At 39.3% G+C, this 106,304-nt stretch overlaps 8 protein-coding genes and 2 long non-coding RNA genes across 16 annotated transcripts; 5 read left to right on the forward strand and 5 right to left on the reverse strand.

Annotated features, from left to right (window-relative positions):
* Positions 1-562: 562 nt before the first annotated feature.
* Positions 563-3,989, reverse strand: LOC145425683 (butyrophilin subfamily 2 member A1-like). Its single transcript, XM_080298973.1, has 3 exons — positions 3,741-3,989; positions 1,971-2,306; positions 563-1,732 (listed from the first exon to the last, which is right to left on the reverse strand). Exons 1-3 carry the CDS (start codon positions 3,811-3,813, stop codon positions 1,551-1,553), a joined length of 591 nt encoding a protein of 196 aa, XP_080155099.1. The 5' UTR covers positions 3,814-3,989; the 3' UTR covers positions 563-1,550.
* Positions 3,990-4,832: 843 nt separating this feature from the next.
* LOC145422584 (uncharacterized) lies at positions 4,833-12,234 on the reverse strand. Its single transcript, XM_080294109.1, has 8 exons — positions 11,552-12,234; positions 11,155-11,190; positions 10,375-10,635; positions 10,050-10,295; positions 9,771-9,965; positions 9,234-9,317; positions 7,613-7,696; positions 4,833-6,622 (listed from the first exon to the last, which is right to left on the reverse strand). Exons 1-8 carry the CDS (start codon positions 11,580-11,582, stop codon positions 6,537-6,539), a joined length of 1,023 nt encoding a protein of 340 aa, XP_080150235.1. The 5' UTR covers positions 11,583-12,234; the 3' UTR covers positions 4,833-6,536.
* Positions 12,235-12,394: 160 nt separating this feature from the next.
* On the forward strand, positions 12,395-21,536 carry LOC145422585 (uncharacterized). Of its 2 annotated transcripts, none has more exons than XM_080294115.1 (3): positions 12,395-12,503; positions 17,490-17,828; positions 19,417-21,536. In XM_080294115.1, the coding sequence occupies exons 1-3, from the start codon at positions 12,446-12,448 to the stop codon at positions 19,581-19,583; spliced, it is 564 nt and encodes a 187-aa protein (XP_080150241.1). In that variant the 5' UTR covers positions 12,395-12,445; the 3' UTR covers positions 19,584-21,536. The 2 variants fall into 2 exon arrangements, with proteins under 2 accessions (XP_080150241.1, XP_080150243.1); XM_080294117.1 differs by lacking the exon at positions 12,395-12,503 and adding an exon at positions 15,433-15,475.
* A 4,125-nt stretch (positions 21,537-25,661) lies between these two features.
* Positions 25,662-26,353, reverse strand: LOC145425689 (uncharacterized). Its single transcript, XR_013906414.1, has 3 exons — positions 26,332-26,353; positions 26,010-26,085; positions 25,662-25,931 (listed from the first exon to the last, which is right to left on the reverse strand). It is a non-coding gene; the product is annotated as an uncharacterized LOC145425689 (long non-coding RNA).
* Positions 26,354-30,476: 4,123 nt separating this feature from the next.
* On the forward strand, positions 30,477-33,968 carry LOC145425688 (uncharacterized). Its single transcript, XM_080298981.1, has 2 exons — positions 30,477-30,894; positions 32,297-33,968. The coding sequence occupies exons 1-2, from the start codon at positions 30,825-30,827 to the stop codon at positions 32,653-32,655; spliced, it is 429 nt and encodes a 142-aa protein (XP_080155107.1). The 5' UTR covers positions 30,477-30,824; the 3' UTR covers positions 32,656-33,968.
* Positions 33,969-35,475: 1,507 nt separating this feature from the next.
* On the forward strand, positions 35,476-41,184 carry LOC145425675 (sialoadhesin-like). Its single transcript, XM_080298931.1, has 8 exons — positions 35,476-35,585; positions 36,380-36,415; positions 36,584-36,835; positions 36,915-37,160; positions 37,247-37,474; positions 37,589-37,671; positions 40,829-40,891; positions 41,013-41,184. The coding sequence occupies exons 1-7, from the start codon at positions 35,555-35,557 to the stop codon at positions 40,859-40,861; spliced, it is 909 nt and encodes a 302-aa protein (XP_080155057.1). The 5' UTR covers positions 35,476-35,554; the 3' UTR covers positions 40,862-40,891; positions 41,013-41,184.
* Positions 41,185-45,735: 4,551 nt separating this feature from the next.
* On the reverse strand, positions 45,736-48,599 carry LOC145425705 (uncharacterized). The gene is made up of 2 exons (XR_013906437.1): positions 46,298-48,599; positions 45,736-46,181 (listed from the first exon to the last, which is right to left on the reverse strand). It is a non-coding gene; the product is annotated as an uncharacterized LOC145425705 (long non-coding RNA).
* A 13,222-nt stretch (positions 48,600-61,821) lies between these two features.
* On the reverse strand, positions 61,822-64,012 carry LOC113018092 (lysozyme C-like). Its single transcript, XM_026161161.2, has 4 exons — positions 63,621-64,012; positions 62,467-62,625; positions 62,161-62,236; positions 61,822-62,082 (listed from the first exon to the last, which is right to left on the reverse strand). The coding sequence occupies exons 1-4, from the start codon at positions 63,748-63,750 to the stop codon at positions 62,016-62,018; spliced, it is 432 nt and encodes a 143-aa protein (XP_026016946.2). The 5' UTR covers positions 63,751-64,012; the 3' UTR covers positions 61,822-62,015.
* An 850-nt stretch (positions 64,013-64,862) lies between these two features.
* LOC145425678 (programmed cell death 1 ligand 1-like) lies at positions 64,863-73,436 on the forward strand. 6 transcript variants are annotated; one of them, XM_080298955.1, is made up of 6 exons: positions 65,666-65,998; positions 66,213-66,350; positions 68,656-69,828; positions 70,258-70,404; positions 71,120-71,479; positions 71,718-73,436. In XM_080298955.1, the coding sequence occupies exons 4-6, from the start codon at positions 70,281-70,283 to the stop codon at positions 71,912-71,914; spliced, it is 681 nt and encodes a 226-aa protein (XP_080155081.1). In that variant the 5' UTR covers positions 65,666-65,998; positions 66,213-66,350; positions 68,656-69,828; positions 70,258-70,280; the 3' UTR covers positions 71,915-73,436. The 6 variants fall into 6 exon arrangements, with proteins under 6 accessions (XP_080155080.1, XP_080155081.1, XP_080155078.1 ...); XM_080298951.1 differs by having other exon boundaries at positions 65,683-65,805; positions 65,936-65,998; positions 68,656-70,404; XM_080298954.1 differs by lacking the exon at positions 65,666-65,998 and adding an exon at positions 64,863-64,987 and having other exon boundaries at positions 68,656-70,404.
* A 4,434-nt stretch (positions 73,437-77,870) lies between these two features.
* LOC113018078 (uncharacterized) lies at positions 77,871-99,281 on the forward strand. The gene is made up of 15 exons (XM_080298902.1): positions 77,871-78,201; positions 80,482-80,619; positions 80,704-80,805; positions 81,158-81,307; positions 81,403-81,516; positions 83,426-83,504; positions 83,667-83,871; positions 84,013-85,816; positions 87,657-87,830; positions 88,104-88,277; positions 88,557-88,730; positions 89,007-89,180; positions 89,830-90,003; positions 95,575-95,621; positions 95,794-99,281. The coding sequence occupies exons 2-15, from the start codon at positions 80,531-80,533 to the stop codon at positions 96,321-96,323; spliced, it is 3,990 nt and encodes a 1,329-aa protein (XP_080155028.1). The 5' UTR covers positions 77,871-78,201; positions 80,482-80,530; the 3' UTR covers positions 96,324-99,281.
* The last annotated feature ends 7,023 nt before the right edge of the window (positions 99,282-106,304 follow it).

Consider the following 106,304-nt stretch of genomic DNA (forward strand, 5'->3'; position numbering starts at 1 on the left):
TCAGTGGGCCTTAGACACACTGGAGGAGGGGTTTGTGCAGTCTGATTCTCTGATAACAAACATCACAGTGTGATAAGTTTCAGCATCCAGCGTGTGCTATATGCCCTCTGGTTTAGAAAAGGGACGTAAGTGAGAAAAAGCCTTTTACTGAGTTCAAATACAATTTATAAATAAATATTGGTCTGATAATGAATAACATGATAACCTGAAGCAAAGCTCAGAGGGTTTGCTGTGTGTTCTTTGGCGATGGTTCAGCAGGATTGCTGTAAGATGATGCAAAAATAAATCTCCGTTAAACAGTCAACAGTCCAGTTTTTTTTTTTTATTCCTTTGGTTCTTCAAAGCAGTGGGTTAGTGCATTATATTCACAGGGAGATTAAAATCAAACAAATAACAGAATTAAACCAGGGAACAAATGAGGTGACACTTCTGCACCAGGCTGAACCCCATAACAGTCGGGTAGTGGTTGATGTAACATTCACAGAAAACGAAAACAGGTTAAGACAGACAGTGCATGAGATCAGCATATACCCCCCCCCCCCCCCCCCCCCCTCTTCCTTGCACACTTTTCTCCAGAAAACTGGGCAAAAAAAAAAAAAAGACACCTGGGAGGAGAGGTGGCAGACAAAATAAATTAAATATAAGTCAAAACCAGCATTTTTACTCTGATACCTGACAGGGTTTCATGTCTGACTTGACAAAAAGACAAACACAAACAAACGCACAAACAGCAAGAGTATTTTTATAAAGATCACAGGATTTATGGCTTCACAGTCTTGTAAAACACTCAAGCCAAAGAAAAAAAAACATAAATTACTTTGACAAATTGTTGGTTTACAAACACACAAAAACAAAGTTTCACAAATATAAAATCTACAACACAGGTTTTTTGTAACACTTCTGATCCCACTGAAGGAAGTTCAAGTACCTGCTGAATGAAATAAATGAAATAAATAAACCAATTTGAAAAATACTATGACATAAGTGGTACTGAGTGGTAGAATTTTCCAGTCACTGCTGCATTAACTTCAGTTTACATAAAACAAAATTAGTCTTTTTTTTAGCAAAGTTTTACACAGTAAAGACACATATAACTCTTAATAATGATTTTTACTGTGTAAAGTTTAAAAAGTTATAAATATTATTTTAAAAAGTTGTTCATGACAGTCAACATACTTACAACCGTAAGGTCATGTGTGTCACTTGGAGGTATTTTTCACATCTGTAGCATTGTCAAAGATGCATCACCATGCCAAACAAGAAACAGAGCTTTAAGACTGTCAACCACTGCATTGCATCCTAAACCATCACTTTTATCTAAAATATAGATCCATTATATGATGCACAATAGAAGTGATGTATTTTAATTAGCCATTTTATACATTTATAAAATGTAGAATGTAGAATTAGCCATTCTACATTTTAATTCGTATTTTATTTTAATTAGCCATTAATTAACCCTCCCCATGTATTTAGACTTTGAGGGGATCTCTGAAAATCAGAAATCACACATTCCGCACCAGAGCTCAGTTGGAAAACTCTGAGATGTTTCAAACGTGGTACATTTCAACAGGAGGTTGGTATGAATCCTGATTCTGCTTGTTAAGTTTTCTGTAGATCAAAAAAACAGCAACAGCAGCAACAAGAAGCACAGCGGGAACTACCAGACCAACTTTCAGTCCAACAAATTTGCTGGTCTCTCCTCCATCCTCTGTGTGTCCTCCTGGCTGACCTGCAGGTGAGAAACAGGTGTGAGGTGTCAGCTGTCAGGTAGGTGATGAGTGAAGAACAGAACAGAATCCATTTCCTCTTCAAACTGCTGTCAGACATTATCTACTGCACTCTGATCACATCACTCAGACCAGCTGCTTTCTACAAAGTCTCATCAACAACATCTTTAGAAACAAACATCAACAACCAGGAAGCAGCTTCACCTCTGATCACACACACACTCAACTCTACTCACTCACCTGGAGGATCAACAACACTCAGGTAGATGCTGCTGACTTTCCATAAGCGTGTTTCTTCCATGAAGACACGACATTTGTATGTTCCATTATCATGAATCGTCACATTCTTCAGAATCAAAGACGCGTCTCCATCCTTCATCTGTCTGTCCTGCAGATCCACCCGGTCCTTAAAAGATTGATGCTGGTTGTCTGGATCAACCAAGTTGTTCCGATAAACAAAGATGTCTTCTGCCTTCAGGCCATCTCTGCTCCACTGTAGAACCCTGATGTTGTTGTTTGGAGCTCGGCATGGCAGAGTGACATTCTGTGCAGCCTCAGCTGTGACAATTGTCGTGTCTGAAAGAGGACATAACACTGAGCAAAGACGTTAAAGGGATCTGATAACTGTTCACACTGGTCAAACCACCACACAAGTATTAAATGTTCCTTAATATCATAGTTTTACATCTAGTTCCTATTCTTAATACGTCCCCTAATAAACTGAACAACATATGTTATTCTTGACAGTGTTTTCCAATCATGGCAGATGGTAAATTAGTGCTGTTTATCTAAAACAGTTCAATTAAAAAATTATTGTGGAGAATAACAAATTATTTTTTCAATATAACTTTATTCGACTTCTTAAATGCACAGAAACAAATGAATGTAATACACTTCATTTCCACAACAATGCTGACATCAGCAAGTTTTAGTATAGCTCATGAAGTTCTCAGACGACACCGCCATTGTGGGTCGCGTGTCGGAGGTAAATGAACTGGAGTACAGGGGGGGTCATCAATGACTTTGTCAGCTGTGTGTGAACAGAACCATCTTTGCATCAATGCCAGCAAGACGAAGGAGCTGGTGTTTGACTTCAGTAAGAAGCCACCCCCTATTACACCAGTGAACAACCAGGGTTTGGACACTGAAACGATGGAGGAGTACAAATACCTGGATTTTCACCTCAATAGCAAACTGGACTGTTCCACAAACACAAATGCACTCTATAAAAAGGGTCTAAGTCGAGACTGACTGTATGAGACTGTACAAGCAGCTCGTTCAGCAGTAGACTTTTTACACCCACAGTGTAGGAAGGAGCGCTACTACAGGTCACTCTTACTCTGTAACACAGTTTAACATGGTTATCTTACTCATCACCTGTTTAACTGACATATAATATATTTTTGATTGCTGCTACTCATTCGCAGCTTGTTTTACAATGTATATTTCACCAGGAGCATCCATAAACCCCCCACGCTTGTGTACATGTCTCTGAACAGTTTTATCTGTGCATATGAATTTCAGTTGCTTGTGTATATAAGATCACTTTGTGTCTTCCTTCTATATTTTATATTCCTCTTCCTATAAGAGCTGTGTGACACCCAAATTTCTCATTCGTGGGATAATAAAGGTTTATTCTATTCTATGTCCAGCAGGGGTCGTTTTAATGGCTCTAATGACTCGCTTTCACCCTGTGCTATACTGTGCAAAAAAGGAATCATTGAAGCTCTTTTCCTTAAGCTTAGGAGAACAGAACAGCCACGAAGATAGTTTCTGTTCTCTTCACAGGAATTACTATTTGAATGTACCACTAATAAGTGATCACTTTTATTCTCTGATCAGCAAATGAATGAATGAATCAGTAACCTCCTGGCTGGTTATGTAGGTAAAATATGTCAAGTGCTCACTTATAAAAGCAGCAGAAAGCAGCAACAAAAGAGCAGAAAGCAAACGAAGAAGTTAAGTAAGAACTCGATCAACATAATCTAAAGGATTATTAGCACATCTCACCTGCAGAAGTACACTTCAGGAGGAAGACAGAAAACAAAATCCACAAGTGTGACGCAGTTATCAAAACAGCCATTCCTGAGCATAGATCCGCCGATCACAGCGATGGTTTTTTTCGTTTTCTATAAATGATGTTCCAAATTTGTTTTTAATCGGCTAATTCTAATGCTAAATTCAGATTTTTACTTAAACGTCTAGCATCTAGAGCTAATGCTGGAATGAATGAAGGGAAGAAAGTCCGTGTTACTTCTTCCGTCAGCCAAGACAGGGGGTGGGACTATAACCTGAATCAAACTGGGTGCTGTTTGATTTTCTACAAGGAGTATACAGTCCTACAGTAAATCACAGGTAAACTCTACAGATCTTAATCAGAACCTTGTATAAATGCCATCTTCAGCTTGTCCCAGCAGAACAAACATGACATCCATTTTCTTTAACACTTATGATGAGAGGAGGCAGGGGGGGCAGGACCCCCCCCCCCCCCCAGGCGGTCATAGGGGGAGAGGTACAAACAGGACAGAGTCGTTTGGACTGTGGAAAGTAAGCCAGGCAGACAGGAGAGGACAGGAGACTTCTCAGTCAGCCATAGTCTTTATAAGTTTACACATTGTATCTGCTAAAAGGGAAGCTGTCTGTTCTTTGTTCAACCCAGGGTTGGTGGAGTGTAGCAGACTTTAGAGTCACTGCAGACTATAACTACTTCCCTTTGTACTGAACCGTCCATGTTGTTGTCTTAGAGCAGAGCTTCCCAAAGTGTAGGGCATTTTTCTTGTAAAACAAAGGTGGGGGGGCAGCAAAAAAAGTTTGGGAACCGCTGAACAGACTGAGCTTTAAGAGCTGAACAGCTTTTATCTTTATTGTAAATTCTGGTTAAAAAAGGTTTTATGTCTGAGTTTATTAGAAGTCAGCACATAGCTGTGAGGAAGCCTTCTTAAGCTTAAGTAAGCACAAATCAGATTGTTATCACTAATTGCTCTGGTAATGAATAACCTGATGACCTGAAGCAAAGCAAAGAGGGTTTGCGGTGTGTTATCTGGCGCTGATTCAGCAGAATTGTTGTGAAAAGAGGCAAAAATAAATTGCTGTTAAACAGTCAACAGTCTATTTTTTTTAATTCTTTTTGTTCTTTACAGCAGAGGGTTAGTGCATCATATTCACAGTAAGATACTTTTAAGAAGTAAAATCAAACCAAGAAGAAGAATTAAACCAGGGAACAAATCAGGCAAAAGTTCTGCATCGGGCTAAACACCATAACAGTCGGGCAGTGTTTGATGTATTATTCACAGAAAATGGTCAGTTAAGTGGAGTGAAGAACACAAAAGACTCCCAAACTTCCTCTTTAAACTTTCCCTCTGCCCTCTTCATTCTGATTTTTCCGAAAATCTGGACGTTTCACAATAATCATAACTACTGTCATCATTTTCAGTTTGTCCCGAGTGAAAACACTGGAGTAACTGGAGCAGCAGTAGGAGACTCAGAGCTCAGGTGGAAAAGCATTTAAACAGGAGGTTGGTATGAATCCTGATTTTACGCTTTATGGTTTCTATGGATCAAAAAACAACAACAGCAGCAACAAGAATCACAGCAGGAACTACCAGACCAGCTATTACTCCAACAGATTGGCTCTTCTCTCGTCCATTTTCAGCTGTGATCGTTTTCTGGTCTGTCTACAGCAGCCAATCAGATTTTACTGGAATTATTAAACCACCACACACTGAGCACAGCTAAATATAAAGTACTGTTTGCTTTGATGAGCATGAAATGTATGCTTAAAGATGATCATACACAGAAATATTGATTTGGACTTCTGGTTTTACTGTTAGACAGTTAATTAAATATAAGTTATGACTTGGATGTTGATTATATTCAACACCTTTTGTATTTGTTTCAGACCAAATTCACATGCCCACAAGTTTTTGAACTGCACACACTTGTAAGCTTGTGTTTGCATTGCTTTGCTGTTGTGTTGAAGAATGACAGTACAGAAGACAGATGTTTATTTAAGAGTCCCATGTGTGCTGACCGAACATCATTGCTATCCAAGACCTATACGGGCCTGAGTGAATTACAAAGCCAACATCGATGACACTGACTTTCACTCCTCAGTGGAAAAAAAGAATGAAAAGTTTCACAATCTGTCTTTATGTTTCTGCTGTCTCACGTGAACAGACTGAGCTTCAAGAGACAAACAACTTTGTCTTTGTTAAAGAAGTTTTACTAACACGTTCTTAGTTATTTGTAAGTCAGCACATAACTAATAAGAAGCCTGATTTATAAGCCTGTGTTTAAACACAGCTGAAGGTAACACACATCAGATTGTGGTCATTGAATGTTCTGATAATAAATAATGGTGCCACCACCTACAGCAAAGCTCGACGGTTGGCTGTTTGGGAGCCGATTGGCAGGTATACCATTAGTAGAGACAGACAGACAGCAGCTGAGAGGTGGAGGTTTAATTGCTGTTAAACCTCCACCTGAACAAAAGTTGAAAGGCTAGTCTGACATTCATGTCTGTCTTCACAGCAGTGGATTACTGCAACATATTTACAAGACAGACTGAAGACTTATTAGAAGAATATATAAAGATAACAAAAGAAAAGAAAAACAACTGGGTATCTCCAACTTGAAAATGATAACTGAATTTAAAAGTTTTCAGATCATTATTAGAGTCTGTACCATTCACTGCTTCACTCCCATCATTGGTCCATGGCAGCTGTAAGACTGTAAACATGCACAGGATATGATTAAATATATAATATAGAGAGGAGAGCAGGGATGCGTTTGGCAGCCAGCTGGACGTCACTGGTCAGGCTGGTCACACTGTGGTGTAGGTGTATGGCTCAGCTTCAGTGAGGAGTAGATGACCGCTGGCTCTGGTGGAAGATCTGAACAAAAACACACAGATTAGAGAAAGTTTAGATGTGTCAGTCTGCCCCAGGGCAGCTGTGGCTACAACTGTAGCTTGCCTCCACCAGTGTGTGAATGTGTGCATGAATGGGTGGATGACTGGGTGTGTAAAGCGCTTTGGGGTCCCTAGAGGGGACTAGTAAAAGCGCTATACAAATACAGACCATTTACCATGTCAGGAGTCAAACTACCTCTCCTCTCTGTCCTGTAATAATATTATTCTAGTCTTAATAATCACTCACACCTGATTACACCACTTTCACAGTGATACACAATGGTTAAAAAAAACCTATATTTACACAAAACACTTTTTCTCTCAGACCCTGATCTCTCTCCAGCAGCTGTAGATATCGTGTGTTTAACCTCTTCATATATTTCTAATATTATAATTCATCTTCTGTTATGGTTAGTGATGGGTTTGTCTGGCACAGACCCATCACTGGAACGAGACAATTCTACTAATATGGCAAAAGCAAGACGCAAGTCACCAGAGCTCTTTGTGTTGCTCGTGTACGAGGGAGAGACGAGTGACGAGTGCCATTCCTTCCGCTCGAACCCCAGTCACTCACTCAGTCTGCTCCCTTGTAGCACTGCTCTTTATTGTGGTTACATGAATATTCATAGGTTCATTAACATATGACATCTTACACAGGCATACATGTGAACAAAGAATACCTTGTCTGTGTGTCGTGTAGGTATGTGTGTGTGTGTGTGTCTCTCTCATGACCTTAAGATGCGTGTGCATGCCAGAGTGCTCTGGGAGGCACACAGAGACTGCTAAGGATCAGTCATCCTATCAATATGCAATCGATTATATAATTCTAAGAATATATGGTTATATATTTCTAAGCATAAATGACAATCCACAATATAAACCTTACAGTAAGACTGATCTGACTTGTGGAGCTGATAACCACCTTCATGTGACCTCACTTCTTTCAGTCAGTATCAAAGTAGAGCAGCTGTACCTCTGTGCCTGCCGTTTGTTCTGATGGCGATTTCTCCATAACTGACGTCAGCTGTTGATGAATAAACTGCAGGTGGATCGCTCTCTGCAAAACAAGAGAAGCTCATATGACTCACATGAAAATCATCATTTAGGATCACATAAAATTTGAGTTTTCATGACTTAGGGCTGCAAACACGAGGAGACGGCATGGCCTCCCTTCAACCTGAAGCAACTTTAGCACCTCTGCTGAGTTTACCTCTCAAAACAGGAAGCTTAATGACCACAGAGCTGCTCGCGTGTCAAGACGATGTAACACTCACATTTTGCAGCTTGTAAAGAAAACCCGTTGCTAAGCTGTGAAACCAAAAAATCCAAGTAATATGAAGTAAGAGGCTTTGATCATCTGATCATCACAGAGCTGAACTGTTCTGTGTTCAAATGCTGCACAGAAAACCGAATGTCTCCACTCGCCATGAGTCCAGTGGACAAACTTAAGGTGTTGGTATTATGTTAACAGGACTGTCTTTTACAGAAAGTTTTACATTTCAGATTTTAATGTACACATTGGTCTGTAAGAAGCTGATGTATTATTTATGGCTAGTTATGACATTATTTCCTAGTTTTCGTTGGCGTTCTTATATTTTTATTTTGGATAATCAGGAAAATAATCAGCTAAATTCAAGGTGCTACCCCCAATAAGCTAGCACTCTGACTGTTCTACTTTATCATTAACATAAATTGGTTGCATCATGAAGAGTCTATTATCATGTATATATAGTAATATAAGTTTAGATTTTAGTGGATTTTTCCAGTTGTACACTAGCGATAGTTCTTAATTAAACTTTTCAAAGAAAAACTTGTGGATTTGTAGAAATATCAAAGCGCTAACTAGCTTTTTAAGCTCTGTACCATAGACCTGTAAATCATGCAAAGGCGATCGTGGCCCAAAGAGTTGGCAGTTCGTCTTGTAACCGGAAGGTTGCCGGTTCGAGCCCCGGCTCGACAGTCTCGGTCGTTGTGTCCTTGGGCAAGACATTTCACCTACCGCCTACTGATGATGGCCAGAGGGGCCGATGGCGCAATATGGCCGCCTCGCTTCTGTCAGTCTGCCCCAGGGCAGCTGTGGCTACAACTGTAGCTTGCCTCCACCAGTGTGTGAATGAATAGTGGAATTGTACAACGCTTTGAGGGCCCCGAAAAGCGCTGTATAAATGCAATCCATTATTATTATTATTACTAAAGCTGACCTGACTGTACATGCAGAAAAAAAGATTTGAAGCTTCCAAACCTCAAAGACAGACCAGTGTTGTAGGATGGTCAGCTCCAGTTATGACATCCACAAACCTCCAAATCATTCACATGTTATTAATTCAAATTTCAATACAAACACAATAAACTCTTCATTCTGAGAATCAATGTTCACACATGAAAGTGTTACAGCATTTTTTCTGTTCACCAGTAAAATGTTGAAATGTGTTTCCGTGTTATTACTTATAATCACTTCTGATTTAGACAGATATGACAGCTTTAAAACGACAGTTATTTCAACATCAGTGATATTTGGAGCTTTAGTGTTCAATGTTCTGATTTCCGGTGAGCCTCTCTGCCTTAAAATGAATCTAGCAGGAAACTTTCTGTACCTTTAGTCCTCTTTGACCCATATTGGTCGTCTGCTGCTGTTCTTCTCACTGATGAGTAGGTGGCTGCTGCTGGAGGATCTCTATCTGCAAAACCAAATAATTCAGTCATAACAGAACTGATGCTGCTGCAATTCCAACATTTGGAACATTAAGATTTATAAATCAGCTAATAATATATTATATCAATACAAATAGTAACAACATGTAAAAGGATTTTTCTTTTCTTTTTTAAGTCAGAAAACAGGAAACTGGACGGCAGCACGTTTTTCACATTGAAACTCTTCAACCACAAAGTCTCATGTGTAGCATCACAGTTCACACACAGGAAAACAACAAAAACGTATACATATGTTTTTGTATATTTATTAAATGTATACATTTTAAATATGTAATGATTCATGTGAAATGGTGAAGTCTAGAATTGTATACAGTTGCTAACTTAATTTAACTTTCAATTAAAATGCAAAGGTTCTCACAAACACAACAAAATTTCCTGTGCATTCTGTGGCAATTTAACAGAAGTAATGTGTGTCTCACCTTCAGGTTTCCTCTGAACACATCGTCTCACCAGTACAACCAGTACAACAAGCAGCAGCCCAAATATGGAGGGAACATACGCCATCACAGAGAAAGGAGTAGAGGATCTCTGAGGTGATGGAGGAGGGGGAGAGGAAAACGAGGAAGAGAGGGAGTGAGTGGAGGCTGATGGAGGAGGAGGAGAGGTGGAGGAACCTGCAATTACAGAGAGAAACCAGGCTTTCTAATCAGTTTGAGTCACTTTGGGTTTAAAATCTGCAAAATAATCAAAAGACTCACCTGTGACAGTGATCCAGCTGGATGGAGACTCTCCATGACCGCTGATGTCACACTTGTAGAGGCCTTCATCAGACCTGGAAACATGCTGGATGGTCATGTGACCTGTAGGCTGCTTCCTGATGAGGGAGCCATCTTTATAGAAAGCAGCTGGGAGGTTGGAGGGAGTGGTCTTTGTTTTACAGAGCAGAGTGACGTCATCTCCCTCCATCACAGGGAGGACAGGACTCTGCAGGATCACTGATCCACCTCAACACAGAGACAAACTACAGCATTTCATCCATTTACACACAGCTTCATCAACACTAACTCCACACACTCAGCTTACCAGTGACTGTCAGGTTAACCATGTTACTGATGGGACCCTCTCTGGACTCACACCAGTAAACTCCACTGTCCAACAGGACGATACTGCTCATGGTACAGGAAGAACCAGTTAATTGTCCCCACTCCTCACACTGAGCCCTTTTTTTTGTGCTTGTGTTTCTCCTCAGAGTCCATCCAGCAGAGCTGTCGTCCTCCTCACAGCTCAGAGACACAGAATCTTTTTTAAAAAATTGAGAGCTGCTGGGACTCACAGTCAGACGAGCTGTGGGAGAATTTATATTTTTGAACAATAACGTAAAAAATTAATTCTTCCTTAACAAATATTCTATTTGTTAAAAAAAAAACCTATAGGTATGTAGATTCTGTTGTCTTGATGTAGCTCTTCAGTTCACACCGTATGACATATAGCATTTTGACGTGGGGCTTCTTTCAGTTTGAAACTTTGGGTTCTCTGTGTTCACACTTATATGACAAACTGAGGAACTTCTTCTACTGTAGTGTTATCTTGACTGGTTGAAACCATTAATATTATTAATAAGGAACAGGAGCTGTATTTTCACTTTCCGAACCACACATTTTTCTAAGGATCTTCTGAATTTTAGAGCAATTTTGCTCACTTCTCTGGACCATTTATTAAAGCTTGACCTCCATAGCAGACACATCTGAGTCTAATCCATCTCTCTATTCTAGCTCTAGATTTGCTCAGCTTGTGTTAGTTAAAGGTTTTTGGTCTTGCTTTATTGTTCCTTATGTTAGTTGGTCACAGAATAAGTTCACTAACCTTGATTTGTTGTGTCACAGAGCAGAAACATCTGAACTGAGGAGAAAACAAAATGATTCATCATGTTTTAGTGATTTTTTTTTTTTTGCTTTGAACAACAAATGTCAGTTTGTATGAGCTGTGTGCTTTGGAGGAAGAACTGAAAATGCCCTTTGACACAGTTCATTGCTGTTTGTCTGCAGCACTGAACAGAAAATTTGAAACCCGAACCTCTAAAATCAGCAGAAAACAGCTTAGTTAAAAGACCTTAGTTGGCCATGTGTACTTCTCTGTGCATTATTAAACCACCTTGGTCAGTAAGTAAAAGTAAATATATCTTGCTTTATCTCAGTGCCACTCATTATTAGATTTACTTCAATAAACACATTAAGATTTCAAGACAGCACGTGTTACTTACGGAGGAGCCACAGAAGAGCTGTTTGTCCCATTGTGCCTCACGAAGGTGTGAGATTGTTGTTGTTCCACTGCAGCACTTAAACCTTACTTCCTCTCACAGCACAGTTTAGAGGGTCTGTGGTTTGTCTGCGGCAGTTCTAGAGGGGAAAACGTTTTGTAACCTTTTAGTTTTAAGCTGAGATATGACTCATGAGGTCAAGTAAAGCAATGAACAACAAAGAATGAAAAATACCAGCAGGGAGGGTCACTTTAGACTCACTTATTTTTTTTTAATTAATAAATAATTTAAAGAAAAGCATCTCATAAATGCTCTATCCAATTAAAACCACATTTTAAACACTAATATGTTTCTTATGGAGCAGGGCCGTGCAGAGATGTTTAAAGGGGCGGGTGCTCAAAGTTAAAAAGGGGCACATTGAACCAGGCTGAATAACAACAACACACATTCATCAAGAATCTAATAAGGGATCACACCATATAACTGTCATCAGCTAGGGACAGTTTGGACAGTGTTTGCATGGTCAGATGCAGGAATTGTACTTCCCAAAAAATTTTTTTTATGTCCTCAGAAATGAGGCACAAAAATAACGCCATAGAGCAGCAACACCTGAACATCATTATTGTACCCATCAGGTAAAACATAGGCTACGTTTGTTTTGCTTTGTCCCCACCTGATGACAGCGATATAGTATGATGTGATCCCATAGTAGATTCTTGTTGAATGTGTGTTGTTGTTATTCAGCCTGGTTCAATGTGCCCCTTTTTGACTTTGAGCACCCGCCCTCTTCAAACATGTCTGCGCCGCCCTGCCAAAGACACACCTCCATTTGCATTTCAAAACAAACAGCTTCTTTCACTTGGTGCATATCAACAGTTGCGCAGCTTTCTTGCAGACATGTTGTCCATTGAAGTTTTCCTGTCCCTTCCGATCTTGGTGGGATGTAGATTAGAAGGTGAGTTTGTTTGGGAGACGGTAAGACGAAAAAAGACGAACTCGTGACTGTGTTTTTAAATCAGAATGTAAACATTGATAATGTCATCGTGCATATTGCAATGTTTGCAAGTTAGGACGGAAACAGATGGTGCGTGTATGTCTGTGAAGGTTTCAAGCAACCTTTCTTTGCATGCTCCTTAAGCTGGGCATACAGTGTGCGATTTTTTTCAGTCCAGCATTAGACAGTTGGTGCATGTGTTATTATGCGTGGAATAAAATGTCAGCGAGTTCAAGACTTATTTGACATGCAATGCAGAGCAACATGCAAACTCTCTTAAACACAAGTGAAACATTTGGGCGTGTTTTGTAGTGTAGATTCAAGCAGATGCAGTTTTTACAGTGTTATGTGGGGAGATTGTCAGGCAGCTGTTTCTGCAGACAGTCAGAGAAAGTCATGCTCACAGTTTAAGGAGCAATATTTTTTCAGTTTCATTTTAAGGTGGCATCGCTCTAACCCCGCAAGAGTTTGATCTGATGGGTTCCGCAAAAGCTCTGGCAACAACGCATAAGTCTGTAACTAGTAGGTACTTCCATATTTTTAAACACTACTCACGCGGCACGTACACGTGCTCCTCCCCTTGTTCACTGCTGTGTTTTTGTTATGTTGTCACGTTGCTCTGGCTGTGCAGACACGTGCAGGTTGCATGGGGGGCTGTATGATAGCAGCAAATGTAAACAATGTGCACTGTGGTGACTGCGGGAAAGAAACTGCCTACTATGACAACTTCAATAATTTACACAAACACAGAAACTAGATATCTGGAGGCTGGCCGAGGGGTTATGGATTAGTATTATCATTATTATTATTATTACTTTACCAGAGTGGTTACCTGAAAATATTTTCCGACGTTAAAATGATTTGTTTGAATTGTGTTGAATGCATTATTCTTTGGAACAGAAAAAAATACCTTGAACCTGAAATTTGAAAACAAAGTGAAGAATATAATAACTATGGAGAACTGGTGAACTGTATCCAGTGTCCATTGGACTAGAGCATGGATAGGACCAGTTTGAGGCAAGCAGGAACCAAGTGTGTTGTTTCAGCCAGCATATAGTTCGAGCTGGATCAGGTGATCGTGAATTCTCCTTCAGTTACGTTGTAATATGTCTAAGCTGCTGGAGGATTCCCACGATACATTAAATGTTTCTTCTTCACTTGCCTTTTTCACTCATTGGGGTTTTTTTTCACCTCTCTGCATTTAATTGTTATTAATCTCTGGCTCTCTTCCACAGTATGTTTTTTGTCCCATCTCCCTCCCCACAACCCCAGTCAGTTGTGGCAGATGGTCACTCTTTGCTGAGCCTGGTTCTGTCGGAGGTTTCTTCCTTTTAAAAGGGAGTTTTTCCTTCCCGCAGTCACTAAAGTGCTTGCTCACAGGGGTCATCTGATTGTTGGATTTTTCTCTATATAAATATAAAGTCCCTTGAAGTAATTGTTGTTGTGATTTCACGCTATATAATTAAAACTGAATTGACACTATTATTTTGCCTGGATTAATCTTTTTTTTTTTTCGAGTTAAAGGCCAAAAATGTGTCCGAGCTGCGCAGCTCATTAGGACAGATTTTGCTTTCCGTGGTAAGAGTTTATCAAAGCCTGACGTTGATTAGGCGAACGAGAATTTGAAAGGTACCAGGTATTTTTCTGCCCCAAGACATCCTCCAGTCCTTGAAAATTGTAATCATGTCTAGTATTGCATACTTTTTGTAAATGCTTGCTGGTAAAGATAATTAAAACAGTGAATAAAATGTGATTTATTTGAAACAGTCCTGAGTTACTGAAAACATTTCCTCTGGAGCTGCAGTCTTGGCACTCTGTATTTAATAAATATCATTTTATGTTTAGGTATTAAAGTGTTGTTTTTTTAGCTTGATGCCTCAGTTGCAGCTTGGAATCTACAAGGTACTCAATTACATTTGCACAGCAAGCGTTACAGTGGTATAGGCAAGCTGTAATTAAAGAAAAAGAGGCCAGACATGCAAGAGTGCGCCTGTGTGCCAAAATAGGGATGTTTGCTAATAACTAAATGGCATGTGCCTCTTACTCTATAATGAATTGTAACAGTTACAAGTGATTGCTGAAATAAAGTTAAATAATAAACAGACTATGTTTTTTCTTTTTCTTTTTTTACACTCTTACAGCATTTATGTCAGCAGTAGTTCCAAATGGTTTGCTGTTTTTTGATTTTCTTGTTTTTTTTTAAATTGAGATCATAATAAAATGTTTATTAGACCTGTCAGTTTTCCTAAAACATTTTGCTTGTACAATGCAACAGTCTGTCATGCACCGTTTTCTGCACAGTTCTGCATGGAGGTTTTATAAGATCAATATAATTCCCCAAAGACTCAAAGTCAGAACAGAGAGATGCCTTTAGAACAGCACAGGTTATCAATAACATCACATGACACACTGTAAAAGTGTTCCCTCTTCTTCAGGGGGCTTATTGATCTTGTGTGTAAATTTGAACAGCTTTTGTTTAGAAGCCAAATAACACATCAGGAGCACGGTGGCATGGTGGTTAGCACTGTTGCCGCACAGCAAGAAAGTCCTGAGTTCAATTCCACCATCAATTCCACATGCAAACTGTGTGGAGTTTGCATGTTCTCCCCGTGTCTGCGTGGGTTCCCTCCGAGTACTCCGGCTTCCTCCCACCGTCCAAAGACATGCAGCTTGTGGGGATAGGTTAATTGGAAAATCCAAATTGCCATTAGGTGTAAATGTGCGAGCGAATGTGAGTGCGAATGGTTGTCTGTCCTTGCGTGTTAGCCCTGCGACAGACTTTCGACCTGTCCAGGGTGTACCCTGCCTATGATGGCTGGGATAGGCTCCAGCGCCCCCCGCGACCCTGAAAAGGAGAAGCGGTAGCGAATGGATGGATGGATGGATAACACATCAGGCATAAAGAATGAAAGCATCTGACGAAATAGCAGCAGGTGAGACTAGATCTGGGCGATATGAGATTTTTTCATATCACGATATGTTTTTTTCATTTCAGGTGATAACGATATCTATCACGATATAAGCCAAATAACTATATTTGTAAGATTTAAATGTGCCGTTGCTCACAAGTAAAATGTGAAATAATCAGCAGCTTGTTTTGATTGAAATATTTATTTCCCATAATAAGTTCAACAGGGTGGATGTACTTAAGGAACATGAGACTTTTTCAGATAAATAAAGGCAAATATTGCAAACTACACAAAAGGCAGCCGCTAAAGCGTTTAAGTTTCAAAATAGAACAAACGAAACAGACTAAATTGTCAATTCCACTTAGAAACAAAATATTAATTCTAAAAATAAATCTTAGTTTGTTTTACAGAAGAACAGACAAAATTGACTAACTTTTGTCAATATCAAATAAACTGAGAACTAAAAGGAAATTCTCAATCTCTCCTTGTTGTATAGCTGAGCTTTTCAAACAGTTTTAACAGTTACTTTAGTCTGACAAAAGCCGAATGACGAATTAGCGCTTCCAGTCAGAGACTGAGCATGCACCGCTTTATTGTATTTCCAGACTTGCTTTCGGCACAATTTACAGTGCACACTACTCTGTTTTTTGTCAGACTTGAAATAGCCGAAATACCTTCACACTACGGAACTTCTATGGCTCTTCCGTTCGACAATCTCTCTGGCATTGGAACCATCATCTGTTTTCTCTTCGGTAACCTTCGGTCACGCTCGGTTGATTTTTCTCTAGTCGGCACACTCATTTCCTCCATTACCCGGGCGGTACGGTGGCTGGACTCCTTAAATAGATATCACTGTCCGTCCTACAGAAACGGTCTCATTAAGCGAAAGTCTTTGTCTAGTATATCATTTTTATGTCATAAATAAGAAAAACTAAAGTTTATGTCGGTTATTCTGTTATTTATTTTCACATGTTTGCTTTAAAAGTCATGCAAACCATAAATGTGTGAATGCTGACGTCACCACCAGCAATAATAGTCATAATATAAACCTCTAATTTGTATCCTCACCTCTCAGGAAAAAAATCTCCTTAAAAAGTGACAATTTTCTTAAAACCTATAGCTTCATGTTTAGAGTCTCAAACTGTGGCCCACTTCACCCCTGCTTCGGTCCGTTTATTGGCGTGAAGAGATGTAAGGCATTTTGGCCTTTGAAGTTACTTTTTTTGTTAGGGAGGATTTGTATGATAAGTTCTGTAAAAACCAAAAACATATTTAATATGAAGGCAATATGAGCAGAGAGTACAAACATGTTGAGGGGTTAGTTGTGTTAGTTCAGTGAGAGAGTTTGTAAAGAAAGCTAATGTGTACACTTATGTCTGCATTTTCATTTTGTTAAATGCGAACAAAACGATAGAAGTGCTGGCACGTGTCTGGCCTTAAAGAGAGGGCCAACTTGTTTATTTGGTAGTGAAAAGCTTCAGTTAGTTAGGAGTGAGAAAGAAGAGATTTGCACTCTTGCAGTCTTGTCTTGTTAAACAATATTTGAAATAAAAAAAACCCCTAAAACATTACATTTTTGAACATATTTGTGGGTGTTTTCTTGTTTCTTTGTTTGTTCTACTTGAACACTAAAAGAGCTTTCCAATAAGATGACAGTGCCAGCAGTTGCTCATTTAGGTTTGAGACACCTGGTTTAGAGCAACATGTACATTCTTGCTGGCTTTCTTCAAACATTAATCATTAAAGTCTTTGACAGAGTTGCTTCTTTTTACTCTGCCATACATGGTCGCAGGTTTGAGTGGCTCTTGTGAGAAAGTTGTTTTGACAGAATAAGTGGAGGAAAGATGTCATGCTCAAAAAGCTCATGCAGTATAGCAAACAATAGCAGAGGATTTCACACATCAGAGCTAATCAGAAATATTTCAGTCAGGAGTTTTCTAAATTATTAACACTTTAATCCGCAGTACATCTCAAAGATGTGCAGTAACACATTATTGATGTTTGTTTTTTCTGTTCTCTTTGTGTTTATATCCCACAGAGCTCAAAGTGAGGCCTGGAGAAGATTCCATTCTTCAGTGTCAGAGTCCCAGAGGTGACGTCATCATCCTGCTGGAGTGGAGAAGATCTGATCTCAAGTCAGACACCTATGTGTTCTTCTTCCGAAACCAGCGTCCATATGAAGACTACCAGCATGAGTTCTTCAAAGGCCGAGTGGAGCTGAGAGATCCAACCATGAAGGACGGAGACGTTTCAGTGATTCTGAAGAACGTCAGCACCAGCGACACGGGAACATACGAGTGTGAGATTACAACCAGGAACAAAGAAAGTGTCACAACTGAGACTAAGCACTCTGTCAACCTCACAGTCTCAACCTCAGGTGAGTTTGTAGATTGATGTTTAACTTACAGTGTATGATCTGTGTGTGATTCTGTGTTTGTAAGGGTGTTGGCGGTGAACTACTCCCTAGCTTAGTGTCATGGTCCTGGGCCATGTGGGCCCAGTATTCTCAGTTTTTGTGTGTTTTGTATTTTATTCCCTAGTTATGCCTTGGTTCCTAGGATTATTTAGTTAAAATGTTCCTTATTTGATTACCTCCTGTGTGCCCCTGTGTATCTGTGAGCCCTCGTCTCTCCTTGTGTTTTATTCTATGTTTTCCCCAGCCCGTTATGTCTGTGTTTTCCCCGTGCTCTCTCTCCTCCTGTCTGAACCTCTGTACTTCCTGTTTTACTTTGCCCGTCTCCCGTCAGTGTTGCGTTCACTCCTGCCGTGTCTTGTTATGATTATCAGTGTCACCTGTGTTCCCCGTGTGCTCCCTATTCCCTCATTAACCCTCTGTGTATTTATGTCTGCGTCTCCCTCAGTTCTGTGTCGCGTTGTCCCTCATGCTGTGTGTGTTTCTCCCTGTGTTTCTTGGCGAGCTTTGTATTTAGTTTTCCCAGTTTAGTTTTGTATTTCCTGCTATCTGCCTCTCCAGCATTAAAGCTGTGATTTTTGAGTTCATCCCCTGAGTCTGTGAGTTTTGCATTTTGGGTCCTCCTCCTGCCTGCCACACAGCCGAACCATGACACTTAGCCTCTTGGTGGTGAGAAATGGGTCATTTAAACTTGTACCAGCTCTGTCTGATAACTTGTTTCACATTGTTATTGTAGTAGTAGTAACAACAACAACATGGGGAGGACGCAGTCCAGTGTACTCCTACTGCCAGTGCCAAGCTCAGAATATTTGAGAGGGTTGTGTCAGGAATTAGACATAACATATTTGACAAATCAAACATGTAAATCATCAACAATGAGTTTATCATACTGGATCGATTTGGGTTACCCCTGACTGCCCCTGGTGCTTTTGGCCAAAAAGGTGAAACTGTGCAACTGTTGGCCAAAGACAAAGGAAGAGATGAGGGGGATGGTGTGTTAGGAGGCAGTGAGAGAGAAGGAAAGGCAAGAGTGGAGATGAGTGTAGGGACTATGACTGGTAACGAAACAGAGTAGGGTGACATGATGGAGATAAGGACGGTAGATATACTCTGTAGGTAGGAGACCAGGTGAAAGGAAAGCAAGGCCAGGCGCAGGTGTATTCAAACTTTTCTACTGTGGTGTAGTCAGAAAGAGAAAGTTGGAGTAGGGGCAATTGTTAATAAAGAAGTTCAAAGGTCATCCAAGGACATGATTGACAGTCATTACCTTAAAATAAATATGTTTAAGAAACTCAGGAGAAGAACAAAATAAATTCACCTTAGCTGCCGTCGCATATGAGAGGTGAAAGAGTGTTTGAGTGATGAGCTTGAATGACCACAGCAGGTCCACACAATAGTTATTAGCCAAATATCAGCAGATAAAATCAATATGTATTATTCTGGTTGTTCTGTATTACCCCCATGAGATATATAACTGTCTGAAAATGTGAAAGATGAAATATTTTCAGCATACTTGGTGGTTAGATTCCTCACACCTGTTTCTACTCTGCAGGTTTCACAGATGAAGACACCAAGGATGGAGGAGACAAGGATGGAAGAGACAGGGATAAATTTCTTCCTGTCATAATACTTTTTTCAGTTTTTACTTTCCTAATAATAATAATTACTGCTATTTCCATAATTATCTGCAGAAATCAGGATCACAGAAATTATGTGTAGCTAACAGCAAATGTTAAACAGCTGATGTAAAATGCCTGAGGTCTGCATACTGTGTGCTGAATGATTTGAGGTCCTGCTGTTCCATAAAAATGTGAATGTGTTTTAAACGGTGTGATTTTATTAGAACTGCGTGCAGCATCTCTCTTTTCTCACCTTTTAATCACAGATGAGACTTAAATCTCTGTGTTAGTGATCAGAAAATATCAACAAGGCTGCTGTGGATACCATTGTGCATCTTGCACATTATTTTATTTTTTTTTGTTCAAGGCTTTCTATCCATCATCCATCCCTGGTGTTAGATTACGAAATTAAAATTGTAAATAAATGAACAAACGAATGGAAAAACCTCTATAAATATAATTAAGAAATCATTTTCTTTACTAAAAAAAAAAATATATATATATTTGAATTAATAATTAACACGAATAAGATCATATAATCTAATTTGATTATAGTATAACTTAATATTTATTTAAAAATACAAGTCTTAATATTAGAGAATTATTATTAATTATTATATAGAATTATTATTATTATTAGAGAATTATACAGTATAAATTATGAAATCGTCTATGATCTATGAAAAATATCAAAAACCTGAAATCTCATATAAATTTGGATGATTTTGACATCAAAGATCATCTACTTTGGCACCTCTGGGCTGTTTTTAGTGCAGCAGTTGTTTTTTGCTTTATTTTGTCCTTTGTACTGGATGCTCTGTGAAAACCTGTTAATGCTCTCTGAGCAGGGACAAGCTGGCACCCCCTACAGTTTAGACTGATCAGATCAAAGATCAGCAGCTATGGAAATCACCTACTACCCAATCAGTTTTTGCTGTCCCCTACCTGTGACAGGTAGGGGACAGCAAGAGGGTCTAAAGAGTTTTAATATGGGTCTGATGTCTTTGTGTTTTCATGATCAGTTTCAGCAATGAATGTAAATTCTTAGATGCAATTTTGTAGCTTTATTTTTTTTTTTCTGTTGGCAGCAACAGATGTTTGAAGTCTGTTTTTATATTTAATCGTGACTCTCAAACACTTAAACAGCTGGAAGAATAAAATCTAAAACTGTCAGGATCAGGTTAAGCCTGAACTTACTAAATCCACGCAATGGAGCACAAACTGTGTGTGGCAATGTCACAGGAGTGTGTGTGTAGTCATTTGGTGATTTATAAATGTAATTGTTCTAATTCTAATTTGTAGAATCAGAGGAGTGTCGTCATGGCTAATGTGTGGCTTAACAAGCTGCTCATATAAAACGTGTTCCCCGAGCAGAGAATCTATATCAGCAGAAATGTTTTTATTCTCTCCCCTGGATTTTAAATGTGCAGGTGTCCTGCTTTTGGATAAGATGTTAATGCTTATAGAACAATAACAAGATGTAAAATTTTAAAGTTGTTTGCTGCAAAAAGGAAAAAAAAAAGATCAACGAGTAAAGTTGAGTGTAAGAATTTAAATTTATTGCTGATGCTCATCGTTACCATGGCGATTTACTCCAGTAAGAAGCGAGCCACCCATGTAGTACAGAAAACCCAGGTTGACCCTGAAGTTACCTGAATATAAGGCAAAATCCTGCCTTGTATGTTTGCTCCTCACTTTCAGAGTTTGAAACAACCTGCAAGCATTTTATTTTTATTTTATTTTTTTGTCTTTGTAATTAAAATGTTGATGTTTCACTACATTGTTGTTTCCGTGTTAAACTTCTCTGTTGGTCAGTGGTGGGGTGGTGGCCATTTATCATCCTTTTGATTGTCAGGACATTTATGGACCACGTTTTTTTTAATGGCCAACAAACCTCCCTGACAAATATCAAGCACAGAGTGACATGTAAGATTGGACTTGTGTGTCACAATGTAATGTATCATAGATTAATGCTGTGATGATCGTAGCATCTGTATATTTGTATGTTTGAGGGGTTGATAATGTGATTAATAAAGATGTTTTTATCCTTTTATCTTTTGTCTTAAGTAACTTTTAAAAAGTTAAAAATTATAGGGGACAAAAGCCTGATTTAAACCTGATTTTGTCATAAGGTCAATCTGTTTTCTTACCATGTTAATTACACCGTGCATGGTCTGTTCCTCACTCCTAGTGTGCAGTGGCCTGCAAGCCAACCTGTAACTGTCCCTGAGACAGTTTGATAAATGTGTTTTTATAATAAATAAAAAATGTAGCTTTAATTAAAATCTTTTTTTAAGATATGTGATTAAAAATTAAGGTTTTGTTAAAAGTGGTATAAAATGCAAAGTTTGTTTGAGGTAAAATTTGTGATGGTCACATGACCACAGTTAGTTGAAAGTACAACCCTGTCAATGTGGGCGAGAACTAGCATGGATACAGAGCTACATGCGGCTACAGCCACAACAGTAATGCTATTCTGCATGTGGTCTAAGAGGCACACACAGTAATGATTTTCATGTATGTTGTATATAAAGTTTCTAATTTACATTAGAAATATGAGGATACTTTTAGTAATATCTTTTATTTTTGTATTTTTCTGTTATGCTAGCTCAAGACTGCTTACAGACTGTGAAAAGGTCTGAGATATTTTCTTTGTGAACTTTGTGTTTTCTTTAGTTTTCATGCTGTCGAAAATAGTAGTAGTTGATGAGTCCAAGTGTGAGAAGAAAGGAGATGTGCTGCCACCTCCTGGCTGTAGTTGAAAAGTGGACATTTTATTCTCTTATTCTCTTGAATTGATCAACATTAATCATATTCTACAAAAAATATGTTTAGACAAAAAAAATGAAATTTTGTCTATTAATGTAGATTTTCCTTTCTGCACTTTTATCGTGAAGGTTACTTTTCTTATGTGTCTCCTCTTGAATTTTGACAGAGACAGAAATGATCACCATCTGTTTTTAGCCTCTGATGTACCCGCAGTCCTAACCCTGTGACATCAGAACATGTAATTATTTGTTTTTGAATGCTCTTCCCTTAAAAACTGTGCAACACTTAACATTTTTTTTATCCAAGACATATAAAAAAATGCATTATCTTTTAGTACATACATGCTGGCAAGCACAAGTGAATTGAGGCACTTTTCCTCTTGGCCAGTAAACAATCAGCGTTGGTATTACAGAACCACACATATTAACTTCTTCCATTTTATTGTCTTTCCTGCCTTATCTGTGTTTTCCACATTCCAATGAAATTGGCTAACCTCTGACTGAAAGTGCAGGATGAGTCATGCTGACAGAGAAAGGTAGGAACAATCGGGGAACACTGTCCTCCGGATAAAAAGCCAGGCACGGATAAAAAAAAAAAATTGGCAGTCGGCACTTTCAGTGGAAATCTGCTTCGACCACAAGATGATACATGGAGACAGCAACAGGATCAAAGTGGTTCAGCCTAAACTAAAGAGCAAAAGTAAACACTTCACGGTTTAATATGCGTGAACACTTATACCTATTAAGTATTTGAACATCATTACCTCCCATCTTTGGCATTTAATAAAGCGAGAAATAAATTAAGTGTTGAAGCTCTCATTCCCAGTACTTTATTATGTTTAATAAATTCAAAACGTCTACTTCTTTCTCACTTCAAGAGAAAATATCTTAAAACAAGAGCAACTGTCACAGTTTGACAGGCAGACTGTGGGGGTGTAGGGAAGGAGGACCCAGGCGCGGTGCTCTACAAGCAGTGCGTTTATTTATGTATGAAACTAAACAATAAATCCCCGTGCTTTCCCCAGACTCCCGTGTCGTGTCTTCTCCTAGCGTTTGTGCTCTCCGCTCCCGTGTCTCAGCACTCCCCGTGCTGGCTGCTGTCCACCCCTCTCCTGGGGACACAATAGAAGCAGCCGTCAGGACACATAAAACCGCAGGCATATACACACACTAACCAAGCACAACTGGGTGACTAACATGGAGTCTCAAGCAATGATCCCACGTTGGTAGGAGCTCCAAGACTCTCCTAAGTAGCTCCCCCGACGAGGCCTGATCAGCAGCAGGTGTGTGGCTTCGGGTGTGGCCAGTCCGCCAGCAGGTCACTCCGACCCAGGACCCTGACAGCAACTGAACAACAAGTTTTATTAAAGGATTTTTCCATATTAAACCAATTACACTAAATAAATTAAAGCAAAGAGTACAATATACAGCTACCTTTATTTGAGCATTGATCACATGAAACTACAAAAGAAGAAAGAAATACTAATTTAAATGTGTACTAATGTCCCTCCATCCTCTGCTTTTCCAGTTCAGGGTTTATCACAGCCGCCTCTCTGCGAGAGGCAGAGTACACAGAGGGACCAACAAGCATTCACACGTGCATCATCTCAGTGCCTTGGTGATATCAATTAACCTAATATGCAATTAAATAACTAATTTGAGGATTTAGAAACTAAAAGATAAAATACATATTGGAAAAGATTAATTACATCCTGCTTTTTCTGAGCGTATCACTCTCCGAAAGATCAAAAATACTTCTTTGCTCCATGTAAGATTGTAAGTTAGTTATAGCCAGTCTTTGCAGTGATCCTGATTAATCAGAGGATGATCCCTGCAGCTCCAGGCGCAGCTCGCACAGAGCAGACAAGTACTCTTCATTGTCCTTGTCATAGTTCAGAGCTTTCTCATAAAACTCAGCAGCTCTCTTCCTGTCGCCCTCAGCTCTGGCCACCTGACCCAGCAGAGCGAGAGCTTCACCATCACCTGGATTCTTTGACTGACGTCTGTCAGCGATCTGCTTCAGTTTCTGCAGGAAAAAAAAATAGAGGAACAATGAAAGATTAATTTATGTTCCAAAAAGTAGATTCTGTTCATCTGGACGTAAAGTTTTCAGTGGGAGAAAACATTACAGCTGTTATGCTTTAATTTAAAAAAAGCTATGTTTTAAAATTTTAAAAGATTTTTAGAAATGAGAGGTGCTCTATCCAAAGTGGGATGGATACCATCTCTCCTAACAAGACCTAGTGAAAGACAGTACCACTGGCAGTCACCAGTATTTTTCAAAAATGAAGTTGTAAACAGTCCTAAGGTGCAAAAGTAGATGATATTGAACCAAACATTTAAATCAAGTGAGGTTTGATATTCGTGGGCTCGGTCTCAGAAAATTTTGCTCACACCGCATGAGTTAGTAACAACACTGAGTTTATATAACACGTAACCTTTGTTATGTCTCTAGTGCTCACCTTAGCACACTGTCTCCAATTATATTTTTGCATCTTTGCACATTGTCTCCACTCATATTTTTATCAGCAGCCCATGCAGAGAGAAAACAGCAGAAAACCATCATGTAGACAAATCCATCCATACCAAGATCATATGATAGACGTGAGATGTTTCACATTTAACACTCCCACCCTTCAGACAAGGCCTTTTAGGTTTTCTTCTTTTGTTGTTATTCTTGGGTTGAAACTAGAGATGGCACGATACCGATATCATACATTTGGATATCTGCCGATACCAATATGAATCTGATTATAGTCTATTTTATAGTCAATAAAACAGTTTGTTTAAAGGTTTGCTGCATTTTGTATAAGTTCATACTAAAATTTAAAAATACAAAACACTAAAACTATCCTGTTATATGTGTATGCAAAAAATACACAGCACCTGTGAGGAGAAAATTGTTTAGAAGATAAAGATACTCACAACTCAGATATCGATTTTTTACATGTACATATACATGGGCGATCCCCTGTCACTGTCCGATCTGTTCTGCAGCAACGTGTGCAGCATTCAGATGTGACACAGAGGAAAACCGCCCAGGGCTTTCAGAGCATTCTTTATTTATACTTCAAGCAAGTTTCCAGAGCAGTAGGAGTGGCATGTATGGAACTGATAATATTTCCTTAAAAGGAGAGACCTTTAGCTTGTCAGCTGAAACAGGAGATAGCTTGGTATGTATAGAAATTCAGACATTCCCATAAAAGGAGAGAGAGAGAGAGAGAGAGAGAGAGAGACCGTTAATTTGTCTGTTAACACAGGAGGTAGTGTCGTATGTCACCGCATTCTTCTACACATATGGCTTTAATCTCTTTTCCTGTGGTGGTTCCAATTCACAAGCTCTTCTTCCTTTAAATGAAGCTACAACTAAACATAACCTTAAGAAAAGGTCTAATCAAGGACACAAAGCATTCCATATTTACTGATTTATTTAGAACACATGAGACCACATTTTCTTAATTTTTTAAATGAGGAATGAAAAACACTGAAAGAGTAGAGATTTTAACTGATTTTAATCATTTGGGTCACCCAATATGTTTTCCTTTCAAAGTAGAAACAGAGAAGGATGGAGACAATTTACTATGTCGATGACACCCTTCTGTTTATGTGTTGATTAAAGACGACATCCGAACAAATAGGGCCTGAGATCCTGGCCCTGACAGCGAGTGCGCCAGGCAACCCTAAAACCAGATTCAAAGGTCAGTCCAATGAACACAGAACTATCAGTGCATCCCAATCACATAATGATCTGTTCTTACCAGGCTGTGATGCCTTGTTGCCTAACGATACGTTTGGCACAATTGATCGCAGGGGTGACATCATCTGTCAAAAGCACTGTGGCCGAAGGGGGAAAGAAAAAAGTTAACACTGTGGAATAATAAGGACAACATCTGGGGAAAGTGAGTCAAAGCGTTTTTTATCAAAAACATTTATCCATACAAAAAATCAATATTGCAGGTTGAGAAAAGAAAGTAAATAAATCAGTTTTGGAATAAATAAAGAAATTTATTCAGCCACTGAAGATGTAAATTGTTATTTGCAGCATTTTACTGCTGAACATAACCTCAGATCATCACTGACCATCGCAGTCAATGTTGCAATGGGCCTGGAGCCTGGGGCTCGCTCGGGCCACTTCGGGGGTGAGGTGCCCCCGGCCTCTCGGCCTGGGGCTCGGTCACTCAGGCACAGCTGGCTGCCGGCGGAGCTCACGGGCACGTCACTGCAACCCCCCCTGGCTTCTTCTCCACGGCTGCTGAGTGAGCCCTCATCTGGGACTCTCCTCAGCTCTTTCTGGGACAGTGGCGCGGCTGCCCCTCTGTTAGTCTTCCTTGGTCTCTTGTGTTTTGGGGGCCTCTGGATGTCTGGAGTTTTGATCTCCTCCATACCTGCTTCATGCCCTGGAGGACGGGGCTGTGGCTCCCCCACACCCTCTAGCAGATCATTACATGAAGGAACCTTTTAAAAAAACAAGCGCGTTCATGCTCACAGGTGTACACACGGGTCATCACACCCACAAACTACACCCTTTTTGGCTCCTACCTCAAAGCACACTGTGCGCTGTCGATCTTACGTGCTGCACAATAATGTTTAATATTTAGTATTTACTGTTATATTCACATAGACCATCGCAGTGATGTTGTTTTTTATATTGCTCTCTTTTTCTTTGCTTGTTTTCTCTTTTTTATTTCTCAACAGGTGATATATGTATTTTTTGTCTGTTTGTTTTATTGGTTTTTGCCCTTTATCACCATCCCTCTTCCCCGCTGTTTTTCTTTCTTTCTTTCTTTCTTTCTTTCTTTCTTTCTTTCTTTCTTTCTTTCTTTCTTTCTTTCTTTCTTTCTTTCTTTCTTTCTTTCTTTCTTTCTTTCTTTCTTTCCCCCAGTCAAGTCTGTCTGTTCAGCAAATGAAAATAAAATAAACAATAACCCCCCCCAGTAAATACTAAATATTAAATGTTATTGAGCAGCAGGTGAGGCTGACAGTGCCAGATATGCAGCGAAGGAAGATACAGTTTGTTTCTATAAACACACGTGTGTACACGTGTTAACTCTAACGTGTGTTAGAGTTCAAAAACACTCAGTTGTCTGTTCAAAAAGTTTATCCATGTAACAATCTACTAGAGGATGTGGGGAGCCATAGCCCTGCCCCCGAGAGCATGAAGCAGGCATGAAGGAGACCCAGGTCCCTGACATCTAGAGGACCCCAGAATGCTAAAGCCCAAGCAGGACCACCGAAAGAGACAACCGTGTAACCCTCCTGGAAAGTGCTGAGGAGAGCCCCAGACGTGGGCCCCCCCACAGTCACAGTGCAGAAGCCACACAGGGCTGCAGTGGCAAGCCTGCAGGCCTTGCCGGGAGCCAACTGTGCCAGAGTGGACCGAGCCCCGAGGGCACCCCACCTCCCCAAGGGGTCCCACCCGTGCCCCGGTCACCAGGTCCCACCAAGCAGTCACTGGGAGTGAGACAGGTGCACACTTGAGCACCCAGCACCGAACACCACCAACACACTGACGGATGAGGGCAGCAGCCACTGGCAGGGAGTGTGGTGGGGGGACAGAGGCCTCCATACCTGGGGGGTCCTGAGATGTTCCCAGAGAGAGACTCGACCGGACACATAGAAAAACAGAAAAACCAAACACAAGCATACAATCGTGGACACATACAGTGGCTTGCAAAAGTATTCGCCCCCCTTAAACTTTTCCACATTTTGTCACATTACAGCCACAAACATGAATCAATTTTATTGGAATTCTACGTGAAAGACCAACACAAAGTGGAGTACACGTGAGAAGTGAAACGAAAATCATACATGATACCAAACATTTTTTACAAATAAATAACTGCAAACACACACTGGGGCCATTGTGAGTTCATGGGAGATGTTACACAGATAGTAAGACTCCTTCTGCTTTAGGTGAGGGCTAAGCATAAAACAAGTGACATGGGCAATGTGGAATGTTTTTCTCTGTGCGTGTATGAAAGATGTGAGGGTGGTGCCCATCGTCAGAGATCACCATCATCCTGCTGTTTTGGCTGGGATGTTTCTCTCTACTTTGGACTCACTGGGCGTGTTGCAGGTTATTCAAAAAATTTCCACAGCAGTACAGACAAAAGTTCACTTGTTGACACATGGATCTAAGTTTTGATATGTTCATCAAATTAAAAAAGCAGGTTCTTACAATATGATTTCTCAATATAAAATTTATACTATTTTTATTTATTATTTTCTGTTGCTGGTCTGCACCTGGTCAGAAAGTCTTTTTGTCATTTGTTTGATTCACATATGATGGTTTCTGAAGGCAGAAGAACATCTGTAATCACAGCTGCACAAAAGAAAAGAAAAGAAAAAATGTACTGAGCAACATTTAGTTCTGACCCTCACTGCTGATCCAACTTAACCAGGATACTGACAGATACACAAACACGCCTCCAGCAACTACACTGTGATGAATAGTCTAGCACAGGTTTAAGATTTGTCTTGTAAATCAGGTTAACTAGGATAAACTGGTGCATCCACTTGTTGATAGCTGTTGGTACTGAGGTCTTATTACTTTTAGATTTTTATCTTGTTATATTTTAGCTTTTGGTTTTTAGTTTTGTAACATTTTATTTAACTTTCTACTTGTGTGGAATCAATTTTAAGGATGTTCCTTTAGGTCAGTGGAAAAACAACAGGGTACATGGACCTTACAAAGTGTTTTATGTTTCATTAAACATTTTAGTTGTTCCATCCTGTCAGAAGAGTGAACTAAAACAATTAAAACGTTTTAGAATAATGTAACTTGCACTTATTTTCCTTCAGTTGTTTGAACTATTTGTAGCGACAGAGAACATCAGTCTGATCACAGGAACCTGCTCTTTGTCCGCGACCCTGATGGACTCGCAGACACAGAAACTGCAACATTTAAGATGTTTTTGCTGCACTGAGATTGGAATCAAATCACTTAATCAGACAGTTCATGAACAAAGACAACAGACACAAAAAGAAACTAAAATGTACTGAGCAACACGTACTGGCACTCTGAGCCAGTTTCTCCAGAAAACTGACAGAGACACAAACATGCCTCTTTACCATCCACAAAGCTGCAAGTTCTGCTGAACACCTCCACACAACTTTAAAGAGAGAACTGATGATTATTATTATGCAGCATTATTGCAAACTCAGTGTGATTTCCATCGAAATCCACACTATGATGAAACTACAATATCCTGTTTCTTTCTTCTCATTATTTTTTAATTTTCCATCCAGCGGAGAGACTTTGAGGCTGTCATGTTTTAGAACTTAATGACTGCAAGTCAGTGGCAGGTTGAGTGAGATCATTAATATATTAAACCTTTACTGCTGAGTGTCTGTGAGCACTAACAATAATAATAATCATCATTAATAATGTGGCTGACAGCAGCTGCTGTCTGTATGGTTGTTGTTTCCAGTTCTTTTGCTTGGATCAAACTAAGATCAGTGAAAGAGATTTCTCTGTGATATTTGTTTTTCAAATACACACGCTTACAGCCAATAAGAAGAAGACGACGGTGGTTTCTATGGTGACACTGCTGTCACAGTTTTGTCTTGTAAAACAAGTTAACAAGGAAATACAGATGCATTTCCTCATTGGTGGCTGCTTGATTCAGAGGTCTCTTTTAGATTTTTAACTTGTTAAGTTTTATAATTAAGTTCTTTTTTATTTTTCCAACCGTTTAGTTTTCTTTAGCCTTTTGCTTCTGGAGAATCAATTTTAAAGAAGTTCCTTTTGACCTAATAATGAACAACAGGGCACATGGACCAAACACTTTTAAAAAAATCTTTCAGTGGAGCATTTTTCCATCCTGTTGATCAGAAGCGTGTTTGAGGGTTTCAGAGATTTATAACAACAGTAAGTGTTTGAAATGATGTCTTTCAGTCTTTAAACAATGCTGCCTCCTCCATAGTACAATATACATTTTATACAGTGACGTCATTTTGAAGTCCTTTGACTGATGATGGTCTTTAGTATGTAGCTCAGGGGTGGGCAATTCCAGGCCCCGAGGGCCTGCAGGTTTTAGATCTTACCTTCGGTCAACACACCTGAATCACATGATTAGTTCGTTACCAGGCCTCTGGAGAACTGCAGGAGCTAATTTAGCCATTTAAATCAGCTGTGTTGGTTCAAGGACACGTCTAAAACCTGCAGGGACACCTCGAGGTCTGGAGTTGCCCACCCCTAATGTAGCTGATGCTTGATGATGAGATGTTTGTGTTGTTCTGTGGAGATCATTCAAGAACTGAACCTGTTAAACACTCAGACCTGCTTCAGATTTCACCGCTTTAGTTATGACGCACTTATTTATGCTCACCCTACAGCAGCGTAAACACACGTGACTCTAACGTGACTTCCTGCAGAGATGATGACTTGGACGTATTGAGTTTGAGCGAGTGTCTAAAAAGTCAGATCTGTTCTCAGTCAGAGACTTTCAGGATCATTTAAACCTTAAATTTAATCTCACGTAGTCAGGATTTAAACTCAGGTTCAGTTATTTCAATAAAACCATCCTGAGACATTTAGAACAATCGAAGCGTCGGAGTTGAAGAACACGGAAATGTCTGCTGTGACTGCGTCGCTCTGCTCGACTTTGCTGTTTGTCGGCCTCTTCGTGTTTGTCTCTGCAGGTGAGATTCACTCTGTGGGACAGAGAGGAAAAGCATCAGTCTGTTTACATGTTAACAACATTTCCTGAAGAATTATTTTCATATTGATTCAGTTTTTCCGTGTTTGTGAAGGAGACACGAGGCTGGGTGGAGTCTGTGTGGACCTAACATGTCGGTGTGATCAGATCTCACAGAGACAAAGAAGTGTAATGTGTGTGTCAGTGTGATGTGTTGTAGTTTCAGGGGTCAGTATGCAGCTACAAAGCTTTTAGTTCAGTGTATACAAACAGCTGTAGCTCCATAAAGGCAGCATGCAGAGACTCACAGTGTCTCATAATGAGAGGCTGCTTTCTCTCACACATTATATTCACTTATTATCAGGACGTGTTTTTCTTGGTGTAAGAGTCTTTTTTGGGTTAGTACCTTATGTCTGCTGCCAGAGGTCACCTTTTGAGGTTTTTTTTTTTTTTTTTTTTGGTATGGTGTGTTTATATGAAGGTTTTTAAGGTAGATAAGGTAGGTAATTTGCCAGCACATCACTGGCATGAGCCTTCCTGCCATTCAGGACATCTTAAACGATGCCTCTGTAAAGCACACAGCATCATCAAGGACCACAGCCACCCAGCACATCAGCTGTTCTCCTTGCTACCATCTGGCAGACGTTACAAGAGTCTGTCTGCTCGGACTACAAGACTTAAAAACAGTTTCTATTATCAAGCCATACGACCCCTCAACCACAACACTTAAACACACACACACACACACACACACACACACACACACACACACACACACACACACACACACACACAAAAAAAAATTTCTGAACTGAAACGGAAACTGAAAACTAATTTGGAGATCAGGAGATCAACAACACACATTGTGCGATCGTGGCTCAAGAGTTGGGAGTTCGTCTTGTAATCGGAAGGTTGCCGGTTCGAGCCCCGGCTCCAACAGTCTCGGTCGTTGGGTCCTTGGGCAAGACACTTCACCCGTTGCCTACTGGTGGTGGTCAGAGGGCCCAGTGGCGCCAGTGTCCGGCAGCCTCACCTCTGTCAGTGCGCCCCAGGGTGGCTGTGGCTACATTAGCTTGCCATCACCAGTGTGTGAATGTGTGTGTGAATGGGTGGATGACTGGATATGTAAAGCACTTTGGGGTCCTTAGGGACTGAGTAAAGCGCTATATAAATACAGGCCATTTACCATTAATGGTCAAAGATTTAAAAAAGTTAATAAAACAGCAAAAAACAAACAAACGAAAGAAACATTTTGTTTCTTAACTTTAGCTTTTTTTTTTTTTTTTTTTCCTCGATCTTTTAGTGACTAATTCCAATGCCAGTCAGATATATCTCACTCTGCTGCAGAAGTAAACAGTTGTACTTTAGCCTTTAACCTCTCTGCTCTGTGTTGTTTCCTCTTTCAGCACAGAAAAACATCACAGTTGAATCTGGACAGAAGAACGTCAATCTGACATGTCGAGCTCCAAACAACAACATCACAGCTGTAGAGTGGAGCAAAACTGACCTGGAGTCTGGACAAGTCCTTTTGTACCGGGACGGGCACTTTGATCCAGATCACCAGCATCCATCTTTTAAGAACCGGGTGGATCTGCAGGACAGACAGATGAAGGATGGAGACGTGTCTGTGATTCTGAAGAACGTGACGGTTAATGACGCTGGAACATACGAGTGTGGTGTCATCCAGAAACATACAGATGGTTTGAAGCTCCTCTGCAACAGCCTCATATGCCCTCATCAGCAGCATCACCCTGAGTGTTGTTGATCCTCCAGGTGAGTGAGTAGAGTTGAGTGTGTGTGTGATCAGAGGTGAAGCTGCTTCCTGGTTGTTGATGTTTGTTTCTAAAGATGTTGTTGATGAGACTTTGTAGAAAGCAGCTGGTCTGAGTGATGTGATCAGAGTGCAGTAGATAATGTCTGACAGCAGTTTGAAGAGGAAATGGATTCTGTTCTGTTCTTCACTCATCACCTACCTGACAGCTGACACCTCACACCTGTTTCTCACCTGCAGGTCAGACAGGAGGGTCTGTTGGACTCATCATCGGTCTTTCAGTTGCTGCTGTTCTTCTGTTTGTTGCTGTTGTTTCTTTTTTGATCTACCGAAAAAAGAAGGTTAAGAATGTGAACTATGAATCTACTTGCTCATCACAGTCCTAAATTCTGTTTCACTGAAATCAAGAAGGATGATTTTAAGACAAAGAAACTAATAATGCTGAACCTCAATCAGAGGGACATCAAACGCATCCATATTTATTTTTGATTTCACATTTCTCTGATTTTCATCAGACTTGTTTAGATTGTTACATGAAATTTCACATGATGAACCTACAGCATTGAAATCTGTGACTTATTTTATCAGGTTAGCTGCTCATCCCAGTGTAAGTTTGAAGTCTTAAAGTTATTTTCATTTCTGCCTCACTTCATATGTGGAGAACACAGGAGGTCACATTATCAAACAAATACACATCAAACAAGATCAAGGTTTTTCAAAATAAAATATTCAGCTTCTGAGTGAACTCATTTTAAACAAATCTGTGATTGTCAGCAGACTTTGTTCATCATTGGTTTGCCCTCCTTATTTGTCACTTCAGTGTCCTGTATGTTACAATAACAGAGTCACTGAGTGTGTTTCATCTTCAGGTTCAGCTGTTTGTGAGATCAAACTGGTTCTGTGAGGTTTGAACAACACAAATTAATCTCATGCAGAGATCAGCTGTTACAGTATAATTATTGATACTGAACCAACCTGCACCATAAACACTGCATGTGGTGAAGAAACGATGGATTACTGTGGATTATAAACGATCAGTGATCTGCCTGATAGTGTTTAGGATTTATTGATCATCTTCAACTGAATGAATGTTATAATGTACAGTGTTATAATGTACAGTGTTATGTTATTTTTCAGTGTAACTGCAGATTTAGATGTTTTCTCTGATTTTTTTTATCTTTTCTCTCCATGAATGCATCTCTGTTACTGCAGTCTACATTTCAAAATCAGGTCAAATGTTATTGATTGATTAATTAATTTATTTATTTTTTGTGACTCTGTTTATTGACAATAAAGTTTTGAAAACATTTTTATGGCATGTTGTCTTTTAATTCTTTTAATTTAGTTCAGCAGAGTTTGAACTCAAAACTCGGACTAACCAGTTATTCCAGTTTTTAAGATGATGTCATCGTTAGGTTTGTGGCGTGTTGGAACAAAACAATGAATTGCTATAGGAGAGCTCCTGATTAGATCATAAACATATTCTAAAATCATTTCTCCACATCAGCCTCATCTACATGTCTGCTATCTGATCATCGTGCAACCTGCAACATTTTCACAATAAAAGCCCCCTTAAAGCTCTCTAATGTAGCCGCATTACCTAATTAAAAAGTAATGCAATATTATATGTAAAAATGAAGGAACTGACTGCTAATGAGAACTAGGCAAAACAAACTAGAAGCATCACTGACAATTTGCTTGTATCGTTATCCGGTTGTTCAGTGATGACGCGACGAATCCTACTTCCGGGTCTAAAGTAGTCTGCGTTTAATATGGCTTTTGATCACTGACTGCAGTCAGTGATCACTGTTGACCTCCCTCGGCTTTTATTACCACTAATCATTTATTTAAGCTCAGTTTTTAAAACCTTAGGATGTAACTACAGCCCAGCCCATGCAGCAGTATATGAATGACTAACCTCGTATTGTGGATGGATTATCTCAGTTGTTCTCCTGGCTGAAGTTTGGTCCTTTTACAGCATCCTGCCATGCGAATACATTTGTTCATGACCACCGAGAACACTCACGTTAACTTTTATCGAGTGGAAAAAAAGTTAGCTTGTGTATATTATGCAAACATAGCTGTGTCGCTAGCGGTCACGTAGCACATCATTATATACCAGCTAGCCCAACTTCAGTAACCCTGCAAACGTCACTGCTGTTTAGTTTTCTGTCTTCATTTATGCTGGAAGTGATAGCAGAGCTGTACGTTTTAATTTGTTTCCAAAACCCCGCAGTCAGGACATGCTATATTGTATTTAGATAGAAGCTAGCGAGCTAACTCCCTGCTAACTTTTAACTCTGTTAAATGTCATAAATTCGGTTTTCATGGATGCCTGGATGTTAAACTCAATTTTTACACCTGGTAGAGCAGAACGCTGATCATTTTATTAAAGATGACAGACTTTAGACAGTTTTTCAACTCTCAGTAATGCCATAGTGATCGTTTGATATATGGACCTGCAGCGGAGTTTAGGCCCAGACACGGCTAGTGACGTCAGACTGAACAATCGGATAGACTTTAGGGTCAAACGCCGCCCTCTAGTGGCCATAATTATAAATGATTTGGGAGAATAAATGTTCCATCAAAGTTATGAAATATAATCAGATGATCTTAAAACACTCATGATCTTCTGGTCGTGTGTGTTAGTGTGGCAGCTTTAAGCCACAGCATTTTATTTCAAAGTATTTCCAGAAAAAAATCTACACTTGAGCTTTTTCACTGATGTGTATATTTAAATAATTCTATTCACTTCTATCTTTAGACAAGGCATAACATGAGTTACCGCCTCTGTGTTTGAACCAATAGAAAGCTGGTGCTCAGAGGAAGAGGGCGGGCTTTACTTGGTGTCAGTGACAGAAATGAAAAAAAGCTGAAATGAGTGAGAAGGACGATGAAGGAAACATCTGTGCTGTGTCTGCTCTGTAAGTAGAATCTCTGTGTTTGTTTGAATTCTTGTACTTTGACTGTCTGCTCTCCTGATAACTGATGATGGAGGAGAAGACATGAAAAACAAATCAGTAATCACACTGATTACTGTTCTAGCAGCTGAATGGTTGATGTTTACAAAGAGTAAAAATGTAAAATGTAAAAAATGTAAAAATTGTCATTGAATGGATTCTATCCCATTCTACTTTTAAATACTCTAGGAACAACAAGTAGGCCTGCAGAGTGAGAGCGAAGTGCTCTAATAGGGTGATATGGTACTACAAGGTCATTAAGATAAGATGGGGCCTGATTATTTAAGACCTTGTATGTGAGGAGCAGGATTTTGAATTCAATTCTGGATTTAACAGGAAGCCAATGAAGGGAAGCCAAAACAGGAGAAATATGCTCTCTCTTTCTAGTCCCTGTCAGGACTCTTGCTGCAGCATTTTGGATTAACTGAAGGCTTTTCAGGGAGTTTTTAGAACATCCTGATAATAATGAATTACAGTCGTCCAGCCTGGAAGTAATAAATGCGTGAAGTAGTTTTTTAGCATCATACACATACATACGTCATACTACATATTTGTTTAAAATGTGCATTGACGAACATATCCTGGTCAAAAATGACTCCAAGGTTCCTCACAGTGTTACTGGAAGCCAATGCCATCTAGAGTAAGAATCTGGTTAGATACCATATTTCCATAACTCCACACAAACAGTTTGTCAGCTGTTTGTGTGGAGTTGTTCTTTATGTTCACCTCAAATCAACCTGAGTGTCATTTCTCTTTAGTTCTGATCTCACTGCTGAGCTGCACAACAAACCAAGGTCAGTAATCTTCTTCTGTCACAGTTTAAACCTGATAAATGCTCACTGATATGACCTGATTGAGTTTCAGACATAAAATTGACAAAGCAAAGAGCATTTTTAATGACTGTCTAAGACAGAAGTTATAAAATATAAAATATCAACAGTTTTTCATTTTATCCCTCACAGCTCGTCTGACTGTGAGTCCCAGCAGCTCTCAGCTCTTTGAAGGAGACTTTGTGTCTCTGAGCTGTGAGGAGGACGACAGCTCTGCTGGATGGACTCTGAGGACCAATAATAAGATCACTCAGTGTGGAGATGGGTGGGGAAGATGGTCTGGTTCTTCATGTGACATCACTTTTTTCCCTCAGGACAGTGGAGTTTACTGGTGTGAGTCCAGAGAGGGTCCCATCAGTAACATGGTTAACCTGACAGTCACTGGTAAGCTGAGTGTGTGGAGTTAGTGTTGATGAAGCTGTGTGTAAATGGATGAAATGCTGTAGCTTGTCTCTGTGTTGAGGTGGATCAGTGATCCTGCAGAGTCCTGTCCTCCCTGTGATGGAGGGAGATGACGTCACTCTGCTCTGTAAAACAGAGACCACTCCCTCCAACCTCCCAGCTGCTTTCTATAAAGATGGCTCCCTCATCAGGAAGCAGCCTACAGGTCACATGACCATCCAGCATGTTTCCAGGTCTGATGAAGGCCTCTACAAGTGTGACATCAGCGGTCATGGAGAGTCTCCATCCAGCTGGATCACTGTCACAGGTGACACACTCACCTGTCTGTGTTTCTGCAGCTTTCAACATTCACAATGTGACGACAACTTAATGACTGTGTTTGCTTTATTTTAGGGGAACACACCACCACACCTCCACCTACATCAACACCTCCACCTACATCCACACCTCCACCTACATCCACACCTCCACCTACATCCACACCTCATTCTTCATCCACTTCTCCTCCATCACTGTCCTCCACTGCTCTCTCTGTGTTGTCATTTCTTAAATCGATCTGTGGGTTCTTACTGGTGTTACTGGTTCTGTTAGGGAGACCATGTGTTCACAGGAAACCTGAAGGTGAGACTCAGACTTTGTTTTTCACAGTAAATTATTTTGATGTGGTACTCACTAATATTTTTCTCACAGCATGAAACAGTAAATCAATTTGCTGTTCATTCTGGCTCATTTCAGCTGATGGAGAAGTTAGAGATGACATCACGTACAGTCACAGAAAATCTCAAGTCATCAACAACAGCCAATCAGAGGAAGCAGAGGTAGTTTTTAATGCGCTGTGTGTTTAGGCTTCATGTTAATATTTAGAGGAATTATAAAACTTGGCTAAAGGAACTCTGTGAACTCACTGAGCTTAAACTAATGTGTCACACGTCTTCATGCATGCTCAATCATCCAGGTAAGTAAATCTCCAAAAGTTGATTCTGTTCATCTGGACGTAGCGTTTTGTGGGAGAAATGTTTTGTAACTCATCCAAGTGGCTTCTTCAGTCTCAGCTGACTGCAGGTTTCCCCAAATCTTATAAACAGTACATTTGCATAATGACTGAAACCAGCTCACTGAAGGAACAATGGGCTGGGAGGTCAGTTCCTTAATCATAATTATGCAAATTCTCATGACCACTGATCAACAACCACTGATCAATGACCATGAGTACCATTCACAGAGAGGTGGGGAATGGCTGCAATCACAGCATTGTAAGATGGTGACAGATGTACCCTTAGGCCCCTCCTCGATTCAGTGATGGTCTTTCCCTTTTCACGTAAATGGCCTCCTTGACTCCGCGCTCACACCAGCGTTCCTCCCTGTCCAGGATGTGTACATCCTCATCATTGAGAGAGTGTCCACTGGCCTGTAGGTGTAAACAGACTGCAGAGTCCTGGCCTGACGAGGTAGCTCTTCTGTGCTGTGCCATCCGCTTCACCAGAGGTTGTTTGGTTTCCCCGATGTATAAATCCTGGCAATCCTCCTGGCACTTAACAGCGTACACTATGTTACTCTGTTTGTGTCGGGGACCCGATCCTTTGGGTGGATCAATTTTTGGCACAGTGTGTTTTGGGGTTTAAAAGCCACAGAGACGCGGCGTTTAGAAAAAAATGCATCTCAACTGTTCCGATACTCCTGACACATATGGGATCACTACAGCTTTTCGCTTGAGCAGCGGTTGTCCTTCTCTCCTGGATTAGCTGGAGCTTTCTTTAGGTGCCTTTCCAGCTTTGACAAAAGTCCAGCTGGGATAACCACATTTACTCAGGGCCTTCTTGATGTGCTGTTCTTCTGCCTCCCTGGCCGCTGTGTCAGTGGGGATGGTGTTCGCTCTTTTCCACTTCTTCCATGTACAAATTGGCCACCCTTGTATGTGACAGAGGTGGAATGGAGACACAGTTCCAAAAGCAAACACACTTGGTCGATGCTGAGAGTGGTCCTGTTGCTGAGGTTGGTGTCATCCTGTAATCTCTTACGGACTACCTCCAACGCTTCCGTGACTGGGATGCAAGTGAAGAGAGATGCAACGTCGTACGAGACCATGGTTTCATCTGCCTCCATAATGACATCTCTCACCTTCTCAGTCCAACGTGTTCTGGATGTGGTGCTCAGAGCTGCCCACCAGCGGGTTGAGGATCGAAACCAGAAACTTGGAGATGTTATAGGTGACCAAGTTGATCATACAGACAGTTGATCAATGGTCTTTGATTCATTATGAGTCATTATGCAAATGTACTGTTTATAAGATTGGGGAAACCTGCAGTCAGCTGAGACTCAAGGAGTCACTTGGATGAGTGACGAAACGTTTCTCCCACAAAACGCTACGTCCAGATGAACAGAATCAACTTTTGGAGACAATGTGTCACACAACTTTATGAATACAACAACTCACTACGTACAAAAAATCTCATACAAGTTCAAACATTGGTGACCTTGACCTTAGATTCAGATGTAATGCTGTCTGAAAATGTTTTTATCTCAGGAAGAATATCATGTAGGCTTCTCATACTGATAGATTAGCTGCATCTACTGATAATCTCTGACAGTTTTGAATTTGGCAACTTTAACAAAATCTGTGCACATTTTATTTTAAAGGTTTCTGAGTGGTGCAGTATAATATGTAGCTATAGTAGCAGCACTGTTTCAGTCTTTGACAAAATAACATTTAAAACTTTTTCCCAGTTGACATTCAGTGATTGTTCATAATTATCACTCTCCTGCTGTAAATGGATGAATCTTTTTTAAAAATTGATTTTAAATATCTTTAAACCTTGTAGTTCTGTCTTCTAGAACTTGTGCTCTCTGGAGTTTTTGTGCCAACTAAATCCAGGAGAGATGAAGAGACCAACAGAGAGCAGAGAGCCTGAGAAAGCTGAAAGTTGTGAGACAGGAGAGAGAAAAGCTGTTTTATGCTCGGCTGACAGAACAGAGTTGTATGTTGTGAGTTTGTAGGTGATAATCAATGCTGTTCTTTGCATGTTGGGCTGTGTGTTTTTCAGCCTGTGGTTAGTCTGTTAACAGAAACTAACAGCTCTGTGGTCGTCATGTTTCCTCTGTCAGATAAAAATACTTCATCTGCTCAGGTTGTACTGCAGGACTGTTAGTGTGCAAACAGAATCAAGATCAGTTCTGCTCACATATATGTCACAGTTTTGTATTTTACTGATATGGTTTGAATCATTTTATAGTTTGCATAACATCCTGGTCCAGTCAGTCTCAGGATCCCTGGTTATTGGGCTGTTCTTTGTTCCACACGTACAGACATTATATTTGTATTTATGAGTAAATCTGTTTTATGCTTGTGATAGAAAAGCTGAAGAAGATCATCAGAGCTTATGATAGGCCACAGCATCTCACTTTGAGTTGTTGTTATGCCTGTGATCAGGATGTATTTATGCACGGCAGATGTCATGAACCAACCTCAATGCAGTAAATTTGTCATCACTGGATGATGAACATTTGTATAAAACATAAAAACAGAACTCTTTATTCTACTTTTGATGAATTAAAAGACAAGATAACATTAGAACTCTGCATGAAAACAATGTTTGAAGTAAAATTTAAATGAACCACACCTCAGCACCTCAAACTGTCCTTTAAAAACACTGCATGGAAAACCACAGCAGCCCCCCCTGCTGTTTCCACTGAGCTGATAAATGAAGACAAACAGGAATCTGTCAACACAATATATACAGTGTGACAAAGTGTGGGTCTGTTTTGTACCTTCTGATAAAATGTTTTTTCTTCTCATATTGTTTACAATAAATGAACAAATATAACAAGTGTGGTCTTATCCACACAAAAAAGAATTGGTGAAAATTTTAGGAAATATTTTTATTGTATAAGAAGCAGTGATAAGTTGTCTTTTTTAAAAACACTTTTATAACTTGTAGCATTTGCAGTGATTTCCTCTGTGTGTGTTTCATTGTGCAGAGAGTGATCCTGTTCCCGTCCACTCAGCCCTGAGAACTGAAGACATCATTTATGGACAAACAGGTACAGCTGCTCTTTTCAGAATATCACTGGTATCACGTTATGAATTGTAACTGTTACATTCTACAGTAATGCTTTACTGTCATCGAGAGTTTTGCGATCTGACTAAATGTTTGCTGTGCAGGACAGAAGAAAAGAAGAAAAGAGATGTATTTTGTACATTTGTGTCATAATATTTATTGAAATGATCTCATGAGAAATGTGTCCAAACCCTTTCACTGGTATGTCAGGTCTGATTTTAAAATGTTACATAAGTCAAAGTACAAAAGTATCAGGATCAGCAGAATTAGCCCCAAGAATGAAAGTACAACTAAAGCTTATGACTTATATCTGATTTTATCCGACTAGATTACATTACTGTTCCTTGTATTCATGAGGGGAACATGTCCACAACAGTCTGTCCACACTTTAGGAGACAACACAACTATTCATAGAACTGGAGGTACATCCAGTAACTACTATTTTCATAGAAGTTACTGGATGTTTCTCTAAGTTTTTTTTCTCACACAGACATATTTTAAACTCCTGATGTGACATCATAACAGCTCTGCCTGGTGGTTCATGTATCCTCTGCATTAATGAGGCTCTCATCTTTTTAATGTGATGTAGGGTTTGTCTCTTTTGTTTAATAGAAGCGAGCATAAAGATTATTAAGTTGTTTTCCTTGGCCTCTGTTCCTTTTTATAAATAGTTGAATATCATAAACTATACAAACTATAAACTCAGCAGGTCAATTGTAAAAATCACTTTTATAAAGATGAAATCACATCAGCAGCATCCTCCACCTGTAAGCTGTAAACATCTTGTAAACTGTATGAACATTAGGGATGGGTATCGAAAACCGGTTCTTGTTGAGAACCGGTTCCCACTGTTTCAATTCCTTGGAATTGTTTGCCATTTTTGCAAACGATTCTCTTAATGATTCCAGTCGCCCCGAATGACGTCACCACATTGCGGAGCATCATTTACCTGGCAGGAAACACGGCGCCTAAGCGGCTCAAACGCTCAAAAGTTTGATTATACTTTATGAGAACCGATGACAACAGGGCAACTTGCAAAGTAGATATTTCATTTAAGGGAGGAAACACTACGAATATGCAAAAGCATTTGCTCACAAAACACGCGATGACACGTGTTTTTAATTCCGCTCCGGACTCGTGACTCTCAACCCAGCAGCAGCGGTAACGTTTGCACGTCCTCTCCCGTTAATGCGGCAGGTAAATAATCAACTAACAGTGCATATTATGTTAGCGCAATCTGCCTTATTACAAGGCCTGCCATTACTGTACATGTAGGTGACCATGATGAGAGAGACAGACAGAGTCTGGCTGGTGCTCGCTGGCAGTTCTCGCTGCAGTCTACCAGTAGCGTCTCCTTTCAGGCCAGGATAGACGAATGTCACCGAGCAGTGACTCAGTTTGTGGTCAAAGGCTTGCACCCATTTGCCACAGCAGATGATTTTCGGTAAGTGAATGTGTTTAATTGTAGGCAGGGACATTACTGGATATTCTTGTGTAATTGCCACAGAATAATTTATGTTATACTTTGTTATTGCTACAGAAGAATATTTATTTTATTATTTTACATTTACCCTGTGACACCCCATTGAAGAGCCGTAGGCTGTGGATCTCTTAAGATCTCACTGTTGGGTTTGTAAGGCCATGTTACTCCTAAATTTCTACCTTGTTCAAAGAGAAGATATAAAACAAAGTTCTAAGCTAATCGACCTTAGTGTTCTCCTTTTTTAAAAAGAATCGATAAGAGAATCGAATCGTTAAACAGAATCGAAAATGGAATCGGAATCGTTAAAATCTTATCAATACCCATCCCTAATGAACATAGGGAGATTTGTCCTCTCAGTAATTTATTTTACTGAGTTTATTTCGCATTTTGTAGTTAACATTTTTTGTGCGGCATATTGGCTGTTAATGGGTTAAACTTGACCTCATAGTTTGGTGTGTGATAGGGAGGCAATTTGAAATCACTTTAATGTCAAAAATATTATCGGGTGCAGATGCTGTGTAATATCATACTTTACATTATTTATTTATTATTTAATCCTTCACATTTACATCATACTTCAGGCTTAATATTGAAACTTCTTTAAATTCCTCCCAAATTTGGAGCTGATCAGTTTAACTTCAAACTGAACTCACACATATGAAGCTTTATCTGCAGTTTGTTTCTCCTGTAACCAGTTTGATCTTCAGAGAGACGACGTCACTATCTCACCGAACCCTCAACAACAAATTTAAATTTATCACTAAAGTGCTTTAAATCCTCTCCCCATTCTGTCAGTTTACTTTACATAAACATATCAGATGAGTTTTAGAAAAGCCTTTTATTCTCTGTTCTCACACCATTTCAACTGTGTGTGTGTCTGTGTTCAGACATTGTCTACTCTTCACTGTAAGGCAAGGCAAGTTTATTTATATAGCTGTAGTCCACCAGTCCAACCAATGACCAGCTGCTGGTCTCTAACTGGTCCACACAGCCCATCAGACCTGAGGAATTTGACTTATAATATTTACTTGTCTATATTGTGCAGTGTCCTCTCGCTATAATTTACACTCTCAGTGGCTATACAGGTCAGTCTGTATGTAGTGTAACTAAAAGTAACTAAAACATAAAAGTATTGTTTTGAATGCCCTCTGTAACTTTGCTCTTTGTGTGGCACCGTGCAGTTGATTCTACAGCGTTGTCCTGCTTCCTCTGCAGCATCAATAAACTTTGCTGTCACATGTTGTTCCTGTCGTGTGGTTCTGTGGGTTTCAGAAAGAGCAGTGATGGAAACTTTGAACTGTGTTTCTAACTGATACACACCTCTGTTCAGAGCAGATAACAAAGAACAGGCAAGCGGCTCAACCTCAACCACAGAGTAAAGACAGAAGGAAAATCATTCAGTGGTTGAAAGAAAGTGTGTGTGTGTGTGTGTGTGTGTGTGTGTGTGTGTACAAAGAGATTTATTTCAAGGAAATCCAGTATGTAAGAATTTAGTCCTTGGCTAGTTTCGTGTTAGCGTGCTCTTCATGCAGATGTTTGCACAGAGTTAAAGTCTCGATGGCGATTTCTTTTTTTCTGTGCTTGAAGCAGAACAACTTTCCCATCACACTCTCAGCCTCTCGTGGTACAAAAACAAAAGTAACATCTCCACTCATCAACAGTTGTCGACCTCACCACCATTTTCCTCCTCCCTGCACACAAATTGACAGCTGATTGTAGCAGGAAGAAAAACACACATCTGATATATTTTAATTCATTCATTGTGCAGATAATTGAAGTGCCTTTGTAATGAAATGAGTGGCAATAAAATTGTAAAATTATTATTGATGACTTTAGTACAGTAGTGTGTCATATTATTAAATTACTCTAATGTAAAACCATTATTTTGGGAGCCATTACACCCAAGAGGAGATCAGGAGGTGTCCTGGTAAGTCAGTGCCGCAGGCGATATCAATTGTTGTAATACCAAAACTGACCACTAGTACATACAATGACACTGTTTGGACTTATGATTACAGAAGTGACCGGAGCACAGATTTTTGCAATGCTTTCAAGCACTTTTCAACTATTTTGTTCTCTAATGTATGCCTTTCTCCTATTTGTGTATATATTTATGTATATATTCTTCCTGATTTTATAATTTTATTTATTCTTTATGTTTAATATGTTATTTTATTCCACACTTGCTGTGGAACACCTAGAATTTTGTTGTACATGTACAATGATAATAAAGGTCTTTTCTATTTGGGTTATTCAGTCATTCAGTTATTATTGCTGGAGAGCAGACCTGCCCGGTCTCTCTCATTTGTAAATGTGCAGTACTGCGCCAGCTGCAGTGGATTTTTTTTTCTGTCTTTCAGGAGCCCATTTATGTTTTCATCAGTACTGAGGCTTTGCTGATAGTTTTGATTTAGCTTAGCAACTTTGATGAAGTTGAACTAGGTTGTGTCTATGTGTCTTTTAGCAATTCTCTGGTTCAGTGCGTCATTTTCAAACATTTTTCTCCTTTAGTTCTGATCTCTCTTCCCAGATGAAAAGGTGCTGAGCTAGGTGCAACCCAGTACCAGTAAGGTGTTCCTAATATAGTGGCTGATTGATATTTGCATGGTGTATAAAGGCATCAGTCACAGAAAGGTAAAAGCCAGTAGATGGCAGCAGAAAGATGTCTGAATGACTGAGAAGAGGCTTTACTGTCAGGAAAAAAGAGAAAAAACAGACATGTTTCTATCCTGCGCACAATGCTTTCTGCATATTTGTGTAAAATAAAAAGCACAAAACAGAAGAAGCATTTACAGTGTATAAATACTGATCAATGCTGCAGTGAGCTGCAGTCAAACAGGTCAAAATTTGACTCCTTGTATTCCAGATCTCAAGGTTTTCTTCTTCTTTTCAGCACATTTCAGTTAAAACCATAAATTATTCTGATCACTTCATCACTTTACGTCAGGGAACCAAGTTTGCTGATCTGATCATATTTCCATATACAAACTCTGCACTTAGGCAGATCAAGTTTAGCACTATGAGCTTATTTCATGTTAGAAAGGCGTTCCTGGGAATATTTTATTATGCCAGGAATGATCTCAGCTCTCTTTGGAAAAACACTTCCTCTTGATAACACTTGATTGTTTTTTTTCTCTAACAAGTACGTGCTCGGCAGGAGCCGTGTGAGTTAAACATTAATATTAACTTTAGTTTCGTTGTTCTAAACTCTAGATAAAGAGTTAATTACTGTAATGTTGTTGCATAATGACAATAAAAAGTCTGAAATCTTTAATTATTAAATATTGGTGATATGATTTTTAGTGTCATAATGGAGAGTTAAAAAGACCAACAAACACATGTAAGACTTTTTCACAGTTTTATTAAAAATATTTACAGTGTGTAAATACTGATCAGTGCTGCAGTGCACATGAATTGCTCTCAGTCGGGCTCATCACCTGGGACCTGTTTGTCATGGGAGACCCTACCAGGAGCTGAACGCTCCAGACAACTCAGCTCCCAGGATCGTCTGAGCTCACAAACCCCTCCACCACGATAAGGTGGCAATTCAAGGAGGGGGATTGTTTAGGGGTTGTTCAGGGGAAAGGGGAAGGGGGATTTTAAATAACTGCAGATGTCACATTAAAGTCTTTATTTCTACAGAAACACAGCTGTGTCTGTTTACGAAAAATCTTTTCTCTTTTTTCTGGATTTTTATAGATGACAAAGGCCACAAAAATCATCACAGCTGAAACTGCCAGACCAACGATCACTCCAACAGATCGACCCACATGGAGTGCTCCTGGTGGACCTGCAGGTCAGAAATATGTGTGAGGTGTCAGATGATTTCTACAAAGTCTCATGAACAAGATCTACAACCAGGAAGCATTTTCACCTCTGATCACACACTCAACTCTACTCACTCACCTGGAGGATCAACACTAAGGCTGGTGATAATGATGGATTTCCACAGGCGTCTTTGATCGATGAAGACACGACACTTGTATGTTCTAGCGTTTTTAACTGTCACATTGTTCAGAATCAAAGACACGTCTCCATCCTTCATCTGTCTGTCCTGCAGATCCACCCGGTTCTTAAAAGATTGATGCTGGTTGTGAGGGTCAAAGTGCCCGTCCCGGCTTAAAAAGACATATTCTGTCTTCAGGTCGGATCTGCTCCCTTCTACAGCTACGATGGAGGTGTTTGAAGCTTCACATGTCAGAGTGACATTCTGTCCAGATTGAGCTATGATGTTTTTGTGGTCTGAAAGTATGAAAACAACAAAAAGCAGATAGAAAGGTCAAAGTGCAGCTTGTCACTTCTCCTCCACTGAGCAGTGAGGTGAGCAACAGAGACACTGCTAAGCTCTGCTCTGTTGCTTTATTGGCTCACTATTTGGAACCAAAGACATAAAGAAGCAATTAAAAAGTCAAACTGTCCTCAGACCGAGCTGCTCTCTAAGCTGTAGCAGGCTGCAGGACAGCCTCCTAAAACCAAAGTGCAATACTGTAGAAATATACAGTGAAGTTTCAACAAAAATATATCTGATATCTCTGATTTCCTTTTGGTTACATTAAAAAATAACAATTGGATACAAATAATAATAATAATAATAATAAAGAAAGTTTGAAACCTAAATGTGAGCTGTTACAAAGTCCATTAATCATTTCTCAAATCTAACTGATCTTAAAGAACATGATAAATTAAATCACAGTTAAGTGAAAACGCAATACAAGTACAATAATTGTGCTTCAGAGACTCTGCAGCTTTTAGCAGCAGCTGTTCAGTGAGAACAATTAGAAGCTGTTTGATTGTGAATAATACAGGAATAATCTTACCCTGAGATGCTGAGATAAGGCCTAGAAGCACAGCCACAGAGACTGTGCGTTTGATGTTCAGCATTTTCTGTGGGCACCCAGAAAGTTGCCCTTTCGTTATGAAATGAGGTGCACAGAGGCACTCTCTGAATCAATCCAACAATTTTTACAGGCACTGTCTCCTGTTTTGATCCTGTAAACCTGATACAGATTTTACTGAAGCAAAAACTTGTGATAGTGCAAGTAGTTATAACTGCACCTTTCTGAATACACACAGAACCACCAACAGCATTTCCACTTTGCGTCTCTGAATTTATACACAGCTGTGCCGTGATACTCCACCTTACACAGGTGGGCCCTGGCTCTCTAGGCCCACTTCAGCAAAAGGTCCAGCATAGCAATCTCTTCAGTTTTTTTCCAAGTATCAATAAATAAATAAATGAATAAATGAACAAAAGAATAATTTATCCCCTCTTTTTAAAAATAATAATAATAATAATTAAAAAAAACAAAAAAACAAAACACCAACTTTTGCACTGATCAACACTCACGTTCTGAGTCCTGAGAACTATTAAGAGACTGTACTTAATGGATGTTTTTTCTGTTTTCTAGCATTTACTTTGGAGTTTCCCACATTTTAATTTAATTTATTATTTTAAAAGTAGGAACCCTGTGCCAGTTTCTGGCTGCACAGTATGAGAGTAAAGGGCTCATAGTGGGAAGTCACTGAATGCAGTAAATGCATGTTGTAGCCCAAACCGCTCTGGCTGCTACAAAAACAGGATTGATAGTTGATCTCATTAGTTAGAGTTAAATGTCGAGGGCTATTGAATATTATATTGAAGTCATCCCTTCCTCTCAATATGGGATATATTACACTAATGATGATGTTACATTAGCTTCTTTACTCCTACAGAAAAACAGCCGTGTCTGGTTATGGCAAGATTGAGTGGGAGGTTTTTTTTTTCCCAGTTTTTTCTCGATTTTTATAGATAACAAAAGCCACAAAAATCACTACAGCTGTAATTGACAGACCAACAATGACTCAAACAGATTGACCTGTTTGTTACAAGCGCTCCTGCTGGACTTGCAGGTTAGAAACAGGTGTGAGGTGTCAGCTGATTTCTACAAAGTCTCAATAAGATCATCATTAGAAAACAACATCAACAGCTGGCTTCTCCTTTGATGACAGACACAATAAGCTCACTCACCTGAAGGATTAGCAACACTAATGCTGATGGTGCTGATGGATTTCCACAGACGTGTTTCCTCCATGAAGACACGACACTTGTATGTCCCTGTGTCTTAAACCGTCACTTCCTTCAGAGTCAAAGACACGTCTCCATCCTTCATCTTTCTGTCCTGCAGATCCACCCTGTCCTTAAAAGATGGATGCTGGTTGTGTGGGTCAAAGTGGTCGTCTCAGCTTAAAAAGACATATTCTACTTTCATGTCACGGCTGCTCCACGGCTATGATGGAGGTGTTTGAAGCTCAACATATCAGAGTGGTGTTGTTTCCAGCTCTGATGATTTGGTCTGAAAGAATGAAAAGAATAAAAAACAGAGAGTGAAAAGGTCAAAGTGCAACTTCTCTTTGATTAGTGTGATGATACAGTGGGGCAAAAAAGTATTTAGTCAGCCACCGATTGTGCAAGTTCCCCCACTTAAAATGATGACAGAGGTCAGTAATTTGCACCAGAGGTACACTTCAACTGTGAGAGACAGAATGTGAAAAAAAAATCCATGAATCCACATGGTAGGATTTGTAAAGAATTTATTCGTAAATTAGGGTGGAAAATAAGTATTTGGTCACCTCAAACATGGAAAATCTCTGGCTCTCACAGACCTGTAACGTCTTCTGTAAGACGCTTTTCTGTCCCCCACTCATTACCTGTATGAATGGCACCTGTTTGAACTCATCATCTGTATAAAAGACACCTCAAACAGTCAGACTCCAAACTCCGCCATGGCCAAGACCAAAGAACTTTCGAAGGACACCAGGAAAAGTATTGTAGACCTGCACCAGACTGGGAAGAGTGAATCTACAATAGGCAAGCAGCTTGGTGTGAAAAAATCAACTGTGGGAGCAATCATCAGAAAATGGAAGACATACAAGACCACTGATAATCTCCCACGATCTGGGGCTCCACGCAAGATCTCATCCCGTGGGGTCAAAATGATCATGAGAACGGTGAGCAAAGATCCCAGAACCACACGGGGGGACCTGGTGAATGACCTGCAGAGAGCTGGGACCAAAGTAACAAAGGTCACCATCAGTAACACACTACAACGGCAGGGAATCAAATCCCGCAGTGCCAGACGTGTTCCGCTGCTGAAGCCAGTGCATGTCCAGGCCCGTCTGAAGTTTGCCAGAGAGCACATGGATGATACAGCAGAGGATTGGGAGAATGTCATGTGGTCAGATGAAACCAAAGTAGAACTTTTTGGTATAAACTCAACTCGTCGTGTTTGGAGGACGAAGAATACTGAGTTGCATCCCAAGAACACCATACCTACTGTGAAGCATGGGGGTGGAAACATCATGCTATGGGGCTGTTTTTCTGCCAAGGGGACAGGACGACTGATCCGTGTTAAGGACAGAATGAATGGGGCCATGTATCGTGAGATTTTGAGCCAAAACCTCCTTCCATCAGTGAGAACTTTGAAGATGAAACGAGGCTGGGTCTTTTTTTTTTCACATTCTGTCTCTCACAGTTGAAGTGTACCTCTGGTGCAAATTACTGACCTCTGTCATCATTTTAAGTGGGGGAACTTGCACAATCGGTGGCTGACTAAATACTTTTTTGCCCCACTGTATACAGAAAGGGAACCCTGAACTCTTCTTGTTAGATTCGTGGTTTACAGTCAGAAGGAGCCAAAGACATTTTGAAGCAGATCTTATCAGATTAGATTATTGATTACTTACCAAAGCCATGACCGACAAAACAAAACAACAATTTTATTTGTCTGAGCAGTCAAAGCACTTTACAATACTCATTCATTCACATAGTTACAGCCATTCACACAAGCACTTTATCTAAGCTTTTTAGTGCTTCTATCTAACATTCACACACATTCACACTCCGATGCATCGGAAAGCAACATGGAGTTAGTATGTTGTCCAAGGATATTTGGGATGCAGACTGGAGCAGACTGGGATCAAACCACCAACCTTCCGCTCAGTAGGTGACCCACTCTGCCACCAGAGCTACAGCAGCACAGCCATGGAGACAAAAACTAGTGTGTTTGCATTTTTTTTAAGTGAAAAAAAGTAAAACACAAACAGTCCCAACTTTTAAATCTGGGCAAAAACTTGTGGCACACTAAGTTGTATTTTATGTTGTTGTTTCCCCCCAGTACAGTTGCCATAGATATCATATCTTGTGACAAGTGACTGATGTCTGACTCAGTTCCTGTTTTTCCTCTTAACGAAACACACCGTCAGTCATTTGTCTTAAAAATTAACAGATAAAATTTGTAATGAATTAATTGTGCACTTCCTTTCTCTTTTCTTTAGACTTTCACGGTTTTATTTCTATTTACATGGTTTTATTTTTATTAACAGAAAACCTTTTTCTGAGCTGAGTATATCTGTGGCTTTTTGTATTCTTTATTCTGACATCATCCACTGTGCTTATCTCTCAGTTTGCTCATGGCGTGTATAGGTCAGTTTGCCAATGACATGCAGAGATTGTATGTACCTATCAGAGTTTGCCTATGTTACTAATGCTCCCTAAATTATCTCCATCGCAAACCTTTTGTTGTGCTCCTAAGCTAGCGTGTGTCGTGACTGCCTGTGTTTCTCAGTCTGCCCAGTCAGAGATTACATTTTTCTGTTTTTATGAACAGAAACTGTTAATGGTGTTTCTGGGTCGATTCTATCTGAATCACTTTGTTGTGCACCTTTGCAGACCACCCCAAAAACTGTTATTGTGTGTGTATGCAGACCTTCCAAATGACGCACATGACCTGAACCCTATCCAGTCTCCCCTTTATCACCTGTACATACACCTAAGTCCAGGAGTTCTGCACCATCTAGTTCTGAGTCCCTCCACCTCTGTTGCTGCATTGCCAGCAGCCTTTGACCAAGCCACCAGATTTGTCTCATTGCCTTCGGCTATACCAGAGGTGAGCTCTTGTTATTTTCCTTGTTCTGTGTGTACTTTTCTTTTTTTGTGCTTTGCTTTTAGTTTTGCTTCCTTTGTCTAATCTCTTGTGATTTAGTGCACCCGTGTCTTGTAGTTTTAGCTTCTTCTTTTGTTTTTTTGTTTTTCTGCTTTTCTTTGCATGTTTGCCATCAGCCTAATAATTTGCTTCTTCTTAAACACACTTTGTCAAACAACACATGACTGCATTTGAGACTTCAAACAGAAAAACTTGGCCTGCACGTCCCGGACAAGTTAAGAAAGTTAATGTTTAGATTTACTATCAGCTCGACAAACCCGTGATTTACGGGAAGGGCGTTGTTCATCTGATAATGAATATGAAGCCTGATTTATGACTTTGTTTATTACTTAGTGTCTAGAGATCTGCTGAGTGAGGGCTTTTAACATTTTAGTGTTGCAGTTTGTCTCTGTGCCTTTGACCCTGTGTAGTGATTATCGCTTCTATAATAAACTGAAAATTTCAAACTAGATAAACTTATCAGGCTTCACACGCAAATAAAGCACAGCATGAGCTAATCTGCCCTGAGATACTTTAATGGGATTAAAGGTTTGGGCCTTGGGTCACAGCTGAGCAATCAGATAAAAAGTAACTTATCTCATCATTTTCATATACAAAAAACAATGCAGTCAGAGACAAAAATACACACATCACACTACTTTTTGAAAATTATTTATTAATTTTGCTTTTTCACCTTTGTAAACATGTTTAAATTGAGTTTTATCTTCATCTGTTTATATTTTAAATGTATTTGTTGATATTTTTCATGATAATTGCGTTCAATATTTGCACAACTGACCCACATTCCACACACTGCCACAATTTAAAACACCAATGACAAATATAAACATATACATAGAAATTAATTACCAAATTGACTAGTATGAAAAGTGGATACAGCAGCCTCTCCTTTTTCTAGAGCTCCAATTAAACATTTATATTTCGCTTTCAAGTCCAGACATTTTTCTGCCTTTTGTCGCTTTCCATTGATCCCAAAACAAACCACAAAAATAATCACTCCAACAATCATTATCACAAGAATTATCAGACCAACTTCCACTCCAACAGATCGATCCTGAAAGAGTCCTCCTGGTGTATCTGCGGGTGAGAAACAGCTTTGTTTATTCATCAACAACACACATCTGATCACACACACACTCAACTCTACTCACTCACCTGGAGGATCAATAACACTCAGGTAGATGATGCTGATGGATTTCCACGGGTGTGTTTCATCGATGAAGACACGACACTCGTATGTTCCAGTATCATTAAGTGTCACATTCTTCAGAATCAAAGACACGTCTCCATCCTTCATCTGTGTGTCTTTAAGATCCACCCGGTTCATAAAAGATGGATGCTGCTCTTGTGGCTGAGGTTGCCCTTCGCGGTTCAAATAGACATATTTTCCCCCCAGGTCAGCTCTCCTCCACATTACACCAATCATGTCGTTGTTTGGAGCTTGACATGTTAGAGTAACGTTCTGTACAAACTCAGCTGTGATATTATTCTGGTCTGAAAGAAGGGAAAAGACACAGAATGGAGAAAATGAATGTTCAAAGTACATCATCTCATTTCTATTGCCATTGCACTGATGCACAGTGGAACTACTTGTTATGATAGCAAAGATGTGGGTTAGTGTTGGAAAGCGCCAGATACATCTTCAAGCAGTTCTTAATTCGATTTGATTCATGATTATCTCCATGTTGTTTTTCCCTAAATTTATGACTCCTTATGATAACTGCTCAAGTTATTATCAAATCCTTTTTTAAACAGGTCTTCTCACTGAGATCTGTTTTAGAGAGATCTAGGTACCGATAAAAAACCACATAGTTTGATTGGAAACAGGCACAACATGAGAATTTCAAACTCAGAAAATAAAAAAAAATGTGAGCAGTCACATGTCTGATAGTAAAGTTGGAAAGATAAGACAAAACTGGAAACAAGTTTTAAACAAACTGCCATGAGACAGAGCTCTACTCTAAGCTAGGACAAACAACATCTATCTGCACCCAGCTGCTCGACAGTCTGTTAAAACCAAAAACAGATTACTCTTTCATTATGAAATAACTCAGTTCACATAGTTCACTAGTTTGATTTCACCTTACCTTCAGAAGCTGAGGCAAGAGTCCACAGCATTGCTGAAAAGACTGTGTGGCTGTTTTTAAACATGTTTTGCGTGTAGACAGAAAATCGCCCTTTTAGTCTTCGAATCACAATTCAGTGGTATATATTACTATTATTATTATTATTATTATTATTTGCATGCAATATCTAAACCCATTTATGGTCTTACAAAAACAATCTGACATAACATACGATATAATAAAATGCATTCCTGAAAACCTCTCAATATATGTGAAGTGGGTGGACCTGAGGGGACAGGCCCCACCCCATTCCACAGCTGGGTCGTAAACCTAACTGCCTGTGGGAAGTATTTTTCCCAGTAGGCTTCTTCCAGAGGGACATCATCAACATTCTGTGATTTCCTTATCTGGGTGATTGAGCATGAATCAAGAGAGGTTTTTTTTTTTTTTTTTTTTTTGTGTGTGTGTGTGTGTGTGTGTGTGTGTGTGTGTGTGTGTGTAAAATTATAAAATTATAAGTATCAAAATATAACTAAATGAAACAGAGGATTTTGACGAATCGTATAGAGGCTATTTCACAGTCAAACAGTGCCTGTTACATGTGAGCAGCACGTTACAGTTCAGAGATTATTGTACGGAGCAAGAAGAAACTTTGACCTTTTCATTGTATCCGTCTGTGGAAACCAGGTCTTATATCAAGCTCATGCTCTTTGACTAAGCTTGAACCTTCTCTTTCCATTTATGAGATCTATAGGAGAGGTCTCAGTTGAAAAAGAAATGTCCTGAGAATTACAAAAACATAATTGGTATAGATCTCTTATAATTAATGGATTCATTATTATTTATGGTTGTTTCAAGTTTTTGAGTAACACTTTATAATAAGTGCACACTATTAAGCATTAGTTAATGGTTACTTAATTATCTCTACAACATCTACAAAGTATTTCTCATAATCAGTTAATAGTTTACAAGCACTGTTTTAAACACTTTATTCAAGATGAATAAGCTAATGTATAACACTTTTTATTAATTCTGTTTTCCTTTTCTAAAACTCATTGATTAATCATTTATAGATGCTACTCTGCATCAGTTACAAACCAGTCGTTTCAGGATGTTCAATGGTATACAAAATCATTGGTAACAGGTAAGTAGATGCTTAACATAATCTATGTAATACTATAAACTCTACATGTACTGCACATACTAGTTTCATACTAGATGTTTTATAAACACTGAATGTCAGGGTTACATCAGTCAGCTGCTATAGCTTAACAGATGTCTTACAATACATTTATAACTGTCACTTAAAGGCTGCCAAAGCTGTAACTCACTATTGATCAACTTCTTTTTCGATAGATTATCTATATACTCTTAAATACCTTAATAAACTTATTTAGGAAGTTACAAACCATTTGCTACTTGTTAGTAAAGTATTTTGAGTGAGCCCATCTAACGTGGGGACTATATATACCTTACAACCTATTTATAGATGTGAAAGTTTCTAAAATACATTGTAACAAAAATAAATGACAACAAAGAAGGTAGATCCAGAATGCACTGTATTTTTAAGATGCCAATCACAAAAACATCAGAACAGTGCTTACAGATTTGACACACAAATGTTGATACAAAAATAAAAACAGTGTCAAACTATCAGCCAATATTTGAAGTAATACAGAACATGGCTGGATGCAAACTATATGAGGCTCTTTACATAAATTGTTCAAATAATTCTTCTGACATGTCAAGAATCATGTGAGTCTTTCTGTGAAAAATGATCCCTATGAATGCAGTCTATTGCAATCAGAGACCTTATCAGATGGTGATGATGATAAAAGAGGAAATGTTTAAAAATTTGTTAAGGTAATAAAAAATATAACTTATATAAACATTAGGTGTAAAACTAAAATAAGAAAAGAGATGAATGCTGCAGAAATTCAGTAATCTGATGATTTAGCAGAGTGGCTAAACATTTAAATTCACATTAAAATTCACATTCGGAACTGATTCTGACTAATTATTTTATTACTGAGCACACTCTCAGTGATGCTGTTTATTTCAGAGGTAATGGCTCCACATTAGAGAATGCGATTGCCACCCGTGGGAGCGCGCAGCTGCTTAAAGCTGTAGTGCCCAGATTACTTACAGCTACTTCCGTGCAACTGATATAAGATGCGGTAAGCTGAACACAGCTTCAACCGTCTGTTTGTTGAAAAACAGTAACGCGACCGCACCGCATTTTCTTGTTAGTAACGGTAACTGCATTGTAACGATAGAAATAGTTATTCGTTAGATTACTGGTTACTGAAAAAAGTAATGCTGTCAGTAACTCCATTATTACCATCACTGGAAATATGTGTTAAAAAACAAAATGATTTTCAATTTCTTTGTAGTTTATTGCAGCTTTTTGCAATTTATGTAGATAATATGGTCTTATTGCACACATATTAATACAATTTGGGATATAACAGTTGTATTGATGTATAGCATCTTGAAATGCTCCCCAAAATGGCACTACTACTACTTAAACTGTTTTTTGACAAACTTGTGCTCTGCAGGCAGGACTTTGTTAAACTGATCACTGACACAGCGCCTGATTTATGGTAATGTTTATAGCAAATATAAAGAAAATTGTCAGAAATGTGTGTCTTAGTATTTGAATTCTGAAGAGATCAGCCCTTAGGGTTTCTTTGGGATTTTCAAACACAATTTTACCTGCAGGTGAGCTCAGGTGGTTTGCTCGTCTCTCTTGAACTTGATTAGCATGATTTGAGTCAGAACAGTCTCATGTGATTACAGATAATGATCAGAACAGAAAAGAAACCAGACATAAATCCCAATGACAAGGAAGTTGTGTGGTTACAAAAAAAACCCAAATCTGTTTCTTCTTGTGTTAATGTAAATTTTCTGCATCTTCAGTTACACACCTTAGACTCAGTTTTCGCAATTCACGTTTTACACACCTGGTCTCTCGATGTTGGCCTGCTCCACAGTTCATACTGGACAATCATGTGTCTGCCCTCCCAGACAGTCTTTGATTCCTCTCCCTCAATATCACTGCTCTCCATTTTACCAAGTCACGTAGAAGTAAGAAGAATAAGATGCAAAATATCCCCGTAACTTACCAGTTTAGATTCAGTGGATGAACCCCACCCTTATTGACTTTTGAATTTTTTTAAGTATAATATAAGATGTTTTAAATTCAGGTGTAACGCCTGCTGTCCCCACCCCTTCCAGGTTCTACTCATGACAAAGAAGCAGAGACTGTGATAGACTGGTAGGTGGTGTTGGCTGATGAAATATAAAACTTGTGACTTCAGCTGCATGCCAGCCAAACAAAGACTCTTTACTGGGCGTGTGTGCTCATGTGTGTGAGATGATAAATGTTTGAATGTGTCACCTTAAATGAATCATCGATCACCATTCTGACACTCCTGGGATTATTAAACAAATTTCAGACAGCCCGATTTAACTCAATACTCATCAAGCTGAGTCTCTTCTGCTCACAGGCTTTTAAGTCTCCCACAGTGTCAATGAAAAAAAAACCAATTATGAGGTGAAGGAAGGATGTGAAGGAGAACTCATAAGGAAATGGGAAGAAAAGAATATTGTACCATAATGACTATTTAACATTGTGATGACGGATGCTGCAGAAATGGGTCTGCTGTAATGAAACTACAAATTCTAAAAAGACTACCACCGTGTTGTTACTGTGTTGTTCCATGAAGGCTGTACAAAAGTTATTCAACAATATTATTTGTTTTCTTTCTCTTAACCTCTTTACTTATTACTTACTCATGTGATTTATTTTTTATTTATTTTTTTTGACATGCATATAACTAATACATAACAGCAGTGTAACAGTAACTTTTCTCTTAGTGTCTATCAGTTCTGAATCATTTGAATATGCAAGAACTACATTTGCAGTCACTGCCATTCATCGGTCTTTAAACACTAGTGAAGAATACAGCAATACAGTTTAATATAATCTTATATTTTCAACAGATCTGCTGCTAAGTCACTAGGTAAACATACAAGGATGAAAAAAAGTCACAATGAGACGAGAGCTTAAAGGAACAAGAAATGCATGGAATATTGTTTCATGTTGATAATCCTATTACAATCAATCAAGGAGATTACAAATTCCCAGATCCTGAGCATTTGTGTTGAGGTTGATCTGTTGAGGTTGAGGTCACTAAGATTCAAAGTCGTCTGATAGTTTTAGTAGATGCACCTATCGTATATATTTGAAAATCAGCCTATTGTGGCTGAGGGATAAAAAGTAAATGGGAGTTAGGTACCAGAGGGGTGTATGAAGGAAGTTCATAACAGTCTGGTGAGGTTAGGGTTACTTTTAAAATGTATTTCACTAACAGATTACGGAATCATCATCAATGACATCCTGCAAATTCTTGATTGTTTTCTGTGTGTTGTTGCTGTTCTTAGATACTGAAGTGGCAAATAACCCAGGTAGCTACCAAAACTCAAACTATTGATATTCGGATCTATCCAAATATCAATAGTATTGACACAACACTAGGTTTATTATTGAATCAATACTAGAGTGATAGGGTCAATACTTTAGTTTGTTTCTCTTTCACAAGTTCAGCTACTTTACACGTGCAATTTAAAACACTGCAAAAATTTTGTGTATTGGAAGGAAATTCTCTACTCTGGCAACACCAAGATAAAGACATGAAAGACATAGAATGGCAAAAAATACTCAGGTAGCTCATATAGTGTGAAAGTAAAGTGAAAGTAATATTTGTGCCATGACTAATGTTTGATCTGCAGCATTAGCTACGGTTAAAGTGTTATTAACCATCACATTTGTTACTTTAACAGGCCAGTTTCCTATAGATTAGATTAAGATAGTTAGGTAACATATTGACTGTACTGAATTGTGTCGAATTGTATTGTGTTAAATAAATAATTTTATTAGAAATTGAAAAAATATGCCTCAAACAAACTGTAAACTGTCTGAATATACTGTTATGTGTTAAATTTCAGGTGAATATATATCACATGTAAACAACAGAAGTTGACCCAACGTGCTTTACAGACACATTTATATCCCAGGTCTTCTAAACCTACAGTTTCAAAATTCACAAAAAAGATGAAATGCATGTTTTGTTGTTGTAAGTATATTATGGAATTAACAGTTAGTAACATTAGCAGAATGTTCTCAGTGTGCCAGATTGATGATGATTTATCTCATTAAATCATACATATCTCAATACTTATCTATATAAATTATAAGTATCAATATTGGCAATACTGGCCCTTTATTTTCATCTATAGTATTGCAAACCACTAGTCAACATTTCAGGATTATAAAGTCAGACATTTGTATTTAGTTCTTAAAAAAATACTGAAAACGTTCCTGTTTTCCATAATTTTTCCAAGCTGACTTCCAACTAGCACCAAAGGATATAATATTATAATGCAATCAAAGTGCTGACTTAATGCTAATTTAGAAAAAAAGACATTATTTCATTTTTTGCAAGCAGCATACATCACGTGTACGAAGTTCATCAACTAGAACTTTTTTGCTTTCAAATGAAGTTTCTTACATCATAATAATAATCTAATCATAATTTTAACCCAAATTGCAGCTGAACCAGTGGATACAAGATACAACTAAATTTAAACCAGAAAGCAATATTCTTGCATGTCTAATATGTGTTATTATTAGAACATTTTTATTTCCAACACAAAAATATACAGGTAAGTTTTATGTAAAGTGAAACTAGAAATTCTCACCCCAAACACATCATCTTAGTGGGTATGAAGTCATTAAGCTCTAAGACCAGGCAGTCTGACAGGCTGACACCACAGTAGCCGTCCATTCCACTATCCTTCAACTTGGCTACAGCTAACCAGGAGCAATAACAATAGACTCTTCATGATGATGTCTCTGCTGGTTTGAATTTTTCCAGAGCTGTTGCTGAATTTCCTACTTTTTTACTGACTATGTTCAGATAAGAGGACCTGAACAGAGTTACGTAAAAAAAAAAAAAGAACTAACATGCAATGATGGGTTCATGGTTACCAAACCCAGACAAGTAAACAAAGCAGATTGATTGGATGGACTCTAAAGTGCAAAGTTTAGTTTTTTGCAAAGCATTCAAAGCTGTATTATATACTTTACATCAGAAGACCATACGAAACCAGCACAGGCCAATAAGCCAATTGAGAAAATATTTATTGAGGTTATAGATCAGTTTAGCAGTACTATGGTTTTCTCAAATTGATATTTATTTATTTTATTTTATTTTTTGCACTCAGACAACCCGTGACCTGTTAACCTTAGAAAGCATGCAGGTTTGAGGTGTTTAGCATGAATTTATTTTTTAGACCCGTAGGCTGTCCATCTATATTTTTACTGTACAATGATATCCTTTTAAGAGCCTACTGATAAAATTTTCTGCATGACACAAACTGTGAAGTCATCACTGGCCATCCTACCCATTTGAGAACCCTTTTTTAACTGTGCCAGTCATAATAATCGTTGTGATCATTTTCTTTTTCTCTTATTGTTGGACTTGGGAGAACAATCTAATACAACAAAATCACATATTTTAATTCCACAGGTTAAGGTTGGGGTCGTAACTGATGATGTCATGGTCCTTCAGTCTGCGTCTCCACGGTGTATCTCCACCATGCCCCCCCCCCCCCCCCCACACACACACACACACACACCTCTCTCTGTTTATGTGCTTGCTGCTCTGTGTGTGTGTTGAGACCTAATGTGTGGTTAGACCACGATGATTACAGTTAACATTTTAGTCAACATGTGTCATAATAAGACAAGATTCATTTTCTTGCAGTAAAGTGAATGCTGCACTGATGATGATGCTATGAGAAATGGAAACCAATGTCCTTTTATTGCTTAATTTATATTCTCTACCTAACCAACAAATGAATCTGCAACTTGCCACTAATGCCGAACATGCATTCTTCTCATTTTAATTTAATTGTTGTTACTGTTCTTGTGACTGCAATTTAAAGTAATCTGGGCAAAGCTGTAAATTTCAAAACAAATAAAACTGAGCACAAACCAGAAGTGGTTGTAAGACTAGAGGGCGAATAGAATACGGTCACATTTCTATCCCCAATGTAGCACATCATGTTTTAAGAGTAGTCGTTCGATAATTAGTGAATAATATGCAGCTGCCTCACCTTAAAATGGTAAAAGCAAACTCGCACTTTTTACTGTAGGCAAGCAGAAAATGTAATATTTGTTTCATTAAATTTCTGAAGTTCTCCTAATCCAAAGACGGTTATGGCACACATTCCAAACTATTGTTTTCACCCCTATATTAAATTTTGCTTTTCCCCAAAGTAAAAGGCAAGAATTAGAACCTATGATGATTTAAACCTCACAGGGACTCAGGCCACAAGATGCCCTGGGAGAAAAACCTATTGAGGCGCATTACTGACCACTACAGTTAATGTTGCAACCATTTTGTGAGTTGATGATTTAGTCATTGCACCACAAGTAGCTGTTAATTTGAAAGATCCCAAAGTCAGTTGATCTGTCACTGTTGGTGTTTTTGGCCATGGTGTTATAGTTTAACTCCCATTGGATGAGTCAAACCAGACAGAGCAGAAGAGATGGATTTATATCCAACCAAAAAGCTAAAGCTCAGGCACTGAAACAAATCCAGTCACATATTAATGCTTAGTCAGAATCCCAGACTTAACAGGGTTTCCCTAGTTAAAACACAGATCAATATGTCTGAAGATATGCGTTGTTGTTACATGGATAACAGTAACCTTACTATTAAATAAAACATTTCACTGGTAGCGTAGTAGAAGTTGAATCTTATCTTGTATTTTCTTAAGCTGACAGTATAGTACTCACATTCGGCAAGGCTGACTCCATAGTAGCCATCTATCCCATTAGCCCTGAGCGTGCAGGCCCATTCACAGCACTCGAAGATTTTGCCGTTGGCTGCAGCCAGGAAGAGCAAAAACCAACAGGCTCCTCGTGATGGTATTTTTGCTTGTCCAAATGTGTCTAAAGCTGCTGCTGCTTTCCCTTTTTATTGGCAAAAATGCTCAGCTGCTGCCCAGGCTTGCTTTTGCATCAAAGTGGAAAAGCAAGCAGTATTGAGCTTATGGTTAAAAAATAGAGCTGTACAAACAAAGCATATCGATCCAGCTGAGAAAGATCCCCAAAGTTTGGAGAAGTTCTAACTAGATAAGAGGACCCAAATACACACAAGGGAAGGGTTAGGTAAGAATAGAAATGCAAGCAATGGTGAATTTACAGTAAAAAAAAAAATACAGCTGAACAAACAAAACACGTTGTTTGGGCTGAAATAGAGTTTCTTGTCTGTTTTTACTTAAGAAAAGGTCTAATCAAAGACACAAAGCATTCCATATTTACTGATTTATTTAGAACACATGAGACCACATTTTCTTAATTTTTTAAATGAGGAATGAAAAACATTGAGATTTTAACTGATTTTAATCATTTGGGTCACCCAATATGTTTTCCTTTAAAAGTAGAAACAGAGGAGGATGGAGACAATTTACTATGTCGATGACACCCTTCTGTTTATGTGTTTATTAAAGACCACATCCGGACAAATAGGGCCTGAGATCCTGGCCCTGACAGCGAGTGCGCCAGGCAACCCTAAAACCAGATTCAAAGGTCAGTCCAATGAACACAGAACTATCAGTGCATCCCAATCACATAATGATCTGTTCTTACCAGGCTGTGATGCCTTGTTGCCTAACGATACGTTTGGCACAATTGATCGCAGGGGTGACATCATCTGTCAAAAGCACTGTGGCCGAAGGGGGAAAGAAAAAAGTTAACACTGTGGAATAATAAGGACAACATCTGGGAAAAGTGAGTGAAAGTGCTTTTATCAAAAACACTTATCCATACACAAAATCAATATTGCAGGTTGAGAAAAGAAAGTAAATAAATCAGTTTTAGAATAAATCAGTATAAATGTATTAAGCCACTGAAGATGATTTACTGCTGAAGACTTAACCTCAGATCATCACTGACCATCGCAGTCAATGTTGCATCCATTTGCTGAACGAATGCGGCGGTCATTGCACCACCAGCGGCTATTTATCTGAAAGATGCCGAAGTCAGTGGATCCATCAGTGTTACGATTTGTTGCCTTTGTGTTATAGTTTGACTCATGTTTGGTCAGGCAAACCCCTGCAGACAGAACAGAAGAGATGGAAATGCAGATTGCCTGAAAGATAAAGGACAAGAGTCCTTTGCACATCCTCAACTAACTACTTCTCACATGCTGACACTTTGTTAGAGTCCCTTCTCTTCATATTTTAACCCTCTGATTTCTTAGGGTCATCTGTGATTAACCCTAATCACAGACAATCAGAGTATGTAATTTTTTATTTTAATCATATTCCTAATTGGCATGCATCAAAAATGATTCATTGGTTCAGATCACACAGATGTCAAAAGCAAGAACAAAACACCTTCACCCCAACTCACTGACTCGCTTACTCTGGAATCTTTTGCACACCATGCAAGTGAGCTGTAACACAGACTGCAAGTTTACAGAGTGGGGATAATTTGTAATAAAGAAACCTTCCTCTGTCTTGGCTCTACCTGAGCTGTGAGATACGTCTATAACGCCGACGTTAACTCTAAAAAGCAGTGGGATAAAAAGTTGCATCATGATGGTTAGTGGAGGAAAGATTTGTAAGAAGTATGTAAGAATTGATGAAGCTGATCAGAAAGATGACTTTATGCTCTCTGTTTCTATCTCACATTCAATCACTTTTGCTCATGAAACCATGTACAACCTTTTGCTCTGATCATTTAATAAATAAACAAACTTGGATTGCAAAACAGAGACATTTCTCTTCAGGGTCTTACCAAAAACTCAGAAATTGTTACTGTTATATTTTCTTTCAACCTGACTTCATGACAATCAGTACCATACATGACATTAATTGATAGTTCATTGAACTCTTACTGATGCCAGAGAACCACTCAGGGAAAAAGCTACGGTAGCGTTTTTCTCATATATAATCTCCAGTTACTTGTGGCAAATATCCATATAAATGGGTAGAGATGAACCTACTCCTGACTCTTATCCCAGTCACTTCAATGGTGAACTGCTTATTTTGGTGACCATCCAGGGTTGATCACCTTAGATTGTTTAAGTAAAAGGCTGTACTCACAGTTAGCCAGGCTGACACCACCATAGCCATCCATCCTGTTTGCCTTCAGCTTACGGGCCCAGTCACAGCGCTCAAAGACTATAGCACTGGCCACAGTTATCAAAAGCAAGAAAACAAACACACTCCTCATGATGATGTCTGTGCTGTTTCACAGTTGCTGCTGAATCTCCTTATTGCTGAAATAGCTCAGCTGAAAAAGCTGTGACTGTCTGGGTTCAGATCAGAGGATCCAAATGCGCAATAAATGATGGGTTACGTGAAAAAGCTGGGTTCATGATTACACAATCCAGAGAGACAAATAAAACACACTGAACGGGATGAAATGTATTCCAAAGTTCAGGAAAGTTAACAAACAATAAATAAAACCCAATGATGGCACTGAGCCCAAAGAAACACTAAATGGAAAAGTCCAAATTACTCATATTTGAGATGCTGCTCCACGGGGCGCACTAATGGCAGCTCATTGTGACAGCAAGAATAGGAAAAGGGTTTGTAAGGTGTAGCAGAATTATAACGATGTAATGGCCAGGTATTAAATGCTTTTCATTAGAAAAATGATGCCATGGGCCACTCTAAAATCAACATGTGATGTTATGAAATAAAAAAATGATAAAAACAGGCTCACAGAAAAGGTGACTCATGGAATAAGAGCCCAACAGGGTTTGTGCTTGAGCACCACCTGGGGTCTGTCTGTGCATGTGCCAGCCCACTTTGCTCCTTGAGGTGATGGTCAACTTGTAATGCTGGCACACTTTGCAAGAAAAATCAAAAAAAGTTGTTGGACTCCATCTTTACTCTGTACGTATAGTGCAACTGAGCTACATCCTTGAGAAAAAAAAGATGAATCTAGGACTATTGAGGATAGATAGGTGCCTAGTTTATACTTTATGTATTTGGTTTTGGGGTTTAGTGTAAATTTCTAGTAGTAAAGTATAAGCATGGTAAAGATGACCACTCACAGTTGGTATTCTCATTAAAACATGAAAAGCAGTGTTTGATTAGTAATCATTTTTAGATTGCGTTAGCTTTGTTCCTATTTTTGTTAATGTGTGTTATGCCACAAAATGAGCTATATCACTTATGTTTTGATCTTACATGGTATGACCATGTATCAACTGTTTTATATTGTTTCTATAATTTCTAATGCGTAATTAGATTGGCATACATTAATGTATTTTCTTTTTTTTACTTATGTTTCAGCACAACGTCATGCCCAGCTAATTTAAGGAACTTGGAAAGAAAAGCGTCAGAACTTCTTTAAGTTTCTTGGAGACATTTCACCTCTCATCCGAGAAGGTTCTTCAATTCTAAGAAAAATTGATGGAGAGTCCCAGATTGAAGCCCTATCAGAGTGTCCCCAAACTTTGGTAAAGGCAGAGGATGACTGCAATCTTTACTTAAACCATATTAGGAAACAGATCCAGGTCAATGCCTCAGCCTCTGTATCACCTCTCTTTTGCGAGATTTGCCATGTTTGCTACATTGTTGTGCTTCATTTCACTCATTTTAAAGCATCCAGTTTGGGTTAGTTGAGCTCTAGGACAGATGATATACGAATAATTTTGGGATGTTTTAAGGGTGAAATGTCCTGCAGGATCATTAAAACATTAATATTGTTTCCCCAGTTATAGCAAGTTCAAATTTATCTAAAAAAACAAACAAAACTGTTGATCAAAGTTCAGTTACCTAACACAAGCAGAGACTGGGACGAAACATGTTTCAACATATTTGCTCAAATTGACCCGCACTTAAAATAAACAGCACACTGAATATGATAAACACAAAGTGGCTGCACTCAAATCTGCTGCACTTTCTGCTTAATGTGAATCCATTCTATCTGTGATAAGTGTGGTTTATGTTAAAGCAACGGCTGGTCATAAAATCTCAACAGGCCTTTTAAGGCTGATGGGTAAAAAGAGGATGTTTAATGCCTTATATGACATTCCTCTGTCTGCATACAAAGATTCCTATGAGTGCCACATACTCTACTCTACTCTACTTTGCTAGACCCTCCCCTGCACAGTTACCTCTGGTTTCCTCTTTGTGGAGCAAAGTGGGTGATAAACAAACGAGAGAAAAGCCGATCAGCTGATCACTGATCAGTTTCATGATTTAATTAGCAGAGGGTGGGGAGAGGGGGGCGAGAGAAGAAGAAGCAGCTGTGATGTCAGGAAGTCAGTGACAGGTAAACCCACAGGAAGTTTTTCTGCCCTGTCGGCTACAGGATGATGCGAACTGTTTCTACGAATATGTAACACGATCAACGATCGGAAGATAACAAGTTACGTTAAACAAAATCACTAATTGTGATTTAGGTTCAATACGAAAGGTTTGAGGAAAAATCTCAACGACGTGCTGTCACTGAAGGCATCACACAGGTATTGACATGTTGTCATTTAAGTGTATTTATCATTGCCTGTGGCTTCCTGACTGACTTCAGCCACTCACAATGTTTGTTTTAACATTCAGTGAAGGCCTCACAGAGGTACCCATGTTCCCCTTTATGTCAGCTAATTTTGATGCTTTATAGTAAGTGTTGTTCACTTTGACCATTTGAAAACTTTTTCTCTCTTCTTTGTTGCATTTAAATAGAGAAACCATTGCTTTCCCCAAAAACCATCCTGTCACAGGGGAAGAGGAGGAGGTTTTGACCTAAGTGACTGAACTGGTCAAATTGTCGATCTGACATCGAGAGGAGAATGAAGAACATCTCTCTTCTGTGGCTCCTCTGTAAGTACACTGTAATGATTAGCTATGAAAAAATGTTGTTTCTTTATCACAAAACTTCCTGGTTGGAATCAGGATTTTTTTCAAGGAGACCACAAAGAACAAAGAGGGTCAACAGGAGAAAGTGTAGAAAATCGGTCCAGATTATAGGTAAATGGGATCATAGACATCTATGATATCGGAAGCTGCTACAATAAATACAATACAATAGTTAGAATCTTACTTAAGTATTAATACAAATGTTTTATCATCTATAATGTAAATTTCATGCATTCTTCTGAATCATATCAACAATATTATTGGATTATAATTATTTATTTATGTGTGAATCATTTTAATGTTGCTTGATGTTTGGAATAACCTATATGCTGCTGAGTAACTTTATTTACAATAAAATAAGATCATAAAGTAAGTAGTAAGTAAGCTTTACAATAAATTGCAAGGGGCACACATTGTCTAATCTAAACTACAATGGAGCCGAAGAAGAAAACTGCAAAACAAAGAAATATCTGATTGTATTATAAAGTGAGGACAATTTCAGTTAAGTGCTGTAAATATACTGTCAGGATCACTGGTGATTTTACAAGATTACCAGCACTCTAGCCCAGCACACATGTCTCTGTGTAGGACATGAGAAAAAAAAGTTTCCTCCTCTCTCTGCTCATCAGTGCGTAACTCAACCAAATCCATGACATCTGTGTTCTCCACAGTCTGGTGGTTTTCTGTTTTCTCTGCTACATCTCACAGATGTAACATTTTCTACAGCTACTTTTAGTACCACTGATATTCATTTAGACTCTTTTTCTCCAATCGATCTTTCTGAGTTAACTTCAATAATTACTTCCTCCAGTTTCACATACTGTGCTGCAGTGGTTTGTATCATATCTATCTAATAGACTCCAATTTGTACATGTAAATGGAGAGACCTCTTCACACACTGAGGTTAATTATGGAGTTCCACAGGGTTCAGTGCTAGGACCAATTCTGTTTACATTCTATGGAACATACATTCCCTTAGGCCAGGTGTGGGCAATTCCAGGCCCCGAGGGCCGGTGTCCTGTAGGTTTTAGATCTCACCTTGGGTCAACACACCTGAATCACATGATTAGTTCGTTACCAGGCCTCTGGAGAACTTCAGGACATGTTGAGGAGCTAATTAACCATTTAAATCAGCTGTGTTTGATCAAGGACATATCTAAAACCTGCAGGACACCGGCCCTCGGGGCCTGGAATTGCCCACCCCTGCCTTAGGCAGTATCATTAGAAGACATAGCATACATTTTCACTGCTATGCTGATGACACCCAGCTCTATCTGTCCATGAAGCCAGATAACACACACCATTAGGTAAACTGCAGGAATGTCTTAAAGACATAAAGACCTGGATGGCCGCTAACTTTCTGCTTCTTAATTCAGATAAAACTGAGGTTATTGTACTCGGCCCTGAAAATCTTAGAAATATGGTATCTAATCAGATTCTTACTCTGGATGGCATTACCTTGGCCTCCAGTAACGCGGTGAGGAACCTTGGAGTCATTTTTGACCAGGACATGTCCTTCAATGCACATATTAAACAAATATGTAAGACTGCTTTCTTCCATTTGCGCAACATCTCTAAAATTAGAAATATCCTGTCTCAGAGTGACGCTGAAAAACTAGTTCATGCATTTATTACTTCCAGGCTGGACTACTGTAATTCATTATTATCAGGACGTCCAAAAAACTCGCTGAAAAGCCTTCAACTAATCCAAAATGCTACAGCAAGAGTCCTGACAGGGACTAGAAAGAGAGAGCATATTTCTCCTGTTTTGGCTTCCCTTCATTGGCTTCCTGTTAAATCCAGAATTGAATTTAAAATCCTGCTCCTCACATACAAGGTCTTAAATAATCAGGCCCCATCTTATCTTAATGACCTTGTAGTACCATATCACCCTATTAGAGCGCTCCGCTCTCACTCTGCAGGCCTACTTGTTGTTCCTAGAGTATTTAAAAGTAGAATGGGAGGGAGAGCCTTCAGTTTTCAGGCCCTCTTCTGTGGAACCAGCTTCCAGTTTGGATTCGGGAGACAGACACGATCTCTACTTTTAAGATTAGGCTTAAAACTTTCCTTTTTGCTAAAGCATATAGTTAGGGCTGGACCAGGTGACCCTGAATCCTCCCTTAGTTATGCTGCAATAGACATAGGCTGCCGGGGATTGCCTTGATGCATTGAGTTTTTCCTTTCCAGTCACCTTTCTCACTCACTATGTATTAACAGACCTCTCTGCATTGAATCATATCTGTTATTAACCTCTGTCTCTCTTCCACAGCATGTCTTTATCCTGTCTTCCTTCTCTCACCCCAACCGGTCGCAGCAGATGGGTTTCAAACATCAGAATAAAATTCTTCTGAGTTGATCCACAACCAGCTTTGTTCTTTTATCAGTATTACTCTGTATAAGCTGTGTTTGATAGAAATGTAATGATACAGGTCACAAATGACAGCATGTGTATCAGGTGAAAAACCACACTTACCGTTCTCTTACATCCCCGGTGTGTTCTTAAAGGAAATCACTTTAAGCTTTTAATTTCTTTTTCAGGTTTCCATTGTTTCTAATATAACATATAATTTGCTTTTCTTTTCTAATGTATTTATGAGAATATTTAAGTTAATGATTCAGTACAATGTTTCAATTTGACCTCATGGTGGCAGTGTTGTCACACTGGTAAGGTTACGACTGGAACACAGACGAATCTAATAGTGAGCATTGAAGTAAATTTAGAGATTACAGTCTTCAAACCAGAAGTAGTTATCTCTGTTTTCATATGTCATGATCCTTAAAAATATAACCAATCATGAGAATAATGACAAAAAATAATGTAAGAATATAAATAAATGTATAAATAAAATATATACATAAATAAAAATCAATAAATAAAATATAGATGACAGACTGTTAATAATAAGAGTCTCCACAACAGTTATATTCAAAGGCAAAGGAAGGAAATAATTATTATTTATGTTTTTATTATTATCATTGTTGGCAGAACACTTTTCAAACCAAGAAGATCCTGTGTTTGAATCCACCACCTTTCAGTGCCTGCATGTTCCTGTGGGTACTTCAGATTCCTCCACCACAATCTGTCCAACACATCCAACTTATTCCATCTAAAGTGTTTGTTTGATGACCACAGTTTCTTTTTTAAATTTATGTTGACTCACTGCCAGCACAGAGAAAGGAAGTGAAAATTTACTGGTTCCTCTTGGTTCCACCTCCTCTCTCTTTGGCTGTTCCATCACATATTGTACTATCTTTAAATATCTTTTTGTTTGTGTCTGTTATTGAAATATAACTGTCAAACATTCACATTAGGCTGTTTGGTATATTGAACACTTTAACAAGGTGACCTCAGACACTTTTTGAAGAAATCTTTGTGTGGATTTTTTTCCATCCTGATGATCAGAAGAGTGTTTGAAGGTGTCAGAGATTCTTCAGAACAACAGTAAGTGTTTAAAATTACATCTTTCAGTCTTTTAGGTAATCTGACAGGTTGACTGAAGTCTGTGAGCTTCAGTCGATTAACACAAACATAAAAAAAAAAATCACCTCAACCAAGTGGAATTGTACTCAGTTACTCGCCTCTACTCTGATTACAGTCATGTCTGTTTCTGCTATTCTTTGTCTCTCACTGTAAATATGTTTGTTTTGTTCTGTGGAGATCATTCAAGAACTGAACCTGTTCTGCTCTTTAATGATGACGCACTTTCTGATCTTCCTGCTGTCCAGCCTCGTCACTCTGATGTGACTTCCTTCAGAGACTTTGAGAAGTGTTGAGTTTGGACGAGTGTCTGAAAGACAAAGTTTTATTTAATCCTTAAATTTAATTTCATGTAGTCAGATTTTAAAGTCAGGTTCTACTATTCTGTCACAGGAGATACCAAAGGTTCAGATTTTATGAAAATCAACGTGTCGGATGAAAATCAACGTGTCGGATCAGCAGACCTGGACAACATGGAAATGTCTGCTGTAACTGCATTGGCTTTGCTGTTTGTCGGTGTCTTCATGTTTGTCTCTGCAGGTGAGATTTATAAGGATGTTTTTATTAAGAGAAATAAACAGTGTCTGCGTTGTTTAAATGTTACTTCTCAAATGTTTATTTTCATATTTCATATTCAGTTTGTTTATGTCTTTGAGGGCATCACGAGTTGTTGTTTGTGTGAATATAAGTGCTTGGTCTGCAATTTGAACCACAGAGAAAAAGAACTGTAATGTGTGTGTCCGTGTGATGTGTTGTAGTTCCAATTGTCAGTATACAGCTACAAATCTTTTTGGTTACAGTATAAATTTAAGCTATGATACAGCAGCTGCCTGCATAATAACAATCCTATTTTTTGTAGATATTGTCATAATATTCAGATGTGCTGACGGGTGGAGGTGGGGTTGCAGTTGCACTGTAATGCATTGGCAGCATTTGCCCTCATGGTGACAATCACAATGAACACTTCATATTTTCTCCCTCTTTTATTTTCACCTACCTCCACCTCTGGAGGCCCGGCAACTCCACCTTATTGCCTCTGGATAACTCAGTATCATAGGCACACTCATTAACTGATCCCATGTGTAAAAGACAAAGCCTCCTAGTAAAGTCATTAATAATTAGGATTCTTGATTAGTGAAAATGCACAGTCACTCAGCATAGCAATAAGGTAACCACAAAAGATCAATAATGCAATACATTAAAATAATACAAATAATTCAATAACCTCTCTGCTCTGAATTGTTTCCTCTTTCAGAGCAGAAAACTATCACAGCTGAGTCTGGACAGGACGTCACTCTGACATGTCGAGCTCCGAATGACAACATCATAGTTACAGAGTGGAGCAGAGCCGATCTGGAGATGGAACATGTCCTCTTGTACCGAGATGAACAGTTTGATCCAGAAGAGCAGCATCCATCTTTTAAGAACCGGGTGGATCTGCAGGACAGACAGATGAAGGATGGAGACGTGTCTTTGATTCTGAACAATGTGACGATTAATGACACTGGAACATACGAATGTCGCGTCATCAATGGAAGACCAAACCGCGGACGGGTTGCCCTATTGAAGAACGAACCCATTTGCATCTTTTACCTGAATGTTGTTGATCCTCCAGGTGAGTGAGTAGAGTTGAGTGTGTGTGTGATCAGAGGTGAAGCTGCTTCCTGGTTGTTGATGTTTGTTTCTAAAGATGTTGTTGATGAGACTTTGTAGAAAGCAGCTGGTCTGAGTGATGTGATCAGAGTGCAGTAGATAATGTCTGACAGCAGTTTGAAGAGGAAATGGATTCTGTTCTGTTCTTCACTCATCACCTACCTGACAGCTGACACCTCACACCTGTTTCTCACCTGCAGGTCAGACAGGAGGGGACACAGAGGATGGATCTGTTGGACTCATAGTTAGTCTGTCTGCTTGTATCTGTCTTGCTGCTCTGGTTCTAGGTTTCTATAGCTACAGGAAACATAAACAACAAAAAACGGGACTGATATCAGCAGGAGATATTCTCGGAAAATGTAGAAAAAAAAAGAAAAGAAAATTCCTGTCAAAGTAAATACTGTGTTGTTTGTTTACTTTTAACCAACATCATTTGGCATAAAACTGAAAGCTTTACAAATCAAGAAATTATTAAAATTCAGTAATCAAAATAGTCAGTATTCTAAATTCAATCAAAGAAAAGAAAAATCCAATAGAGTGATGGTGATGCTGATTTTCCAGCAGATGTCTTCACTTTCTCTCATTCTACTGCATCCAGTTAGATGTGTTCAAAGATGCTGGTATGTTTGAAGAATAAAAAACACAATTTTATCGTTAAACCAAACAACATCAGATTAATTTTTTGTTTGTTTTTGAACATAGCTGACAGAGCTCTCCTCTCATAACCTTCAGCAGAACAGCTAGAATCCCATAGTTCTCTGCAGTTTTTGTTGTTATGTACATGATTCAAGTTAAATTTAGTTTTCTATGGAAAGAGCTTGGTGCAAACACGAGGTGTCATCAACATACCGCAATCACATTTCTTCATATTTCTAACCTGTCACTATAAGATGCTCTTTCAGTTTCTGAAAGTGCTTCAGTTGAATTTCAGTTGAATTTCATACCACATGATAATATTAATCTGCTCTCACAGTTCATTAATTCAAGATCAGTTTATTTTTTTAAAAAACATGTTCCTGCAAGTGTTTCACAATAAAAGACTTGTTAAGAAATGAAGCATTTTTGCACCAGAGTTAGAGGGCTTTTAATTCGTAATCAAGACATTGTGAAAAGAAATATCATGAATAAAGTGAAGTAAAAAAAAAAAAAAATATATATATATATATATATATATGTAATATCTTACGTTTCACTATACAGTGGAATAAATAAGTTCTTCCTTAGAGTTTATATTAGACGTATTACAGCCTGATCAGGAGGCAGAGACACACTTCAACAATCATAGTTATATTCCTGTTCACGTGACTTTTAATCTCTTTTAAGTTAATTAAAATGTATCCAATATTAAATGTAACACTGCCATTTTATTAGGAACAACACATCATGTTTTTCATACACAGTATGCTCACTTATAAAACATTGCTAAAAGTTAAACATCGTATTTAAACGGAAACATCTCCCTCTAGTGGCCATATATAAACACGTGTGAGGATGGTGTGAATGTAATTTAATCAAATGTGAATCATAGTGTTCCAGTCAGTCATCAGTGTGTCTCTGCACAGCTGTAATTAAAATGTGTTCAGAGGGCCTCAGTGTCTGAATGGTTCCAGTTCAGCTCCATAACAGCAGCGTCCCTGGTTTGATTCCTGTGTTTCAGCTCATATCTGCCTCTCTCACTGAGGGGGACGTCCACTACATGGACATGGATTTGTTCATCAACCAAACTACAGATCACAGAGAACAGAGGATAATTTTTCCATGCTTCTTTTCATATATGTGAACTAACAAATGTTTTAATTCTGAAAAATGAAGAATTAAGAAAAAAAGTGCTGTGTGAGTATAGGTATTGTTTTTTTAAGTTATTTGATGACTTGTGTCTATATAATGAATAAAGTTCACATGTATCGTGATCACAGTAACAACTTTCCTAGAATTAATCTCTGTTTTAGATATTTAATTCATATTACTGTTTAATTTTGTTCATTTTAATCAGATCAAGATGTTGGAGAAGATGATGTCATCACTGACATCATGTGCAGTGTCATCAACATATCAAACTGTCAGCTACAGCCAATCAGTGTTTTCATATTTTTTTTATAATGTGAGGATATCTGTAAATATATCCTCACATAATGTATCTTTGACAAGATTTAAAATATTATAATATTAGTTTCTCCCTCTCCCTTCCCCTGTTTGAGGGGCGTGGGAATAATGAGGAAAATTGGAATGAACCAACAATTTTAAAATCAAACACTAAAATGGCACCATGGAAACTGGGAGCTCAAAAGGTTTTAACATTAAATGGAAAACCCGAAAACCCCACCCTGGGAATTTCACCAAGAGAATATCTAGTTTGAATCTTAAGACAGAGATGTGGTTCAGTGTGAAAATAAAAATATTTTATTATTTAAAAAGCTATTTTATTTATTTTATTATTTTATTTGGGTAATTTTATTAGATCAAGATGCTGGAGAAGTTCTGATGATCACTGTCATCAACATATCAATATATCAAACTTTCATCGACAGCCAGTCAGACAAAGTGATTGGTTGTCACTGGCTGGTAGGGCTGGAAACGCAACCAGCCAGTGACCCCTGGGGAGTGGGATGGAGGGAAAAGGTGTGAGTCACTGAAAACGAGGGAAACAGGTGTTTTTTCAACTCTGCTAAATTGTCTCCAAAAGAAAACTCACTATGGTGGCTATTAAACCCTGGAGCTGGACCATAAACAGTCACTATGAGACCTCAATAAAAGACTCAACAACGATTGTTTCTAAAATATGTGGCCCATTGCACATGGTCAGTATTGCCCACATGCAAAAGACCCAAAACATTTTCGGACTTAAATTCATGAGACTATAATCAGTGTATTGATTGATATTGTTTATGTCTGGAGGTGTTCTGTCAGCAGTCAGAGGTGCAACGGGATCGTTTTCACCAGAAGACCAGCTGTGGCGTCACCTGGCATTTAAAAACCGTGTTGTTATGTTATGTTATGTTATGTTATGTTATGTTATGTTATGTTATGTATGTTGCTGGCCACTTTATTAGAAACACCTGTTGAAAACGTTGAACTCTCCTTTTTCTTCAAGTGTAAAACACACATTTCAGTGCAGGTAAAACATCTTCATGTTCTCAGTTCTCAGTCCCAAATAAAATAAAATAACATTTTCTTTTTTTTTTTTCTTTTTTTTTCTAAATGACATCAGAAACAGCAGTATGCGACATTACGTGATGGCAGAGCTTCAGTTCATCCTTTGTCATTTTTTTTTTTTTTTTTTTTTTTAATAAATAGGACAGGGGGAATGAATGAGAGAAAGAGGGGGAGAGAAAGAAAGAAAACCAAAGGGGAGAAGAGACGGTGAGAAGGGGGGGGGAAGAGAGAGAAAAAAAAAAAGAACTCCTGGGTCACCTGTATGGAGAAAACAAAAAAACAAACAACAAAAAAAACAAACAGAGGAGACAGCAAACAACAAAGAGCAACATAATAATAGAGAAAACAAAGCACCATCACAATAAACTAGCTAGTCATAGATATCAATATTTACTAAATAATAAACGATATTGTGCAGCACGCAAGATAGACAGCGCACAGTGTGCTTTGAGGCAGCAGCCAAGAAAGCTTTAGTCCGCGTCTGTGAATACCCATGTGTGCATACCTGTGTGGATCAGCATGCTTGCATTCCAAAGGTTTCTCCATGTAATGATCTGCTAGGGAGTGTGGGGGGGCCACAGCCCCGTCCTCCAGGGTGTGAAGCGGGTATGGAGGAGATCAAAACTCCAGACATCCAGAGGCCCCCAGAACACAAGAGACCATGGAAGACCAACAGAGGGGCAGCCGCGCCACTGTTCCAGTAAGAGCTGAGGAGAGTCCCAGATGAGGGCTCGCCCAGCAGCCGCGGAGCAGAAGTCAGGGGGAGTTGCAGTGACGCGCCCGTGAGCTCCGCCGGCCCCCAGCTGTGCCTGAGTGACCGAGCCCCAGGCCGAGAGGCCGGGGGCACCCCACCTCCAAAGGGGCCCGAGCGAGCCCCAGGCCCCAGGCCCCGACAAGCGTTCACCTGTTGAAAACGTTGAACTCTCCTTTTTCTTCAAGTGTAAAACACACATTTCAGTGCAGGTAAAACATCTTCATGTTCTCAGTTCTCAGTCCCAAATAAAATAAAATAACATTTTCAAGGATAAAAGACAAGCAGGAAAACACCAGCTTATTGCAGTCACACCTTTTGGTTATTTATCAAAAGAATTCACAAAATCAATTAGTCGTGTTAAGCTCAATTTTCAGCACCAAGGACATAGAGCAGCACCCTGAGTTTCAGCACCACTAAGTCCACAGACTGGGGAGCCGACTCAGAGGTTTCTCACACAGGAAACAGCAAACACTCACAAGCTTTAAAACAAAGTTAAAACCCTCTAAGATTTCTTCATAACCAAATTGGACTCAGTTATTATTAACGATGATGTTCCACTCTCCTGCTGCTCAACCTGTTGTACCTAAGGCCTAAAACAGACAAACAAGAAGAGAAGAGGTATGGACAAGCCTGCACAGACTCTGGTAAATCACAAGACTTGGGGTGCGTTTTTCTGGGGGTGGACATAGTAAGCAATGATCCAACCATCTTGATCTCAGGGTGGGAATTGTGTTGGATTTATTCACTCACACCTTGGTGGCTGAAATCAATGTTTAAATGCAAGATCATATAAATGACATGTGCAGTGCATTATTAGTATTATTTTTTATCATTATTATCCATCCATACATCTTCTTCAGGTTATCTGGGTCCGGGTCGTAAGGGCAGCAGGCTAAGCAGAGAAGCTCAGAACTCTCTCTCCAGCCACCTCCTCGTTTAACTGACAGCACTTTAAAGTCTGAAGGACGTCTTGTTTTGCTGAATCCTGCTGTTGATGGGACAAATTGTTCATGTGCAGTTTGGGAAATGAAAAATATGGTATTGTGCCATTTTAATCCTTCGGCATTTGTTTGATTTTATTTCTCATTTCTCATAAGATGAGTAACGGATTCAAAAAGGAGAAGATTCAGTTTAATCAGCTGCAACACGATCTCAGTAATGTAAGTGTCGGAAAGTATCCACACAAACCTCTGAATCTCAGCTAAAAGCGCATTTAAACCATTTGTACGATCAGCAAACACAGCGAAAACAACAAACAGTTAAAAGTGCTGTTGTTGTTCCATTAAATGCCCATAAACAAACACAAAGAGCTTCGTTAACACAGATTCATGGCCAACCAAGGAAGCAATACATTTTCTAAAAGCTGAGACCAAACCAGGTTTATTCTCTCGGCTGAAATGATTAAAAAGAGGTATCAGTCATGCAAATCGGCCAATAGAAGCTGAAACAAACATATTAAGCATGTAAGATAAGATAAGATAAGATAAGATAACTCTTTATTGTCATTGCACAGTCATACATAGTACAGTAGTACAATGAAATTGGAAAAACTGTCCTACGTCGGCACTACATATAACACAACACGACACGATATGACACATCACAACGCAACACAAACAACACAACACAGTATATTAACTTAGTATAAAAAAGAAGAATAAGTGTATGTGTATTGCACACTGTTATTATTGCACATTAATTATTATTGCACCTTGTTATAAATATAAATATTATTGTTATCGTTTTAAACATTGTTACCTCCCCCCTAAAAAGTCCAGGGAGGTATCCAGTCAGGTCAGCTATTTACATTGATCAGGGCTATTGCCCTGTTGTAAAAGCTGTCCTTGAGTCTATTTGTTCGGGACCTCAGCAGCCTGAACCTCCTGCCAGACGGCAGCAGCTTAAACACCCGGTGTCCTGGGTGTGTGCAGTCCCGTAGGATGCTGCGTGCCCTCTTGAGACAGCGAGTGCTGTACAGGTCCTTCAGGGAGGGAAGAGGATGTCCAATGATTTTTTGGGCCATGTTGATGACCCTCTGGAGTGCCTTTCTGTGTGCTGTGGTGCAGCTGGAGAACCACACACCGATGCAATATGTCAGCACACTTGTAAATAAAGTAAAATCATTTCTGCTGTTCAATACCTAAGACATTTCAACAGATGGTGCTAAAATGTCCCAAATGGCAAAATGCCTGGCTATTTCATTAAATTATTGTTATTCATTAAAAGTGATGTCAATTTCCACTGTTTCCCTTCAGCAGCATCAATATTTGCACAGAGAATGTTCATATGTTGATTCCTGGATTTCTGGACTTAAATGTGAAGCGAATCATATTTTGAAAGTGGTTTAAAAAAAAATAAACAAAACCAAAAATAAATTAGATGAGGAAAAAATCAAGATACTCAAATATCCCAGCCTCAGTAACTTTGACACAATAATATCTGCTGTAATATTTACACCTCTGATGAACTCCCACAAGTGTTAACTTTATTTTGATACCAAGATTGTTTACACAGAGTTCGTAATTGCAGAGAAATACTCATTTTGGACATGTGACTTTCGAGCAGGAAGCTCAGAAAGCCCCTTGGTGCTTAACATGTTTTAAACTCCGCCTGAGCAGTCAGACGGCATATTTGTAAATCAGTACATGAAGGTGTGGCACTCTCACAGTGTTCAGGTGTTATGTTACGCCTCCTTCCAGGGAGCAGCTCAACTGTGTGTCCGTGTCCGTGTCCAGGTGTGGAGTGGAGCTTGTTGTCCGCGTGTGTTTGAAGAAACTGTAAGTTTGCTTTGGTTCCTTCTTTAATACTTTGACTGTTTTTTTCTGCTCTGTGATGTTTGGACCTGATGTTCAGCTATTATATCAAGACAAACTTTAGATCACTCTTGTGTTTGAAGACAAATCCACATGATTATAGATTATTGATTGGCCGGAATCAAACAGTTTGATGTACATTCATTCATGTGACAGTTTCAGCTGCTGCTTACAAATCTGATAACATGGAGAATTTGGTCCCACACTGACGGCACAGACGAGGAAGATGCTTGTCTTCTAAATCACATGACCACTACTATTTACAGTAAAACTGATGTGATCAGTTTAGCTGCAGGGCAGGTGTGACACAACTATGCTGCAAAGCCTCATTGTTCAGGAGTGAGTCAGTATGAGAGAGAAAATGATGCGTTTGTTCATTAGGGCAGAGTTTTGAGAAGCTGCAGTTAAAATAAAGAAGATTTGTTTTCATTAAACTGACATTTTTTGTGCTTCAGCTGGAGACACTTTTGTTTTGAAAGTGTTTGGAGTATTTGCTGTTTCTGAAACATCAGCTGGAGTAAATATGATCAGGAATGCTTCTATCCTCCCTTGTCTCTTATTTACATCCTCTGTTTGTGGAAATCTCCCTCCTCTCCTTCCCGCCCCTTTTTCCTTCAGAAGTGAAGCGCTGATTTGTTCAAGATAGCAGCTCATTTCTTTTTAAATACAACATACAGCAAATTTGGTCATCAACCAAGCACAATGTGTAAGTTCTACCTCGTGGTACTTTATGTAGCGGTGATATCTGCAGTAAGCAGGACTGAGCCTAAAGGGGGCATGGGGTGTTCTTGACTATATTTATTTCAAGTGTTTAGTTACATTATTTTTAGGGCTGTCAAAGTTCATGCATTAACACAGATTAATACTTCATCATGATTAATGCAATTAAAATTTAAAATGCAATTAACCCATCTGGAGCACAAAATGGACAAACTGCAGAAACGTGGTGACATTTCAGGGATTTTGAGTCATTCTGTGCTCCAAATGGACTAATTGCATTTAAATTTTCAGTTCAGTTTGGTTGCTCACAGGAGCAAGAGCTTTCCTTATAAAACGCTGCTGTTGGGTCTGCGTTTCCACAGGCCCCGCTAGTTTAGAAACGTATTCTCGTTAACGACAGAAACAAGATGAACATCTTTTACTTGCTAGCAAGGCAAAGCTGGTCAGAACCCAAGCTCTTGGAGCTGAACGCTCCTCACTTGTCTCCTAATAAACTTCATCTAAGTAGCCTTCCTCACAGCCTTTTATTTCCATGACACAGTTTACACAACAGTTACATTTAATGTTTCTTCCGGCAGTAAATATAAACAACGATAGTATTCAGGAAGAAAAAATATTACATATATTTTTTCATTATAACTCTGGTTTTACATGGCCACATTTTACACAACTTAAAAACTGGTATATAGTTTACAGTCCACACTTTTTCTGTCAAATTTTCCGTCTGTCCTGCTCACATCTCCAATGGTTGTCATTAGCGTGTCTTTGCTAGCTTTGCTAGCTACAACACCAGTGTCGGCACATGAGGACGCTGTAATAGCTCGTCAACGGTGTTGATTAGCTGCGGATATACAAATGTGAATTGCAGTCACCGGTCACTTACTGACTCACACTACAAAATAGCACAAAATGAATTGTTATGTATTTATTTTAATTTCAATTCAGGTTGGATTTTTTGTTGTTGTTGTGTGCAACGCAGATTTTCTGTGCACGTGTCAGCAGTGTGCGATTGTGCACGCGCACAGCTTAGAGGGAACATTGCTGCTAGGTATTCCCAGCACACCCTCACTACACTACACTGATCAACATATTCACTTTACATTCACTGTGCCTTACAAAAACTTGGATACAGCATACGAAAAGCTTGAATCTTTGCCTTTTGCACCCTAACTGTGAAAGTTAAAAAATCTATTTGTTATGTATCATCCACCCGGCTCATGCTCAGTTTTTAATCTGATTTAGTGGTGAGTTCAGAATAATCTTACTAGGTGATGTTAACATCCATGTAGATGCTAGAAATGACAGCCTAAACACTGCAATTAAGTTATTATTGAAATCAATTGACTTCTGCCAAAATAAGTGCACCCACCAAATTTTAATTTAACTGTGAGTTTTACACCTGATGCCTTTCCTTAAACTAAATCCTAAGGTGAGTTTCCAAACATATCAAATGAGTACTACACAGTGGAGACACCTGATCCTGACAGTCGATGTGCACATGAATGATTTGTATTTTCTCTGCAGGTGAAGGTAGAAAGTGTGTGTGAGCTGATGTGGATGTGAATTCAGCAGCATGGATCAGTGTGAGGACAGAGAGGAGGGAGTCCCTCCCTCTGAAACTACTCTGTGTGGGGAACATGAGAGTCAGACCAAAGCTCAGAGGTGAGATGACCATCTCTAACTGTCCATGACTTTTCTCCATGTCACAGCTCAGCACTCACATCACTGCTCCATCATTATCCACAGGAACCAACCTGGACCTCCACCCAGCTGTGTGTCCTTAAAGAGTGACCGGTCTCATGAACGTTTCATTAATTTTAAAGACCAGCAGGCGTCTGCTGCAGAGAGGTGAGCTATTAGTGACATGAACTCCTTGATGTCAGTTTGGTGTCTGATTTGATGTTGTTTCCTGGCCTCTAAACTGCATCTCAAAGAAGGTCACTGAGTGAGGAATTCCTTTATTCTATAAAAAATGTCCAACATGTACTGCTGCTCATTGGACCATCAATAGTCCTGCACAGTGTAAATTACTGTGTTTACCTCAGGGTGGCGCTCTGTTTTTACCTTACCGTCACTAGTTTAGTTTCCTTCTGCTCATGGTCAGCCTGCAAATCAGTTTCTCTTTGGCATGATGAGGGTATTCTAAGTCTTCATCAGCTTCTATGACTGCAAATGAAAAACACTTTTTCTTCACTCACAGGATCAATGGTAGACCTGAATCTGGACCTGGACCTGGACCTGAACCTGAACCTGAATCTGGACCTGGACCTGAACCTGAATCTGGACCGGCACACACTGTGTTGAATCATGTCATTAATAGATTTCAACAAAAACAGTCATCAAGAAAGATGTAACTTAAAGTCACTATTATAATGTCTAAAATTCTGTCAGCGTTTTATTTTATGTGATGAGTCCTTGATTAAAGATTTGTGCTTCAATTGTCAGGATCCTTCAGAAACTCAAAACTGAACCTGAACCCAGCTGTGTGTCTTTAGCAAGTGACCGGTCTAAAAGTCAACCCATTAATTTTAAACTCCAGCAGGAATCTTCTGCAGAGAGGTGAGTTGTTAGTAACATGAACTCTTTGAGAACAGATTAAACTGCTTGATGTTGTTGGATATAAACTGCAGTGATAACATGTCATTCCCTCAATCCCAATTAAACTGTCTCTTAAAAACAAGCCTTTGGTTTCTAAGCTATTGAACTTCAGCAAACAGGAAATAATGCTCGTGCTTATGTTTTCTTCCATCAGTCATATTGTGCTGTATGTTGTAGGACGTTAGAGGAGGTAAGACTAACTTTGCTGCACAGATTTCACTTTTACTCATAAAACTCAGAGCATCATAATGACTCAAACACTGGCTATTATTTTAACTTCTAAAAAGTAAAGTCATTCTCCACTTTTTGCCACGTTTCGGAAAATCCATCAAATAAAAATCAAACTGTAATCAAATCAAATCACTTTTATTGTCACATCACATGTGCAGGTACATTGGTACAGTGTACATGTGGGTGAAATTCTTGTGTGCGAGCTTCACAAGCAACAGAGTTGTGCAAAAATACAATAACGTAAAACAAGAAAAATATAAGAATCGCTAAATCTGTGTGTGTGTGTGTGTGTGTGTGTGTGTATACATATTTTACAAATTAAATAGAGTAAACAATAAATAAAATATATAAAAATATACAGAGTTGGTTGAGACATGTGCAAAATCTGCTAAAAAAAGGTAAAGTTTTCTCTCTTTGTTTGTGCCTTTTGAAGATCAGTTCATCTTCTGCTCACTGAACTGTTGACAGAAAGAGAAATTTGAAGCTTTTTGTTCTAAATGTTTGGAGACTTCCAGCATCCATCTGTCCACACAGGCTGTGCTGTTTAACTTGCTGAGTTACGGTAGCTGGTGGCTGCTGCAGAGTCCACTGCAGATAAACAGCTTAAAGTTAGACAAACTTTTAAGGTGGGCAGGAAACTGAGAAAGCTCTAGAGTAAGATGGCCGACGTGTCAAACTGCTGTCAAGGGCAGCATGTGGTAGTAATGACGACCTGTGTAAAGCTGCTTTGTGTATGTGAGCTTTGGATAAATGCAATTGGGGGTTTTAATGTTGTGCATTCAGATCAGAGTCATGTTCAGTTGTTGACCCTTGTAGCTCTAAATGAGGCTAGCCAGCAGCTAATGTAGCTCATGCTCAGTGTTGTTGTTTGAGACTGTAACTGTGCAGCTCGGCTTTTGCAGCCTGTGGGGTTTGTGGTACTTGAAGGGTTCAGTTGTACTAATTGTGTTTGATTTTTGTGCCAGTTTTGATTTCTAGTTGGAGTTGTTAGCTGTAGTCATTTTGAGGGCTTCCTGCTACAACTGCAGCTCCCCATTATTCAGTGTGACACAGTTTCATACTGACCTTAGATGCAACACTGCTGCATCCTTGAGGCTCATTTACAATCAGCAAATGTCTGATCAGGAGGAAATGAGGGTGTGGATAAGGCATTTACAAGCACTGGGAAGTTTTTCTAATCTTTATGAAGAAAGACTGAACTAGAGTTGGTTGAATTTCAGATGCTACATAATGTTCAGATTTCTATCAGACTACTGGTTGGGAGTTCTCCAACATGTAAGATGATACAGCTTAAAATGTGATCAGTGTTATCGGTGTTAAGGAATAAAGATTTTGGAGTTTTTTTTCAATACTAAACAGAACATACTGTCATTAATCACGATATGAATGGTAGGACACTTGAATATGATTTGTATATTTGATTTTTTTGTTCATCATCTTATTGGGAAACTCATACAAGTACAAATGCAAATAAGGCCCTGTGCAGAAATGACTATGCCCACATCTTTCACCCACAAATTCCAACAACCAACAGATGATCTAATTCATGTCAAGATGTGTGTGTTTTTTGTTTGTTTGTTTGTTTGATTTTATGGTGAAGGCTTTTTTTGTGGATTAAATCTTCATGGCTCCTCCACAGAGTGGACCAGGAGAGCTCAGAGGTTCCCAGTGGTCAGCCTACCCAGCAGCATCAAACACACCTGGACTCCATATTTATGGTCTGTACATGTACAACAACTACCTTTACATCTACTCTGTTCACAGTCATCTCCATGCTGCTCTTTGTAGACCAGTGGATTGCCAGTGTGTCCAACACAGATTTGATGTGTGGCTCCATGATTTCAGTCTGATTAGGTCATTCATAAAGTATTCTGTTCCAGCTGTTGGAGGACAACATCATCACTTTTGTGAAGAACGAGCTGCAGAAGATCCAGAAGGTTCTGAGTCCAGATTACCCAGAATGCTTAGAGAGTAAGAGGGAGGATGATGAGCAGAGGAGGAGCAGCAGAGAGGCATTTGTGAAGATCACAGTGGACTTCCTGAGGAGAATGAAGCAGGAGGACCTGGCTGACCGTCTGCAGAGAAGTAAAATGATTTCTCTAAAGATTTAAGCTGCTGGTTATAACATTAACTAAAATTTCAAGAGATGAACCAACATGTATTTAAAAAGACCACATTCTGATATGGACTATGTAAAAGATGAACTGATATTCTTTCTTTATTCAGAAAGCCTTGCTGAAGTTTGTCATCGTAAACTTAAATCTGAGCTGAAGAAGAAGTTCGAGTGTGTGTTTGAGGGGATCGCTAAAGCAGGAAACCCAACCCTTCTGAATCAGATCTACACAGAGCTCTACATCACAGAGGGAGGGACTGCAGAGGTCAATGATGAACATGAGGTCAGACAGATTGAAAAAGCATCCAGGAAACCAGACAGACCAGAAAGAACAATCAGACAGGAAGACATCTTTAAAGCCTCACTTGAAAAAGATGAACCAATCAGAACAGTGCTGACAAAGGGAGTGGCTGGCATTGGGAAAACAGTCTTAACACAGAAATACACCCTCGATTGGGCTGAAGACAAAGCCAACAAGGACATCCGGTTTATATTTCCATTAACTTTCAGAGAGCTGAATGCGCTGAAAGAGGAAACGTTCAGCTTGGTGGAACTTGTTCATCACTTCTTTACTGAAACCAAAGAAGCAGGAATCTGCAGATTTGAAGACTTCCAGGTTGTGTTCATCTTTGATGGTCTGGATGAGTGTCGACTTCCTCTGGACTTCCACAAAACTATAATCTTGACTGACCCTAGAAAGTCCAGCTCAGTGGATGTGCTGCTGATAAATCTCATCAGGGGGAAACTGCTTCCATCTGCTCACCTCTGGATAACCACACGACCTGCAGCAGCCAATCAGATCCCTCCACAGTGTGTTGACATTGTGACTGAGGTCAGAGGGTTCACTGACCCACAGAAGGAGGAGTACTTCAGGAAGAGATTCAGAGATGAGGAGCAGGCCAGCAGGATCATCTCCCACATCAAGACATCACGAAGCCTCCACATCATGTGTCACATCCCAGTCTTCTGCTGGATCACTGCTACAGTTCTGGAGGATGTGCTGAAAACCAGAGAGGGAGGACAGCTGCCCAAGACCCTGACTGATATGTACATCCACTTCTTGGTGGTTCAGGCCAAAGTGAAGAAGGTCAAGTATGATGGAGGGGCTGAGAGAGATTCACACTGGAGTCCAGAGAGCAGGAAGATGATTGAGTCTCTGGGGAAACTTGCTTTTGATCAGCTGCATAAAGGAAACCTGATCTTCTATGAATCAGACCTGACAGACTGTGGCATCGATATCAGAGCAACCTCAGTGTACTCAGGAATGTTCACACAGATCTTTAAAGAGGAGAAAGGACTGTACCAGGACAAGGTGTACTGCTTCATCCATCTGAGTGTTCAGGAGTTTCTGGCTGCTCTTCATGTCCATCTGACCTTCATCAACTCTGGCATCAATCTGCTGGAAGAACAACAAACAACCTCCAAGAAGTCTAATTTATTTGGAAAAAAAAGAAATTTTAAATCTTTCTACCGGAGTGCTGTGGACAAGGCCTTACAGAGCCAACATGGACAGCTGGACTTGTTCCTCCGCTTCCTCCTGGGTCTTTGTCTTAAGACCAATCAGACTCTCCTACGGGGCCTGTTGCCAAAGACAGGAAGTAACTCACGGACCAATCAGAAAACACTCCTGTACATCAAGAAGAAGCTCAGCGAGAACCTGAGTGCAGATAAGAGTATCAATCTGCTCCACTGTCTGAATGAACTGAATGATCATTCTCTAGTGGAGGAGATCCAACAGTCCCTTAGTTCAGGAAGTCTCTCCACAGATGAACTGTCTCCTGCTCAGTGGTCAGCTCTGGTCTTCATCTTACTGTCATCAGAAAAAGATCTGGATGTGTTTGACCTGAAGAAATACTCTGCTTCAGAGGAGGCTCTTCTGAGGCTGCTGCCAGTGGTCAAAGCCTCCAACAAAGCTCTGTGAGTCATGTGGTTTGCTTTTTTTCCCTTCATCCCTTAAATTCAACTTGAAAAAAAAAATCATGTGCAACCTTAACCTTAAAAAAATGAAGTGAATGATTGTCAACAGTTGCAGACAAATTTTTGGTTTGTTTTTTTGTATATTTTTCACACTTAAATGTTTTGCGTCATTAAACGCATTGCAATATTAGACAAAAATTACTCAAGTAAATCCAAAATTCATTTTTTAAATTATGATGGCTTCTATTTCCTAATAAAATATATCAAAACTTTGTTGGCCCTGTATGCAAAAAGTAATCCAACATGCACTCTTGAAAACTGGCAATGGTGCTTTCACATTACTGTGGAGGAATTTTGAATTAATCTTCTTTGGAGAGTTTTTTTATTTTATTTAGCCATTAATTGTTTAAGGACACATCCAAAGAGAAAGTGAGGTAAGTGACAGAAGTGATGGAAAGTTAAGTGATAGAAAAGAAAATGCTGTAGGTTACATCAGATACCAGAGAGTTCGCGGGAAACAAAACAGAATTTTAGCTCAGAATTAAACACTCAAAGATTACATCAACTGATGCTTCACAGATAGTTATGAAGAAGGGTGAATGATGAAGAATTCCGTCAAGTCTCTAACTGAGAATGGAGAAAATGAAAAACAAATAAAAGAGACTGTCATAGATATCCAAACTGGTGGCTGGAGACCATGTCCTATTGCAGCAAAATACTGTAATTTCAAACAGGAACAGGTGAAGAGTCACAGGGAGCAGAAGGAACAGATTTCAGCATGAGGTGGTGCAGCGGGCTCAAGGGCCAGTACCAGGGAAGCTTAGGTCCAGGTGGAGGTAATCAGACTAATGAAATTTCCGCTTTTAGTGATGCCGGCAATTGGGCTGTGGAATATGGAGAGTGGGTTCAGTGGAAAACTGATCAGTCATGGAAAACGTCAGCTGGAAATATTGTGTGGAAGTTAAATAAACTGAAACGAAAGAGTCACCTGATCATTGTTTGAGGGCCAAGTCATTCACAGACAAACACACACAAGCCACTGTTCTATCGAAATTTTAAATGAATGTTCTCATATGTGGATATATGATATATGATATGATATATATGCCCTTGTAGAGCAAAATCAGGTAAAAAGATAATTCTTTGTTCTTACATTCATCAGGTCCCAATCAGCCCAAATAGCAAATAGAAATTAAAAATGCATGGCATCAAAGAGTTTGGGTCTTAGGAGGTTAACCAGCTTAAAAAACTACTACTGATGTAGATTGCCTAATAGGAAGACAAATATCATTCCAAAGCTTTGAGGCCACAATCGAGAATGTTTGGTCTCTTCTAAGATTCAGCCATGATTTAGGAACTGAGAGCAACAGCTGCTCAGCTGACCAGAGTAAACGAGGGGGGACATAGTGCTTCAGCAGATCGGACAAATATACAGACTCCAGACCAATTAAGGATTTAAAAAACAGTAAAAGGATTTTAAAATAGATTCTAAATTCAGTTGGAAGCCAGTCTAAGGAGGCCAGAACAAGACAAATGTATACAAATGTATGCTAACGGTTTCAGATTTTTATTTGCTTAAAATTTTGAAAACCATGTATCATTTTTGTACCGCTTCACAATTATGTGCAACTTTGTGTTGGTCTATAACAGAAAATCTTGATAAAAAAGATATAAGTTTGTGGTTGTAATTTGAGAGCGTTACATTGGTTTCATCTGAGCAATTTTTCTATTTGTTCCCGACTTAACTATGAATTGTACTGCATAATAGATTTTGTTTTTGTTATTTAGGTTATACATTAAAATTGTTTGAAGTTGTTTTTTTTAACTGTTTGTTTTCCAGGTTTAGTGAATGTTTCCTCTCAGAGAGAAGCTGTGAAGCTCTGTCCTCAGTCCTCAGCTCCCAGTCGTCTAGTTTGAGAGAGCTGGATGCAAGCAACAACAACCTGCAGGATTCGGGGGTGAAGCTTCTGTCTGTTGGACTACAGAGTCCACACTGTACACTGGAAACTCTGAGGTCAGATAAAAGGATAGTTATTTTTCATCAAATTATAATGAAACAATTAAAACTCAGCTAATAAAGGTCAAATTAATCTACTTGGTTTTGTAATTCAGTAATTTGTATTATTTGTCTTTCAAGTAAATTGCCAAATTTCTAATGTGTAAAATTAGATGATCGCAATTCTTGCTGCCTCTGAAATGACAATGAATATGGCTAAATGTACTAATTTTTTCACTGAACTATTGGTACATTTTGCATCCAGTCTTTTTGTTTTCTTTATTTTTCAAGACTGGGTGGCTGTTCCCTCTCAGAGAAAAGCTGTGAATATCTGTCCTCGGTTCTTAGCTCTCCGTTCTCTAGCATGAGAGTGCTGGACCTGAATAACAACAACCTCCAGGATTTAGGAGTGAAGCTTCTGTTAGCTGCATTGCTAAATCCAAGTTGTATGCTGCAAACTCTGAGGTCAGATCAAATAATGTTTTATTTTTCATCAAATTATATAATTTCCTGTTTTATAAAAAGCACAGCAAATAATGGTCACCATCAGCAATCCGTTGGTGTAGTTTTGTATTTTTCACAAGTTCTAAATACTAAATTAACACATTTCTGTGTTTAAAATAAAGAAGTAATAATTCAAGCCTGTCCTGAAATAATAGTAACTATTATCAAATCTAATAAGTCATCATTGCACCATCAATACACTTTAATTTCATTGTTTTTGTTTTTGTGTTCCTTTTTTAGACTGAGTGCCTGTAACCTCTCAGAGAGAAGCTGTGAAGCTCTGTCCTCAGTCCTCAGCTCCCAGTCATCTAGTTTGAGAGAGCTGGATGCAAACAACAACAACCTGCAGGATTCAGGAGTGATGCTTCTTTCTGTTGGACTACAGAGTCCACATTGTGCACTGGAAACTTTGAGGTCAAATCAAGGACTGTTTATTTTTTATCAAATGAAATTATTATTATTATTTTTTTTAAAATCATAGTTACTAATGATCGGTTTCATCATTTGTATTTTATTATTTGTCTTTATTTATTAATTACATTAAATTGCCACAGTTCTGATGTGTTTGAAATAAAGGAATAACAATTCCAGCTAGATATGAAAGATTATTATTATTATAAAACTCCCAACTCCTTAGTACTCTATCAATTCACTTTAACCCATTTTTGGTCTTTTGCTCTTTATTTCTAGACTGATTGGCTGTAACCTCACAAAGAAAAGCTGTGAAAGTCTGTCTTCAATTCTTAGCTCCCAGCCCTGCAGTCTAAGAGTGCTGGATCTGAGTGATAACAACCTACATGACTCAGGAGTGAATGTTCTGTCTGCTGGAGTGAAAAGTCCATACTGTAAACTAGAAACTCTCAGGTCAGGATTAAATCACTTCCACTCAGTATTGCATTACCAAATGAATTACTAACGCTTATAGAATTGTCAGATATTTTAGTTTCCCTTTGTTAGAGTCTAATAAGACTCTGAACTGTCTGTAAAGCTTCACCAAGCCAAACAAAAACAGCAGTGTGCTCCAGCAGATGTGACTTTTTTTTTTGTTGCAAGCTGCCACATGTCAAGACATTCTATGAGCATTATGGATCCTTTAAAATGGTTAATGGCCTGCATTTGTATAGCACTTTTCTAGTCCCTAAGGACCCCAAAGCGCTTTACACTACATTCAGTCATTCACCCATTCACACACACATTCACACACTGGTGATGGCAAGCTACGTTGTAGCCACAGCCACCCTGGGGCACACTGGCAGAGGCGAGGCTGCCGGACACTGGCACCACCGGGCCCTCTGACCACCACCAGTAGGCAAACATGGGGTTAGTATCTTGCCCATGGATACTTGGCATGCAGCCAGGAGGCAGCCTGGGATCAAACCACCGACCTTCTGATTAGTGGCTGACCTGCTCTGCCACCTGAGCTACAGCCACCACCATTTAGTTTTAGTCTTCATCTTTCACATCCTTCCCTCCTATGAAGTGTTCAAAGATAGATTGTTTTGTGTGTCTGCAGTCTGTCAGGCTGCCTGATCACAGAGGAAGGCTGTACTTCTCTGGCCACAGCTCTGAGCTCCAACCCCTCCTATCTGAGAGAGCTGGACCTGAGCTACAATCATCCAGGAAACTCCGAAATGAAGCTCTTTTCGGCTGGACGGAAGGCTCCACGCTGGAGACTGGACACTCTGAGGTATTGAGAGAATGTCTGATAGAGGTGGAAGAGCTGGAAACATTTCCTGTGTCCTTCACTCTTTGTTTGTTTTCATATGGATGTGACATGAATAATAACACTGAAGAAAAATTTTCAGGAACAGAAACACTAATCTATCTGAATGATTAAGATATTAATGTAGGGGAGTTTACAAGGAGACATTTTTCACCAACAATAACTGTCTTTTGCTCTTCACATATTCACAATTTGCAGAGATATCTGCATGTTTATACTAGTTCAGTCATTTTTAAGAAAAATCGTCTTCTGTTCGACCTGATTCAAATTAGATTAATCTCCCTACAGAAGCATTTCTCTGATGAGGTCTGCCTAGCTTCGTAAAATGACTGGAAGCAGGGGAAGTTGTTTACCTAGCTTGACCAAAAGTTGAAAAATGAATCATTTGTAAAGTGTTAATAAAGCTAACTCTAGTTGAACCTAAAAAGAACAGGATAATGATAAGTGTTATTGTAAATTTAATTAAGATAATTAACTTGTTTGATGACCTTATGCAGGTTTATGAAACACAGAGTGAGTGAGATAAAGAGTGATGGTGGAGATGGACTACATACACAGGAGCCTGATTGTAAAATGCTCTGAATTAAATGCTGAGGATTTAAAAATTAATTCCAGGTGAGGAAGTGATGAAAAGAAGCCTTAAATAGCCAAAAGGAAAAACTACAAAATCGGGAAACACAAGGTGGGAACAATTCAATTCAATTTTATTTATATAGCGCCAAATCACAACAACAGTCACCTCAAGGTGCTTTGTATTGTAAGGTAGACACTACAATAATACAAAATACAAAACCCCAACAATCATATGACAAAGTGCTATGAGCAGCACTTTGGCGACAGTGGGAAAGAAAAACTCCCTTTTAACAGGAAGAAACCTCTGGCAGAGCCAGGCTCAGGGAGGGGCGGGGGCATCTGCTGCGACCGGTTGGGGTGAGAGAAGGAAAACAGGATAAAGACATGCTGTGGAAGAGAGACAGAGGTTAATAACAGATATGATTCAATGCAGAGAGGTCTATTAATACATAGTGAGTGAGAAAGGTGACTGGAAAGGAAAAACTCAATGCATCATGGGAATCCCCGGCAGCCTACATCTATTGCAGCATAACTAAGGGAGAATTCAGGGTCACCTGGTCCAGCCCTAACTATATGCTTTAGCAAAAAGGAAAGTTTTAAGCATAATCTTAAAAGTAGAGATAGTGTCTGTCTCCCAAATCCAAACTGGAAGCTGGTTCCACAGAAGAGGGGCCTGAAAAATGAAGGCCCTCCCTCCCATTCTACTTTTAAATACTCTAGGAACAACAAGTAGGCCTGCAGAGCGAGAGCGAAGTGCTCTAATAGGGTGATATGGTACTACAAGGACATTAAGATAAGATGGGGCCTGATTATTTAAGACCTTGTATGTGAGGAGCAGGATTTTGAATTCAATTCTGGATTTAACAGGAAGCCAATGAAGGGAAGCCAAAACAGGAGAAATATGCTCTCTCTTTCTAGTCCCTGTCAGGACTCTTGCTGCAGCATTTTGGATTAGTTGAAGGCTTTTCAGCGAGTTTTTTGGACATCCTGATAATAATGAATTACAGTCGTCCAGCCTGGAAGTAATAAATGCATGAACTAGTTTTTCAGCGTCACTCTGAGACAGGATAATTCTAACTTTAGAGATGTTGCGCAAATGGAAGAAAGCAGTCTTACATATTTGTTTAATATGTGCGTTGAAGGACATGTCCTGGTCAAAAATAACTCCAAGGTTCCTCACAGCGTTACTGGAGGCCAAGGTAATGCCATCCAGAGTAAGAATCTGGTTAGATACCATATTTCTAAGATTTTCAGGGCCGAGTACAATAACCTCAGTTTTATCTGAATTAAGAAGCAGAAAGTTAGCGGCCATCCAGGTCTTTATGTCTTTAAGACATTCCTGCAGTTTAACTAATTAACCATGTGCACGAGAAAATGCTAACTTCCTGCTTTGAGACCAGATGTGGGGTTGTACATTTCCGGTAGCTTTACTTTGCGGTCTATCGCTACTCCGAAGATATACTCCAAAATCATGTCCAAAACTTGAAAACGGAAAGATCGCGTTAAGTTACAAAGAGGAGAAGGTGGGAACACTCACCACTGTTGTGTCATAAAAAAAAATCTAATGATCAATTTTGAGTTTAAAGAGTTTAGATCGATCAGTTGTTTACATCACTCAACACAAGCAGAACTGCATCACTGCAGCAGAAGACACATCATCCACATTCAGAAGCACATCTCTGTATAGTGACTGGTCTTATGATTTAAACAGGCAAATGTTCAGCATTCAAACTACAGGTGAAGAATAGTCAAACCAGATGTTTCCCCCGTTATGTCGAGATCAGCTAGTCAAGTACACACCTACACAGCATGTTAACAAACCGTGAAAAAAGCCACACAAAAAATGAATGATTGCTGGTAATGGTTTCTATACATTAGTATGTATGAAGGGTATGTTGTGACTTACCTTAAAAATTACAGCGGTCCTTCGCTATAACGCGGTTCACCTTTCACCTCGCTGTTTCACAGATTTTTTAGTGCAAGTTTGCATGCTTTTTTTTACGTCACATTGTGTCCTGCGTCCTGATCGCTGCAGACAATCTCCTCCGTGACGTCTCTCCTGTACAGTACAGAATCGCTGCATCGATCGCTAGTAGTGTGACTCTGAAGTGCAGTACTGTATATCCACGATGTCCACGAAATGTTTTGCACCGTCAAAAAATAAAATTGGCTACTTGATTTCACCTATCGCTGGTTATTGTTAGAACATAACACCCGCGATAAACGAGGGACAGCTGAGAAATATAACATTTGAATCCATTTTCTCTTTTGCTCTGAGGCGCAGGGAAAAATATCACAAGTCGATGAACATCATTTACAGATATATTGGGTAAATGCCCAAAACATCTATAGAAATGTAAATCGCCGCTTGATTCATTCACTTGCTTAACTTGTTTTGGACCGTAAACCAGTCGCGAATAGGACACCGGAAACAAAGCTCCCCACAGGAGTTTCCGCACCGGAAGTAGCATATGCTAACGTGCACATAGTCAATTGGTGTGTGTTATCTGGCTTCATAGATAGATAAAGCTGGGTGTCATCTGCATAGCAGTGAAAATTTATGCAATGTCTTCTAATGATGCTGCCTAAGGGAAGCATGTATAATGTAAACAGAATTGGTCCTAGCACTGAACCCTGTGGAACTCCATAAATAACCTCAGTGTGTGAAGAGGACTCTCCATTTACATGTACAAATTGGAGTCTATTAGATAGATCTGATACATTACAGTACCTGTAATGCGTACAGCATGTTCTAATCGCTCTAATAGGATATTATGGTCAACAGTATCGAATGCTGCACTGAGGTTTAGCAGGACAAGCACAGAGATGAGTCCACTGTCAGAGGCCATAAGAAAATCATTTGTAACCTTCACTAAAGCTGTTTCTGTGCTGTGATGAGCTCTGAAACCTGACTGAAACTCTTCAAATAAACCATTCCTCTGCAGATGATCTGTTAGCTGTTTGACAACTACTCTTTCAAGGATTTTTGATATGAAAGGAAAGTTGGAGATTGGCCTATAATTAGCTAAGACTGCTGGGTCTAGAGATGACTTTTTAAGTAAAGGTTTAACTACAGCCGATTATTAGAGATTGCGCGTATATAAAACATGTCCCCGGCTCCGAACCATAGTACAGGGACCTCTGGGTAATATATAGGGTTCCGTGTCAGGGTCGTAGCCATAAAAACTAGCTTTACTGTGTTGTCTAGAGAGAGTCGTTGAAAGGCTGCTCCAGTGGAACTTGTTGTTTCGGAGGAAAACACGAACACAGTGTACAGTCGAGTCTTAATAGCTTACTTACGACTGGGCTCGTCAGGCACTCTTTTTGGCTGCAGTGGTTATTATTATTTTTACATGCTTCATACATTCTATGCTATGCTATGTAGTGTTAATTATAATTTTTGAATAATAATTAAAAAAAATATTTCATCACATCATTATGTGGGCTGCAAGTAGAGGTGACATGGACGTTGTTTGGGTTTCCACTAGAGCAGGGCGATATGACCAAAAATATTTATCACGATATACATTTGAAAATTTGCAATAACGATATAACTGACGATATAGTTGATGCTAGACAAAATACTTTACAACTCCACAACTTTATTATTGCAAAAAACCCCATCAATGTATTTTCACTTAAACAAGCAGCTGTTTTTTATGTGCATTAAAGTTATATAAAAAAATAACAGTGCAAATGAAAATTCCTTGCTGACAGTTTAACTACAAGGCATTTCCAGTGGAAATTGGCCGACATATCCTCAGCATAACCATGTATAATATCCACAAAACTTAAAAAGAGGTTACACACACACAATACAGTAATATTATGTTGAAGCACAGTACGTATCACTCCGCGAGGCTCCTGCCTACGATTGCTGTAATGCTCTGACAATCCATCAAGCGGTGCGAGTTCGTAGCTTAGCAAAGTCGCACTAAAATATTTGACAGATTTTCGAGCGCCATGTATGACATAAAATCGTTTCGAGGTCAGTAAACACAACCAGAATTCATACATAAGGCACACGGGATTATAAGGGGCTCTGTCGATTTTCAGAAAAATCAAGGGATTGATTTTAAGTGTGCCATATTTTCCTAAAAACACGGTAATAACAACGGCCCGCTAGTGTAACATATGTGTTAAATACTTGTGAATTTCACCCAAAACACATTTTTTTTGGATTAAATATGTCATTTTTGCATCTCGGTCTCCTACCTGTGTGATCTGAGTCTGTGTGCGTTCGTGTGTGTGCGCGCTGCGTGGTGACGTAGGCGCGTGCATTTGTGCCCCGGTCACAGCTCCTTTCAGCATGGCCGGGGGAGAGGTGTACTGGCAGGCGCGTGACACACACAGATCAGACACATATTTCTGTGTTGCAGATGTGCAGTAAAGAGCCAAAGACCCAGTACTGTCTCCTGCCTCTTACTTTCACGCCAGAACACAACGCAGCAACAACAGGTGTAACACTTGAACGGGTTACACTAGCATGCTCCACCAAAAATAGTGCTTTGTTGTGTATCTGACGGACGAAAGCCAAACCAGTTCCACACCACTGAAGTTGCAGCATTTTTACAAACCAATTCTGGTTCATCTGTTTCATTCAATGATCCGCTTTCGCTCTCCTAATTCTCTGTCGCCGCCATGCTTTTTCCGAAATGTGCGTATGAAAACAAAGGCATGCGCGTTTTACCCATATTCTGTCGCGATATTTCATTTTCTTATTGTTGCCCAACGTTATACCGCTATTACCGTGAATGGTATGATATGGCCCTGCCCTAGTTTCCACTGGCGTGGAATTACCAAAATTAGAGAGGGCATAGCCTAACATATGAAACAGGAAAAGACCACAGTGTTGAACTGCTCCTTTATCAGTGTCTAACAGTGTGTGTATGACAGCCATGTAATGTCCATGTGTTCATGCTGAAAGAGACTGTGCTGGTCTGACCCTCCTCCTCCTTTCAGGGTGGAGCCTGCTGGAGTCCGATGGTTGAGACCTGGTCTGAGGAAGTGTAAGTGTGTTTTTAATGTGATTCATGAAAACAAAGCAGCACACATTCAACCATCTTCAAATTGTCACATCACTCATTCACATCTCTGGTGTCAGGAGTCATCAAAGTGTCAATCAATGAACAGATGATGGATCAATAACTGCAGCTGGATTGTGTTTGTTCTCTCCATCAGATTTCTGTCAACTCACAATCGACACAAACACAGTACACACAAACCTCAAACTGTCTGACAACAACAGGAAGGTGACACATGCTGAGGAGGTTCAGTCATATCCTGATCATCCAGACAGATTTGATGTTTATGAACAGCTGCTGTGTAGAGATGGTCTGACTGGTCGCTCTTACTGGGAGGTCGAGTGGACAGGAGACGTTGAGATATCAGTGAGTTCCAGAAGAATCAGAAGGAAAGGAGACAGTACTGACTGTTTGTTTGGATGGAATGATCAGTCCTGGAGTCTCATCTGCTCTGATGATCGTCCTCGTTCTGTCAGGCAAAATAAGACAGAAAGATCCATCACCTCCTCGTCCTACTCTGTCTCTAACAGAGTAGCGGTGTATGTGGACTGTCCTGCTGGCACTCTATCCTTCTACAGAGTCTCCTCTGACACTCTGATCCACCTCCACACCTTCAACACCACATTCACTGAAACTCTCTATCCTGGGTTTTGGTTCAGATCTCCTGGTTCGTCAGTGTGTCTGTGATGAGGTGAGTGTAAAGAAAGTCCTCCTGTTGGAGAAACACTCTGACTGTTGAGTAGAAAAGAGCGTGTGCAAACAGCATGTAACTATTGCAGTGTTTAAAGTGTGTTAGATGGAGGAGTTTTAGAGGGTGATGGCCGTGGGCAAGAATGATTTCCTGTGTCGTTCAGTGGTGCTGGAGTGGGTGGGAGGTATTATCCAACATTGTCTTTATCTTGGACAACATCTGCCTCTCAGACACCACTATAAGGGAGTCCAGCGCGATCCCCACAACATTACTGGCCTCAATCTGCTGCCCCAGCATGTAACAGCATAGAGGATAGTACTGGCCACAACAGATAAAACAAGATAAGCGTTTGAGCAGTTATGATATCAGGGACAATCTAGACATGTGTGACAATACTGAACATGTCACACGACACACCTTAGATGTCATGTGATCCACTCTCAGTGCAGACTGAGAGTGGATCATTCATGGCTTCAACATGTTGAAATGAGCGTTGAAGAAACATTCAGTGAAGTAAAGTTTCCTTCATAGGATTCATGTGAGCATCAGATGAACTTTACAAAGAATCAGTGGATTTATCTTCTGTTTGAGAACAACTTTTAGCACTTAGAGCCACCTGCCCTGTAGGTGGCCTCAATGTGTTCCCACTGTAAAAAAACAAAGAAAAAACAACAACAACAAACAGAATGAAATGAATGAAATCACTTCAATCTGATGTTTAATGAAAACAGTTCAAAGTCAGCAGATCAAATGTTCAAACCGGAAATTTCTCTGATTGTTGAAAAGTTATTTTTTGATTTTTGATGCTAGCAACATGTTTCAGATATTTGGCTCAGGGCTAACAAAAGGCTGGATCCTCATTGGCCGACCTGCCCATGAACCCTTACTATAACCCAGACACTACCATATGCATGTTTGGATATTAACCCACATAGCAGACAGGTCTGGCCTGGATCTGGTGTCAAGCCAGCACTGCTGGCTGACTTCTGGCATGATAAGTGATATGTCATCCAGATATGGGCCAGGCCTGGTGTAGATAAACCGTTTATGTGATGGCATGTCACATCTGGCCCGATTGTGGTTTGGTTTATGTTGCCCAGCTTCATAGAAAACAGGTCTGGCCCAAATCCGGCATCAAGCTGGCACTTCTCACTGTCTGGTGTCATGGCAAAGTGTATGTCAACCAGATGTGGGCCAGGTCTGGCTATGATGGCACTAGTTATGTTCCTAATTTCCTATTTTAGTTAGAAGACCCAAATGCCATGTTGCAATACTACTTTGCTTTTTTGAGAAGATATTTATTACCAGATATAAACCAGAGTGAATCCTCTCACTGCTCGTGGTGTATCGTTGGTGTTTTGTGTATTTGATAGTGACAGAGATTGGAAATTTAATGAACTGCTTCTTCATCCATGCAGTCTGGCATAAAAGGTAGATTTCCATCTCTACAGGAACATTTTGACATAATCACTCCCAACAAAACTGTCAGTGATGTTACTACTTATGTTTTATATTTGCAATGCAATGTACTGTAATAATAAGGGATGATGAATAAGGAAATGTGTTTGGTGATAATCTATGACAGATGTATTAAATTTTACCTGGAGTGCAGTTTGTTACCTGCAGTTAAATGGCAGCACTTACAGCCTCTAGTATTTTTGAGTGTGATGCTTTAAACTTGGTACAGCTATGTTTTTAGGCCCTTTCTCCTATCATTCCTTGCCGGACCTCTTAAGTTCCACCAGGTTAATTGAGAGCATTAGTGCACAGCCACTGAATCTCAGTGAGATTTTACCTGGATAAATAAATGATTAATGATATATATATATAGATTTTTTTTTTTTAAAGGACATTCACAGATTGGTCTCAAAATCACTCCCTTGATATCTTTTGCAAGTCATTCAGTTCCCTTTTGACAAACCGTAGACAGGCTATCATGTGTCTTTTCCTGAGGTGTGGCTTCCATCTGACCACTCTGCCATACAGGCCTTGTTGGTGGAGAGCTTCAGAAATAGTTGTCCTTTCTCTCCATAGAGCAAGGCTGGAGCTCTGTCAGAGTGACCATTGGATTCTTGGTCACCTACACTCAGCTCATCTTCTACCATTGCTCACATTGGTTTGGCAGCCAGCTCTAGGAAGAATCCTTCCAGACTTCTTCTATTCACAGATGATGGCAACTGCTGTGCTCTCTGGGTCTTTCAGTGCTGCAGAAATTTCTTTACTCTTCCCCAGAATTTTTTCCTAGATACAGTTCTGTCTCAGCATTCTACATAATTAATACTGTAATTCCTTGGACTTCATGGCATGGTTTGTGCTCTGGCATGCACCGTCAACTATATGATCTTATCAAATCCTAAGTTATGAAAAATCATCACCAATCAAATGAATTTTCCACAGGTGGACTCTTATCAAGTTGGGAAAGATCTGAGAGATGATCAATAGATGCACCAAAACAGGATGCATGTGAGCTCAGTTTTTAGTGCCACAGCAAAGGCTTTACATACTCACCTGTGAACAGTTAAATGAATCCATTTTGTAATAAGGCTGTAACATGACAATATGTGGAACAAGTGAAGTGCTTTGAATACTTTCTGGATGCTCTGTGTTTTTTTGTTTATTATTTTTTTTATCACTTTTAAAACGTTTAAAATTGTTTTTTATATATGTGTTTGGTTAAAGTATAAGAATGTACAAGATTTGACAGATATTTGTCAGCAAAATTCAGTCTGTGACCAACAAAAAGACTAAAAAGAAAAGTACATGTACAGCAAACATATTAAATATGTGTTTATTATTTCCTCAACCTGCATTTTATAGTTATCTCTGTGTTGCAGCACCACTCTGTGGAACGATGATGAACTTCAGTTAAAGCTTACTTCAAATCTCAAAGGTTGATGTTGGACAGCAACAGACAATTAAATAATCAATAAAATATATTCATGTGTTTAAACTCAGACTTTTCCTATGGTCTAATCATATTTGACTCAGAGTTGTTGTTTTTTTGTTTGTTTTTTTAACTGTCACCATCAGCTCACAGTGAAGCAGATCAAAAGTAGATACAAGCACCAACATGTTTGCTTGTCCCACAAAATAAAAAAGCAAAACACACACACAAACCACGCTTTATTTATATTAATTAAGTGGATCAAAACACATCAAAAACATCACTCACCACAGGCCATAGTTATCAATGACTATAAAGTCATGTATGCACTGTCTTACCATGGAACTTGCAAATGAATCCAACCTTAACCACATAGAGGCAGTCCACCAAATCATCAAGCAATGTAACTGGCAATCCATAGACCTGGACAAGAAACTCTGGCTAGTTCTAAAACTGGATTGTGGCAAAGAAAAGCAGAATAAATGCAGTTTATGTCCTCGTCATGTAACCCACAACCTGATCTTTATCCTCTCAAGAATATTTGAGGGTGCCTCAGAGTTTGCCCAACCAGTCTTTAAGTGTTTTATGGAACTGAAGAAAGCATTTTACCGTGTCCATCGAGGTATCCCAACTGCTGTGGGAGTATGGTGTGTCTGGCCTGTTATTATTTTTTTGGCATTTGGTCCCAGTACAACTGTAGTGAGAACTTATTTCATACTGCCAGCAGTAAGTTTAATTTCCAGTGTGTATTGGACTCTATCAGGGCTTCTTCTTTTTTTTTTTTCCATTTGATTCACCTTTTATTGTTTATTTTATTTTCACTTGCTGAATACGAATGAATAAAGGTTTAACTACAGCTAGCTTGAAGGCCTGTGGTACATAGCCGATTATTAGAGATAGGTTGATCATATTTAAGATCGAAGAATTAATTAATGGCAGGACTTCTTTGAGCAGTTTTGTAGGAATGGGGTCTAAAAGACACGTTGATGGTTTGGAGGAAGTAATTATTGAAGTTAACTCAGAAAGATCAATTGGAGAAAAAGAGTCTAACTTAACATCAATGGTACTAAGAGTAGCTGTAGATAATATTACATCTGTGGGATGATTATTGGTAATTTTTTCTCTAATGATAAAAATTTTATTTGTGAAGAAGTTCATGAAGTCATTACTAGTTAACGTTAAAGGGATGGTTGGCTCAAAAGAGCTCTGACTTTTTGTCAGCCTGGCTACAGTGCTGAAGAGAAACCTGGGGTTGTTCTTATTTTCTTCAATCAGTGATGAATAGTAAGATGTTCTGGCTTTGCGGAGGGCTTTCTTATAAAGCAGCAAACTATTTCTCCAGGCTAAATGATGATCCTCTAGATTTGTGACATGCCATTTCCTCTCCAGATTACGAGTCATCTGCTTTAGGGTACGTGTTTGAGAATTATACCACGGAGTCAGGTACTTCTGATTAGAGACCTTAGTTTTCACAGGAGCTACAGTATCCAGAGTCGTACGTAGTGAGGAGGTGAAATTATTAACAAGATAATCGACCTCTGTTGGGGTAGCGTTCAGATAGCTACTCTGTGTTGGTACAGGGCATTGAAGATGATAACAGTGGGTGGATTATATTCTTAAACTTAGTTACAGTGCTTTCAGAAAGACATCTACTTTGATAAAGTCTACTCTCCACCGCTGTGTAATCAATTATTGTAAAATGATCAGACAGGAGAGGGTTTTCAGGAAACACTGTTAAGGCAAGGCAAGGCAAGTTTATTTGTATAGCACAATTCAACAACAAGGTGATTCAAAGTGCTTTACAGAGACATTAGAAACAAAAACAAATAAAAAGCACGATTTAAAATTGATTAAAACAAGCAAATAAACTAACTAACTAATTAACAAACAAACAAACAAAACAGTATATAAAATCAAAACAGATAAAATCAGAACAGTAGATAAAATCAGTAGTTAATGTAAGTTTTGAAATTTAAGCTTAAAAGTGTGGATTTGGTGCTTTATTCAAATGCAGCTGAGAACAGGTGAGTCTTCAACCTGGATTTAAATAAACTGAGTGTTTCAGCTGATCTGAGGCTTTCTGGGAGTTTGTTCCAGATATAAGGAGCATAAAAGCTGAATGCAGCTTCTCCGTGTCTGGTTCTAACTCTGGGAACTGATAAAAGACCGGATCAGATGACCTAAGGGATCTGGAAGGTTCATACTGGGTCAGGAGGTCACTGATGTATTTTGGTCCTAAACCATTCAGAGCTTTATAGACCAGCATCAGAACTTTAAAGTCTATCCTCTGACGGACAGGCAGCCAGTGTAAATACCTCAGAGCTGGACTGATGTGGTCCACTTTTTTGGTCTTAGTGAGGACTCGAGCAGCAGAGTTCTGAATGAGCTGTAGTTGTCTGACTGATTTTTTAGGTAGACCTGTAAAGATGCTGTTACAGTAATCAAGCCTACTAAAGATGAATGCATGGACTAGTTTTTCCAGGTGCTGTTGAGACATCAGATCTTTTATCCTTGAAATATTCTTGAGGTGATAGTAAGCTGACTTTGTTATTGTCTTAATGTGTTTTCCTAAGTTTAGGTCTGCATCCATCACTACACCCAAATTTCTCGCCTGGTTTGTGGTTTTTAGATGTATAGATTGAAGTTCTCTGGTGACCTGTAATCGTTTTTCTTTGGCGCCAAAGACTATTACCTCAGTTTTGTTTTTGTTTAGCTGGAGAAAATTGTGGCACAACCAGTCATTGATTTCCTCGATGCATTTACCAAGAGCCTGCACAGGGCCTTGGTCTCCTGGTGACATTGTGATATATATTTGTGTGTCATCTGCATAGCTGTGATAGTTTATTTTGTTGTTGTTTATGATCTGTGCCAGTGGGAGCATGTAAATGTTAAACAGAAGGGGTCCCAAGATGGAACCTTGGGGAACTCCACATGTGATACTTGTCTGCTCAGATGTGAAGTTACCTATTGATACAAAGTATTTCCTGTTTTCTAAGTATGTTTTGAACCAGTTTAGTACAGTTCCTGAAAGACCTGTCCAGTTCTCCAGTCGTTTGAGTAATATGTTGTGGTCAACTGTATCAAATGCTGCACTGAGATCCAGTAAAACTAAGACTGACATTTTTCCACTGTCTGTATTCAGACATATGTCATTAAACACTTTGGTCAGAGTGGTTTCAGTGCTGTGGTTCTGTCTAAAACCTGACTGGAAGGCATCGTAGCAATTATTCTGTTTTAAGAAGTAATTGAACTGTTGAGAAACTGCTTTTTCAATGATCTTACTTAAAAATGGGAGATTTGAGATCGGCCTGTAGTTGTTCATTTGTGTCTTGTCAAGATTGTCCTTTTTCAGTATAGGTTTTATTACAGCAGTTTTTAGTGATTCTGGAAACACACCTGATAATAAAGAAAAGTTGACGATCTGTAACAGGTCTGACTCTAAAGTCTTTGAGACCTTTTTGAAAAAACTTGTTGGCAGGACATCTAAACAGCAGGAGGAGGAGTTCAGTTGACCTAAGATGTCCTCCAGGTCTTTGCTGTTAATAGGTTGAAACTGTTTCATGGTGTTTAAACAGTTTTTTGGTGGACACAGTACATATCCTGGATCTGCTGTTGATGAACCAATTGCTTGTCTAATTTTTTGGATTTTTTCTGTGAAGAATTTGGCAAAGTCATTGCAGGCCATGGTTGAATGAAGTTCAGCTGCCACTGACACAGGAGGGTTTGTTAGCCTGTCTACTGTAGAAAATAAGACCCGAGCATTATGGCTGTTTTTAGTGATGATGTCAGAGAAGTAGGACCTCCTTGCACTCCTCAGTTGTAAATTATAATTGTGAAGTTTCTCTTTATAAATGTCATAATGAACCTGGAGGTTTGTTTTTCTCCATCTGCGCTCAGCTTTCCTACACTCTCTTTTTTCATTTTTCACCAGTGTGGAGTTTCTCCATGGAGACTTTTTCCTTCCAGAGATAACCTTCACCTTAATGGGAGCAATAGTGTCCATTACATTTAACATGTTAGCATTGAAGCTATTGACGAGCTCATTGACTGACCCTCTGGACAGGTCAGGTGTTAATGGGAAGACCTGGTTAAAAATTGTACTACTGTGTTCAGTTATACACCGTTTTGTGATCACTGTTGTTGATATATTTGTGTGGGCTGAGATTTTACTTTCAAAGAAAACACAATAATGATCAGACACGCCCACATCAGACACAGTAACCTTTGAAATGCTCAGGCCCTTGGAGATCAGTAGGTCAAGAGTGTGTCCTCTATTATGTGTGGCCTCTGTTACATGCTGAGTCAGCCCAAAGTTGCCCAGAGTGTTACTCAGGTCTTTAGTCCCTTTGTCCTGAGGGTTGTCCACATGGATGTTAAAATCCCCAACAATAATTACACAGTCAAAATTAACACAGATCACAGACAGCAGTTCACTGAGGTCATTAAAAAAGTCTGTGCAGTATTTGGGAGGCCTGTAAACATTAAGAAACACAACTTTGGATGGGGCCTTCAGCTGTAAAGCCACATATTCAAAAGACTGAAAACTTCCAGGAAATAGCTGCTTACATTTAAATGATTCATTAAATAAGACAGCAACCCCCCCTCCTCTCCTGCTCACCCTGGCCTCACTGATAAAACTGTAGTTAGGAGGGGTCGTCTCGATGAGAACAGCTCCACTGTTACTTTGGTCCAACCAAGTTTCAGTTAAAAACATAAAATCAAGGCTGTGCTCAGTGATTAAATCATTAATTAAAAATGTTTTCCCAGCTAAAGATCTAACGTTTAATAAAGCCAACTTAAGTGTTTTAGAGCTATTACTTGTCCCCTCGTGTTTGGGAGCAGTGTGTGGCACACAAGGTATGTTTACTATATTTAAAGATCTTTTAGAGTGCAGCTCTCTGTGTTTTGACCAGGCCACATGTCTCCTGTCACCTAAAAGTACAGAGATTTTAAAACCTTCTAGTAAACAGGGTCCCAGCTTCTCCTGGGAAAAGTCACCACTGCCATAATCCTCGCAGCCCGGACCCTCCACACATCACACATCAGACTGCGGAGACAAAGCATGAAGGTGGTAAGGAGGAACTAAGGGGAGCGAGGCTGGGCAATGTGACTTCGATTGCTCTGTTGAGGGTGGGGCTCGATGGCGAACCTTTGGCCGCTCTGGTGGGGGGTTTATGGGGGACAAAAAGGGATTGGGACGGGGGGTAGATCTGAGCCCAGCAGTGACCCGCTCCATCATCTCCTCAGTGAATTTCAGGTGTGGGGAGGAGGGAGAAAGGGAGGGGGAGGAGGGTGATGGTCTGTCAGGGGTTTTGGGGACTGGGGAAGGTCGTGGTCCCTTGTCCTGGTCGTTGGTGTTGTTGAGAGAGTTGGAGGAAAATAGGGACCCCTCTTCTTGCCTTAGATGTCTCTCCTTTCTGAGGCTCTTCCTCAGATGCCTTAGGTGTCTCTCCTTTCTGAGGCTCTTCCCGGGTGGGGGCAAATGGAGCTCCTCCTCAAGGTTTCTGCTGGGCTTTGTCTGTTCTTGGAGTACTGTTTGTTCCTCTTTATGAGATAACTCCTCGTTTATCTCAGCCTTGGCACCAAGCACAGATGGATGACGTATGGAATAAAACAAGTTGGAGGTGAACAGTTTCACCCCTGACTTGTTAAAATTAAATCCATTTGCTTTAAACAGATGCCTGCGTTCCCAAAAAATATTAAAGTTGTCGATAAAATGCACTGAGTGGTCGGCACATGCTGATATAAGCCATTTATTCAGTGTAAACAACCTGCTGAATCTCTCGTCTCCTCCTCTGACCGGCGGTACAGGTCCACTGATGAATACAGCTGCATTCAGAGAGTTTACAGTATTTAATAATCCAGTAAAGTCCCGTTTCAGAACCTCCGACTGTTGTTCGGACACATCGTTTGACCCTGTATGCAGAACAATGTTTGTCACAGTTGGATATTCATCTGCAATTTGAAGAATTCTCTCCTTCAGGTTGTTGACCATATCCTTAGGAAAGCAGAGGACTTTAGTGTTCTTACCGCACATCCTTTGTACATCCTTTACGGCAGAGTCACCCACAATCAGAGTTTCAGGCCTAGCCTTTAGCTTTCCCTGTGGCCTTTCACTTTTCAACAGATTTTCAGACCTTACTTCGCTGCTTTTAGATGGATGGTTGTCCGATATAGATCCAGGGTCCTTTGATAGTGGAGCAAATCTGTTCTGCAGTTTCACATTCAGTTGTTTTGGAGGTTTGTTGTTATCCTTCCTATTCACGGTTGTCCAGTCCTGTTTCCTCCCGTATACAGGGGTAGAAGAGCTTCTCTGTCTCGTAGGAAGTGAAGGCCAGTCGGTTTCAGAGATTTCAGCTCGCTGTGCCCTGCCTGTGATACGTCCTCCCCCTTCGAGGAGACATGATTTATGTCTTGGTTTTGCACCAGAACAGTCCAAGGGGGGATTATCACTTGAGGATTTATAATAATGCACAGAGTCTACTTTCTTGGTCATGTTATCTGTGCTCCTTAGCTGTGCACTAGCTTGCTCATCGCCATTGTTTTGAATCAAAGGCAAGGTTGTTTCATTTCCACACAGTCCATTTACCTCCACGTTTACTTCTAAGCGATGAATTTTTGTCTCCAGTACTGCAATCTTCTGCAGGAGGCTGTGGTAGTTATCTGTGGAGAGGGAAGGCATCTTGTTGCTAGTTAGCCTAGCGGTTAGCCCCTTTCCAGGCTATTGAGGCTGTTCGGTGCCCAGACGCTGTAATCAGGCTTCAGCTGTGTCTAGGCCACAGACACACGGAGCGCTGAGGATAAGGTAACTATAAAAATGTTGCTGCTTCTGTTAAGAACACTTTAGTCCCAATGATCTATAAGTGTCTAGAAGCTATCGCAGGTAAGCTCATAAGGAAAAAAGGGAAAAAATCAGCATAAAAATCAATAAAAATCAATAAAAGAAGCAAAGAGCAAAGAGATGAAGCGTCCACACTCACAAAAGGGGAGGAGTAGATATTGTTAAATGTTCAGGTTCGATGCCATATGTTAAAACAAGATCTAGAGTGTGATTAAAGTGGTGGGTGGGTTCTTTTACATTTTGAGAGAAACC

The sequence above is a fragment of the Astatotilapia calliptera genome, chromosome 3 (genome assembly GCF_964374335.1).
Source record: "Astatotilapia calliptera chromosome 3, fAstCal68.1, whole genome shotgun sequence".
Lineage (NCBI taxonomy): Eukaryota > Metazoa > Chordata > Actinopteri > Cichliformes > Cichlidae > Astatotilapia > Astatotilapia calliptera.

Bases quoted from the DNA above. Each gene is read 5' to 3' on its own strand.
- LOC145425683 (XM_080298973.1), bottom strand. From the start codon at position 3,813: ATGGCTGTTTTGATAACTGCGTCACACTTGTGGATTTTGTTTTCTGTC. The intron at 2,307-3,740 runs GTGAGATGTGCT...GTCCTCTTTCAG, and splicing joins CCTGAAGTGTACTTCTGCAG to ACACGACAATTGTCACAGCT. The intron at 1,733-1,970 runs GTGAGTGAGTAG...TCTCACCTGCAG, and splicing joins GAGTGTTGTTGATCCTCCAG to GTCAGCCAGGAGGACACACA.
- LOC145422584 (XM_080294109.1), bottom strand. From the start codon at position 11,582: ATGGGACAAACAGCTCTTCTGTGGCTCCTCC. The intron at 9,318-9,770 runs GTGAGACACACA...TTGGTTTTGCAG, and splicing joins TGTTCAGAGGAAACCTGAAG to ATAGAGATCCTCCAGCAGCA. The intron at 6,623-7,612 runs GTACAGCTGCTC...GTTTTTGTTCAG, and splicing joins AACAAACGGCAGGCACAGAG to ATCTTCCACCAGAGCCAGCG.
- LOC145422585 (XM_080294115.1), top strand. From the start codon at position 12,446: ATGTTGTCCATTGAAGTTTTCCTGTCCCTTCCGATCTTGGTGGGATGT. The intron at 12,504-17,489 runs GTGAGTTTGTTT...TATATCCCACAG, and splicing joins GGTGGGATGTAGATTAGAAG to AGCTCAAAGTGAGGCCTGGA. The intron at 17,829-19,416 runs GTGAGTTTGTAG...TCTACTCTGCAG, and splicing joins CCTCACAGTCTCAACCTCAG to GTTTCACAGATGAAGACACC.
- LOC145425688 (XM_080298981.1), top strand. From the start codon at position 30,825: ATGTCTGCTGTGACTGCGTCGCTCTGCTCGACTTTGCTGTTTGTCGGC. The intron at 30,895-32,296 runs GTGAGATTCACT...TTCCTCTTTCAG, and splicing joins CTTCGTGTTTGTCTCTGCAG to CACAGAAAAACATCACAGTT.
- LOC145425675 (XM_080298931.1), top strand. From the start codon at position 35,555: ATGAAGGAAACATCTGTGCTGTGTCTGCTCT. The intron at 36,416-36,583 runs GTCAGTAATCTT...TATCCCTCACAG, and splicing joins GAGCTGCACAACAAACCAAG to CTCGTCTGACTGTGAGTCCC. The intron at 37,161-37,246 runs GTGACACACTCA...GCTTTATTTTAG, and splicing joins CAGCTGGATCACTGTCACAG to GGGAACACACCACCACACCT.
- LOC113018092 (XM_026161161.2), bottom strand. From the start codon at position 63,750: ATGAGGAGTGTGTTTGTTTTCTTGCTTTTGATAACTGTGGCCAGTGCT. The intron at 62,626-63,620 runs GTGAGTACAGCC...TTCTGTCTGCAG, and splicing joins TGGTGTCAGCCTGGCTAACT to GGGTTTGCCTGACCAAACAT. The intron at 62,237-62,466 runs GTCAGTGATGAT...CTTCGGCCACAG, and splicing joins ATGCAACATTGACTGCGATG to TGCTTTTGACAGATGATGTC.
- LOC145425678 (XM_080298954.1), top strand. From the start codon at position 70,281: ATGAAAATCAACGTGTCGGATGAAAATCAACGTGTCGGATCAGCAGAC. The intron at 70,405-71,119 runs GTGAGATTTATA...TTCCTCTTTCAG, and splicing joins CTTCATGTTTGTCTCTGCAG to AGCAGAAAACTATCACAGCT. The intron at 71,480-71,717 runs GTGAGTGAGTAG...TCTCACCTGCAG, and splicing joins GAATGTTGTTGATCCTCCAG to GTCAGACAGGAGGGGACACA.
- LOC113018078 (XM_080298902.1), top strand. From the start codon at position 80,531: ATGGATCAGTGTGAGGACAGAGAGGAGGGAGTCCCTCCCTCTGAAACT. The intron at 83,505-83,666 runs GTCTGTACATGT...ATTCTGTTCCAG, and splicing joins ACCTGGACTCCATATTTATG to CTGTTGGAGGACAACATCAT. The intron at 83,872-84,012 runs GTAAAATGATTT...TTCTTTATTCAG, and splicing joins GGCTGACCGTCTGCAGAGAA to AAAGCCTTGCTGAAGTTTGT.